The sequence below is a fragment of the Prunus mume genome, linkage group LG2 (genome assembly GCF_029339155.1).
Source record: "Prunus mume cultivar Tortuosa linkage group LG2, ASM2933915v1, whole genome shotgun sequence".
Lineage (NCBI taxonomy): Eukaryota > Viridiplantae > Streptophyta > Magnoliopsida > Rosales > Rosaceae > Prunus > Prunus mume.
Window position 1 is genome coordinate 11,007,158 of NC_142699.1, and position 114,759 is coordinate 11,121,916.

At 37.7% G+C, this 114,759-nt stretch overlaps 21 protein-coding genes and 2 pseudogenes across 27 annotated transcripts; 9 read left to right on the forward strand and 14 right to left on the reverse strand.

Moving 5' to 3' along the window:
• Positions 1 to 8,016: 8,016 nt before the first annotated feature.
• On the forward strand, positions 8,017 to 10,996 carry TIC22-IV (Tic22-like family protein). The gene is made up of 8 exons (XM_008221994.2): positions 8,017 to 8,550; positions 8,797 to 8,856; positions 9,021 to 9,095; positions 9,612 to 9,659; positions 10,001 to 10,060; positions 10,170 to 10,241; positions 10,336 to 10,371; positions 10,471 to 10,996. Exons 1-8 carry the CDS (start codon positions 8,155 to 8,157, stop codon positions 10,561 to 10,563), a joined length of 840 nt encoding a protein of 279 aa, XP_008220216.2. The 5' UTR covers positions 8,017 to 8,154; the 3' UTR covers positions 10,564 to 10,996.
• Positions 10,997 to 12,819: 1,823 nt separating this feature from the next.
• Positions 12,820 to 15,090, forward strand: PGSIP3 (plant glycogenin-like starch initiation protein 3). Its single transcript, XM_008221995.3, is given in 5 exon segments — positions 12,820 to 13,108; positions 13,211 to 13,644; positions 13,646 to 13,857; positions 14,006 to 14,151; positions 14,154 to 15,090. Coding segments are annotated over 5 exon segments (1,791 nt in total). The 5' UTR covers positions 12,820 to 12,907; the 3' UTR covers positions 14,952 to 15,090.
• Positions 15,091 to 17,868: 2,778 nt separating this feature from the next.
• Positions 17,869 to 22,356, forward strand: LOC103320328 (protein WEAK CHLOROPLAST MOVEMENT UNDER BLUE LIGHT 1-like). The gene is made up of 4 exons (XM_008221997.3): positions 17,869 to 18,096; positions 18,229 to 18,286; positions 19,040 to 19,947; positions 20,191 to 22,356. The coding sequence occupies exons 3-4, from the start codon at positions 19,078 to 19,080 to the stop codon at positions 22,039 to 22,041; spliced, it is 2,721 nt and encodes a 906-aa protein (XP_008220219.2). The 5' UTR covers positions 17,869 to 18,096; positions 18,229 to 18,286; positions 19,040 to 19,077; the 3' UTR covers positions 22,042 to 22,356.
• A 2,308-nt stretch (positions 22,357 to 24,664) lies between these two features.
• Positions 24,665 to 26,474, reverse strand: LOC103320329 (protein HEAT INTOLERANT 4 pseudogene; annotated as a pseudogene). Its single transcript, XR_016123913.1, has 2 exons — positions 26,337 to 26,474; positions 24,665 to 25,887 (listed from the first exon to the last, which is right to left on the reverse strand). The product of XR_016123913.1 is annotated as a protein HEAT INTOLERANT 4 pseudogene (transcript).
• Positions 26,475 to 27,212: 738 nt separating this feature from the next.
• Positions 27,213 to 29,090, reverse strand: LHCA5 (photosystem I light harvesting complex protein 5). The gene is made up of 6 exons (XM_008221999.2): positions 28,829 to 29,090; positions 28,584 to 28,716; positions 28,194 to 28,306; positions 27,891 to 27,995; positions 27,652 to 27,740; positions 27,213 to 27,544 (listed from the first exon to the last, which is right to left on the reverse strand). The coding sequence occupies exons 1-6, from the start codon at positions 29,044 to 29,046 to the stop codon at positions 27,402 to 27,404; spliced, it is 801 nt and encodes a 266-aa protein (XP_008220221.2). The 5' UTR covers positions 29,047 to 29,090; the 3' UTR covers positions 27,213 to 27,401.
• Positions 29,091 to 29,407: 317 nt separating this feature from the next.
• Positions 29,408 to 32,586, reverse strand: LOC103320332 (protein CYPRO4). The gene is made up of 2 exons (XM_008222000.3): positions 30,776 to 32,586; positions 29,408 to 29,906 (listed from the first exon to the last, which is right to left on the reverse strand). Exons 1-2 carry the CDS (start codon positions 32,468 to 32,470, stop codon positions 29,610 to 29,612), a joined length of 1,992 nt encoding a protein of 663 aa, XP_008220222.3. The 5' UTR covers positions 32,471 to 32,586; the 3' UTR covers positions 29,408 to 29,609.
• Positions 32,587 to 33,042: 456 nt separating this feature from the next.
• Positions 33,043 to 35,418, reverse strand: LOC107880472 (Tetratricopeptide repeat (TPR)-like superfamily protein). The gene has a single exon (XM_016791998.2). It carries the CDS (start codon positions 35,324 to 35,326, stop codon positions 33,110 to 33,112), a length of 2,217 nt encoding a protein of 738 aa, XP_016647484.2. The 5' UTR covers positions 35,327 to 35,418; the 3' UTR covers positions 33,043 to 33,109.
• A 121-nt stretch (positions 35,419 to 35,539) lies between these two features.
• On the reverse strand, positions 35,540 to 37,604 carry LOC103320333 (alpha-amylase). Its single transcript, XM_016791999.2, has 4 exons — positions 37,415 to 37,604; positions 37,155 to 37,284; positions 36,257 to 37,062; positions 35,540 to 36,071 (listed from the first exon to the last, which is right to left on the reverse strand). The coding sequence occupies exons 1-4, from the start codon at positions 37,550 to 37,552 to the stop codon at positions 35,811 to 35,813; spliced, it is 1,335 nt and encodes a 444-aa protein (XP_016647485.1). The 5' UTR covers positions 37,553 to 37,604; the 3' UTR covers positions 35,540 to 35,810.
• A 947-nt stretch (positions 37,605 to 38,551) lies between these two features.
• Positions 38,552 to 39,329, reverse strand: SCP2 (sterol carrier protein 2). The gene is made up of 3 exons (XM_008222002.3): positions 39,193 to 39,329; positions 39,037 to 39,097; positions 38,552 to 38,962 (listed from the first exon to the last, which is right to left on the reverse strand). The coding sequence occupies exons 1-3, from the start codon at positions 39,319 to 39,321 to the stop codon at positions 38,778 to 38,780; spliced, it is 375 nt and encodes a 124-aa protein (XP_008220224.2). The 5' UTR covers positions 39,322 to 39,329; the 3' UTR covers positions 38,552 to 38,777.
• A 211-nt stretch (positions 39,330 to 39,540) lies between these two features.
• Positions 39,541 to 41,140, forward strand: LOC103320335 (Thioredoxin superfamily protein). Of its 2 annotated transcripts, XM_089045237.1 has the most exons (4): positions 39,541 to 39,903; positions 40,100 to 40,658; positions 40,735 to 40,788; positions 40,869 to 41,140. In XM_089045237.1, the coding sequence occupies exons 2-4, from the start codon at positions 40,233 to 40,235 to the stop codon at positions 40,995 to 40,997; spliced, it is 609 nt and encodes a 202-aa protein (XP_088901363.1). In that variant the 5' UTR covers positions 39,541 to 39,903; positions 40,100 to 40,232; the 3' UTR covers positions 40,998 to 41,140. The 2 variants fall into 2 exon arrangements, with proteins under 2 accessions (XP_088901363.1, XP_016647486.2); XM_016792000.2 differs by lacking the exon at positions 39,541 to 39,903 and having other exon boundaries at positions 40,095 to 40,658.
• Positions 41,141 to 41,625: 485 nt separating this feature from the next.
• LOC103320438 (abscisic acid 8'-hydroxylase CYP707A1-like) lies at positions 41,626 to 45,045 on the reverse strand. The gene is made up of 9 exons (XM_008222121.3): positions 44,738 to 45,045; positions 44,313 to 44,634; positions 43,981 to 44,130; positions 43,654 to 43,902; positions 43,271 to 43,360; positions 43,075 to 43,153; positions 42,516 to 42,622; positions 42,292 to 42,410; positions 41,626 to 42,149 (listed from the first exon to the last, which is right to left on the reverse strand). The coding sequence occupies exons 1-9, from the start codon at positions 44,935 to 44,937 to the stop codon at positions 42,050 to 42,052; spliced, it is 1,416 nt and encodes a 471-aa protein (XP_008220343.1). The 5' UTR covers positions 44,938 to 45,045; the 3' UTR covers positions 41,626 to 42,049.
• An 8,300-nt stretch (positions 45,046 to 53,345) lies between these two features.
• LOC103320336 (Polyketide cyclase / dehydrase and lipid transport protein) lies at positions 53,346 to 55,999 on the reverse strand. The gene is made up of 4 exons (XM_008222005.3): positions 55,392 to 55,999; positions 54,900 to 55,095; positions 54,030 to 54,161; positions 53,346 to 53,846 (listed from the first exon to the last, which is right to left on the reverse strand). Exons 1-4 carry the CDS (start codon positions 55,667 to 55,669, stop codon positions 53,724 to 53,726), a joined length of 729 nt encoding a protein of 242 aa, XP_008220227.1. The 5' UTR covers positions 55,670 to 55,999; the 3' UTR covers positions 53,346 to 53,723.
• Positions 56,000 to 57,434: 1,435 nt separating this feature from the next.
• On the reverse strand, positions 57,435 to 60,380 carry COR27 (cold regulated protein 27). Of its 3 annotated transcripts, none has more exons than XM_008222006.2 (5): positions 60,170 to 60,377; positions 59,351 to 59,554; positions 58,975 to 59,263; positions 58,237 to 58,349; positions 57,435 to 58,134 (listed from the first exon to the last, which is right to left on the reverse strand). In XM_008222006.2, the coding sequence occupies exons 1-5, from the start codon at positions 60,266 to 60,268 to the stop codon at positions 58,102 to 58,104; spliced, it is 738 nt and encodes a 245-aa protein (XP_008220228.1). In that variant the 5' UTR covers positions 60,269 to 60,377; the 3' UTR covers positions 57,435 to 58,101. The 3 variants fall into 3 exon arrangements, with proteins under 3 accessions (XP_008220228.1, XP_088903065.1, XP_008220229.1); XM_089046939.1 differs by having other exon boundaries at positions 57,503 to 58,072; positions 60,170 to 60,380; XM_008222007.3 differs by having other exon boundaries at positions 57,979 to 58,134; positions 58,955 to 59,263; positions 60,170 to 60,379.
• A 1,646-nt stretch (positions 60,381 to 62,026) lies between these two features.
• LOC103320339 (Protein kinase family protein) lies at positions 62,027 to 66,969 on the reverse strand. The gene is made up of 12 exons (XM_008222009.3): positions 66,299 to 66,969; positions 65,649 to 65,823; positions 65,270 to 65,353; positions 64,908 to 65,149; positions 64,374 to 64,605; positions 63,990 to 64,154; positions 63,748 to 63,879; positions 63,323 to 63,436; positions 63,035 to 63,082; positions 62,848 to 62,926; positions 62,564 to 62,620; positions 62,027 to 62,475 (listed from the first exon to the last, which is right to left on the reverse strand). Exons 1-12 carry the CDS (start codon positions 66,487 to 66,489, stop codon positions 62,417 to 62,419), a joined length of 1,578 nt encoding a protein of 525 aa, XP_008220231.2. The 5' UTR covers positions 66,490 to 66,969; the 3' UTR covers positions 62,027 to 62,416.
• Positions 66,970 to 67,753: 784 nt separating this feature from the next.
• Positions 67,754 to 71,190, reverse strand: LOC103320439 (glutamate receptor 2.9-like). Its single transcript, XM_008222122.2, has 5 exons — positions 70,929 to 71,190; positions 69,504 to 70,798; positions 69,128 to 69,431; positions 68,637 to 69,034; positions 67,754 to 68,338 (listed from the first exon to the last, which is right to left on the reverse strand). The coding sequence occupies exons 1-5, from the start codon at positions 71,188 to 71,190 to the stop codon at positions 67,886 to 67,888; spliced, it is 2,712 nt and encodes a 903-aa protein (XP_008220344.2). The 3' UTR covers positions 67,754 to 67,885.
• A 619-nt stretch (positions 71,191 to 71,809) lies between these two features.
• On the reverse strand, positions 71,810 to 74,984 carry LOC103320440 (glutamate receptor 2.7-like). Its single transcript, XM_016791498.2, has 5 exons — positions 74,723 to 74,984; positions 73,348 to 74,621; positions 72,903 to 73,197; positions 72,392 to 72,792; positions 71,810 to 72,302 (listed from the first exon to the last, which is right to left on the reverse strand). The coding sequence occupies exons 1-5, from the start codon at positions 74,982 to 74,984 to the stop codon at positions 71,997 to 71,999; spliced, it is 2,538 nt and encodes an 845-aa protein (XP_016646984.2). The 3' UTR covers positions 71,810 to 71,996.
• Positions 74,985 to 76,318: 1,334 nt separating this feature from the next.
• On the forward strand, positions 76,319 to 78,325 carry LOC103320340 (DCL-like protein). The gene is made up of 2 exons (XM_008222010.3): positions 76,319 to 76,925; positions 77,886 to 78,325. Exons 1-2 carry the CDS (start codon positions 76,458 to 76,460, stop codon positions 78,060 to 78,062), a joined length of 645 nt encoding a protein of 214 aa, XP_008220232.1. The 5' UTR covers positions 76,319 to 76,457; the 3' UTR covers positions 78,063 to 78,325.
• A 3,188-nt stretch (positions 78,326 to 81,513) lies between these two features.
• LOC103320341 (ABSCISIC ACID-INSENSITIVE 5-like protein 5) lies at positions 81,514 to 85,520 on the forward strand. 2 transcript variants are annotated; one of them, XM_008222011.2, is made up of 5 exons: positions 81,514 to 81,577; positions 81,974 to 83,070; positions 84,204 to 84,275; positions 84,379 to 84,408; positions 85,058 to 85,520. In XM_008222011.2, the coding sequence occupies exons 2-5, from the start codon at positions 81,985 to 81,987 to the stop codon at positions 85,127 to 85,129; spliced, it is 1,260 nt and encodes a 419-aa protein (XP_008220233.1). In that variant the 5' UTR covers positions 81,514 to 81,577; positions 81,974 to 81,984; the 3' UTR covers positions 85,130 to 85,520. The 2 variants fall into 2 exon arrangements, 1 of the variants encoding a protein (XP_008220233.1); XR_016123846.1 differs by lacking the exons at positions 84,379 to 84,408; positions 85,058 to 85,520 and adding an exon at positions 83,902 to 84,006.
• On the forward strand, positions 83,496 to 83,588 carry LOC148919611 (U2 spliceosomal RNA; annotated as a pseudogene).
• A 565-nt stretch (positions 85,521 to 86,085) lies between the features above and the next one.
• LOC103320343 (THO complex subunit 5A) lies at positions 86,086 to 90,554 on the reverse strand. Its single transcript, XM_008222013.2, has 7 exons — positions 90,333 to 90,554; positions 89,613 to 90,240; positions 89,078 to 89,415; positions 88,666 to 88,922; positions 87,685 to 88,282; positions 87,471 to 87,602; positions 86,086 to 87,063 (listed from the first exon to the last, which is right to left on the reverse strand). Exons 1-7 carry the CDS (start codon positions 90,552 to 90,554, stop codon positions 86,797 to 86,799), a joined length of 2,442 nt encoding a protein of 813 aa, XP_008220235.1. The 3' UTR covers positions 86,086 to 86,796.
• Positions 90,555 to 90,719: 165 nt separating this feature from the next.
• LOC103320344 (uncharacterized) lies at positions 90,720 to 96,075 on the forward strand. Its single transcript, XM_016792252.2, is given in 13 exon segments — positions 90,720 to 90,860; positions 90,968 to 91,019; positions 91,115 to 91,163; positions 91,259 to 91,344; positions 91,482 to 91,587; positions 91,590 to 92,577; positions 92,686 to 92,877; positions 92,976 to 93,145; positions 93,243 to 93,474; positions 94,321 to 94,456; positions 94,861 to 94,952; positions 95,055 to 95,178; positions 95,659 to 96,075. Coding segments are annotated over 13 exon segments (2,379 nt in total). The 5' UTR covers positions 90,720 to 90,783; the 3' UTR covers positions 95,734 to 96,075.
• Positions 96,076 to 101,596: 5,521 nt separating this feature from the next.
• LOC103320346 (Remorin family protein) lies at positions 101,597 to 104,983 on the forward strand. The gene is made up of 8 exons (XM_089045239.1): positions 101,597 to 101,879; positions 102,005 to 102,143; positions 102,250 to 102,321; positions 102,400 to 103,068; positions 103,328 to 103,704; positions 104,053 to 104,133; positions 104,212 to 104,459; positions 104,726 to 104,983. The coding sequence occupies exons 4-7, from the start codon at positions 102,528 to 102,530 to the stop codon at positions 104,413 to 104,415; spliced, it is 1,203 nt and encodes a 400-aa protein (XP_088901365.1). The 5' UTR covers positions 101,597 to 101,879; positions 102,005 to 102,143; positions 102,250 to 102,321; positions 102,400 to 102,527; the 3' UTR covers positions 104,416 to 104,459; positions 104,726 to 104,983.
• On the reverse strand, positions 104,929 to 109,132 carry LOC103320345 (triacylglycerol lipase OBL1). Of its 2 annotated transcripts, none has more exons than XM_016792338.2 (6): positions 108,992 to 109,132; positions 107,907 to 108,295; positions 107,083 to 107,273; positions 106,892 to 106,925; positions 106,145 to 106,782; positions 104,929 to 105,354 (listed from the first exon to the last, which is right to left on the reverse strand). In XM_016792338.2, exons 2-6 carry the CDS (start codon positions 108,226 to 108,228, stop codon positions 105,067 to 105,069), a joined length of 1,473 nt encoding a protein of 490 aa, XP_016647824.1. In that variant the 5' UTR covers positions 108,229 to 108,295; positions 108,992 to 109,132; the 3' UTR covers positions 104,929 to 105,066. The 2 variants fall into 2 exon arrangements, with proteins under 2 accessions (XP_016647824.1, XP_008220238.1); XM_008222016.3 differs by having other exon boundaries at positions 108,941 to 109,080.
• Between the last annotated feature and the right edge of the window lie 5,627 nt (positions 109,133 to 114,759).

The window sequence follows — 114,759 nt, forward strand, 5'->3', positions numbered from 1 at the left end:
CTCTTATACATACACACATATACACATATATATTATGTTAATTAGTTGACTAAAACCCCTCATGTGCTTCTGAGTTAATCAGAGTTTATAGCCACGTTTTAGGGCATATTTGACAAGGTCGTTGACGTTGAGGATGGACCTGTCTTTGCTGTTGGTATCTGCATGGCATCGTGCTCTCCAAGTTCTGAAAGTGCTGCAACGCGACCCAAGTTTATCGAAGGCTGCCTTGGACTCATCTTTGGTAAGTCTGCCATCTCCATCCTTGTCATAACCTTTGAAGAAAACCAATAATTGCTCCTCAGACCAGAAAATTTGGACCCTGCCCTTCTGCTCTGTGATATTAATACACCCCGGAACAAGGAGATCTCTTACCATATTGATCTTAATTCCAACGCAACGCACTACAAGAAAGAAAGATGTAGCAAGATGCTTGTTTACAAAAGGGGTTAGAGGCTTATTATATACCACTGAAGTATAATTTAAGTAATATTTAATTATGTTATTGAATTAAATAATATTTAATTATTCCCATCCCATGAGAATGATAATATAATAATTTCTATACATGGTTCACTCAATAAATAATCATAATATTTGTAGATGTGTATCATTTAATTTAGGGTTATGCTAGGAAGACAAACTTTAAATACCAACTTGTGTACCATCTCTCTAATAGAGGTAGAGCCCACCAATACAATGGATCTCACACTCTATTAGAGAGATGGTACACAAGTTGGTATCTAAAGTTGATCTCCCTAGCATTTTCCTTTAATTTATTCTCTAAAATAATGTTGGGTGTGTGTACAGAGTAGCATTACTCTTTATAGATTCTTGTTTGACTTGGTCAAATGCGTTGTTTTGAAAGTGCTAATTTACCATAGCCAGTCGTTACATATATGCATGTATGTCTTGGATCGGTGAGAATTAGAATCAAGCAATGTGACCACAGGGGGCCTGAGAAAAAAGATAGGCATCGATCTGATGAATGGGATTCTTTTCTCCGGCCTCTTCTTCTGGTCCTCACCCATAGAATCCACAATTTTATGCCAAAATAGTTTGGTAAAATATAGATATCAAGAATCTTAGAGATACCAAACTTCAGTCCTAACCCGCCACATCGTTACCACTCTATTATAGTAAGCCTTTTGTCAGATGCTGGATATATGGAAAGTTGTCGAGTATATCGGCCGGCTCCCCTACTATACGTACGTTAAAAATAATTTTGATAAATGACTTGAAAACAAAGCTTATTATGAGTCATCTCAGTTTCTATCCATCGTTTCATCTTTTTCTGTTTCTCATATCATGCTTGATATAGAACACATGACCGAGTTGATCAAGGAACAGCTAGACAGGCGTGCACGCCGTCGCGGCAACAATGTCCAATATGTGCAAGTATGGGCTTCGAACTCATAATCAGGCTTATGACCTATCATTTAGAAGATAACGTATGGGCTATTTTATCAAATTCTATCGTTTACTTTGACTTTACAGCGTTTAAAAATTTTAGAATATTTTGGGAAACTTTCATTATTTTCCTTTTTGTTTTCTAATTAGCTTTCCTAGCAAGTCTAGGGTTTCTCATTAGCTTTCCATGCAATTCTAGGGTTTCTCTTGTATAAAGGAATGTGTTGGAGCATCCTAAATTATCTATCTTATTATCAATCAAATACCTTTGAGTTTTACTTTAGGGTTATCGTTCGATCTCTCTATTCCTCTATATCTCGTTGTGCCAATGTTACTCTCCTTTTTACTGTAATTTTTATCAGACAATCTTAATGTGAGATATTTTCACTCTCTTTTGTATATAGCATGTTTTTTTGCCCCTAATTTCACGTGAGCAATTTTTATTTGAGTGGCATGGGACATGGAAAGCATGATTTTTTATACCATGTTAGAATGAACGCACACATCCAACCTAATAATGCTAATTGACAATAAGTGGAGAGATCCTAGTTTTTTAAACTCATTGTGAAAGGCTTTCATCTCCATTGATAGTCATTATAGCAAAGGAATTGCTTCACTCATATATCAATATGGTTTTCTTTTACTTTTATGTTATGGATTTTCATGTCATGATCACTTCAATTAGATAAATATCACATATATATATAACCAGGGTTCTAATACATGTACACTGGCAAATAGGGGCAACACAGGTCACCTCCTTCCTTCGCTACTACACATAATCGTATATATAAAAAGAGCTATATAAGACTAATTAATCTTGTACTTAGCAATCAACAACTTATAGCTTATACCGGCACTCAAAGAGATAGTTGACAAGGTGATCCTCTATAGATATCAACCCGTCCTTGTTGGAATCTGCATGGCGTAGAGCTCTCAAAACTCTTAAGAAGCCACAACGCGACCCAAGTTTATTGAGAGCTGCCTGCAACTCCTGCCTGGAAAGCTTGCCGTCTTCGTCCATGTCAAAACTTTTCAACAAATCCTCTACCTGCTTCCTACTCCATACGACATACGCCTCTTTCACCATCATCTGCGGAGGACGAGAAGCAGGGACGTATCTAACCATGATATAGATAAGAAAGGCTTCGCTTTGCCGCGGGACTTGATTTAGATGGTCAATTATACTTAATGGAGCTCAAAGTTGATTTATATAGGGCTCTCCTCTCTCGCCCTATGTATGCACAACTCGTGGCCCGACCTTGTAAAAATTCTAATTCAAAAATCACAAAATAACATGTGAGAATGTGAATGTAAAAAGTTCCACATTGGAGAGTTAAGAAACCTAGCAAGGGCTTATAAGGAGTTGAGCTACTCTCTCCATTGCCAATTGGTTTTAGGGTGGAACCTCAACTTCCTTTATGGTATCAGAGCGGGTTAGCCCACGTGTAAGCCCAACGGCCACACACACTCCACATCACCCAAAATGTGTTGTCCACGTGTTAGACTTGAAAACTCGCCACACGTGCGGGGCGTGTGAGAATGTGAAGGTAAAAAGTCTCACATTGGAAAGTTGATAAACCTAATAAGGGCTTATAAAGAGTTGAGCTACTCCTCCCATTGCCAATTGGTTTTGGAGTGGAACCTCAACTTCCTTCTACCGAAGTGATTTATTGAAACTTAGAAAGAAAAATTTGTGCACATATGTTGAATTATAATTTATCGATGAGTAAGAAAGAAAGACCTTTTATAAATTACATGTAAGGAGTCTGAATATTTTCCATTATAAATTATGAACAATTGAATCTCGTAGATGAATGAAATGGATGCCCCCAATTATATCAATAAATAATCAAATCCCAAAAATATAGAGGCTTATAAATATCTTAATTTTCTGCGTGCACATGAAGCATGGAACTTTTCAAAGAGAGAGTGTAAAGAGATGCTTCTTGGTCAAGAAGGTTTTTATTTATTTATTACCACAAGTTCCAAAAGTTTGTAACAGTGAAATGCTTCATCTGCCAACTTTTTTATCTGCAGTGATTTGAAGGGAACAATTCAACTTTTGGGTTCGTGAAGCCTCTTTAAAAGGTTCACTCACAATATGCAGATGAAGTGAATTAAGTAAGCTTAGTCTTGTAGGCCTATTTTGAAAAGAAAAAAAATTATAGAATACTATGGTAGCGAGCAAAGTCACGTGATATATCTTGTACATGTATGTTTCTATCTTTAGTAATATGTGGAACTAATAATTGGGATATATGAGAATCAGAATCGAAAGGCTTAAAACAATCTTTCTTAGTAAAAATAAAAAAGAAGAGTGGGGAGAAGCGATGGAACAATTCATGATCGACCTTCTTTAAATAATATAATTAGGATAATGATCGAGCAATTATTGCATAATAAAGATTCCAACCCAAGATATTTTCACGATCATTCATTGGCATGAAAGCTTTTACAACAGTGTATATCTCATGAAAAATCTTGTAGAATAATAGTTTGTAAGGCCCTACGATCTTGGAAGTGCGGAAGGCATAAGGTTGATAAATATGAAGCTGGTTTTATGTTTCTATATCTCCAAATATGCATGGCATTTATATGGAATATTCTGGTCCCTATTATTATCTAACCAAAGTTTTTCCTTCTTTTGATCTTGACAACATTCCAATTTTTCAAACCCCCTGTCCCACCGACTCCATTGGTGATCACCAATTTATATGTGACAAGTTACAGTCATATATTCTGTAAATGAGTATTTTTTTTTTTTAATACAAGCGATAGTCTTTTAATGGATACTGAACTTAACATTCATGATTAATTCAATCATATGGTCTTATTTGTGCAAATTTTCTAAAGAAATGCATTATATATTGTACATGAATACATTTTGGATCTTAATGTATTTGAATACCAACTAAATTCATATTGAAAATAAAATCTTTAGATTTGAAATGCTCAAAACATACAAACAAGAACTAGAGTATGGCACATGTTGTTGTCCTTGTAAGAATAAAGCCAAGTTTGGTTTGGTATTGCCTCAAAAGATCTCACATCGAATCCTCAAAAGATCTCACATCGAATAAAAGTGAAGGATGTATATGTAATATCATATGTACGTATGAGCTTTTGGTTATCCTTGACGTACAAGTTACAAGTTAGTTTGATTTCTTAATTTTATTTTTCCATTGATAATCAAGAATCAAGGTTCAAATGTGGGATTTTTAGTCTATGGATAGGTTAGAAATTAGATGCCAAATGGATAAGAGTTGTGGATGTGAAACCAAAAGTACTCAACTCCCATCACCCAAACAGGTGGTGGGGTGTGGGGGGACCTCAATCATCTTTAATTTATTCAATACAATCTATAAAGTAAGATATATATTGTGACCGAATATTAGATCATGATAAACTACTATAAAAATAAAAAAAATAAAAAAAGTACCATATGAGGAACAAAAGTTCAAATATAAATTTGGAAATAACAATAACTAATCTTTCTAACTGGGCTACTCATGAACTGTATGGATTGATGGTGGAGTGGACCACTAATTACAATTGAAAGTGGAAATTTATTTAGCTCAAGAATTTTTTTATTTTTTATTTTTTTCTGGATTATGCTGGCTAATTGGGTACTGACTTCTGAGTTGAAGATTGGACTTAAGCTGGTATGCAGGGGCGGAGCTAGAATTGTAAAATTGGGGGGGCCGAAGTTAAAAATACAAGTATACAACACACCTAAGTATTCAATAATTACATATTTAGAACTAAATATTTCTAATTGAGTCATGTCTAATTTGTTTTAGAGAAAATTTTAACTTAATTAATAAATTATTTATTACAAATTTTATATATTATATATAATATAATAGAGAAGGGATAAAAATATGGGGGGGCCAGGGCCACTCCAGGTCTAGGAATGGCTCCGCCACTGCTGGTATGGGTTGGAGAATATGCGCCAGTTTCCATAATTATGACATTACCTGTGAACTTGCTCACTAACTGGTTTTTTTTTTTTTTAGTACAATCTAAATTATAGAGAGGGGGGGTTTCTTACACAAACGCACACAACTAAGATGTCATAGGAGTTCGAACCTGAGATCTTTAATCTGTAGATCAATGCCATTTTTCACTATAGTAGAACCAGTTGGCACTCACTATTACTAATAATCAGTTTTAAGTTAGACTTACGTGTCCTAATTTAACGGATTATTAATTTTAACAGTTGAATAAATAAGAACAAAACCATTCTTTACAAATGTATGAGAGTATACACGCCTAATTGCCATATTCAGAGCAAGGGTTTTGAGGAAATGTTATTGGACACCACCAAGGTCTAAAATATCGATGGTATCGGAAATATCGGTAGTCCAAAAACACGAAAATTTCGATGGAAATATCGGGATATTATCGATATCGATAAAAATTGAATAAAAACCACGGAAATTGTGAGAAAACTTGGAAATTTTTATTGAAACTTTAGAGGATGTTTATTCAGTCAATTATCTATTAGTTTATCACCAAAAATTGGAATGAAATGCATTGCATGATGGGTTAACTGATTTAAGTTGATTATATAGCAAGCTAACAAACAATGTGAGTGTAGAAAATATGTAGTAATTAATGAAGAAGATTAAACACACCATAATCATTTATATATTATGATTTACTACAATATTTTACACTTTATATATACATTGCATGGTATGATACATGAGTGACCTAGTACCACACAGAGTTATTATGAGGTTCAAATTTTTCACTATCTTCATCATCTTTATGTGTTGAGTAAGTATATTGTGAAGAGTAGTTATCAAATGATAAACCCCCAGATATTTTTGATATTATACCGATATTATAGCGATATTTTGACAAAATATTGCTAAAGTGTGAGCGAAATTATTGACATCAATATTTTTCGATATTATCGATATTTATACGATATGTGTATAGATACATTCAGAAATATTTGTGACTTAAACGATAATATCCTCGATATTTCGTCGATATTATCGATATTTTATACTATGGACACCACAAATGGTATATATGGTCTTAGTTATTGAAAAATCAGATAAACATCATATAGATCATCACAATATTCATTTATACTGAAATTATTTCAGTACCGTACAATAATTTATCGACAAAAAAGGATACGGTCGCCTCATTCCTTCACTACTCTACTACACAAACCTTTTTTTTTTTTTTCCTAACATGAGTAGAAGAAGTAAACCAAGGCCGGTAGACTGTAGAAAATAATTTAGAGTTCATAGCCACATTCTAAGGCATAGTTGACAAGGGCTTTGAACTCGTGATCATTAGAAATGAGGCCGTCCTGATTGGCATCCGCATAGCTTAAAGCTCTCCAAGCCCTGAAAGTGCTCCAACGCGACCCAAGTTTGTCGAAGGCTGCCTTCAACTCATGCTTGGAAAGCTGCCCGTCCTTGGCAAAACTTTTGAACACTTCCACCACCATCTCCCTGCGCCATGGAACATGAGCCTCCTTAAACATAACCTCTTCCCTAATGGAAACCTGAGGAACCATGCCCCTAATCATAATATATTTACTTGAAATTAATTGTTCTGGACACTAGAAGAAAGGCTTATAGCTTAGCCTTGTTAGCTTAGCCTTGTTGGCTGATTTATATAGGCCTCTCCGTCTGGCCCCCTTGTATGTCCACGTTTGTTATGTTCCACCTTGCATATATTCTACTGCTAAGTACTACACACACTAAAATTTTGTTTCACCATAACATCACTTGTTGAAGAATATAAATTTCACATCGGAAATTTTACAAATAAAATATAATATATAATGAATGGTTCTATTACTAATATCACCGATGCATTTTGTAATAAAAACTCACATTTACTGAGTTTTGTAAGTAGTCAAGTTGGATATAATATTGGTATTGCTAGTAATGGGGGGCGTTGGCTCGTCCCTCTAAAATTTAACATCACTTTATTCAAATGCATTCATAGATAAGTGGAATTACAAATAATTGAACAATTAAATCCCAAAAATCAATAGATAAAGGAATAAATGAATCGAACACAAGATGTCAAATACATGTATAAACACTCTTAATCACTTTAACTACAAAAGCTCTTGTAGATGCTTTCTCAAGAAAGAAATGCTAAATAATGCATGCCTTCCTTTCCTTAGAGATGCTTGTTTGAAAATGGTCAAAAGGATAAGCATATTTATTGCTCCAAATACCAAAAGTTCATAACAGTAAAATGCTTCATCTGCCAATAGTGGCAGTGATTGAAGGGAAGAATTCAACTTTTGGTTTGTGAAGCCTCTTGAAAGGGTTAAAAGGGACATTATTGGTACTATAGTGTAATCAGTATAATTAAGTGCTAATAACATATTATATTTTTTATAATCAGAAATTAATCTTTCTACTTGAATTCCAAAATATACGGAGCCAGAATTGTGGCTGTTGGGCTGCAGAGGTTGGATTAACTAAGCTTCTGAACTGTATGGGTTGATGGTAGATTGGGCCATGGCCCATGGGTTGGAATATTTAGCCCAAGAAAACATTATTTTTCGGATAGGGTTTTTTTTAAAAAAACTACAGACTCGTTTGGCTTGATAGCGGTTCTCACAAGACGCAGCGCAACGCAACCAAGGAAGCCCTCTCCTGAAACCGCTACTTCTATAAACGTGTTTCGTCAAAATCAGCCTTATCAAAACGTCATTTTGCTCTGCTTCTCTCTCACATGGTATACTGAGACAAGACAATGGAGTCCCCAAAGCCCTACGGGCGCTCAAACCCTCTGCTCTCACTGTCCACTTTCATACACCAGAACTGCCTCCAGCTCGGCGCCGAGCTCTCCAGCCGTCTCGAAGACACCAAGCGGTTCGCCGGAACCCTCGCCGGAAACTTGGTGCCCGCGGCGAGCAGGCGTATGCGCTCGGCTCCCGCTGCTCCGCCCTTCGCGTGGCTGTCTCAGAGCAATCACGCCTTGGCCGCGACCATCAGCTCGGACCACGTGGCGAAAAGCCTAGCCGGCACGGCGGTGTATACGGTTAGCAATTCGAACAATGAGTTCGTGCTTATCTCTGATCCCAATGAAGCCAAGTCCATTGGCCTCCTCTGCTTTCGCCACGAAGATGCCGAAGCCTTCCTAGCTCAAGTTAGTTTTTTTCTCTCTTTTTTTCTTCTTTTTTTTCGGAGGGAGAGCTTATTAATGTGGAACAATTAGTTGCTTTTAGAGCTTAATAAGATGGAGCAGTTAGTTGCATTTAGGTTAATTTTAGTGTAATTGAGATGCTTTTTTAGTTTTTCAACCAAAGAAAAAAAAAGTGTTGAGTAAATTGGGACTGTTGAGAAGTTATTGATTCGAAGTATGCTTGTGTTATTTTGTGGTTTGGATTTTCAGGTTCGGTCGAGGAGAGAATTACGAAGTGCGGCTAAGGTTGTCCCGATTACTCTCGACCAGGTGACTTTTCGGAGCTCAGCTGCCTGAAATCTTTGTAGTGGTAGTTCTAAATTGATAATGCTGGTTAATTGCGTACTGAGTTGATATTGGAACTATTATCAGATGGGAACTTAGTTTTCATATTATGAGTTTGCCTGTGAACTTGCTCACTCTTCATCTTGTAGGTATACATGCTGAAGGTTGAAGGAATTGCGTTCCGGTTTTTGCCCGATCCAGTTCAAATAAGGAATGCACTCGAGGTTCGTTTCTCTAATGTATCTACTTCAAGAATGTCCTTGGCTGTGTCTCATGCTAAGCCATGTCAGTGCCCCATCTGTTCACTTAGTATAGCATTTACAATATTTTGGTTGACTGTCTGTTGGCATCTTTTTCATTTTGTATTTGCTTCTTATGTGAAACTATTGACCTTTTTATTTAATTCTTATGGTCTTATCATCCCAAATAGCCGTGTGTGCTATACACTATACAGGAAATCCTTTTGCGTTATAAATAGTATTTAGAAGAAAATTTAGGAATTGATGTCATAGAGGCCTGCATATAAACATTTTTTAGTGTTGATGTTCAAGTGTGTAGTGGTAATGAGGAGCTTTGATAAAATGGATATGTCAGATGCAAGATGTTAAACTGTGTTGTGACAGAAAATCGACTGCTTGTCCTGTAAAAATTGACTGTATCTGCTAAAACAATTCAAACTGGATATTTATTTCCTGACTTAATTATTTCATTTCTGAAACAAGCTATTTTCTGTTTTGTAGCTCAAATCCGCTGACAGGAGTGCTTTTGATGGAGTTCCTGTTTTTCAGGTAGGCTAGTCTAGTCTACTTGTTGATTACAATGGCCTTATTTGATTGCAGGAGTACTTCAAAACATGCAACTATTGGGTAGGATGATCCAGGAAATGAACACCTCCAACTTTGTAACGCATAATATTGATGACTGTAGAACACAAATGAGTAGTGCATTTGCATTGTATGTTGAAAAAATATAAGTTTAATGTGAGTGCCCAGGCATACATTGTTGTCTTCAAATCTAGTGCAATTTTTGGGCATTATTTGGGTGATCCTCATGCAGTAGAATTGATTGTCATGGTGCTTGCTTGTGTGTGAATATGGCAATGCATCTTATGAGTAATTTGTGTTTACAGTCGGACCTCCTGATTATGAAGAAGAAAAACAAGCGTTACTGCCCAATATATTTCACCAAGGTGGGTTTGAATTTCAGGCCTTGAGCTCTTGTTGATGTGTTACTTTGTTAAGTAAATAGCATTTAGGAGATTGATTTAGCCAAAGCTAAATTTTGTTTCCACTATGCAGGAAGATATTGAAAAAGAATTGTCAAAGGTCTCTAGAGCGTCCAGAGGACCAGGGGTTTCTCAACATATTATGGTATTATATAAAATAAAGAAACTTCTTTAGATATTTGATAAGTCTTCTCATTACATTATTGCGTTCTCATCATCTCATTAAAATGTGTCTACAGGTTGGTAGTTTGGAAGATGTTTTGAGAAAAATGGAGGTAAACAGTCTCGTTACGGCAAGAATTACATGTTCTTGCATTCCTACTTTCTAGTATCTTTGCTGATTTATTTATTTATTTATTTTTAATGTGATGCAGTTAAGTGAAAAGAATTCAGGCTGGGAAGATCTGATTTTCATTCCACCTGGAAAAAGCTACTCCCAACACATTCAGGATGTGGTTAAAGCCTGAAGCCTACAAAGTCCATCTTCAACTAACCATACAAGGATTTGACTGGGCAGTGAGCTCAATAGCATGTCTCCAGAGGTTCATAATAAAGCAGGTCAGAGCTAGAGGCTTGTAGTTGGTCAATGATATGCAAAGGGAAGCTGAGGTTGGAAGAGACAATAGAAAAATGGAACAACCTGAATATGTTTCGTTGGAGTTCGGCGAATTGCCAACAGTGGACGGAGGTGGAGGTTGGCGAATTGCCAAACTGTACTTGTACAGCTTTATAAATTTGATATCATTGTTCTCTAGGGAGTGTATTAAAGTTTCTAATTTCATAGAGGTTAGAGTCTTCAACTACTTAAAACATCAAGTTGCTTTTCGACCCCTGTGTAACACCATGTTGAAAGTCTTCAACTAGTTTAGTGTCTGGTAAAACGACGGTGTTTGGGTGCTACTTTAAGGATTGTTGTGGAAATGGGCCCAAACTTGATAACCAAATGTCCAAAAAATTTATCCACGCATGTTTTTGTTTTTGTTTTTTATATTAAGAAGTAATAATGTTAAGCTTGATTGTCCATGAACATGAAGAAAAAAAAAGTTTGCCGCAAAGAAATGTCAACCCCCAACCCCCAACCCCCAAACCAACTTATGCAAAGCTTGCTTAACCTGCTATGGGAAATTAGTTTGCCACAAGGAAATTTCGCTTCCGGTGTAATATTATATGAGAATTTGGTGTTTGGGTTTTGTATGATTCTACGTATTTGGTGATGCGTTGAATTTTTGCTGCTTTAGTCATTTTAGGTACTGGGAAAATGAAGGGTGTGGATATTGGGTGAAGTTTCTAGAGTAGAGGGTTGGGAAGGAAATAAATGTTTAATTTGTCCTTCTGAATACAAGCTCAAAAGGGTAGGAGAGATTTCTTACACACACACACAATTAAGGTGCTATGGAGGTTTGAACATGGGATCACAGGTCTACAAGTTAATGTCATTTTCTATTAGGATAGACTCCGTTTGCATTAATTTGCCATTTTATTAAGATTAAATTGTCTTTAATAAAGTTTTCAAACCATAAATTATGTTTTTTTTTCTTTAACACAAGCGATACTACGTGTACAAATAAATTTTGTTGCAAACCTCTTACGTACCCCCAAAAAAAAAATTAGTACAAGAAATTAAAAGGAGTTAGAAGTATTACATTGATTAAAATTCATAGGCTAACAACACTTGAGGTCCCCCATCATCAGTTGGTCCTAAATCAAGTATGTCAACATTAAATAAAAATGGTGATTGTTTACCACACGACAGATAGATCGTGCAAAACATGTCCTGTAATTATTTTATTAACCGTGATGTTCTGATATGATGATGTCTAACCTAAAACAAGCATAAAATGAATAACAATTATAACGGGGGGGAAAATTATTAGAGAAATGGGAATATTGGTGAGGCCTCACTATTTCGTTAGGGTTAAAAGCGACATTGCATTACATGCAGGAAGATGACCGCCCAACCATTAGTTGTTGGAGTTAGAGGGACGGCTGTCCCTCTTTGAAGATTTCTAGCTTTGGGGTACCTTTATGTTCACTTTAAAGTACCCATGTTACTATTTCTCACCCTGCCTTACTTACTAATATCCCTTTGCTTTTATTTAACGGGAAGACAAGACAAATTTCATAATAAAAATAGATATGATATAAGATAATAAACAGAGTCTCTCCTTAGAGATCTACCGCCTAAGAAGAGACCGTGTTTTTCATTTTCATTTGTTGGGATTTGTTATGCATGCGCTAAAAAATGCTTCTTGACATAATGAACTGATAAACACAATCTCTTCTTAGATATCTGTTATGTTATGTTATCAGAACTTGAACTATCATCGGAAATTCAAACATGTTGATGAAGTTATAAAATGTAAAGATAAGTTGTAAATGGACAAGAGTAGAGAGTGGAGGCAAACTCAGGTAAGGAACTAAAAATAAATAATATAATATATAAAAAAAGAAAGAAATTGTCCACATATATAAAGGACATAATAGTACTACTGTCAGGTGAATAATTACGCGGAAGAAGCAAAGCTTTCTATTCTCCGACCTTTGTTGTTGTCTGCTAGAGGAAGGAAGTCCAAAAGAAGGAAACCGACACTTGGAGCGTATTAAATGGTTTTGCTTTCTTTGAGATTTACTCTAATTTCATTGTCTGAGTTCTCTAACCACTGCAGCTAATTCCTTCACAAACATATTATATATTCTAATCCTCGTGATTAACTTGCGTTAATTAAACCTAATCACAGAGAGCATAGTTAGGTATATATATATATAGGATCCCCTATTGAGGCAACCCACCTGGCCAGATAGCTTTTGAAGATGATTGAAGGACATGTTGGCCTTCAAAAGATTATGAAGGCCACTCCTTCTAAAGCTGCTTTGGTCATCCGAATCAACTTGGTTTTCCTTGCTTTCTTTTTCGTTGTCTATGCTGCCGTTCTTCTCCAGCCGTCTTCCTCCATCTATTATGAGAACGCAGCTTCTCTCATTAGGTGCTCGTTGCGAGAGTGCCATCACAAGGTAAGGTGAGGCGGGCCCTTTCTTAATTTGATCATTAATCATTTTGATAAGTGATTAATTAACTATGTTCCTTAATTGGTTTTCGCTGTTGTGTATGGATAGATGGATAATGGAGTCAAGATCATGAAGCAAGTATTGGAGGAGACCAAAGTCAACATACCGAGGCCTAAGAGAAATATGAGCAAGATAGAGGTACCAAGCTTTTTGAATGGGGTTATGGGGAAGGGGATGATGAAAATTGGTATGGTTAATATGGAAGAAGATGATGTGAGTCAGTGGAATAGGCTAGGGCAGACCATACCCATCCTTTTCGACCGGGTATCGGATTTATTCAAATGGGATGATTTATTTCCCGAGTGGATCGATGAAGAGGAAGAGAGTGATGTCCCAACTTGCCCGGAGATACCAATGCCCGATTTTCGAATCTACGAAAAGATGGACATGGTGGTGGCAAAATTGCCATGCAAGTATCCGGAAGAAGGGTGGAGGAGGGAGGTGTTTAGGCTCCAAGTTCATCTCATAGCGGCAAATCTGGCTGAAGAAAGGAAAGAGGGATTGGAATAGGAAGGCAGCTAAAGTGGTGCTATGGAGCAAGTGTAGACCAATGTTGGAAATATTTGGGTGCAATGACTTGGTGAGACAGGAAGGGAATTGGTGGTTGTTTGAGCCAGATATGGCTAGGTTGCAGCAAAAGATGTCATTGCCTATTGGCTCTTGCAATTTGGCTTTGCCTATATGGGGACAGCAAGGTATGCTCTCTTTCATTAGTCTTTTATGTCTCTGTAAATGTGTTTATTTTTCTCATCAACCTGAACAAATAAGAATTTAGATCATTGAACACAAATAATGTGATAGGAAAAAACTCAGAATTGATGAGGAATGCTTAATTTGTTATAGGAATTGATCAAGTGTATGATCTGACTAAAATCCAAAGCACAACAAACAAACCCAAACGAGAAGCCTACGTCACAGTTCTCCACTCCTCCGCTTCCTACGTTTGCGGCGCCATAACCCTGGCAAGGAGCCTCCTCCAAACCGGAACCCGAAACGCGACCTTATCCTCCTCCTGGACAACTCTATCCCCGCTTCCAAACGCGCCGCTCTCTCCGCCGCCGGGTGGAAGCTCCGGTTCATCCAAAGGATCCGAAACCCGAGAGCCGAAAACGGCACCTACAACGAATACAACTACAGCAAGTTCCGCCTCTGGCAGCTCACCGAATACAACAAAGTCATCTTCATCGACGCCGACATCATCGTCCTCCGCAACCTCGACCTCCTCTTCCACTTCCCCCAAATGTCGGCCACCGGCAACGACGTGTACCTCTTCAACTCCGGCATCATGGTCATCGAGCCCTCCAACTGCACGTTCAAGTTCCTCATGGACCACCGCGAAGACATCGTTTCGTACAACGGCGGCGACCAGGGCTACCTCAACGAGGTCTTTGTGTGGTGGCACCGGCTGCCGCGGCGGGTCAATTTCCTGAAGAATTTCTGGGCGAATACGACAATCGAGGCCAGCGTGAAGAACGAGCTGTTCGGGGCGGACCCACCAAAGCTTTACGCCATACATTACTTGGGGTGGAAGCCGTGGCTCTGTTACAGGGATTATGACTGTAACTGGGACGTGGCGGACCAGCGCGTCTACGCCAGTGACGTTGCGCACGAGCGGTGGTGGAGGGTGCACGACGCCATGGACGGGAGGTTGCAGAGGTTTTGTGGGCTGACCAAGGTGAGAAGGACTTATTTGGACTGGGAACGGAGAAAGGCGAGGAAATTTGGGTTTCCTGATGAGCATTGGAAGATCAATGTCACTGATCCTAGACGGAAGCATTTGGTGGCATAGAAGAATCTGTATTTTTTTTTTCTTGGCCCATATTTTTTTTTTTGTCCTTTTTTTTTTTTTTGGTTTTTGTAGAAATATATGTCATGTATATGCACATTCTCATATGTTTTGAGATAATGTCTTTGTTTTTAACTTGTAACTTATGTGTTAATAATATATGTACACGATCAAAAGAGCGCATATTTATTCATAACACGTAATAATATATGAACACGATAGAAATAGCGCATATTTGTTCATGAAAAAAAAAGCTCATATTTTTCACATAAAATTTGAACGTACTCAGTATCACACTTGAACAAACATGTTGGTTACATTATACTATGGAAGAAAGCTACCAATCATTATGGGTTATTTTGTGCAATTTTTTATCTGAATGTTTTTAAAAAATTGCCGATTGACTTTTGTAACTGTGCTAACGAACTCTGCCGCGAAATTCAATAGTTTGTTAGTTGGCTTGGCCACCAAAAATCATTAAGATTAAGAGGAGCAACTTAAGGGTGTAATGGAAGGCAAGGATCGATGGTGGATTAGGGGGTGATAGGGAAAGGATCGGATGGTGAAAGATTTGGTTGAACAAAACTGTTTAGGTGCACCAACTAAAGTATCATATATGGTATATGTATGCTTAGAAAACACACGTGTAATGTCCGAAGAAGAAAAAAACAAACCAACTAGAAGAGCCAAATTGTGGTTTATTAGTTTAATTAAATAGCATTAAGTGTATAATTAAAATCCATATGAATCTGATATGATCAGCAAAGGAAAAGAATCTTTGGGAGTAGGTAGAAATGTTATTATAATATAGTATACTCCCATTACAAAAATAATGGATAGAATCAGTTGAGCGGCCATCTACTTTTTTTATTCCATTTGGGAAGTTATGGGTTGCTATTACTAAAAGAGTTATTTATACAAACACTTCCTGAGGTTTTTGGTGTTTTTACAAAACGCCATAAGATTTTAAAAATTACCGAATACTCCATGAGATTTCAATTTGTTTTCATAAAATCCATTTTCATTGATTCTACATCCAAAAATTTGATGATTTCATACATAAAAACTTTTGCAAATAACAAAATTAATCTCAACGAATGTATGTGCAATCTAATCTTAAAAGCTAACTTTGTCATTTGAAGAAATTTTGTATATAAAATTATTACTTTTTAGACGAAAAATCAATGAAAAGGAATTTTGTGAAAACAATTTAAGACCTAAAAGGATGTTTGTATAATTTTTAAAACTTGAGGAAATTTTTTGAAAAATACCAAAAATCATAGGAGGTGTTAGTGTAAATCACTCTTACTAAAACCAGCTCAACATAATCATGAAGCATTTTGGGGAAGGAAGAGGAAAGAAATTGGACAAATGAGGATTAAAAATGGTATTATGAATTTAAGTTGGTGTAATGAATGATATTTTGGGTGTGAATAGAGTTACCTTAGCCGGAACTTTTATTGGGCAATTGAATTTACCACACAAGTTGATGGGCTGAAACAATGTAGAAGAAACTCCATGGACAACCACATGCATTTGGGCTACACCTAGAGGAAGAAAACAAAACAAAAAAGAAACTAGTGGTTTGGTTGATTCTCTTTCTTTTTTGTTGGACTTGATTAGGAATGTCATTCCTACCCAACACGACGCCAAACTTGCGAGATTCAAATCCTGGAAGCCGAAGGACTCATTGGTCCCAGTTAATTTGCCCAAACGAAACGAGGGTTTTGGATTTCGGACCGTTGGGCCGCGTCCACATTTACTTTGCATGCTGCACACATGCGATGCAACCGCAACCGCAACCGCCCATTTAACACAACACCTCTAGCCTATTTACCTATTTGCCCATCTTCACGAAACCTTTCTTTTATTTTTCAAAATTATTTCTACTAATACAAAGTTAACACACACACACTCACGCTATTCATCATTCACAGAGAAAGTCGAGAATTTTGACAGAAATTTGATATTTTCTTTATGTAATATAAAGACTATTTATTATCAAAATAAGGAGGTAATATCGACAGTATCTGTAGAATATGAAAATGATACCGACATTCGGGGATTATGCATAATAATTATATTTGAGAAATTTGCTACAATAGTTATGATATTTGAAATTGTTGTCATTGACATTTGTTGAATTATAAAAAGCAATTAAAAATAGATAAAACTACTAGTGTGTCACTATTTGACCTCCAAAAGAAAACGTTGCATGGGCTAAATAGTCATTTTGAAAAAGAGTATCTCCACACTCTACCAGGCAGGTGAAGACATAATCCACGGTAGGCAGGCGGTGTCTTTATTTATTTTTATATCTTATCCTTAAATTGCTGCAAACAGCGCGTGTGTGCGTGCTCCAATCCAAGTCTTCACCCAATGCAATGTAAGGAAATTCAAAATTTTAGATAATATGCAATTTTCTTGCATTGACTTTAATTTTCTTTTGCGTTAATGAAAATCAAAAGGGAATTTCAACCTAATCATATGAATAATTTCTCTAACTAATACATGTCTCTAGTGGCGACCCACAACCATAGACAAAGCAAACACAATGATAAATACTTATTATATATGTATTAAAATCTTTTGATAAGGGTAATATTCTAAGCTATCCTAATATAAATTTATAATAGAAGGAAATCAAACTCGAATGTAAAGGGACGAACACACTATTTTCACTCATTGACTTAACTCACGTACGCTTTTCTCAAAGAAATATTAGAATAAACCTGTCTTAATTTTGTTTTTAGGAAATTAGCTAATAAATTTCAGTAACATAACACTAAAAAAAGAAGTGGTCTCATATATTAATAATTTAATACTATAAATAGTGGAAAATATACCTTTTTATCTTTTTCTTTTTATTTGAGGGGTGGTGAGCTGGATACAAAGGGAAGGGGCTGCTAAGCTGCGCTGAGGTGAGCTGAGCCGAACCATCCAATGAACGTTCAAAGCCTCCCTGGCTTTCCGATTTTGGTCAAAACCCGAAAAAACAAGAAGAATTAATTATGAAGTTCATGGAAACCACAGCCTGAGCTCGCCACGAAAATACAGAAATTAAATTCCCAAAATTAAAAAAAATTAAATTCGAAAAATCTGAGATTGGAAGACAGAGCGTACAGATGGATCTAGTCCGTGTGACGAGGTAGGCTCCACTCATCTCTGCTCTCCCCGCTACTATTTTTCTCTTCACTATTTTTAGCTGCGATTTCTTCGCTGCTTCTACACACAATTTTGCTAATTTTAATCGTTTCTGTATTTTTTTGGCTATTTCCAGCAATCTTTAATATCGTCTCTCCAATCCCACTTTCCTCCCATCGCTCCTGGTCATTCCGGTACGTTCCTCTGCTCCTTCTTTACCTTTTTTGTTCTGAGTTTCTTTATTTTTTCATATATATATTTTTTGTTTTAATTAATTTTTTTTTCTTCAAGCTTGAAGCTTTATTATGTGCAAACAGCTCTGGTTACACTTATCTTTGAATTCTCAGCTGGGTTTTGGATTAGAATTTGAATTTATGTTGAAATAGATGATTTAAGTGAGTATGTGATGTTCTTTGTTGTTATTTCTATATGAAGATTTCAGCTTGCATTTCAATTGTTTATGTTCCTTATATACCTGGCAACTGGTAGAATTTATTTTTTCAAATTTAATTTCTTTCCTAAGAATTCGATAATTGAAAGTCAAAACAACACCAGGAAATTCTGAATAGTAATTTCTTAGCACAAATACGCTATGCGTAGATGTGGCAGATTCAAATTGGTTGGTTCTGGATTGAAATTGTATAAATTATATCAATACTATTTGATTAAATTTGCATCCCTCCTAGTTTCATAGAACATGATATTGACCATTAGAATATTTTACAACAAAAAAAAAGATTGATTATATGTGTGACTGTAATATGTTAAAAGATTGCAATATATTATATATAAGCTCCTTTATGTTAGAGACTATGATTTTCTTAGCTTTTAGGCATTAATGGAACTGAAGATTTCACGATTGATTGATTGATTTTCATATGATTTTTCATCTATTGTTAGTCTCTCTGTTTTGCTGATCCATTTTATTTTATATACTTGGATTGTAGATTCGTACCTGGCAGTCCTTTCCACTTTCTTTCCTGGAATGGAGGTTGTGAAAACTGCGGAAGTAATGGCTTCTCCAGAATCTTCTTCATCCTCCCACCATGATAAACACTCTGGTGGGGATGCTCCTACAAATCCAGTAAAGCATGACAGAGTTGGAAGTGAGAGTCATTTGTCAACGACCGACAACTCTAAATTAGAAACTACACAAAGTTCTTCTGATAGCGCATCTGTGGAACAAAATCAACTAGTTCTGGCAGATAACCCAGCTTCTAGCTCATCAACAATAGCAAATGGTAAATTACCAATTGCAGAACCTGCTTCAAGTGGCTCCTCTCTGGAACAAAATCAACTTCTTCCAACAGATACCCCAGCCTCAACCTCAATGATTACAGTGAATAAAACAGAGAAAGATACTCAGGATACACCGGTGGCAGATTCTGGTCCCAGAAATGTCGGCCATGATTCAAATAGCCCATCTCTAGACCAAAATCATCTTCTTCCACCAGATACTTCATCATCAGCTTCAATAACTACAGTCAATAAAACAGAGACAGATACTCTGGATACTGTGGTGGAAAATTCTGGTCCTAAGGAAGGGAACAATGTTGTGACGTCCACTACGCGTTCTCTGCCCAATATAAAGGTTACCAGAAATACTGTTACAAAATCTGAAGCCAGTTATTCTCCTAAGAGTGCGAAGCTGGCTTATGTGAACAATGTAGTGTCATCACCCAATGTTAAGTTCGCTAGCTTTTCAGCGAGAAAATCAGGAGCCATTGATTCTCCTAAGAGTGCTAAGAGCAGAGGTCTTATTGATACAACTGCTCCTTTTGAATCCGTTAAAGAAGCTGTTTCCAAATTTGGAGGAATTGTTGATTGGAAAGCCCATAGGATCCAAACTGTGGAGGTATGTTTGGTTTGTTTTCATTATACCGTGTTTCCTTTTCTTTTCTTTTCTTGTTTATTACCTTATTTTTGCCATTTCTTGGTGTTAAAAGTGACCCCTGTTTTTTTTTTTGTGTGTGGAGGGAATCCATAATGGAGCTGTGATTTGATGTTCTCCCAAATTCGCTTTTAAATTTCACATTGAAATCAGAAACCTTGCCTTTGTTTTAAAAAATAAACCTTAGTTTCTTCCTTGGCTGTGCAGAGACGCAAGATTGTGGAGCAAGAACTTGAGAAAGCACAGGAGGAGATTCCTGAGTATAGGAAACAATCAGAGGCTGCTGAAAAAGCAAAGGTTCAAGTATTGAAGGAGCTGGACAGCACTAAGAGATTCGTGGAAGAATTGAAGCTCAACCTGGAGAGAGCACAAACAGAAGAACAACAGGCAAAACAAGACTCAGAACTTGCCAAACTAAGGGTGGAAGAGATGGAACAAGGTATTGCTGATGAAGCTAGTGTTGCAGCCAAGGCACAGCTTGAGGTTGCTAAGGCGAGGCATACGGCTGCAGTGACAGAGCTGAAATCTGTTAAAGAGGAGCTGGAAGCACTGCACAAGGAATATGCTTCTTTAGTGACTGAGAAGGACATGGCTATTAAAAAAGCTGAAGAGGCCATTTCTGCATCCAAGGAAGTCGAGAAAACTGTGGAAGAACTGACTATTGAGCTGATTGCCACAAAGGAGTCATTAGAGGCTGCGCATGCTGCCCATTTGGAAGCAGAGGAGCAAAGGATTGGAGCAGTCATGGCCAAGGAACAAGATTCTCTTCACTGGGAGAAGGAGTTGAAGCAGGCAGAAGAGGAGCTTCAGAAAATTAGCCACCAAATTCTGTCAGCTAAGGATCTCAAGTCAAAACTAGACACAGCCTCAGCCTTGCTACTTGATTTAAAATCTGAATTATCTGCATATATGGAATCAAGATTGAAGGTGGAAAGTGATGGAGGACACTTGAAAGATGAGCTACAGGAACCAGGGATGAAAACTCATACTGATATACAAGCAGCAGTTGCTTCTGCAAAGAAGGAGCTTGAGGAAGTGAAGCTCAACATAGAGAAAGCAGTTGCTGAAGTAAATTGCTTGAAGGTGGCTGCCACATCATTAAAATCGGAACTTGAAAGTGAGAAATCAGCTCTTGCCACCATTGGGCAGAGAGAAGGAATGGCATCGGTGGCTGTTGCATCTCTTGAAGCTGACCTGGAGAAGACTAGGTCTGAAATAGCTGTTGTTCAGATGAAGGAGAAAGAAGCCAGAGAGAAGATGGTGGAGCTACCCAAAGAATTACAGCAAGCAGCACAAGAGGCTGACCAGGCAAAGGTACTTGCTGAAACGGCTGTTGAAGAGCTTCGCAAGGCAAGGGAAGAAGCAGAGCAAGCAAAGGCTGGAGCGAGTACTATGGAAAGTAGATTACTTGCAGCACAAAAGGAAATAGAAGCGGCAAGGGCTTCGGAAAAGTTGGCGTTAGCAGCAATTAAAGCTTTGCAAGAGAGTGAACAAGCTAGAAGCAGCAATGATTCACCCATTGGGGTAACGCTTTCTATAGGGGAGTATTATGAGCTCAGCAAACGGGCCCATGAGGCAGAAGAACAGGCAAACACAAGAGTTGCAGCTGCAAATTCCCAAATCGAAGTGGCCAAGGAGTCTGAGCTGAGAAGCTTGGAAAAGTTGGATGAAGTGATTCGGGAAATGGCTGCGAGAAAAGAAGCACTCAAGATCGCAATGGAGAAGGCTGAGAAGGCCAAGGAAGGGAAGTTGGGTGTTGAACAGGAGCTGAGAAGTTGGAGGGCTGACCATGAGCAACAAAGAAAGCTTGGTGAATCTGGCCAGGCAGCAGTAAATCCCACTAAAAGCCCAAGGGCTAGTTTTGAGGAAAGGAAAGAATCAAAGAACTTTGATCGGGCGTCTTCTGCTGTGTCTTCAAGCCCCAAGTATGGACTTGGAAGCCCCATTGAAACTAATGCGCCAGAAGCAAAGCATGGAAAGAAGAAAAAGAAGTCCTTCTTCCCACGGATTTTTATGTTTTTGGCCAGAAGAAAGGCGCATCAAAACAAGTCAACGTAACTCTTCATTTTTTACAGGGTGATTTCTCTTGGGGAGTGACAGTAAATGCCGGATCCGATCTGACATATGTTTACTTGAGTGTACATGTTGATATTGGTAATTATTTATTGTATGATAAAGTTTTGCTCATTGTAAGGGCTGCTGGGTTGGTTTTGGAGCAATAAGGTTATATAGTTGGTGCCTGGTAAATTGAGAGAGAGAATAGGAGGATTCTGTATATTGTGTACGAGGCTTGAAATGTTGAAGTCAGACCTCTTGTAAAACAAGTGATTCGCGTTTGCTGTAATGAAAGAATTTGGGTTTGCGCTTCTTGCATGATTGATGCATAATTGTATACATGACTCACGCACCCTTAAAACATCTATCATCTTCAATGGTAATTCCCTAAGAAATAAACCCTTAAAACTGAAATGGTTCTAAACTCATCAAGGGCTGGTGCCACTAATGCTGAAACTAAAACTGAGTTCTACATTGATGATATATAACACATACATGTACGTATATAACTTGTACTCAGATAGACAAAACCGAATTCAATGGAAGATTTTGCACAGGCACCAAAAGACAAAACAAGAATTTTATATTATGGTTCCTTAAAAATGTAAACAAATTCAGCAGCCAAACAAGGCTTGGGATTCCATATCTTCATTTCTTGAGATCAGCGAACCTCATGAGCACTTCTGTAATATATGTTAATGTATCGAGTCCTGAGAGTTATGGGAGGGGTTTGTGGTGTTTGTATGGGGTAGAAGTTGTAAATCCTCATATCTTCATCTCTTGCTGGCTCATTTTCTTCCATTATTCTTCTCCGGGCTTCGTTTCTCTCTCGATTATGTCTCCTCTTTTCTCTCTTTCTCCCTCACAAACTCCATGGAGACATCCTTTAGATCTTTAGACAATTCCTCATTTTCTATCAGCTTACCGGCCACCTCCTTAACTTTATCAAACCCATAGAGAATCGGCGGATTTGGGTCTTGTGGAAAAAGTGTATCAACCTCAGTGCTCTGCTCCTCCTCATCTTCCACAATCTGCCTCAAATAAGGCAACGAGTGCTGAAATTTCATGACCCGGTCTATCTTCAAGTCTTGGTCACATATTAGATCACAACCGTTGAGTTTATCCCACGGCTGAGATTTGAAATCAGCTCCCGCGTAAAATTAACGCAAGCCCGACAAATCATGGGTATTAATACAAACCTGTATTTATGTTAATATAAGGTTCTTTCTATATTTTTATTTTTATTTTTATAATTGTAATTACATTTCTCAAATTACTTTTCTATCTGGCATATGTTCAATTTATTGTTTCACTTGTTTCTTCTTTTCGTACTTTCTTTATTGAATTAATAAAAGTCATCTTTATTACAAAAATAAAACGTAAGCGACCACGTTTTCTTCTTCCAAAAAAAAGGTAAGTGTCTCTAAGAAAAAAGGTTTTTTTAAAATTTTTTTTTAAAAAAAAAAGGTAAGTGACCATCATGTGGTATAATGATGTTAAATTAATGAGAGTTTCAATTCAAGCTATTGTGCGAGTTTTCTCATTATGAGGCCTTGTGAACTCATTAGGTTGGTGATATTCCCATTTGAGGGAAAAGGAAACAATGCAAGAATCAATCTCATAGTTTTACTGCAACCTTGATATATATAATTTTATTTGAATTTTTTGAGGAATCTCTCAAATAATTTTATTTGAGGGACACCTTTTAATATCTCCTAAGAATTTTTTTTCAATGATCCAAACTATCTTTTTTTAAGTCTACATTCATAGATTATCCTGGCAAAAAATTAGACAAATTAAAAACCATTTCGATATCCAGTTGTGTCCTACAAAAATCAATGAACACGGTGCTTTAAGAAAGTACTAAAATTTCAATAACTCAATTGAGTGGTCAAATGATATCGGATTCAAGTGATTTTTCGTAGAGATGATCTTCAAATGAATATTTACAAGATAGACGATTTTGATTAATGAAATACAATATATGGTGGGCCCTATAAGGGTGTCTCTCAAATAAACTTATTTGAAGAATCTCTCAATCGAAGCTCATTATATATACATACACACACAAACACTGAAATATTAAAATTAATCAGTCAGGAACATGAATATTTTTACACCAAATCACAATTGGACTAGATATTATTTGAAATTTAACACTTCATACTTGGGTGGTTCGATACAAAGAAAGGAGAGGGGAGAAGAATGGGTGAAACACGACATGATATGCAAAATTTGCGAATGTGTTTCGGTTTATATACTTGAGTATGACAAGTTAACGTGTCGAGTTTGAATTGATCATAATCTCAAATGGAACGAAAATGACAGGAACACATCTGTGTCAGGTTTAGTCTTAACTTGATGGGGAAAAGATTCAACAAATCATCAAGTCAATGAATATGGGCTACTACCAATGGGGTGTTAGTTGATGATTTGCTCACACGAGATTTGCAGCAGCAAATTCCCAAATTGAGGAGTCTGAGCTGAAAAGCACGGGCAAGTTGGAAGAACAATTGAATATGGGAAATAGCAAGCACTCAAGATTGCAATGGAGAAGCACCCAAGTGAAGTTGGGTTTTATGTAGTTCTTATTAGCAAAGGAGATCGTAACAATAAGTAGTCCAACTTAAATGAGGAAATAAAACCTTGTGTTCATATAATTTCCGATGAGTACAAATAACAAAAAGATTACAAAAATTTGGACTAATTAGAGAACCTCATGAGCCTAAAGGTTCAATTACTGCAGCAACAGTAGGAGGCACAGGCCAAACAAGGATCTTGGTGAAATCAGAGAACCTCATGAGCCTTGTTGTAGTACCTATTGATATATGAAGCCTTAACAGCTGATATGTCAGGAGTATCCGCTGTTTGCACCGGATAGAACTTATAATACTTCAAATTTTCGAATGCTGCTTTAGCTTCCACACTCATTTTCTCAAAGGCTTGTCTGCGGGCTTCCTTTTTCTCTCGATTCTCTCTCTTTTGCTGGCGTACTTTCTCCTTGACAAACTCCATGAAGGCATCCTTTTGATCAGCCGATAGTTCCTCTTCTTTTATCCGATCATCAGCAAACTCCTCAACTTCATCAAACTGCCAATCAAATACGCAGTAAACCGGTGGATTTGGTTCTGCTGGGAAAAGTATGTCCACCTCAGTGCTCAGCTCAAGCTCCTCTTCCTTGATCGGCATCAAATATGGCAAGCAGTAATCAAATTTCTTTAGACGGTCTATCTTCATGTGCTTCAGAGCAGCCCTTCTCTGAGTGCATCCCAACACAAATATTTGAGGAGATTTTCGCCCATATTCCACAACTTGGCGGTCTCTCTTGTCCAGAGGAATATATGGAACCCAGTCCATCTTCATCTCTTTCATTGGAACTATTTCTTCAGTCTCTCTCTGAACTGACTTGATCCCAATTTTATCAGAAGGTGGGCAAGGAGATACAACAGCCACCACAATAGGTATGTAAACAATTTCCAATTTACCCTTGAAAGGAACTTGTTGGGGCTCTGTACCACCAAAGAGATAGACTTTGTTGTTCCCAATCCCATACAGCTTGCCCCCCTCTTCAAATGCTTGTTCCAGATTTGAGAAATCCCACTTGAACCGGTACACCGCGTCCAATTGATCCCATTCTGTCCCAACAGGAAAAGCAGCCTTCCAGAGATCTTCCAAGTTGCGGGGCTCCTCCAAGTACTCTGGCTCGGATTCAGGGTGGGAGGCCTTGACCCGCTTTGATCGAGTGCTGGCCTTGCTGGGATGTTCTTTGTGGTTGTCTGGCTTGGTCGAGTTTTCCTTGTTGTCTTCTCTCTGGCTGACCTTCCTCTTAGCTCCTTTCCTCATTGTATTCTACAAAGAGACACAGACAAATATAAAAAATCAGAGCTAGGGACCTAGGGTTAGGGGTTCGTAGTCTTGAGATGAGAACACAATCGAATAAATAGACAAACCAAGCTCTTGTACAATTTTGCGAAATAATTTCCAGAACAATATCAGAGCAATCAATGACCTAACTTGAAACTTATATATCGAATATATAATGGAAAGCCAAAATCTGAAAAGGCACCCGAAGAGCAGTTTATCTCAAAATCAAAACATTCATCGCTTTATATACAGAATAAAACCTAATCCAAATACAAAATCATTTAAAGCATCGTTTCCCAATGGAGCTAGGAAATAGAAAACCCTAGAACCCAAAGGAAACACAAATCAAAGACCCTAGAAAACCCTAAAACCCCAAATCAAAACCCAAAACTTCTGCAGAATATTACCATAAGGAACAAAAAAACAATACTAACCTGAGTTCGATTTTTGGATGGGAAACTTCTGCGCAGTCTGGCTTGTCTGAAGATTGAATGTGAAACTCAAATCAATCTTTCTTTCCTTCTTTAAAGACCACAGCTGAGATTTGAATTTTGAACGTCTGGTTATTTGCGTGAAACCGACGCAGGCCAACCGTTAGGTTTTTTCATTTGGCCCGTTGGGCCTAACTTTGGCTTAACCAGACCTAGAGTCAGATATGGGCCTAGCTTTAAGACCCAGAACCTGACACAGCAGCGAAATATATTTGAGCCCAACAGTTCGAGATTCTTTGTTTTTTTTTTTCTAAGAATCTGTTGGAGATTCTTGAGTGTGCCTGTAACATCGACAAATAACCTTCGTTTGGATGAAGAAATTGAAAATTACATAGAATTGTAAACTGACGGAATTTAATTTCCAACATTTCAATTTCTAGCAATTAAAGATTTCAGTGTTTGGATTTATGTACGTCGAATTTTTAAATTGCACTATAGAAATTGTGAAATGACTCATATTTTGGTGGAAATTAAACTCAAGAATTTGATGCCTCAATTTCCATAATTTTTTCCATGCCTAATTTAATAAATTCTGAGCTTAAGCTGCCAAATTTGGGAATTGTCAATTTTTTCTCTTATATTCCCGACTTTTAGCTCAATTCCGCATTATTTTTTTCCCTCCTCCAAACGGTGGTTAGGATTTAGCGTTTAGAATTTACCTATATTATAATATATTTTATTTATTGATATTATTTTCTAAAACATGACCACGTCGTCTATCCTTATTTACACATGTGGATTAGTAATATGTGGCGATATTATGGACGTGCTCAAAATATTTCAGTTGTGCTTCTCTATGTTTAGACATTGTGATCCATGTCCAACATGCACAATCAACACAAGACCAAAGATGATGCTGGTTTTAAAACAATACAATATCATTGGCACAAAAACCAATGTTTAATCTTTCTTCAAAAGTGGAAGGGAAAGCCGAAGGGACTTATAAATGGATGTGCATTTCATTTCATCATATTATATCTGATGCGGAAAACCAACTTGGATTTACATTTAAGAAGCAGAGTTAGCAAGAGTCTGAACAATGGTTCTGTGCCATGGGTTGGATAGGTGCTCCATAAGATTATCAATTGGTCCTACATGAGTAATAGAAGCTTGCACAAAGATGCCAAGCATGGCTACCATTGCAAGGCGCCCTGCAACAAAGAGAATTTAACAACAGTCAAACTGGAAAACAAGAAAACTCATGAAATTGCAGAGATTTATTATTTTATAATAATAAAAACACAGAAACACATTGTACCATTCTTAATCTCTTTAAGCTTCGATTCATGAGCATTCTTGATATCTTTTGCCAGACCAAGAGGATTTAACAAAGGCCCACCAGGATATCTGATAATTTATAAGACACATAAATCCATGTTAACTTTAAATACCTTTTTTCTTTTGGTGGAAGTGGAACCAACATGTTCTTGCTAAGATCATGGATTTACTATCTTAAAACTGAAGATGGTAACTTTGTTCTGAGTCAAATAAGATTACCCAGGTTCTAAACCTTCTAGTGCAGCTTCCAATCCGAAGAAGGAACCGTCTTGGGCTTGAGATCCTGGACTTTTGAAATCCATGTATCTTTTAGTTTCAACAAATCTAAACAGATCAGGAGGAAAACAGAACATAAGTAGAGCTGCATGCATGAAATCACAAGAGAAGATAGAGAACTCTCTTTAATGGTAAAATGTGAATCATTAATTGTTTTCTGCATTATGACTTGCCCTCTTGACTTGATGAAAGAAAAAGTTTCAGTAAATCATCAAGGCAATGGTTAAAACTGGGTAGAGAATTTACCCCATCAAGATTAGTTGGACAAGGAACAGAGTCTCTGTATTGGCAAAGCCAAATTTTACTGCACCTGCTTTGTACCAAACTGGTATACTGAGAAGCCCTGTTACACGCAATAACTGCAGCAAAGTATTAAAATGATCATCAACATTGCAAAAACATGACAAATTGATCTAGAGTTTAGAAAAAAGAGGGTTGTTTTTTCTATTTTATCCACAATGATTGCTATGTTTCAACTCCATATATATATATCCTACACATTGGCCTCAAACTTTTTATCTACAATATGTGGTAGACATTAACGTCAAATAATTGAAATTTATGTGGACGTTTCTATTGATTTCAAAGCCAAAAAGAATGAAGCTATTGAAAGACAAGAGGTTTGAAACTACTGACATCTGTTAGAAGAATTCCTGCAACTCCAAGCATTGCAAAGCGAGCATGAACCAGCTCTGCCTGCACATACCACCTCAAGCTTTCCGGGTCCTCCCCAAGCCCAAGCGGGTCAAACCCAAAATCCCCAGCCAAGCTAATTGAAAAGACGAAATTCCCCTCCAGAGAGAGACAGAGGGTGAAGCTAAACAAGGGGGAAAAAAGCAATAAAAATGAAACCAACATGAACAGCTTCTTGAGGGACTTACCTTCCATCAAGGTAGGGTGGGGGGTCGAGCCCAGGGAGCCATGTAGGGCGCAGCTGGGCATGCGCCACGTGTCGGGCGAAACCTTGAGGTTTTGCTGGTTTGACATGCCAGCAAGTGTTTGCTGCACCAAATGAGTGCTTCAGTACGTTCTTATTAGAAACAAAGGATAAAGAGCATGGCTGCACAAGGAAACCTCTCCCCCCCACTGCAGCTGCCATTTCTCTGCTTCTATCTTTTTATCTCCAGCTACTTTACTGGAACACCAGGTCCACAAATTTTCATGTATATATAACTACGTAAAAATAAAAAATAAAAAGAGGGTCCACACAAACATAACATTTAGCAATTAAGGATTGATTACAAAAACACCCCTGAGAAAGGGAAAATGCTGGGTTCCTGCACCTAGCTATTAGAGGCTGTAGTGTAATGGACTTTAAATTACCAGGGAGGGTTTGAGGCGGATTTGATTTTCACAGTCAATTAGTTTGAGGGGGTTTTGGTTTCTCTATGTATTGAAACAGGGCAAATCATGCTTCATTAAGAATTACATCTAAAGAACATGGAACCACTTGCAAATCGTTAGATCAACAACATATTCCATTAGATACTGAATATCACAAGTCATGATTACACATTGTTCGAAAAGTGAGTACAATTAGACATAATTCATTACAGAAGCATACCTAATCGAAGAACATAAAATACAATTTGGAAGCTCTAAACAAAGTATTTGAAACTTCATCAATGCAGCAAAGAAAGCTGAAAGCAGATGAAGGGTCATTCATGTCTCTGAAAATAATCGCCTACTGGATATGCTGAAGGAGCTAACTTTCATCGGGGTTGCAATCACAAGTGGCGCCTCAGGTGAGTCGGTAACTGCAAATTTGTCATGCATGAAGCGACTGTCAACAATGGAATCATCCTTAAGGACTATCTTGTAGCAATAGCAGCTCTTCAAGCCCTCCTGGTGACGGTAGCACTCATGTGAACCATCCTTCACCTGTTGAAAGTTCCAAATCACACTAAACTTGCCCACAGTTGCAACTAAATGACGCTCCTGCTTCCCATTCTCAGTGACCTAAACAATAATGTTAAACAAGATCATCACCAAACTACAAGAAAAGGCAAGCTGAGTTCACAAAAAGATGTATTGCGCGTATTATTAAATGAAAATACATAAATAAACAGACCTACGCTCAACTTCATTTGGTGAACCCCCACCCACCCACAACTCATTATCTTAATAAAGGAATGACATGTTATGCAAGGACAATGTTCCAATCAACCAAAATCAGTCCTAACATCATCAAAGTACAGAAATCCTTCAAAAAGTCATGCAAGACAACGATCTTGGACACACTTGTTCTCAAATCTTCCAAAAGTCATTAGAAGCAAATAAAATTGGGCATTATTAGAAGTTATATCCATCCCATTACTATGGAAAAGATCCTGATTGAGATTTAGTTAAATCAACAGAAGAGCAATCAGAGTTCTTGATCTACAAACTACTAGGGCAATAAAAGGCAAAAAGGGCCAGAAAAATTAGTTCAAATCCATCAGAGGACTACCTGGAGAAACCTGCTAAGTAAAACCAATCCCAGCCTCCCTCTTAAGTAATTAAACAATAAATCATATACTAAATAAAAAATGATGCCAAGATTCACATCTCAAGCGGACTGTCCACGTACATACTAACTCATGAAAACGAAAGGAAAAAAAACAAGGGAGCAGAATGATCAGTACCAGAGTCAGAATACTTTGGCACCCTAACTCGTAGACCACATGTACTTTCTATTATTGCTATTTGTACCCAGTCCACTAAATCATGCAGATTAAAGTAGATAGATTCAAAAAAATTCAGCACCACCAAGAAAAGAACCAACAAATACATACAAACTCCCACACAAAACATATAGTATTTCTAATAGACTCAAAATGTATACTTACCCACGAAAACTGAGCATTACGAAACTTATTATTAACACCAGCTAAATGTGAATCCACAGCACTCAGCTTTAACAGTCTTGGAGCTGAAATTCTATTTCCCATACGCCCACCAAAACCAGTCTTTGTCCTCCCATCCTTATCAGTAAAGATGGTGCAGATGAGGATCAAATAGGTGTCAGTTGTTCCCAAAATCCACTTCCCATCAAAGGTAACATCCACATGAGTAATAGGCGAGCCAAGGCCTGGAAAAGCTGTTTTCGCCTGCCTCATCGAACTGCTCGAATACAACCGGATCTTTCCATCAAGGGACCCAACAGCAATTGAGCCATCACCAGTGCTAGCAAAGCACTGAAAATTAGTCCCTCTGGAGAACTGATGCCCTTGGTTCCAATTGAGAACAGGGCCACTAGCAGCTGCAAGGTCCTGAACCATCCCTTTCCTATCACGCATATCCCACCGGCAAAGCCTGTTATCATCCAATCCCAAAAATGTTGATCCCGAAGGGTCCAACTGTGCTCCCTTACTGTCATTTGTTATATCCCTCATTGTAACATCAGTCCCATCTTTCCCAAACTTCCACTCTGTAACAACCTTCCCAGTTTCAATATCAAACTGATGGAGACCTGTTGTATGAGGCTTCCCTTCATTCATAGGACTCATAAGGAGCATGTTGGTCTCGGCCTTCATTAGCAGAGCCTTCCTAGGTGTCGACCGTGCCAAACTTGAACCACCTCTATAACCTCCATCATCAAAATTAACATAAACACCTTTCCCCTGAATTCCATGACTAAAATTCTTAACAACCTGAATGCCAGACTCCCCCACCAAGAAACTGTTGTCCAATGCACCCAATGCCAAGCTCTGTATACCACCATTGGAAGCCTCCTCAAACTCCTCTCTCAAGTCTTCATTTGCTCTCAATGGTGTTACGGAGCCTGGGCTCTTCGATAAACTATCCTCTGCATCTTCCCACACCGAATCATCAGCCACTTCCGGCTTTGCCCACCCAATAAAATCTTTCCCATAAACCTTAACCCTGTTCTCATCTGTGGCCTCATACCTATACGTGTTCTCGAACAAACAATCTTTGTATTTTGCAACAAACGCCCTATAGTCCTCATCAGTATAAAACTTCATTGCCCACACACCTCGCGTTGGTGCGCAGGCAATAAAATCAACACGACGTTGATCGCCATTCAACTGCATTTCGTCCGAGACCTTAACTTTAGCCCGAATCTTGTCAGGGTCACCAACACTCAAAATCCACCAGGAATCCCCGCCTTCCTCATCAGATTCGTCTTCTTCCTCACCATCTTCGTCATTATCAATTTCCATTCTAGAGGTCTTTCTAAAAGAGTAAGAGGTGAGCTTTTCGGAGGTTACCCATTTTCCTTTGGCTTGAGGGGTGTCTCCAGCGACAAAATGGTAGAGCTTGACCGGATTTTTGACATTTGGGTTGTACTTGAGCTTCAAAGCCTTGAGCATGGCGTCTACTTCGTCCACCGACGACGGGGTTTTGGGCCCACGCTCCGCCGATCTCCGACGCTTTTCCTCGACACTTTCTTCTACGTCCTCGTAGATCTCTTCCTCTTCACTCTGCTCTTCGTCAGAATCTGAAAGCTGAGGATCTTCGCGGCTGGGAGCCCCACCCATTGTCGTAGCTTTGCCTTTTGTGAAAGGTAAGAACTGGAACATGTATGCAAAGGCGGAAAGTTTTTTGGCGTCCCAACTCTCAACAGTCAACAGAGATGGTATTTTGAGGTTCAAATTTGAAATTTGAAATTTGAAATGGGAGCGCTTTGCAGTTTTTAGGGTTTCTGAAAGTGAAAGGTTTGAAAGGGCGATTGGGCAGAACGGATAATTTCTAAATGGGTCGGATCTTGGTCTATTTGGGCTTTATCCAAATAAAGTTTTTAAAATTAGATTATAAAACCAATTTTTTCATGTCACGCATTCCATTTTTAATCATAAGTAATATGTGCAGAATGCATTTTCAAATAAATTAATGAGAACCGAAGGAAGGTTTAACGACTATTGAACCATCTGTGGTCTAGTTAATGAATTGAAGTCCTCTCGAAGACAATCTATATTGTTATGTCTCCTGAAGGAACATTTTGAATGAAGGTTAAGATGAATCGATATGAAATCTATATTTTCTAAGTCTTATTCAAGAAAAATTATTATGTTATAATTGTAACATAACGTGAGATGTCGATGTAATGTTAATATTCACACAATAAATGTTACTTTTAATGAAGTCCACAATATTTATATCGGAGTAATTTTCATTTTGAAAATATGGAAACGACCGTAATCAGGAGTCAGGACTAGCGATTAATATAGAGAGAGTAGAGGTTGCCAAGCATTTGCATTCAAACTAGACTTGCTCGAGCTTAAGTTTACATTCATGTCTTCCAATAAAGTCATCTCAATAACACTAATTCCTGAACAGCCATCCCCTCCAGTCTCTCTCATCATCTCCCTCACCCTAGCTACTTCATCCCACATTCCTTTAACCGCATAAAGATTTGACATCGACACAAAGAACCCACCATTGTTACTGTCCAAGAAAAACAACTTTTTGGCAACATATTCCCCAAGCTTCACCTCTTGATGGATGCAACACGCACTCAGCAAGGTTGCCCAAACTGCGAAATCGGGCTCCATTTCCATATTTTTGATGAACATTAATGCCTCCTCGAACAAGCCTGCACGACCAAAGAGACCAACCATGCAAGCATAGTGTTGCAAATCTGGCACCACGTTGAACTGTTCCCTCATGATTTGGAAATGTTTTCTTCCCTCCTGAACAAGACCTCCATGAGTACAAGCAGCTAAAACTCCCAAAAAAGTTATTTTATCAGGCTTTATCCCCTGCTTTTGCATTTCTGAGAAGCAAGCAAGAGCTTCATGTTCTAACCCATATAAGCTATAACCCGAGATCATTGAATTCCATGTTGCCAAGCACGGTTCTTTGATGCTCTTAAACACCCTTTCAGCATGCTCTATTCTTCCACACTTGATGTACATGTCTATAAGAGCAGTTCCAACAAAATCTTCCACTTCGAGATTGTTTCTTAGGACATAGTTATGAAGCCTCTCCCCAAATTGCAAGTACCCAAGCTGGCAACAACCAGATAGTAAGCTAGAGATGGTAATGGCATCTGGACTGTGTCCAGACATTTTCATTTGGAAAAAAACCTCTAGGGCATCACTTGGCCTTCCAGCTTGTACACAGCCCGATATCAAAGAATTCCAACTAATCAATGTTTTCCCATGTATCTCAGAAAGTAAAGAGAAAGCAGTTTCTATCTTGTCAAACCTCGAGTACAGGCTTATCAATCCATTTGCAACCAAAGAATCAGCACTCAACCCACTCTTTAGCCCATAAGCATGAAAAGCAAGTCCAAGACCAAAGTCCATGGGATCTTTCATCCCATGGAGGATGCAAACCATAGCAACTGCGTCAAGCTTCATTTCTAACCGCTGCAAGTGAGCAAAACACGACATCACCTGAAACAGGTTACCTTTCTCAGTATAGCTTGACATAAGTGCAGTTAGGGAAACCAAGTTCTTCTGAGGCAAGGACTTGTAAAGAAGTTCGCCGGATTCTGTGTTCCCGCGTGTTGCATATTGGCAAATTAATGAAGTAATAACAGAAGCATCATTGACAAGACCAGTTTTAGTGGCATGACAATGGGTAGACTCTGGATCGGCATTTGCTGACAGAAGGCTTACCATGGTCACCAGATTGGCTGGAACATTTTCCTCTTGCATTCGTTTAAAGGCAAGCATTGCCTCATCAAAGAAGCCATTTTGTCCATAAGCACCAATCATAGTATTCCAAGAAACTACACTCTTCTCAACTATCTCCTCAAACAAGTGCTCTGCCGCCTCCAAATCTGCACATTTAGCATACATTGAGGTAAGAGAATTCTTCACATGAGAATCTGAATCAAGGCCCGCCTTAATTCCAAACCCATGAATAGATTTCCCTTGAGAAACTAACTCTTGCCTACAGCAAGATGGAACCAAACTAACCAAAGTCGTCTGATGAGGAAAAAATCCCTCTTTACACATTTGAACAAAGAGTTTCAACGCTTCAAAATCACACCCATTTCGCGAAAACCCACAAATCAACGCATTCCAAGAGACAACGTCTCTGTCAGGCATATCATCAAACAGCCTATGAGCATTTCTAACACGTCCCAGTTTCATATAGAGATCAAGAAGAGCAGTACTCACATACATGAATCGGTCAACACCCGATTTTAGCAAATGGGTATGAATCTGATTTGCTTCTCTGTTAACATTCACGGAATTTAAAGCTGAGGAGGAGGAGGAGGAGGAGGAAGAAGAAGACGACGAAGTACAGGCTTTCAGGAGCAAAGAGAAAGTGAGGTCATTGGGCTTCACATTGTACTCCAACAACTGGCGAAAGAGAAGCAGTGCTTGCTTTCGATTTCTGCTTTCAATGTAGGAGTTTAACAGAGAGTGCAAACGGGGAAGGCTAGGCTTCGTAGAGAGACCAACAGAAGAGGCCAAGTTCATATTCTGCTGTTTGGCGCCAGACTTTACAGTTAGCGTGCACAGCTTCTTTTATAATTTTGCTTATAAGTTGGTCAACCTTCTTGACTTGTATTCAATCAAAGCCCCAAATAAAAAAAAAAGCACAATTTTATAAAAATAAACACAATTATATGTAACATATTTTTCTGACCACGAATATAAAACTTAGTTATTTTTTGGTAGGATATAAAGAAGTTTTAGATAATTTGATTCTCACTTGAATTCGATAATTCAATTGTAAATCCCTTTAAATTTAGATTGGTTTATTAATACAAATTTGTTTATTTAAGTGGGTTTCTTGCACTCACTATCAAGGTGTCATTATAGTTTAAACTTGAGACCACTGATCTGCAAATCAAACCCCTTTTACAATGGACTAGACCCCGTTAACTGTTTATTTAAGTTACAATATCCTGAATAGGGCTTATTCTAATGCATAAGCGAAACAAGCTTTCTTCTTTCTAGTTCAATTTTTCTCCCAAACAGCGAAGTCTTGTCCACTGGTGGCAACATGGAAGTTTGACTTTGTGGGATCAAGGTCTCCAAGGTCCGATCTTGGCCCTATCTTCATGATAATCTTGTCATCAATGTTGGCCATATATAGATCAGCCTCTGCAGCTAAAATAGTCACACTGCTCCCGGAATTTATTCCATTCCTTGCCCTAATTGCAGTCAAATTGCGTATAGGCTCCTTTGGCCACCCCCAGTCAAAGAAGTGATCATAGAACTGCATCCAAACAAATGGTTTATAAATGAAATATCAACCAGATTCAAGATATACATGCATTTATGAAACCTGTTATCTAAATTCATAATCTGACAACATATATAACCTACGTGTGTTGTTAGACGATCTGACGAGACAACATTTCCCTATTCAGTAAGATGATATGACTGATATGTATTACTTACTATGCTTGGGGTCCCAGGATGGGTGAAAATGTAAGCATATCCAAGCAGGACTTTGTCATCTGGGAAAGGCAAAAGTCCCTGAGACCAAGTGTCATGATTGTCAATAAATGTTACAGCACTTTCTGGTTTGATCCCAATCAACCCTGGTGGTTTTCCATTAGAATCCTTGAGCCTCCATAGCTCACCCTCCACAGCAACATTCAAGATGTACTTGGTTGTCAAATCGAACGCCGTGACAACGCCACCAGCAGCCTCGATCCAATTCACTATTTCATTCCTATGTGCATCTTGGTTCTTGTCAAGTTTGCCATCCTGCCCTTTTGATATGTTCCAACGCCAATACTCAGCAACTGCAAATTCTGGTGAAGTCTTTTCCATGTAGAGCTTGGTGAAGCTGGAGCCATATCCAATCACATAATCCAACCTCCATCCATCAAACCCTATATCAGTTTTCAACCAATTCAACCAATCAGAGAGCTCGGTTTGTAGCCTTGGATTGGTGTGGTCCACATCAGCAGTGTAAGGAAAGTTGTCCCCTGTGTCTGGATTTCCAGTTCCAAAAGGATGGTCATTGTCATCTCTGCAGATCAATGAGGCATTGAAGTCAAGACGTCCGTCTTCCGTTCCACCTTCAAAGATGCTCCATATTCCATTCTCGTCTTGTTTGACAGCTGATCTGTGGTTTAACACAATGTCAGCGATGGCTTTGATTCCCTTCTCATGCATTGTAGCAATCAGGGACTTCAATTCGTCCTTATTTCCATAGCTTGATGCATCGAGATCGTATAGCCTTCCCGGGTCGTATCCTGATCGTATAGTGTCACATTAATTTCGCACAAAAGTTGGAATCTGTGGCATTTTCCGTTAATTAAGTAAATAGATTAGTAGAAGCAAGTACCCTCAGTTGCATTAGAGTGAGAAGGAGGAGGAAGCCAGACATGGGTAATTCCAGAGCTAGCGAGTTCGGGAATGGTGGTCTTGAGGGAATTGTACCATCCTCCTTTTTTACTTGAATCCCAATTGAACCCCTACCATAGTCATATGATATCATCAAGTTCTTGAATCAACACTTAGAACCATGTATAATCATGTACGCATATAAACACGTGGGCATATGAAATATAGGGGAGAGAGAGAGAGAGAGCATGGCTTAATTACCTGAAATAACACAGCTGGAGTTGCAAAGGATGGCAAACGAGAAACGCAGAGGCAAAAGCAGAATGAAAGGAGAAAATTCATATTGCCTTTTGAAGTTGTATGTGCAATGGGATGGGTTGGACGGCATCTTATATTCATATCTGGTTGAGTTGAATTTACCAAATGGCACACAATTTGGATGCTTCATGGTTCTAGAAATGCAACACAGTCTAAAATGACTGGCTGAGATTGAACCACGAGATACCATGGAGGAGATAGCAGAGAAGAGTCAAGGGAGACGAATGCTGATGGACAAGTCCTAGAAAGACGACGGAACAAGATATACACTGAAGCAAAAAATTCAACGCGTCATGCTGTAGGTGTTGGGCAAACAAAGTATACACTCCTCCAAGTGCAATCAGCTTTCTAAATGTTAGGCAAAGTTTATGAAAAGTGACAAGCAACTGAATTGGAGTCAATGCATTTAGGACATCGGACAAGAACTAACCGTCGTCACTCCGCACATTAAGGCTCAGTTTGGGGTTGCGGTGATCTTAAAAGAAGCACTTTCTTTTCAAAATTCTGAATGAAAAGGCGTTTGGTAAATCAAGAAAAAAAACAGTGCATATCTGTTTTCTGGCGTTGAGCCGAGGAGATCTTGAGGTGAGGTGCCGAGGCGGTGGCTGGAGGTTAACGGGACAGAGGGTGAAGGGTTTTTTTTTATATTTTATGATGGGGAAGAAAGGGATAGACTGGAGAGGGGATGATGAAATTCAATGTGCAAAGGCACTACCAGGCATCTCTCGGTCATAATGGGTGCGTGTAGGTACTGCGTGAGGCACATTCATGTCACAGTATAAAAACGCCACGCTTACAGAGTACTTTTAATGGTTGTTTATTCTCACGAGCCTAAACAATGTCAAATCAATTGTCACGTCTGGGAATTTTTACAGTTCTTCTAACTGTACCACACCGAGGCTTCCAACCTAGTATCCAACTCACCAGGATTTCAAATTTATAGTCAAGAATAAATAAATAAATAAAAAGGGTGACTTTTGGCAGCCTAGAAAAATCCCAAGCCATGGCAATAAGCAACGCAAATGACCAATATACAGAGCACAGGAAAATGGATAACATAACAGAAAGATCCTCAGAATCTTTGATTGAAGCTTGTTATTGGCAGCTTATTGCATTAAGTACGAAATGATCATACATATATCAAAAGGGTACAAGCTTTAATTGATTTCTAGTTTCTCTCAACGGAAAGCTAAAATTCCAGTTCAAGTTCCCTAGTATTTCAGAAATTCATTTGAGGCAACCAAAGCAAACAAGTCTACGCCTAAAAATGCAAACTTTATCTCTGGCGGCCTCTGACTCGGAAGCCTCACATCTTGGCAGGCTTGGGGAATATGTCAGGAGTAAATTTCGTGGCTGCACTCAGACTGCCCTTGATCTTCATGGCACCCCTCATGAAAGCAACTTGTGGGTTCATCTTGCCCAGCGCAACCTTCACAAAATCGTCATCCTTGAAGGAAAAAGTTGCATCTGGCTTCCCTCCTTCATATGGCCCTGAAATTCAAGATATATAGTTTCAGTAATTAAGCTCAAGTTAAACCGAGCTAATCAAAATCAGAAACCCTAACCTTTCTTGACCTCCCCCTTTTTGAGATCAACGGTGAAAATCACCTCATCAAACCCAATTTTCTGCGGTTCAATTCAGAAATTGTGAGAAATAAGCAGTGAAATGGAGTTTTAGGCATTTTGGGGAAGGGAAGGGAGGGAAGATTGGTGGGGCCTACCTTGGGGGCGATGTTGATCTGATAGACGAGGCCGATCTTCTTTGTGATTTGTTTGCCGGCATCAGTGGTCAGGTGCTCTTTCATCAGCTCCAGCAAACTCTCCGACTTCAGCTGATCGCTGCTCCCCATAGCTTCTCTCTCTCTCTATCCGATTACCTTGTGCCCTCGCAACTACGTCGTTTTTATCATTCAATTCCAGAGAGATATTAAATAATTTGGTCTGGTTTGTTGGTTTGGTTGGTTTGGTTTGAGAATTTAATTATCATCAGATTCAGATCACGCGCGAACAAACCGGGCCTCACAGTCGCTAGCATGGCATTGGCATTGGCATTGGCAAATTTGGCAGAGATCAGATGACGGACAAGGCACGCATTCCCATAACATTGTTTGTTGTAATTGGTCTTGATGACGTCATAAATTGGATTATATTTCCGCTAGTTGGAAATCGGTCGGGCGTACGAAAATATAATCCTACACGCTCTTTCTGGTTCTGGGTAGAGTTTGGATTCACTCTCAGCCCATGAAAATTACGAAGGAGCCCATTAAGCCCATGTAAGATACGAAAACGCCCATACTGGGCTTCAGGGCCATGATTGAAAGCCCAAAACATGAGCTGATATGGTTAATGATGTCGTGTCTTCTTCTCATTCGTAGCATAATTCGGAATTCAGATATGGCAATTGGAGCCTCACTTCTCATCAACTGCCAGAGGCAAGCCTCTCAACTCAACTCATTCATCTCTTTGATTTCAGTTTATATGCAATTTTTTTTTCAATTCAAGATTGCAGAACCATATCCTTGAGATAGATCAGAATTTTGGAGCTATTTGTTTCATGGTTTTTTTTTTTCCATTCTTTTTTCTCTTTTCATATCAGTTTTCCACCATTTCTGTATGTAAATGTCACAGGTTGAATGTAATTTTCTGAAGAAAAGGCCCTGATGTTTTCACACTCAACCAGTGGAAGACAATAGAAATTTAAGAATGTACTGAAGATCAATAGCTCATCCTGCAAATTAGATTAAGCTTGTGTTTCGTTCCGATGCAAAGTCATACTATTCTATATGGCAAGGCCAGAGCATCATTCAATTTTGAAACAAAACTATACACAAAACTTGGTTCAACGAGTCCCTCTGAATTTCCCACCTCAATTCCTGGGATAACACATGTTAGATCATGTCTTATTAGGGCCAAAATTCCACGTTGCCACGCATTCGAAAGAAGCGTAAACCAAGCAGAAATGACTGATGAAGATGATGATCTGTGTCCAGTTGAATGCGTTAGAGAATTTAAGACTGACGAGGAATTGTTCAGAATTCTCGAAACGGCCAAAAAAACCGGTTCTTTAGTCGTTGTAGATTTTTATCGCACATCATGTGGAAGCTGCAAGTACATAGAGCAGGGGTTTTCAAAGTTGTGCAAGGGAGCTGGCAATGGAGAAACCGGAGTGATCTTCTTAAAGCATAATGTGAGTATTGTGCTCTGAGTTTTTCATTTACCAACTCAAGACATAATCCTAAAAGCCCTACTACTATTTGTTGCAGGTAATTGATGAGTACGATGAACAATCCGAGGTTGCAGAGCGACTTAGAATTAAGGTAACTTTCTTTGATCAACTCTACAAGGTTGTCTTTGTGTGCCATTTCTAAATTGATTAGGATGGGATGAAATTATGCAGACGGTGCCCCTCTTCCATTTTTACAAAGATGGGATTCTCTTGGAGGCGTTCCCAACCAGAGACAAAGAGAGGATTAATGCAGCCATTAGTAAATACACATCGCCGGCATCTGAAGAAGATGATGCTTGAGCTACATTAGTTATAGCAATCCAGTCCCTCAACATATATATAGGTTATAAGATAAGTGCTATGGACTAATGTGTGGATTGTAATATGTTGGATGAGATTTCATTACTTTATCTAATATATAGCGTATATAAATGATGTCAAAATCTTATTGGCGGCAAGTGTGAGGGAACGCTAGACGTTTGGTAATTTCTCCTCGGACCGAAATAAAAGATCCCATGAAAGCTTGAGACAAGTTGTGTATTTCCCTTACGGCAAAAAGATTTGGGAAGAAGTTATTAATAATAGATTACCGAGAGAGAGGTGACGTAGGGATCGTACCATTCAAAACTTTTTTTATACTTTTCTCGGAGGTTCGGAGAAAGCTACAATCAATAGGATTCTCCTAATCTTTCCTTTCCGAAAGGAAAAATGTGAATTTTATTTTTATTTTTATTTTTTTTTGGCATAGATTTTTGTCATTGTAATATGTATGGTGATAAATAATGTAAACATATTGGATTTTAATAACATTCATATTAGTTTTTCATTTGAATTTTCAATTGGTCACTAATCTAAAAACTTTGGTGGTATTTAAAGTAAAGAGAATGTTAAGTTTCGTATTTAAGATCAAAGTTCCCAAGAAATACGATACTATAAAATTATAGTGTTATTATATAAAGAAGTAATGTATAGTAACATGTGTGAGCAGAGCAGCCATAGACCAGAACACATAACAGCAGTCATAAGAAAGAACAAGAACAGAGGCGGGGCTTATTTAAGCCCATGCCTTGGCACCGGACAAAATAACGAAACTTAAAAAGGCTCTAATCCAGTCCTCCATAGTCTGGTTCTTAAATAGAATCGTGTTTGATACAACCGGGACTGGCCCAAATTAGTCCTATCCTGGAATGCTTGCAAATCCGGTGTAACAAACGCAACCATAGAGTACATTTGTTGAATGACAAAAATTAATAACAGTATTAGAGTGAGGAAAACCAAAAGAAAAAAAGTGCCTTAGCCCAAAACATAGAATATGAGAAAAAGTTAATTTTGGGGAGAGTATGACAGCTCAGCTAGCAGGTAGATTTTTTCCAAAATTTGGCTGGGAGTCCATGGATAGGCACTGGGAATGGGCTATATTGAATCTCATTTTGGGATCCTACTACTTCCCATCTGCCAAAAAAAAAAAAAAAGGAGTGTTTAGTGTCGTATCAACTTATTAACTGATAAAAAACAAGTGGTTAGCGTCTTATCAACTTATTAACCGATTAGGAGGGTACTGAAAGTCTGAATTGAACATGAATTTCTATTATACCTGAACTTGGTAACCAAATGGTGCATCATAATCAGCAATTCTAGCTTGGCAAGCTCATTTCCTGGACAGGCATGCACTCCACTGCCAAATGGCATAAATGTATTCGGCTTTGGTGCAACCTGGGGAATATAACTCGAAAATAAATTTTGATATAATTTCAATTAAAAGGTGTAGAATGAGAGGGAGAATATAATGGAAATAGAAACAGTAGTCACCGTCCATACATCCAATCTAGAAGGATCGAATTTGTGAGGGTCGGCAAAAAAATCAGGATTGTGATGAATGTTCCTGAACAAAGGCATCACCTTCCAACCTTTTGGAATCAAGTACCCTGTCACACATTCCAAAAGTCAATCATTTACCAACAATACATACACATCATTTTCTAGCTGGACAAATTTATTCACATATGCTTACTTGAAACTAGGGTTTGTGGTGATCATTAGTATTGGGGTTGTCATTAATCAAGATAACCTTAGTTTCATAAAGCTAGATAGATAATCTTGTTATTTAGCTAGATAGTATTATGTTTGCATTAGTCAGTGTGACCACTTTTTTTGAGGTCAATAACATTTCACTGTCTTCTATTTGTTTTATTGAGACATGTTTCTTTAGATATAGAAGCGTTTACACTTAAATGAGCAATGGTAACCTATGATTACATCGTAGTGACACGAAGTCTATTGTATATATGTGTCACTCATAAAGTAGGGAAAACGATGATCGCATGATATATTGTGTGGAAATTTTTTAATAAAAAATATTATGTAGTCCTATAATTACCTTTATATTCCACATCAACCACTGCCTCTCTAAAGGCAAAAGATATAATGCTCGCCATTCTCAAACTCTCCAACACAACCTGAGAAAGAAGATACGCAATTCCCTATAGTTAGCAACAAAGTTATTACTCTATCATTCCATGAATTGCTGGCAAAATATACATTGTCCCGTGAGACAGTGCATGTATATTCCATACCTTGGAACTTATTGGCATGTTTCTAGTCTGTGCCCAGCTCAATGGTTGGTTGCCTTCTTCATTTGATTCACGAATTGCATTATGTTCGGCCTGCAAATTAGGCAAGTTCATAATTAATATACATGTTGCAATTTATTTTCAAAGATAAAGACAAGATATGAAGTGAAAGTGAGTTGTTCTAGAGCTAAGAGTAAATCATGATGGTATGGCTATAGCTGTATATAACTTGTCATATACATATATATATATATATAGGATTTTCACTTTGTCCAAACGTGTGCTTGTTGATTCCTGACCATTAGTGGAGCGTGGTCCTACTACATTTATTAATGGTGATGAATCATTCATGCGTAAGTGACTGATTTTAGCATTGTAATATATACCTTTACCGCCTCTAGAAGTTTGGGCTCATCGTGGAGGTACTTGAGAATCCATGTCATAACGCTAGCTGTGGTGTCTTGAGCAGCAAAAAGCACGCCCAAAATGTTGTCTGCAATTTGGTCATCAGTTAAGACTTCACCTTTTTTATCTTTAGAGTTTAACAAGCAACCCAATAGATCTTTTTCAAGTAGCCTCTTCTCCTTCCTCTCACTGATAATGTCGCCAAGAATCTCTCTTAGCCTCTTCCTTGCCTATTATATGAACAATTAATTAGTGTATCAAACACATTAAATAATAAAATATTTATAATAAAAACAAAAAATCCCTACCAATAAAGCCTTTTTGTATGATGTTCCCGGAATGTTTGTGGGAAAGGAATTGTAGCCTTTGTCCACGATGGTGTAGTTGTTGCTGAGTTCTTGTTTGTAATGTGCCTCCAAATGGCCAAAAGTTGCAAGTATGCCCACTTGGAAAGAATACTAGAATCACTCAAGAAATATAAAATAAGTCGGTCAACATAAAAAGCATAGGCAAAGATAAGAAACTTTATCATACAAATAAATAAAGAAATATGAACAAAACTTTTTAGATACCTAAGCTTTATGAATTGATGATCCAAATATAATTTTGTGTTTGCATTAATAATAAGGAATAAGCTCACCTTCTTCATTTCATGGAAGGTGTTGATGACTTGGCCAGCGCCCCAGGAGTCTGAGCCAGACACAGCTATGGCCTCAATATGAGGCACCAAATTTCGGATAATGTCAAGGGAGAGAGATCCTTGGACTAATTTCCTCAGCCTAATATGGTAGTCTCCTTGGTGAAAAAACAGTGCTGAAGGACCAATCAAAAGTTCTTTGCTTTTGGGGTATGTGGGTTTGAACAAGTGAGCCTCAGTCACCAATACAAACTTGGCGGCCTCGGGGCTTGCCAGCATGACACATGGACACCCGAGGATATGCGTCTTGAAAATTTCCCCGTACCTGAGAGTAAATAAAATAAAAACGTTCAAGGTTCGATTCCTTTCAATGTAATCATAAAAATAAAAATAAAAACATATGAACATGAGAGAAAGCGAGACCTAACCTTTTTTGTTTGGTCGAAAAGAAAGTGTTTGGGTCCTGAGAATAGAGCTGAAGAGTTTCTCCCACATAAGGCCAACCCAATGACCCTGGAGGGAGCTTAGCCCTTTTCTGGGGCTCCTCTCTCTTGTCCCTTTTCATGAAAATTAAAAATGAGAGAAGGGTTAGGAGGAAGATGAAAACGTATGTGAAAATTGCATCCATCTCTCTCTCTCTCTCTCTCTCTCTCTCTCTCTAGTGAGAATGTTAAATGGTCAGTGGCTTTTTGTAGTAAAACCAGAGAGGACTTGTATGCTTTGCTAATTTTGAGCCACTGGGGGGAGAGGGGGAAAGAGGCACTTATATAAGCAGCATTGGAGAGAGAGGAGACAGACACACACGACAAAATTAAGGACAAGTGTCAATTAGAGATTTGGTGTGCCAGTTGCATGGGGTAACAAAGTACATAAATCTTTAACAACAGTAACACGACATTCACTCTTTCCACACATAATGTGTTTTTTTTTTCACCTTACATGGTTTGTTTTTCTGTTCAAACCATTTTTTTTACCTTTCTCGATTAATTTTCTCCCACCATACATATCTATCTACTTTGATTTCTTGGATATGCTCAAGCAAATTAACGAACTTGAAAGGAATATCATATGAAAAACAAAATAGCCAAAAAGGAAAAGAAGGACACAAAGATAGAACAACCCAAGTTACTCCAAACTTGAATGTATTGGATCTCATTCTAACTCGACAATGAATCTGATAGTAAACTCAATTGAATACAACACATATGGCATTGTCCAAAACATTTATAAAATTGAGGAAAAATAATAATACAAACTAAATATATTTTTATTTAGTTTATACAAACGATATTCTAATTTAATCTAATCTAAACTACTGGGAGATGCAATGCACAATGGAAACACATATGCTATACTCAATTTGACTAAGTCCATATCTGCAAACTAAAGACTATTTAGATAAAGGGGTTTTAAGAGAATAGCTTTACATTTTAACCATACATTCAATAGAAAAACTTAACAATAGTAAATACAATGAATTTGAAATAACCATATAGATTCATAGTAAATAATTCAATGTAGTACTATGAATCTGAACAAAACTTCTTCTTTTTGTCAATGTGAACTAAACTATTCTAAAATTTCTCCTAAACTAGGTTCAATGAATCATCAAGATCCTTGTATTTCTTCCTTTTATTTCCCACAAAAATACAAATTTTGATTCCTAAAATTACGAACTTGGTAAAGATACTTGACTAAAGAATAAATTTACCATAAACATAGAAAACGAGTGGCATGCCTTACTTGGCCTTATTAATTAAAGCTATCTTGATATTACTAGAAATGGAGGCAAATCAAAATTGAAGACAAAACTAAGTTTACTGTAATTATAAAGCTATTTAAAGTTGACCCTCTTTGATAGAATTTCTAGCTCCGCTACTGTCACTTGTATAGTAGTTTGGAGTATTTACTCCCTCAAGCAAGGTCTTGGGTTCAAGTCCTAGTATCCGTGTAGTGTGTGTAAGTTTAGTATACTATTGCTCCTCTTAATATGAAAGGTCCAAAAAAAAAACAGTGCCTTGGCTGCATTACTTGATTTATTAATCACAAAAGACAGAGAGAGTGGTCACATTAATTACAATTAAGAGAGTTTTATTTTTTATTTTTAAATACAAACAATAGTTTAAATTACTCTAAATTAATTTAATTTACAAAAAAATGAATTCGAAATTGAGTGTAAAAAATTGGACTCATTACCCTGTTGAACAGGTTTATAACTAACATATGCTTTTCTCAAGAGATTTACAAAGACATATGAAAACCAAAAGAGAGTAAACCAATATTAGTTTGGATAAAATGTTTTGTCCATTTAAAATTGGGCAATGATTTTCCCACTCCTATTTTATTCACTTACACTCCTTTTTTAGTTATAAAAAAGGAATGTAAGTGGATAAAATAGAGAAAAAGGAATAGGAAAATCACCACTCTTAAAATTAATGAATGTTTTCTGGTGACCGTCGAAGTATGAATAGAAAGTAGTGAGAGAGGGGGAGAGGGAATAATCAATAATCTTTGGTGGGGACAGAAGAGATGAATAGCCGTAGTGGCATCCAGCTCATCTTTTTTTCTAAAATTCTAATCATCTATAACCTTCCAGATCAGACCAGTCTCGTGGTCCTCCTGGATTCTCCTGGGGCTCACATCTTGCGTGAGATTTTTTAAGGCACCTTTCTTTCTATGTTAAAGATAAATAAAAAAACTGAAAGATAGACGGTGGAAAAATGAGGTAGGATTATAATTAGTTGGATGCAAGAAAACAATATTTTGTTTGAAGAAACTCTAGTAAGTACACTTGTTAATGAAATTTTGGATTTACACATTTTGTGAGCTTTTGAATTCAAGAGTGTAGAATAATACCAACGGTTTAGTCTAATTAAAAAGGATATTAATTTATAAAACAGTGATATTATGTTCAAATTCTCATGATATTTTCGTAGTGTGCATGCGTGAGATATTCTCTCCCTTTTATAGTTTAGACAATTTGTTTTCTTCAACAGCAAAGAAAGGTGAGTTCGATCGGCAAAGAAAAAATAATAAGAAATTAAAAGAATAAATTTTATTTGAGGTGCGCATGTGGAAGTCTGAATGGATTAAGGTGGTTTTTACAGCGTGAATCTCATTGACATAATAATTAAGCTGCAATGTACGATTAGCAAGTACCAGCCAAAATGAGGCTATGGACCTATAAAAACTTGGCACGATAAAGAAGAGGACATGGGTAGGCCATATGTGAGTACATAATTTCAATCATTTCGAAGGGACACACGAAAGATTCGCTCTCTCCAAAATAGCATACGACCTTCATTTCCTTTCAGTAGTATATATGACTAGTGTCAAACTTTGTTCATACAATGGGCGCAGTATTCTCACCTTATTTCTTTTAGTATGAATTGTATTTCAAGTTTTATAAAAACATAAAATTAGATTGTCATTCTTAAATAAAATGCCTCTTTTTAATGTTAAAATCATATTTTAATTTTGGTCTTTTTTGTTGTTGTTAAATTTCTGAGAGACGGGTCATTGGTCCAATACTAGCAACACCGATATTGTTTTTAACTTAACCACCTATAAAGCCTAGATGTGTGGGATTTTATCATAAAAGAACTCGGTGATATTAGTAGGGCACCATTCATTATATATTTTATTTTATTTAGTCAAGTTTAGATGTGAGACTTATATTATTCAACATGCCCCTTCATGTGGGCCACACGTGGAGCCAAGTCCACATCGAGTCAAGCATTTAAGTCCAACACGTGAACACCAAGTATTGGGTAAGGGGTATGAGTAAACATTCAAGCCTAACATGTGAACACCACACATTAGGTAAAGGTAAAGGCCCAATTCAAGGCCAATCAATCAATCCACTCTAATATCATGTTAAATTTCAAAGAGACGGGCCATTGACCAACTACTAAAAAACCGATATTATCCCCAATTTAACTATCTATAAAGCCCAATAGGTGTGAGGTTTTATCACAAAAGGTATCGGTGATATTAGTAGTGGAAACCATTCATTATTTCCAATGTGAGACTTATATTCTTCAACACTTTTGTTAATTATTAGTACATAATATATTCAAGAATTAATGTATATTTGTTCAGGTTCATTGTATGCACCTATGTCTATAATATAGATCTAAATCTAAATCTAATTTGACACTTCATCAGTTTAGTAAAGGAAGAGCATGTTATTGAGGGATCAAAATTCAAATGTTCCTTCGGAAAATGAATAAGATGACTTATTTATTAACGTTATTTGCACTCTAAAATAAGTTTATCAATACACTTCTTTAAGCAAGCACACGTGACGAGTGCATTAGGCTTTGTTGAAAAGTGCTAAATCCAATTGTTAGCAACCAATATCAACCTTATAATAGATTACAATACCAATTATGTAAACAAAAGAAGAACTCTCACATAAAGAATTAGGGGTAGGCATCAATTCGTCGATCTGAATCGTAATTAGTCAATTTGATTTAGTTTTGATGAAGAAAAAATCAAATGGTTTCAAAATCAAACTGAACCGTAAATAGTTTGGTTTGGTTTAGTTTTGAACTTTTGTAATCAACTTAAACCGAATTAGACCATCTATATATATATATATATATATTATTTTAAACGTGTAATCCTCCCATTGGATCAAAACTAGATATGGAAGTTGAATTCGTAGTTTTATGTTATATTGAATTTAGGATGGTTTGATACGGTAGAAAATAATAAAAATATGTAGTAAGTTATGATTTTTATTTTTATTTTGTAATTGGCCTAATAATGTTTAAAAATTGCAAAAGAAAAAAGGAATTGGGCTTAAGTCCCAACCGTCTTAAATTAGTTTAGTTTGGTTTCCTCCGTGGACTTTGTCAAAACTGAACCAAATCAAACGTGTTATTGTAAGTAGGATGTGGATAATGACATAACATTAACTAATGGGCTCATTTGGGAGTGATTCTGGATTGATCAAAGAATCACCTCTCCATATAATCATTTAAGTAGTTTTAAGTAATTTTATGGAGAATCATATGAAAGACGTTTCTCCTCCAAAATCGCTTAAAATCACTTCAAGTGATTATGTGCTTCTCCCCATAAGTAATTTTGATAGAATGAACCAGCCATAAATAACTAGAAAAACTTGTATGAAATGGGGAATCATAGTCTGCCATGTAGAAAAATTATTATACGTGGTATACAGTAATTGGACAGAAGATAACAAAATAGTATTATTCTTATTTCGTGTAAGTGTTTTTCCTAAATAACCCATGATGAGTATCTTAATCCAGAATGTGTTTCCCACGTTTTTGGGTTCAAACCCTGACCACGTGCACGTGTAAGTAGGGCTGCTGTAGCTTGATTATGTATTTATCTGAACACAAGTTCGATCGTACGTACTGTCGCCTTCTCCGACAGGACTCGAATATATGCACCTCAATGCACGGAAACATTATGTCCAAATCAAAACGACGTCGACTGAGAGTTGGTCTCTGTCACTTTCAAGTCTTCACATGCTCAACAATTGATTTTGAAATACCAGCCAGCCAGCAACCTTGGCTTGCTCCAAAGTCTTTTGCCTGGTCTTTTTAGGGAAATGTTTGGCAAAAACCTTCAACGTGGCTATAATGCATGGGAGGATGTATACTGATGGTAAAACATGTACACGTGTCAGCTCCTCCATAACCCTGCCTTTTTCAGAGGTTGGTAGGTGTTTGATGCTGATTGGTAGTTCGTGGGAGAAGATCTTGGTGGAGATACTAGTAGGGTTCTCAAAATAATATGGGGCAGGTGTCTGCTTCTTCTGGCATGAACAAAATCCAACATGCAATATTGCAGCAAAATCTTCAAAGGCATTGCTTAGAGGCACGATGAATGCGAACCACCCACCTAGCATTGCATTTTAGGCAGTGGGAAGCAATGCTACTTATGTGATGCGTTGAAGAAATAGGAAAGAAAACAAGTTTTAAGCATTAATTAGAAACTAAATTAAGCTGTTTCTACTTTTCCTTTTGTGGTCTACTTCTCATGCCACTTATTGCATATATTCTAAGCACAAGTTTGGTGATGAAAATAGTGGTGCCAATATAATCAAAACTTGATTTGTATGGGTGCTTTAATCAGGTAATATTGAACACTGTAGCTAGAGAGTACACCTTACTTGGCCTTAACTTGAAAGGGTATAATGCGTTTTCGATTTCATGTAGTGCATTAGATATGGCTGAGATTTCAAAAAATCCAAAATGTTATATCGTACTTATAGCTATCTTTTGGATAAGATTATCTTGCCAGACATATATCATGTTATCAAATCATGAATGTGAATTGTATAAATAAACACTTTCTAACAAGAATCAAGATATATATAAGACTCAAATCCGACAACAACAATCTCACAAGATAATATTAGTTGATGAAAAAGGTGAATGTGTGGAGGACGTGCTAGGTTGATGGATTAGCTACCACACTCATTACCATGCACATGTGTGGCTAGGAAATGACTTTTTGAAGAGTTATCCTCATGGCTCCTAAGACTGACTTCTGTGTGGGGAACAAAGATTGTGTTTTTAACAATCACCCACTACCCTAGCTAGCTTATTCACCATGTACTAGATGGTGGCGCTAGAAGGATGTTCATGCACACACACACTATATATGAGTATGCTTTTTCGTCCACAAAAAAAAAAAGCTTGAGTATGCTTTTTATTCAAATTACTCAGCCGTAAAAAGGACTTTCAATTTTCCTGCATAAATAATATCGAGCGTGATCTGAGAGCAGCATAATTACGACATTGTTATCTATTGTAGGAGATCTAGTCGAATCCAGGTAAGGCTGAAGAAAGATATACTCAGACAGAAATTCATAGGAGGCATTATGGTGTGTGCCTTGAGCAAAAGTTGGGGCCATAGATATCAGATAAGGACTATAGATTTGCTCTATGCATTGCATGCAAAACGATGAAGATTTTGAGATCTTCTTCATCCAACATCATCATAAATATATTTTCCCTGTCACTCGGTCGCTTCTTGGGTTGCATTGCATCTATTTATGTATCTGCATCCATGCATACCTGCAGCAGACACAGAGAGAGAGAGAGAGAGAGAGATAGCCGCCCCAAAAATTCACACCTCTAGCTAGCTAGCCTATGTAGGCATGCATGCACTCTATTGTATATATGAATATTACACCATGTACCTGAACTGTGGGTGATTATTATTTAATTGAACTCGAATATAATAATGTTGCAGCCCACAAGGAACATCCAGACTTTTTCTTGACCTTTTTTTGAAAAGAATCATGGAATGCGTGGACTATACTATACAATGGAATTATGTCGTATTTTCATGAACGAAATTCAGTTGCAAACCACTTGTACAAGAAGAAAAGTATTTTGTTTACCTGAAATAAAAAAAGAAAGAAAGAAAGAAATATATATATATATATATTGTGGTAACGACTAACTAAATCTGCAGCTTTTGCATCTTTTTTGGTTTGACCTTTAGCTCTATATGTTATATACGTACGTATCTTTCCCATTATGCTTATCTACATCATCTTCTATCCAACACAAGTCGGCAACCCTATCTTCTTCAATCTCTTCGAAAATCATAATGCAACAAACAGATTAATAGCAACAAATAAAGTTTCTGATTCTTCGTACCATCTGCAGCAACTTATGTGTATATATGCGTGTACGTGTTTGTTATGTTTATACGTTACAAAATGACTGATGAATGATGGTTTAAATTAATAAAATAAATAAAGTTATGATTGATTACCCACAGATAAATCTTCTCCATTTGTGAAACACCTTTTTGGCAAGAATTGAAAACTGCATCATTGTACAATTATTGATAATGAAGAAAAAGATAGAAATAAAAAAAAAGATAGAAAAGAAAGTAGGATCATTGGATGCTTTAATTTTGCTAACACACGGGAGATGCTATCTGTTGAGCAACCATCAATCAATCGGCGGTCGAGTAGATAAAAGATATTCTATGTAGCCAGCTGTGTTCATGTTTCCAGGTAGTCCAATTCTTTTTTTTCTTTTCTTTTTTTCTTTTTGGCCATGTAAATGAATTTGTGGTACAGAGCACAAATTCATAGCTCCTCAACCAATTATAAGACGATCCCAGTGGGACCCAAATCAAAGTCTCAACATGCCACGTCACAATTCCAGCTGGCGAATCTCCAGAAGTGCTTGAATTATTGGTTAATTTTTGAGGTATTTAGGAATCTACAGTCTCTATGGGGCTTTGGTTGGACTGTGACAACTCTTTACTCCCTCCACTATTATTCTTGTTCTTGGTAAAATTGATGGATCAAATCAAATACTTGAATTTTGCACAGTCAAAGTGGGCTCAACAACATCACCAAATTTCTTCCATGATCTTTTCGATCTCTGTGGGTCATCACAATATCAAAGTGTGCTACAACCAGACAGGCCAATGTCGGTTCAAATATCCAGATTTCTCAGACCCCAAGTGCCTCATAATTCCTAATCATTAGGTTCATGTGGTTTTCCTTCAAATTAATTTTCAAGCATATTCTTGAAAGTTTTGCTAACAATAATTCACCATAGAAAAGAACCCCTTCTTAACCTTTCATTTTCTCCTTTGCGGCCATTCTCTACTTTTGGTTGTTATCTCAATTTCGTCTTCACTGTGTTTGGTCTGTCATGCCCGTTTTATTGCCCCCTCTCTCTCTCTCTCTCTCTCTCTCTCTCTTCTCATGTCACCTATTAGAAGAGGAGATAGATAAAGAGAGGGGCGGCAGTGAAACAGGGCACGGTAAGTATTTCTCGTCATCCATGAGATCACCACCATTGTCTGCTTCATTGGATTCTTTTTTTTGGATCCGTGTTGGTTTTTTCACCACACAACGAGTTCCATGCACATTTCTGTGATATTGCTAAGCAAGCATGAACTAAAATGAAGAAAGTTTCTGTCGACTTTACAGACCCATTACAAAAATACACCAATGCCTGGCAAGAATCACAGGTATGTAATGTAATAGCTGCTGATCCATACATGGGTCGTGGCAAACAAAAATGGACAAAAGACAATAGCTTTTTCCAATCTTATAGAACAAATGCATAAATGGTTAGATCATTGTTCACACAAGAAAAGCTAGCTTATAAGATAGTTTTACCACTGCAACATAATTTTACTATTTCGAGATGCTGCTAAAATGTTAAACTTCATCCCATTGAGTACAGCGTATGGAAATTTGGGATATAAGAGAAGAAATCCTCTGCGCCATGTGGCTTCAGCAGTGAGACATGATCAATGAGACTCTGGGCAGCGTATGGAACAAAAACTACCCAGGGGGGAATGGGGAACCGTTAATCTGAATTCGGTTGTATTGCGGACTGCACTCCACAGAAGCTCATTCAACACCTTGTTTTAATGAGTAAAAATGATCAACTATCATGCCCTTTGTCCATATGTATGTTCATGAATTGGAACTCCTGGTCCGTATATCAAACGGCATCGCTCATTAAATGAACCAACAAGCTTAGAGACCACCTCCTTAAAGAACACAGATGCCACCTGAGACAAAAATCATTGCAACATCAAAATGCTCGATCAGCAGTTCATCATGATTTTAAATTCCAATCCCCAAATTTCAGACCATGCAGGCTTCAGATAATTAATATGTGGTCCATCTTATGGCTGAGAAGTGATTGAATAATTGCCACAGAACACAGTTAAAGATTGAAAAAAGGATCTCACCTGTCGGTAAATTGGCGATTGGAACTTGAAATCCACCAAGAAATAAAGGTTGCAAGATCCAGGAACAGGTCCCGGATTGAATTCCCAGATGTTTATCAGATGATCGAAAAGGGAACTATTTGACACAGTGGTCTAGAATAAAACAAGAAAAAAAGATTGTCATAAATAGGAATCAGAAAACAAAACCAAAAACAATAATAACAATGTAAAGAAACAAATTCATGGTAATAAATCAGTAAGAACCATTTTCAAAAAAATGTATAGTTAGAAAAATAACATCAATAAATGATACAAGATACTAGTGAAAATCAAAATTAGGCCACCCAATGACTCACAAAAGAGACAGTACCGAAGTTTTTCTTTAACACCACCACCACCAGCAACCTATTATTGTTCATATTTATCAAGGTTTAACCGAAAGTAAAAAGTAACTTTTAGGAAGCACAATATCCATTTACATGCCACGTTAGTGCTCAACTTAAAAACTTCAAGTGTGCACCTTCAGTAGGTACATGGTCTTCATTCTCTAAAACCCAACACTGCCAAATGCACAATGTCTCCAAGCCTCTAAGTGTTTTAGCAATATAAAACCCAACCCAAACTCCTTAAACTAATCCAAAGAAAATCCTCACACTCCCCATTAAAACCTAATGTCTACCACGCATGGGCGACGCCAAACACTTGGTGTCACATACGGTCACACTTGTAAGACTCGGGTATTTTAATTTCAAAGTTATACAGATCAGAAAAGATCACTTGTGAGCCATTGCAATACAATAGATTATCTGTCAGCAAGTAGAAAAGTGAGCAAACCAATGCTGAAGAAAACTTATAGAAAGAATCATATGAAACTTGAAGGAAAATGATTGCCTTTATACGCTTTGCTCTCTCTAATTCGACATGGGAAACGTAACTTTCGACCAGAAATTTAAAACCAATCTCCAGCTCAGCATCAAATGATCCATCCGGAAAGGTTTTGATTATGTCGGACCGCTCACACCAGGGGACAAAACCATGATACAAGTCTACAGCAGCAACCACATCGAACAATTGCTCTGGAGAATACCTAGAATCCGATGGTGCATCAGGCCATGCCTCTCCCATATAGTAATCAAAACGGGAAAAAGAGCAAAATAATGCAAAAATGAAACAGGGCATTCAAGACCCAATTTTTCTTTCCTGGTGAGCAATTAGCTTATGAAGTAAGCCAATGTAAAAAATTGTAATATTCCAAAGCATATCAGGAACTCCATTGCCATTGGATTGCAACAACGAATTCTAAATACAAGAAAAAGCATATGAAGTAGCTGAAATTGGGAATGATCAGAACGCAAGAAAAGAGTGAAGTTGAATCTAAATTACCCCAAGACGCGCTTCTCCTCATAAACTCTGGATAAAACACCGCCTTCTTCGCCGTCGCCGCAGCCGAGAAATTGCCTCCGTGACCTATAATTATAATCCAGTCGGGAATCTCCAGTCCACTTGTGGATCGACGATGGGGTTTCTATGCCCGCAATGCTACTAAAGCATCGAACCGGGTCGTATTTCCGGCCGGACCGGATCAGATGCCTCGGGCCGATTCTACGGGACAGTAAGGACCCCACCGCCTTCGAGGTCGTGCTGGACCAGAATGGCGGCATTGTGACTTTTAACGATTGGGAAACCCTAATTGAAAGCCCCAAACTTTTGGAAAGCTTGAGACGAAGGAAGCTGAGGAATTTTTTGAAAATCGAAATCCAAGGGGCTAGGGATTTACGTGAGAAAAGGAAGGCGGCGAATTGACTTACCGCGAAAGTCTCAGACGGCAAGGGATTAGACTCGGGAACTGGAACAAAATCGAATGATACGCATGCGTTTTCGGCTTTTCGTCAGGGTTCGTTTTTTATTTTTGGGTTAATTGATCTTGTGAATTTATTTTATGTTTCATAGAGCATCTCCTAAGAAATATGCAAATGAAATCTAGGTGGTATATTTACCTTCTGAAAAAGGTTGATTACTTCAAGCAACTAGCCAATGCAATTATAAAAATTATTATTATAATATTTATTATTCTATTTTATAGAAAATAGGTGAAAGAGTGGAGATAATATTTTATCATAAAAAATAAGTGGGGTTCAATATACCTCTTTATTTTGAAGTAGGCAACATTGCTTTATTGGGGAGACGGGGTATATTTTGCATACCTATTTACTGTCAAATTCAGAGAGACGGTACTAACAACACCGATCTTGTTAACTTAACCACCTACAAAGCCTAGTAGGTGTAGGGTTTTATCACAAAAAGCCTCGGTATTATAAATAGTAGAACCATTCATTATATTTTGTATTTTATTTAGTCAAGTTTAGATGTGGGACTCATATTCTTCAACACGCCATCACAAGTGGAGCCAAGTCACATCGAAGTCAATCATTCAAGCCCAACACGTGAGCACCACGTATTGAGTAGAGGCTCAATTCAGGTCAATCAACCCACTCGATACCATGTCAAATTCGAGAGACGGCCAGTGACCCACTACTAACAATACCGATATTGTCCCCAACTTAACCACCTACAAAGCCCAATAAATGTGGGGTTTTATCACAAAAGGTTTCGGTATTATTAGTAGTAGAACCATTCATTATATTTTTTATTTTTTTTAGTCAAGTTTCCGATGTGGGACTCATATTCTTCAACATTTACCAATTTCTTTGAAACATGAAAATGCATATGTGGCAAGGCAGATATGGTTTGCCTACTCTTTTTGCCTCATTCTTTGGAAATCAAAAAAACTTTTTGTAACATAAATACAGTGTTTTGCTATTCCTAATAATGCAATGATATGTGAAAAAGTTATTCCACATGTCGTTGTATTACTTGGAAAATAGCAAAAAGTGATATACCAATTGCATGAAAGTCTCTCTCTCTTGAAAATGCTCGACATCAAAATATTGAAATATCCATCCATGACCTTGGTCCCAAAAAAGAAAAATTACGTGACCCTAGATATCAAAGAAGTTGCCGTGATCAATTGGGAGGGTTTTGGTCGAGTGTTTGACTGGAGGAAAACGTGCATGTATTGGTGGTGTATACACTCTTCTTTCTCCAAATATTAGCACACATGATTAGGCGATAATGTTAACCACATGTCACACGTAAGTTTTGCACCTAATGAAAATAACTTACTTATCATGAAAGAGATTGTTATTGTTGATACATTTTTATTATTTTAGGTTTATTCATACTATTGCTGCTTCTGATGCATTATCGAAACTCTTTTTCACATTCGACATCTCACATACCTCGTGATTCAAAATTTTTCTCGTCCTTAATTTGTAATCTTTTGTCACTCTAGAATTACACAAACCATCATTCATATTCCATTCTCCATACACGTTCTTACCACATTTGTCCACTTCCCACATGTTGTCCGTCACAATTGCATCAGTTAAACTGTTAAAACCTCATATCAATCTTGGATGTCACCCCAACATCAATTACATGAACAATAATTTCTTGAACAGATGAATTCTGTTATCCCCCACACAATGTACATGTGTTTGTGACCCATTTGCAAAATCAATACAACTGTACACATTCATCATGGCTTAGTACAAAATTCATTGCAGTGCAGAAAGTCCCGATCTGCAGTAGAATCAGCATGTCTAAACTGTGGGTTTCTGCCTCGCCAAAGAAAAGAAAAAAATGAGACACTACATTCCACCAGTACAGCAGTGCTAGAGCTTAGCAATGGTACTAACAATAATGACTAAAATGGGAGAACAAAATCTGTACAGGCATAATAACAGCACGTTCTGCCGCCCAGTTCCTACTCTTGTCGCACTGATGCCACTCGTACTAATGTTCAAAACATATGAATAAATGCCTTGATTAATCTTTCTCTATCTCTATCCCTCTCTGACATACATGTGCAGGTATGCCTCTACACAACAACACTTTAAAACTTGGTCCCTAGTGTCAATATGCAGTCTCCATCCATTATTCATAGGTTAGAACGTAATCATACAATGCATCCATTGTCTCTTACAGGGTCTCCTTTCATCTAGCTCTAGAAATATTATTCTTAGTTACATCTTCAGGTATCAGCAGGCTTGCGCAGTGGAACAACCTAAAAGTGCAGATAAGAGAGAACAAAATTAAGACTCCAGTGCCACATGATGGAGAACAACCTAAACTTGGTCTTAGGCACGCATAATGCATTGTACATTACCTGATCGTTATTTGCAACATCGAGTATAAGAGCTTTCATCCTCTTAGCATCACATGAAACAAGAGTTTTTTCTTCTTTGATATCTTCATCAACAAAGTTCTGGTCTGACACTTCTGCAAGCATAAAAGTAGGATTTATGAATTTTTGGCAGCTAGAAGATATATTTAGAAGTCTTATTTCAGACAATTTTAGAGTGCAAGTACAAATTATGATCTATTTAGCCTCAACAGAATAGAATATATTCTTGTTTTGCAACACTGAGAATAAATCTCACGTACAAAAATGCATAAAAGAAATCCAACCACATAACAGGCTTCCATATTCTCAACCATTGATTGACATAACAGTAAAAACTATGTCTGTGCCATCCACATCCAACATCTTCATCTGTCATTTTGTTTATAAGGTTACATCTTATCCTTTCAAATTCCAAATTTCCATAAATTACTCTAGATGACAGAATGGAGTTGAAGGGTAGGATAAAAGAAACAATACTGGATGAATGAGGCAGGATATTTCACTAATCAATTTAAGCATTTGAAACTCCATTCAATCAAAATCCATGTCAGGTGAAAGTATTTGTTTCTTCTGTGTAGTAAAGATTGTGTCAACAGAGAGCATATAACGCAAGACAAGCACGCTAAAACACATAATCAATAGCGGGAGAGGAAAAAATCATTGCGAGACACAGTTAGGCAAAATCTTTCAGCAAACACACCAAAATATAGCTGAGAGCACCTGTGTTGCCTCCAACCATATCCTGATGGCACAACTGAGAGTGAGATGCACGAAAATGCTTTGAACAAGTAGCTGGTGCACAGGGCATTTCCTTCTTCCCAATTGAATCAACTTCCTCACTTACAGATGCAACTGCTTCTTGGACAATGGGAGATTCAACTCCTTTGGTCTTGCAAGAAGATCTGAAGTGCAGCACCCACGGATTTGCCAGAAGATCACCACAAGATCCATCTGCTTCAGCTCTTACAAAATTGATTTTCTGCCAGCAGCCACCTCGAAGTACCTTAAACTGCAACAAACAATTAAGTTCCAATTAATTCACAGATTTATATAATACAATCGAATAGCCATGACGAGAAATAGATCAGACTCAAACCTGGCCAGAAGGGGCACGAGAATTGAACTGGGGTTGCCTTGATGATTTGGGATGCAATAAACTCCCCTTTTGTGAGTGCCAACCACGCGAATCCATGGAACTATACAACTGGTTAACAAATGATGCTTCCATAGATTTAAGGTACATACTGTGTTTCTCATCCGTCCATTCTGTAGACATAGTTTCTGTTGCGGCCGGAGTACCCTGATAGAGTTATGTACTATGATCAGAAATCTTTAAATCAGACTACACACAAATACACACATACACACATACACATACATGTACATATGCATGTCTTTGCAGAAAACATCTCCCCTTCCTTTGTTGCCAGTAAAAAAGAGGTTAAAAGTTGTCACTAGAGAAAAAAAATAATAATTTAGACAACACCATCCTCTCAGATTTTGAAACACAAACCATTTCATACACACAATATTACTTCCATAATAGTGCAAAGGGAAGCATTGTCATTCCTATATTTCAATTATTCCTTACCAAATGAGCAACGGTATAACAAATATCAGACATTATTTTCATGAAAAGAAAGAAGATAAAAACCCATAATTTCAAATTAATAAAAGACGACTTTTCCATTTTGATCGTTACAAAAAAGCTTGTCAATAAGCCAACCCCATCCCTTCCAATTTCCATTAGATCCCAACCCAAATATGAAAATAAATCACACAAAGTAAGCGTCAATTGGGTTTTTTTGGGAAGGGACAAGGAGAAACCATGTTCCAATTTTCAAAAGAAAGAAAAGAGAAACGAACCAAAAGATCAAAGTACGGATTTTTCTGCAAATATAGAGCAGAAAAGTACCAGGTCTGATGGAGGGTCCTCGTCCGGCGCAGCAAACTGGCTTGGCCTCTCAAGGGTTAACTGAGAAATCTGCAACTCTCTCGCCCTGAAATTATCCATAAATTACAACGAAAACCCAGCTCTCGAAACTCTATGGTTTTTCAAAGGTCTAGAATTCAGGTGATCTAAGAAGAAGAAGATGGTTGGAATTGAAACGAAAGGGAATGAAGGCTTTGGAAGCGGTGATGGGAACAAAAGAACGGTACAGTTGTCACGCCTTTTACACGTGTCATGGGGCCATGGCGCTGCCACGTCACTCCCAGGTTTGATGGGCGCTGTGGCGATGCCAAGATATTTATTGGAGCCTCCAAAATATCTCCTGCCTTTTGCCTTCGGCTTTGGGTTACGTGGCACCGCCCTTTAACTGTCACCTGCGTCGCCTCTTTTCGCGCTCTTTTCACTTTCGGGTCGGGTTGTTGGCCCGACCCCTTTCGTGCCGTTTTCGTCTTTGATATTTCTTTTCTTCCTTGTAATTTCAGTTTAGAGGTACAAGATATTAGTTAATAAAAACAATTTTTTAAATATTCAAGTATCTGAATTTGGTGAGGTCCAATGAAATCACTGTGATTTATTAAAGATTTCGAAATATAGAAGAAAAGGACCTGTCGAGATAAAGAGATGTTGTCACTTTATTGATAGTTCTACCTCACCGAATAATCAATTCCTTTTTCTTTTTTTGTTCGTTTAAGGAAAAGGAAAGAAAAACTTTTTTTTGTTTAGGGTGGTTTACGGAAATATTTAATACAAATTTATAAATAAACTCAATCCTAGACATGTATTTATAAAAAAATTCAAGCACTATTTAAACATATAATCACACTCAAAATCAACCACAAAGTTAACTTTTTGGGTGTGTTTATAAATAAGTTTTGAGTGTGTGTGAATGATGAATTTTGGGTGTGTTTATATGTTTAAATAGTGCTTGGGTTTTTTTATAATTTCAACTCCCATTTTGGGTGTTTTAGTGAAACTCCTAATATTTAATGGATATTTGGGATTTTAAACATGGTTAGAGGTGGAAGCGCTTAACCAACTAAATTATATATCTTATTGGCAAAAGAAAAACATTTTAAAATTGATTCTTTGTGTTGAGTAATTATAGTGTAGTACAGTAGTAGTACGACCACATGTTATAATATAAGTGGATATTTATTGATATTATTTTTTAAAATAAGAAAATATCCATTATGTTGTCACCCATATTATAACACATGTACAAACTACCACATGACCGTACTACAATACCATTCTATAATTTATCATAAGTGTTCTTTAGGTGTAGAATATTGAAGATAATATCATAAAACAAATTATAGACGAAATATAAAGAAAGAACAATAGGAATTTAAAAAATGTGAAAGATGTAGATCGGCTAAGAAAATATCTTTGAGTGGGTCCACATAATTGAGCTGCTATCTTGATCAAACAAAATAATTTGGGAGATAATCGGGCTAGTCAGAGTCAGATCACTGTATGTAATGAATATCTATCCTAATTCTGCATTCTAGTATATTTATTGGATGAGAACTTCTGCTTTACATCATTACAATTAAAAGCATACTTGGTTTCGTCACCACTTTTGATAACATTGGAGGAGGGGAAATGGAACACGAAAACTCGAGTAGAAGTAAATTCGGAGATGCATGCATGTATCAAAGTTTGTTGGTGCCACGTGTAGTATAACAATTGGTGAACAAGTAGATAAAGTGATGGCTTTTTTGGCTAGAACAAGTGGATATAAGTACATTCGTTTTTTCTTCTCAGCCACTTTGTAAATTCAAATTCAAATTCAGGACAAAAGAAAGAAAAACAAAATTCAAATCCATAGCATCCATAATGTAATAGATATTTCGATGATGTATCCACTCTGATAGACAAAACTGAATAAGATGTTGGTATAATTAATGTACAAATTTTCCTTGTACTAAAAATAAGGGAATACATATGTTATAACAAAAAACTCAGGAAACATAGGAGGGAGGGTAAGGTTGAATTTAAGAATGATGGTTTTTACAGCAGCAGTAATACATCAAGGCGTATTTTGGGTGGAGTGATAAAGAATACCACCCAAGATCATATCAACTTTGTGCTGACCTCTTTATTCATGTCTTCATGTTTACAACAAATCTTGCATAGCTTTAGCATCAACAGCTTCTGTTGCAGATTACGCGCCAGAGGAAAATAATAATTCTCGGTCCCTGACAATACTTAAATTTCCTGCTTCTGATCTCCCTCTGGTATCGCAGTATCTTGCAAGTCAATTCTACCTGCATTAGCAGGAAGCAGAAAAGGTAAGGGAAAAGGAAGCCAGCTGCTGGTTGCCAGCTTGTGCTTGTAAAAAATTAATAAACGTACCTAATAAGGAAATCAGAGAAGGGGCCTTTGCCGAACCATTTGATCTCATGTCTGTACCTACAATGCATGCCCAAATTTTAAGTCTAGGAACAATATTTGCAAGAGGCGTGAAGAATAATGTGACATCTTCATAAGATATGATCCATGCTCTAGTCCGAATTCTTTCTTGTATAGAGCTCTCTTCATTTGTAATTTCAGATCATATGCCAATATGGTCAGACGTGAAATGAGAATTAGCATCAAAATTGATAAAGGAAAGCTATCTAACTGTAGAAGCAGCAGACCTGAACTTTCAAGTGATCTGAGGACATCTGATTTCTTAAAAGTGTATCCAATGAAATTGGTATCTTTCGACGTTAACATCTGCAATACCAAACAAGCAAAATATATCACATTAGATCTAATATTAGAACAATTGCACAAGCTTCACACATAAACATAAATAAATAGGAGAGAACATGAAGTCATTACCTTCCGCCAAGGTCCCACTGTTGGCATTGTAGATGGTGGGCCCTCTACCTATAATAGGGAAAAAAGGGGTAAAAAAATTAAAAATAAGATGGCAACTACTATCAATATGATTTGGCTTTGATTTAGCGAAAAATATGCTTAAAGATAGAAGTGCAGACCCAAAAAGATAGTACCAAGGCCTATTAAAAAAATACAATTTGCGAGAATATCAGCCTTTTTCATTCGAATAAATCATGTCCCACTAAAAAAGATAGCAGATTCCAACTCATTGATTTTCAATGAACTCACTTCAGGAAACTTTTCAAAATTCTGCGTGTCCAAGTCTCCAATTACTGTAGGTTTATATGCAGCTTCGATTTCATACAGCCTGTCCCACTGAACACATCTGAACCATGGATGGGCCTGAGAAAACATTAGCTTTTAAGTGAACAAACATCAAACAAGGATATATTACAACATTGTGCTAACTGCTAACATGTATGAGTTAAATTTTTTTTAAGAAGAAGCATATGGTTATCTGGAACTTTAATAGTAGAAGAACCAGATGGTTATCTGGAACTTTACTAATGCATAGTACCATAACTATTTCAACACACCCACCAAGTCATTACTTTAATTTCTTATGTACAGTCACTACTATCACAAAAACAGTAGTTTTCTGAAGTTTTAACATACTTGTAAAGAACATCATTAATTCTTTGAAACCTGGATACCTTAATTTCTTCTGCTCCATGTGTCCCAAGCCTTGATTCAACGTCACATAACAAGTGACGGATCAGATCCTTTGCCTCATCCGAAATTTTTGGTTCGTCAGGAAATTTCAGGCATGTTCTCCAATTGATTATCTACAAAAAAAAAAAAGAAAAAAAAAGAAAAAAAAAGGGTAATGTTATCTACTCTGCAATTATAAAGGATTGCGTCAAACATCTACGAGAGACAACCATGATGATATTACCTTGCGGCATGTGATCCTTGGGTCATCAGAGCAGAAGGGAGGATAGCCTACAAGCATCTCATACATGATTGCCCCTAGGGACCACCAATCGCACTCTATTCCATATCCTTTCTTGAGCAACACCTCAGGTGCCATATAGTCAAGAGTTCCAACGGTTGAATAAGCCTGAACAAAATGGATGGTCTTTGTAACTCACAACATGTACAAATTAATCACTCAACAACTACAAAATTAAGAAGTTCGAAATTTCAAATTTCCAATAATCTAGGTAAAAAAGGACATCACTGCTTGATATGCATGGATTCTAAATCTAATATTTTGGATGAGGATTTGAAGATTTGAAGATTTGAGGAAGAGTTGATAAGAAAATGGGATAAAAATTACCAGGGCACGACGATTACGTTTCCATTGTTGTAATTGTTCTTTTGGCATCAACCAAGGAACCTTATCACAGCCAGATTGCCCTTCAGTTTCAGATATGGATTCCTGGGAGGTTAAATCATCATTTTCCAGTAACAGTGTAGAATACTTGTCATCCAGAGGTTTACACAAGCCAAAATCTGAAAGCTTCAAATGGCCATTTTTATCCAGTATCAGGTTATCTGGTTTTATGTCCCTGTAAGAAGAACCCAGTCACAGCACATATAAGTTTACATCCTTTTACTTCGAAACAAATACATTTTCAAAATTACACATGTTTTCGTGTGTGTGGGTGTGCGTACGCGCCTTTTGTGTCTATGAATATGTTTTTCGAGAAGAACCAGCAAGGAAACTCAAATGTGTACAACATCCAAATCATCTTTATATTGAAGTAAAAGATACTATTCATTTATAAAATAAAATAAAAAGGAAAGAAAATAAAATTTGTTGCTATTCATAAAAAAATAAAAAAACTGAATTGGTGCACAATTGCCATACCTATGAATGTAGTTGTGTTGATGGATTGAGTGAATAGCCAGAATACTCTCTGCTATGTAAAAACGTGCAACATCTTCGGAAAGAGTATCTTCTCTCATCAATAATGTCATAATATCACCACCAGGTAAGTACTCCATGATTAGGTATAAGAAATCAGAATCTTGAAATGAATAATGAAGTTTTACAATGCACCGGCTATCAACCTCCGCAAGCAAGTTTCTCTCAGAACGCACATGCTCAACCTAAAAGGTGGAAATAAAATGTATTAGAATTATTAACAATATATCATGATGCACAATGATATGGTACATGGTGCAGTATCAGGACATAACCTAAAGTTCTTTAAATTAGAATATTGTCACCTGTCCTCGGCTAAGCATCTCAGATTTCTTCAATTTCTTCATGGCATAAATCTCTCCTGTACCTTTAGCACGACATAACCTTACCTGCGTTTGTTAAACACTTAAGAGATGAGTGTGATATTTTATATGTAACAACGTACATCCCATTTCTATATCTATATGATCAACAGAACTAAAACCATAATTCTATAATATACATAATACTATCAAAGCTACGTCAAGGGGCTTCACATGGTCCATAAAGCTAATACAAGAGGCATCTGAACTGAATATAAAACCTTTTGTAATGAAAACTGGACAGAAAAATACCATGTACGTGTGTTTATAAGGGAAAACCAAAAAGCTCTGTGAAGAAAAGTAACTCGATGTTTTTACGTACCTCACCAAATGCCCCTTTACCAATGACAGTTAATTGCTCAAAATCATCAATTCCGATTTTACGTCTTTGCAGCCTCATGTATTCTGTTTCTCTGCGTTCCAACATCCTCATCATCTCTTCTTGCTCCTCAGTTGGTATCTGATCTTCTTGTGCTTTCCTTTGAAGTGCTCGGCGTCTAAAACAGAGAAATATGTAATTGAGTTGAGTTACAAAATTATTCTTGTTGTCCAAATTACAAGAAAGGTCTGCCCAAGCTAAATAGTCTTTCTCACAGCACTCACAGCAACATTGCTCAATATATTATTGCACTTAGCTATTTACTGGAACCGAACCATAAATGAGAACAATGAAAATTAAAGTTCACAGCTGAAGTTTCCTAATTACCAAACAGAAACCGTAAATAGCAAAGAAAAAAGGAAGCTGTGATTAAAAGGAAAAATGGAAGGAATTTAAAATTGAGCATGGACACAAATGCAGCACATATAACACAACACAATGCGTATAAAGTAGCAGAACTCTATGTACCAACCTTCAAATGGACACAAATGATAAACGCACAAAGTTAAAGTGCTAAACAAGCTGTCACTTCAAAATTCGATCACAATTTGACCCAAACTAAATCGAAAACTTGGAAACGAATCAGAAACTACCTTTCTTTGCGATCCTGTAGTCCTTGTAGATAGTTCTTGTAGTGATTCTCAATGAACTGCTTCGCCGCCGCCGCCTTCTGCCTCGTCACCGGCGACGAAACCGACACGTCGGGACCCGAATCGATGCCGCCGACCCGATCCGGCTTCAAGTTGAGAGCGCCGAGCCTCATCGTCCCATCGCCGCCGTCCATTTCTCCAACAACAAACCCGATCAAATCAACCCCGAGGAGCCACAAAGCCAGATCAAAACCTCAATCCGTGAAGCATTTCAGCGACGAAATGAAGAAGCTTCGGCTGCAAGAATTCGAGGAGAGATCTGGCGAGCCAAGTGTTTGCGAAAATGACAGAGTAAGAGTGCAAGCAAAAGGATACTCGGAAGTATGCACTGGCATATGCGTAGTACATGTAAATAAAATCTCTATTTATATGCTTGGCTGGATAATATAAAATGGAAAATTAAAAATGTTAATCTGTTTTGCTTTTGTTTTTGTTTTTGGCTTTCTAGGGAATGGAGTGCAATCGACGCCATCGTTTTCCTCGCATGAACTGGAATCTCGGAGGCAATTTTTTTATTTAATTATTTTTCATTTCTGACTTTTTAGAGAGAGAAAGAAAGAGGAGAGAGAGATGGAGAGACAAAAAAGGACACTGTATTGGTGGATGGCTGTGTCGGCGGAGATCTATACATTGCAAATTTAACAAGCAAAGAGGGTTGTGAATCTAAATTGGCTGTACTGTACGGGTTTCGATCCGGTGCGTGAGACTTACGTTTCAAGCCTGGACTTGCTGGGACCGTGTCGTGTTAGTTTGTGCCGGTCTGCGTTTTGGGATTTGGATTTAGGTGACCCGTGGTTTTGATCAACTTTTCGTGGTCCCGGGGTCAAGGCGCTGAAACGTGTGCGTCACGAGGGGATCGTGTGGGGGAGTCTGATTGGTTTGATCATGACCGTAGGATTATGATTGGACTGTTTAGGAATTAAAAAAATCATTACCATTTTGTGCATTTAATCATGATTCTAATTGTTAGAGCCAGCCACTCAATTCTTTTTTGTTTTTTTTTTTCCTTCCTCCTCAAAGTGCAAAGAATTCTCACCCTGTATGCCCATTGGGTAATTATAAAAGAGAAAAGTTCCTTGAAAGGTAGTCTATAGTTTATCACTCATAAAAAATAGTGCATGCACCAACTTTGCCATTTTTAGCCATTACATTGCCCTTTGATCACTTAGAAAATTCTTTTATTATTGTTGCAAAAAGGCCCAACAGCCCTAAGGAAACCTTAGAAAATCCATATGATTTTCTTTGCAATTTTCTCATCTTAATATTGCAAGAGGTTCTAAGTTGGAATCCTATTCTTAAAAAAAATTGCAAGATTTCATCGTTACACAATTAAACGTAAACTCCAAAAGTGTGGTCAATTATTAGGACTTGAATAATAATAATAATTGCTGAGAAAAATTGAATTGCATCAGAAAGGTTAAAACTATACACAACCTTCATTGAATCTTCTAGTATACAAGTTAAGTTTTTGTATTTACAATTCTTCATGGAAGAATTTGATTTTGCAACATACAAATTGTTAAACTAATTTCAGTGTTGAGTAATAATTACCATTCCGGTACTCATTGAATTGTGTTCTAGCTCATCAAGCTTTTCTCCTTGGCTGTTTGGCTTCACCATCGAGCTTCTTGTGGAACACTGGCTTTTAGATTTTCTGCAGCTCATGGCTGAGGATATCGAAGCCCATCTCCAAATTCTTGTGTTGATCAACATTGATCGTATGCAGCTCAAGTTCTGCATATGCCTACCCGCTATACGCACAACTGTGACGAAAAATGCAGATGCACAAATGAAACCCGAAATTAAGAAGAGGCCAGAGAAAGGCCCAGGACCTATGGAATCTTCGTTCTCCAACTTGATTGAAGAGGAGCAGTTATAAGAGGAGAGCATTTGTTTTTCTAGTTGTTCCACTTGTCCTCTCTCATTGGTCTCTAGGATTGCCTCTGACATGTCAAAAGCCAAAGGAGAACCCTTCGGAAAAACCTGAAACATTTAAGGAAAAATGCAGGAATTAGATAAGTTTAGAGGTGATTGAAAATGAGTAATGTTTTGTAAACAAATATGACATCTTGACATAAATGATTCTCAGTCTACGCGTGTATCGTATTTATTGATCGTATTATGGATTGCATATCTCACGTAGATGGAATTCATGTGCAAGTACATTTTGCGTGTGGAGAGGTTATCAAAAGAGGAGTCAACAATGTATATCAACCTTACAATAGTTTTATGTATTAAAGATTGGTTAACAAATTAAACATAAGGAAGGAGCGATACTCACAAATGCAAAGCCGCTAGGCTTGTAAACTGGTCCTGAATTGATATATCCCTTGCAGTACTTTGCAAGGAAGACTTTAGCATGGGGGGCAACAAAGAAAGCTGCGGCAATATCTTTCCTCTCAAAGGCATTTGGGTAGTCACTTATTGAGGCAATGCTTTTGATATTTTCTGGTTTGAATTCTAAAACATTAATCAAGTATCTAACAATAAAAGAATTACCATTACACCCAACAGTTGCATTTGTTCTCTTAAGTGTTTCAACATCAAGAGCAGACGGCTGAACTCGAGAGACGGTCATCATGGAGGTGAGGCTTGCAGTGAAAGTAGCTGTCACAACTAGAATCACCACTAACCATGGAGCCAGCACCAACCGAGCCCAATTGCTCTGAACTCGTTCTCCTGCATATTTTAGATCGACATCTAGGATTTTAGCTTGATATACATTGTCCGTCCATTTTCAAACAGCGTAAGCTTTTGGGATTCAGTACTTACTCTGTGCAAAGAACAGGACAGTGACAGAGAACCAAAGGATGGCCCCAATGCCCTTTAGTTCAAGGTTGTCTCCATGTTCATTTTCAATTAACCAGACGACAAAGCATACAGAAAGGTGTGCCACAATCATGAGGAACCACATGCTTTTGGTGAAGGTCTTCATGAACATCCATTTTTCCTTCAGCTTATCTGGCTTAACAGTGACTACCATCACAAGTCCAGAGCTCACATATGGCTGTGAGAATTCAACAAAACGATACCGATCCGCTACGACTTCTATATCACCAACAGCTGCATCCAAGCCCTATTGTACAAAGAATCAAATTGTCATGCTATAATAAGGTCAAATACAGTTCAAAAGAAGAAGAATTTCTACCTTGTAGTAGACCTGTTGCACCAATTCATCATATGAGCCATTGAAGGGAACAAACACATAAGGCAATTGATAAGGGAGATGTTTGACTGCTGCTTCAAAAACATCAATTGAAAATCCAGATATTTGTGTCTCATTCCTCTCCTGATCGTAGCTTACTTTCACAAATTGATTGAACGCACCCCTTGCAGGGATCCCAATCTTTAAGGGTCTTTCCCCTTCAACTGGTATCCACCCCTTGGGGGTTGCTAGCAAGCCACCAGGCCAATAGATTGGACCCAAAACTTGAATAGAACCATTCTCAATCCTCTCTTTCATGTCACTGTGCTTGATCAAGTTCTCTGAGAAACCAAATCTTGGTGACCAGAATGCTATCTCTCTGTAGCTTTTGCCAACAACATTAATGATTTGAAAGGTTGGTGGTTGTGATAGCATGCCATTTTTGAATTCTATCTTGCCACTTAGACCTTGGAAAGAAGTGGACTCAATTTTTTGAGACAATTCTTTTGTAGTAACATTTTTCATGGCTCCAGCAATCGCCCAAATTGTGTCATAAGCTCGAAGAGCAAAGATACTAGGACTAGAATTTTCTTCTTCTTCAAGGTATTGTAGTCCGTATATTCTGCGAAATCTGGTTTTGAACCGTCTGAAAGTCCTTGTAGTTTCTATGAAGTTGGTTTTAATACCAACAACACCCTGCATGTTGTATTTGATAGAAGAATCAACAGAATCAAGAAGGCTTGCAGTCTCATCTGTTACAATCCATACATGGCCTTTGTCCATCATGCCCAATTGCTTTGCCTTTTCAAAGAGAAGGACAGCTGACTGTAAAGAAAACTGCATGACTATAAAAACCCGGTTGCTCTTGCTTCTCAACTTCTTAAGTTCCTTGTCAATGAAGCCATCCGGGTCAGGGAGAGAAGAAAGGGATGGGAAAGCTCTGTAGTGCTCAATCTCTGAGTTGACTAATCTAAGTGAATCAGAGAGGATACTAATCATGATTGCAGAAGCGGAGGAAAGTTCATTTTTGTGCTCGTAAATTACAGTCACCTTTCGCCATTGGAAATGACCAACTAAGGCTGCAACGCATTGCTTATGGAAGAGGATATCGTTAGCTAATTGGAAGAAATTTGGCCATTGACGAGACTCAGTTGGTGGGCTTATGGTAGTGGAAGGAAGTGATATGATGGGAAACATTTTGGTGGTATTATGATCAATCTCAGAAACTAGAGCTGCTTCCTGCATGGTCAGTGTTCCAATTATGGCCACAACTTGTTTGCTATTGAGCAGATTGATTGCTGCAAAACAAACATACATGTCCATATTTAGACCCAACTAACCAAATTTTGATGATATTGGCATGCAAATTCAAGAGCATTAAACGACTAACGTTTATATCAGTTTGTGACATTAAGTATATAACTTTACCACCAGCTATTGCTCCAGCTGAATTGCCTTGTGAATCTTTGAGGTGCAAATCCAATCTAGCACAGGTTGAGTGGAAAAGGTCTTGGATAGCCATTTTCATGGCTATTTTCTGTTCCTTGCCCACACGAGAGCTGTAATCAACAACAACACCTATTCCTGCAATTGTCTGTTGAGTTATTTGACATTTATTCCCTTTTCCACTAGCCTTGGCTGAACCCACCAACAACAGCAAAACCAAGTAGAAAGAGAGACTGCTAGACATTTTGCTTAGGTTGGCAGTAGAAAGAGAGACTGCTAGACATTTATTCACTAATTAAAGAATGCTTCTCTGTTTTTGGACTTTGTAGGTTGGCCAGTCTCTCTGAAATTTAACACATTATATATTTAATTTAAGTCAGCACCAAACATATCTTTGTTTTTCTCGAAGCTAGCTGAGTTGAAAAATTGGCCCGGTGCGGACTTTGTAGGTTGGCCCGTCGAAAAAGCCTCCCCCAAATGTAAATAGCTCCAGACTTTTTTGAGGTCTTCAGTTCAGGTCAGAACCAAGAATTCAACGCAAATTGTGGCCTCTGTCTCTGTATCAGACAACTTCCTGCATACTTCTGAAAATATATATGTAGATGAGTAGATGTTTACTATTCGTGATAGAGACATGTCATACGACCAGTTAGGAAGCTTGGCTTGAATTTGGATTTGAATGAAGAAAAAAAATAATTCAATTCCTTGGATTTGTTTAGTTGTTCCTCACCAAAGCAATTTGTTTAGCCTGTTTTTATGTTTTAGAAAAATAAAATAAGGGTTGTATAATTTGTTTTCTTTACGGATGCAAGATTTTTTTCAAGTATAATGTTCATTTTAGCCTTCATACACTGCCACAACCCTTTGGAAATTGAAATTATCCAATGCTCAACTTCTCATATACTTATGGCACATTTAAATACAATTTTTCAAATACTTTAACTGCTTTTCTTCACAGAGCTACTAGGAGTGACAATTCTCACGACAATACTAAAAGTGATTATTCTCACAGCACACAGCTATGTAAAATTCCATCTCCAAACCCTTGTGTTAGTTAACAGGGTTGGGTTGCAGCTCAACTTCCTCAAGCACGTTTCCAGGAAGAAAATTCCTCCAATGCTCGCGCACTAAACGCACAATTGTTACCAAAAATGCCAATGCACAAGCCAAACCTGCTATTAGAAATAGGCCAGAGAAAGGTCCAGGACCTATTGAACCGTTGTTTGAGTTGATTGGAGAGGAGCAATTATAAGAGGAGAGCATTTGTTTTTCTAACTTTTCCACTTGTCCACTCTCAGTTGCCTCTAACATTGCCTCTGAGATGTCAATAGCCAGAGGCGAACCCTTTTGAAAAACCTGCAGCAGAGATGAGAAATGCAACATTATCTTGTAAACAAAATAAACAAAGTAAACAAAAGAAATGCAGAGGAAGGGGTGAAACTTACAAATCCAAAACCGCTAGGCTTGTACACTGATCCTGTTTTGGTAAAGCCAGCGTTGCAGTATTTTGCAAGGAAGACTTTAGCATGGGGAGAAACAAAGAAAGCTGCTGTAATATCCTTCCTCTCAAAGGCCTCTGGGTAGTCACTTATGGAGGCAATACTCTTGATATTTTCTGGTCTAAACTCTAAGACATTAATCAAGTACCTCACAATAAAAGAGTTTCCATTGCAACCAACAGTTGCATTTGTCATCTTTAGTGTTTCAATATCAAGCACAGATGGTTGGACCCGAGAGATGGTCATCATGGAGGAGAGGCTTGCAGTGAAAGTAGCTGTTACAACTACAATCGCCAATAGCCATGGAGCCATTAGCAACCGAGCCCAAGGGTTCTTAAATTGTTCTCCTGCATATTGTACAAATGTAGGAGATCATATGAGGCTGTATGTTATAGAGGGTGCCAGTAAGGTGACAAGTAATATAAGTATGATTTCTTTAGTTTTTATGAGTACTTACTTGGCGCAAATAACAGGACATCAACGCAGAACCAAAAGGCTCCAATGTCCTCTAAGCTACGTCCATGTACAATTTCCATTAAGCAGGCGACCAAGCATACAGAAAGGTGTGTAACAAACAGGAGGAACCACATTTCTCTGGTGAAAGGCCACACCAACATCTCTGTTTCCTTCAGCTCCTCTGGCTTCACAGTGACTACCATCTCCAGCCCAGAGCTTATGTATGGCTGTGTGAATTCAACATAACGGTACCGATCTGCTATGACTTCTATATCACCAACAGCTGCATCCAAGCTCTATTTTTTACATAGAGTAAAATGGTCATCAGTATATATAGAATTGAGCGCTGCATAAACAGCATTAGTACACAAAGCCAAGACACTTCAATGTTGCAAATGGTGGTCATCTTAGGAGTGGAATTAGTGCAGAAGAAAAAGAATCTCTACCTTATTGGAGACCAGTTCCACCATCTTATCATATGAGCCATTGAAGGGCACAAACTCGTAAGGCAATTGATAAGGGAGATGTTTGACAGCTGCTTCAAACACATCAATTGAAAATCCTGAGATGTCTGTCTCATTCGTGTCCGGGTCATATCTTACTTTCACAAACTGCGTGAATGCACCCATCGCAGGAACCCCTATCTTTAAGGGTCTATCCACATCAACAGGTGTCCATCCCTTTGGGGTTATCTGTAATCTACCAGGCCAATAGATTGGACCCAAAACTTCAGCAAAAGCATTCATATCAGTATGTTTCATCAAGTTCTCTGAGAAACCGTATCTTGGTGACCAGAATGCCACCTCTCTGTAGCTTCTGCCAATCACATTAATGATTTGAAAGGTTGGTGGTTGTGATAGCATTCCATTTTTGAATTCTATCATGCCACTTAGACCTTGGAAAGCAGTCGACAGGATTTTTTGAGACAGTTCTTTTGAGGTAACATTCCCCTGTTGCAATATTTTAATGGCTCGACCAGTGGCCCAAATTGAATCATAAGCTCGGAGAGCGAAGATACTAGGACTAGAATATTCTTCTTCTTCAGGGTACCGTAATCCATACATCCTGCGAAATCTGGTTTTGAACTGCTTGAATGAGGTTTCTGCAAAGTGAATTTTAATACCAATGACACCTTGCATGTTATACTTGACAGAAGTGTCAACAGAATCAAGAAGGTTTGCAATCTCATCTGTGACAATCCACACATAGCCTTTGTCCATCATGCCCAGCTGCTTTGCCTTTTCAAAGAAAATGACAGCTGACTGCAAAGAGAACTGCATCACTATGAAGACCCTATTGCTCTTGCTTCTCAACTTCTTAAGCTCTTCTTCAACAATGGCCTCCGGGTGTGAGACAGAAGGCAAGAATGGGAAAGCTTGGTAGTGTTCAATATCTGAGTTGACTAATCTAAGTGAATCAGAGAGGAGAGTTATGATCCCTAAATGAGAGGAAAATTCATTATTGTGCTCGTAAACTGCAGTCACCTTTCGCCATTGGAAATGACCAACTAAGGCCGCAACGCATTGCATATGGAAGGCAATGTTGTTAGCTATTTGGATGGAAATTGGCCATTGAAGTGACTCTGATGGTGGGCTCGTGGCGGTGGAAGTAAGGGATATGATGGGAAAACTATTTTCGATCTCAGAGAGTAGAGCTGCTTCTTGCATAGTCAGTGTTCCGATGATGGCTACAACTTGTTTGCTACTGAGGAGACTGATTGCTGCAAAACAAAAATACTTTTTCATTTCAGAGAGAAGTAACCAAAGTTTGCTGAAATTGGCGTGCAAATATAACAGTTTAGAAGTGTAGATACAACTTTACCTGCAGCTGTTGCTCGAGCTGAGTTCCCTTGTGAATCTTTCAGGTGTAAATCCACTCTAGCGCAGATTGACTTAGAAAGATCTTGGATAGCCATTTCCATGGCTACTTTCTGTTCTTTTCCCACTCGAGAGCTGTGATCAATGACACAACCAACTCTTGCAGTTATCTGTTGGGTTATTTGACATTTGTCCTGACTGCCATCAGGTTTGACTGAACTCACCAACGATAGCAATACCAAGAAGAAAGAAAGACCACCAGACATATTGCTTTTTAATGCTATTCCTTTGGAGAATAATGGAAATATATAGTATCATGTATCTTATTGAGAGCTTGAATGAGTTGACTTTTGGTAGCGGGCAATCAAGAAAGATTCAAAGCTGAAATTTTTTATTGTCATTGTTTCCATGACACTTCAAAATGATTGTACTGGGTTCTGCATTCCCCTGGCTGTTAGCGTGCTGTAGCTAATTCTTTCTAGTTGAAATTTGGGTTCCCTGATTTATTATTGGGTGCAATATTTTATGAAAGTCAACATATCATTGTTTTTCTGGTAGCTTGGTTTTGCTTGTTTATTAAGACAACTTCCTGCATTACCTCTGAGAAGAATATAGGTAGATTCTCAGAAATAGATTTGTAGATGAATATGTGATAGAGACATGATAATTGTTAAATAGGAAAGAAAATTTCAATTCTCAGGTAACAAGCTGTACAGCATGAGGGCAAGAAATAGAGGAATGAGAAATGAGCTCCCAACTGGTTTGAGGTCTTGAATTGAAGTCAACCAACCAAGCTTGGTCTTGCTTCTTTATTAAGTACTGCCCTATATGCATATCAAAGTCAAACAAAATGCATCTCAGAATGGTCATGCAAAAAAGCTATGCATACAAACAAGTGAGGGCCTTGTTTATATCTGACAACTTTCTGCATTGCCTCTCAGAACTATATTTGCAGTCTTGCAGATTCTCAGAAATTGGTATATAGATGAGTATATATATATATATATATATATATGTGTGTGTGTGACAGATAGTCTAATCTATGAAGACCCTGTTGCTCTTGCTCCTCAACTTCTTAATCTCTTCTTCGACAAAGACATTTTGAGTCGGGAGGAGAAGGAAGAGATGGGAAAGCTTGGTGGTGCTCAATTTCTGAGTTGAATAGTGAATCAGAGGGACTGTTGGGTTGTTAAATTCATGTTCATGTTGCATTAGGGTCAACACAAACACGACACGATTATTAATATTACATATGTGATACAAAATAACACACACAATCCGTTTACAAATCATTTTCTCTAAAACTAATCTTCAAGGATCATATATACTATGAAGTTTTAAGTAATGTTTAAGTAATTTATACCTATATTATCATGTTATAGGTATTATACTCGATTATTTCTTGTTTTTTTAAAGTCGTCTCCGAAATTGTAATCCCTAGGCACTGATGGAGGGTCAAACAATTGACCGTTGACCCAAGCCAAAATTCAGAATTGGGTTTTGGGCTTTGGGCTTCTGGTAGCAAACCCAGGCTGGCCCAAAGGATTGGAGGTAGAGGTGGAGAGTGGAGAACCGAGCGGGCGTTTTGCTTCTTTATCTGCTAAAGCATCTACAGGCGCTGGCTGTGACTGATAATGGATCTTCAAGGCTTCAACGTTCGAAGAAGTATGAGAATTGATAACTAAAAGAGCAGAGTTACTTACAGCAGAGCTTAAGCTAGTAGAAGCTAGGGCACAGCCATGGCATCTCTCTCTAGATCACCGCCACTAGTCCACCACCAGATAAACTCCCTCACTCTCAACCCGTGCCCCGTAACTCTATCCTTCCCTTTCCTCAAAACGACGGCGCTCCAGGCCCGTCTCTGTGCCCTGAAGACCGGAGCGGACGGGGGCAGCAGAACCGGGAGGCCAGGAACGCAGGGACCCGACCCGGGATTGCTTCGGAAGCCGGTGGTGTCGTCCGGGAAGGACATGGATGGAATTTCTGATGAAGATGAAGGAGAAGACGGGAAATGGGTCGATTGGGAAGATAAGATTTTGGAAGACACGGTTCCTCTGGTTGGGTTCGTGAGGATGATACTTCATTCTGGGAAATACGAGAGCGGAGATAGATTGAGCCCTGAGCATGAGAAGACTGTTCTTGAGAGGTTGCTTCCATTTCACCCTGAAGCTCAGAAGAAGATCGGTTCTGGGATTGATTATATCACAGTAAAGTCTCTTCCTTTATTCAATTCTCTCTAATTTAGCTTCTTTTACTCTTCTGGGTATGAATTTTTTTGTGCTAAATTTAATAATTGGATATTTCCATATAGGTCTCAGTTTGGATTGCCTGATTGCCCATTTTTTATTTGTTAAATATAAATGTAGTTTTCCATAGAAGAGGGTATGAGTAAGAAAATTTGGGCAACTGAGAATTTTGAAAAACATGAGTTATTATCTATTTGGATATGCCTGTTACTTTTGTAATTAAACTGTGTATATCAATCATTTCTGTTTTGCCATTGATCAGACTGCATTGCTTTTGAATTTCTACAACTCTTATCTTGTATGAATCATTCAACTCTGGCTCATCCTCCATCTTTTTCTTTTTTCCTTCTAACAACTGGTCTATAGGAACTTGGGGCTTATGTTAGCTTATGCATGTAATGTTTGTCCTCCATCATCAGATATGCATTTTACTAATGCTTCCCCATTGAACTCTGGCACTCTGGCACTCTGGTGTGGGAGTGTTTACGCTCCATCACTCCAGTGCGGAATGGGGTTGGGCTCATTCACTCTACTTCCCTTTAGATATATAGTTACCTGTATTGTTTCTGGTATGAGCTTCACCAGTGAATGATAAGTAAGAATTGTTACTTGTTACTTTCTGGTGTTCAGAACACATATAATGAACAGTTAGTTGACCGAAGACATTTTAATCCACTGCTAGAATCCTGAAATGTTGAAAAGTAGGTTCTGTGATCTCAACAACATGCTTCCAAAATGGTGGCACTTGACATCGGGCGGTCATGTTTGAATTCTAAAACCAAATATGGAAATCTTCTTCTGCATTTGATACCTTGTCAAACATGAGCAAGTTTTAGTTTTCTTAAATATCTGATATTAGTGTTTTACAAGTGAATTGGATTTCCTAAAATGATGCAAATTTCTCTTTTTGGGTGTTGACAGGTTGGTTATCATCCTGATTTTGAAAGTTCAAGATGTTTGTTCATTGTTCAAAAGGATGGAACATTGGTCGACTTTTCATACTGGAAGTGCATAAAGGGGCTGATAAGGAAGAACTATCCTCTATACGCAGACAGCTTCATCCTCAGACATTTCCGAAAGCGCAGACGTGGTTTATGAAGCCAGATAATCAAACCATCTGACTTTGTATAACCTGTATGTTAAAAGAAAATTTTTGTTGCCTCCATATTGCTTGTTATATGCCAGTTTTAATTGTCAGATTAAAGGTCAAGAAAGTAGCAGTAGTAGATATTGAAAATTCTTTCAAGGTAGAGATGCACCTGTTACAATGAAACTACGGTAACAAATGCTGTGGCACAAAAACTGTATTTGGCCTTTGATATATTCTCTTAAATGAAATGGAGTGGGTGGTATTCTCTCTCTCTCTCTCTCTCTCTCTCTCTCTCTCTCTCTCTCTAAATGATCATTTGGCGACAAGGGGATCAAGCATGCAATTAGAGGGAGAAACAATTTCATGCAACAGGGATACACTTTTTGATTCATTTGCCAATAACGCAATGATACGCGGAATAATTTTTTCACATGTTATTAATCAAGAATAGCAATTCCCGTTGCAAGTAAGTTTTTCTGAATTAGAGGACCCAGAAGGCATTCAATCTCCTAGATTTTCAGTCTCTTGTGACTTCATCACTGCCAAGTGCCAAGCAAACAAAGCTCGTTGAAAATCCGCTTCCTGCACTTATAAACACGGACCCCTTTGTAATGGCACATCAATCGACTTAATGCGAGGCTTTTTTCTCGGATGGGATGAGGCTTCATAGACACCCATTTGTGTTGAAGCGTCTGATATGAAACACGTATTCATTATGCAAGTATGCACTCACATCACACCTAAAAAAAAGAGAGCACTAGCACCAGAGAAATGAGAATGTTTATATTTTTCCTTTCAAAATTGTGGGTTCATTTAGAAGAACGTTGGCACCATGTCACGAACAAAATACTACAAAACATAATTGCTATAAAAACCCCAACTTTTTCCCCAACCACGCCTGAAAAGCTTCCCAAATTACAACTGCTACCAGTAATTTGAAGGTTGCTAATTAAAATAAACAGGACCTAGAGGGTTCTTTTGAATGCGATAGGGAGATACATGACGGATGAGTGACGACAACAAGTCCAAGTTTGCAAGTTGTTTTGACATTTGTAAGAGAGATGTTATTTGCATTTTAAAAGGACGGAAAACTCGCTCTTTATTGCTCGAAGAACCCTTTTATTCTTTCACCAAGACTTTGAGTAAATATCTGAATTCAATGTACGAGTGAGTGAATAACAAGGAATAGAATAGTACATGACGAATTTGTCGGGTTGTGTTCCTTTACTTGCACATTATCTTGGCATTCGCTTTCACAAGGATAAAATTCCAATCCAAAAGAGGAAAATTTACGTAAGCAGGCACTATAGCAAAGGGTTCACTTAAGGCAATATTTTAGCACAAGGAAAGGCGCATGCTTGACAGCCTTTTCCATTTTCTTCGCTTCCAATCTCAGATTGCCAGCAGCAACTATGCCATTATGGAATAAATTTCAATTCTCCATTTTCTAAACCCGTCATGTGCCTTCTCTTAATATTGTCAATTCTAATGGATGAGTGTTGTGTTAGTTGGATTGACCTGATCTTTTCAAATGGTCTGGAATTCAAGCTCTCATAGTACTCGTGTGTGTTAGTTTCCCCCCTCTCCTTTCTTAACTTTGACATAATATCGTCACTTCATATCCAAAACAATCATAATGCATGTGGCTTTGAATGCGAAGATGGCTATATACTGATTGTCCTTTGCAAAAATGGCCTAAATTAGTCCACAAGCAAAACCCTGCATCCTCATCCACATCTTCCCTTGAAAACTCCACCTTATAAGACAAAATAATTTGCAAATTTTTTCTTCTCACTTTTCCTGGCCTTTTTGACCTTAAGTTGAAAATAACTAAGATCGTATATGTCAATGGATTGAAAATTGAATAACGTTTCTCACTAAAATAATAATAATAATAATTCCTTTTTTTAAATTAAAAAAATGAGGTTGTGTGTGATCAGACGGGCAATCAAGTCTAAGCATTCACACCGTCCATGGATAAATTATAGGTTTGTGTGAGCAGATAATGAGACTAGATTGTCAATATCAACAGCTTCTATTGGCTTCTTACTTTCTTCTTTTGCTCAAATATAATAACATGAGAGGGCCTCCATCAACCAATTATAGCCATACAACTTTTCATAATTGCGTGTGCTACAGTGTTCCGATCAAATTATTTTATCTCAATTAGTGTTTCATAACATCAATTACTTAGCTGACTTTCAATATTAATCTTGTTCAGTCTTTGGATCACACTGACTTTTCAACCCTACCCTCACATGTCCGTACTAAACAAGTTCTATTTCAACATTTGTTTTTTTTTTAATTTTTTAATAAAAATAAAAATATACTTTAATCTAATTTAAACTATAAGAAAGAAGATTTGAACTTAAGTGTAGAACGGGGAAGCACATCAGCTATAACCAACTTAGTTAAACCCATATATACTTTTTTTAAAGAATTCATGATATTCGAACCCGGTTTTTTAACAAAATAAACACTTAAATGTGGCTGAAAGTAAATAAATATTGCCATTTGAAACCTCAACTTAATTAGTGATGTAAATTTCTTTTTATTGGTGTGTCGACAGGCCATTCGGCCTATTTTTGGTAGATCAACGGCCGGCTCTTGTACTCGGTCCAAAACTTTTAAAAAGATCCCTACCTAACTTTTTATTTTATTATTATTATTTTTAAAGGAAAACTTTAATTCGATTATTTATTTTGTAAAAGCTTTATGGACTGACGGTCTTGCCCTTGCCCCATCATAGTCCACGGCCCACTGCGCTGGGAGCTATTGTTGCATCTCGCTCCTCCATTTATCTCTACCTAAAATCCACGGTTTACTAATTCTTAGGCGTTCAATAAAATTACATATAATAATAATTAGTGAGTTGATTAAGAACAATGAGAAGGGCATTATTGTCCAACCGGACAAGTTTAGAATATACTTGTGCTGGTGTGAAAATATCTGAACGTTTTGCGCTGAGCCTGACTTTTGTCGACTCATAGCTTTCTTTCACGTGCACCAGACAAGAAAATAACTTTTTAGACCCAAAAAAAGAAAAATAAATCTTAAATAAATAAATAAATATTTTTATGGACGATATTACCCCGGACTTGCTCCGATCCAATCGCACCTAACGCGAGTGGGACCATGCCCTTTTTGTGTGAGCGTACTACAATCGCTAGTTCTTATCCCCATCCCCACCACTATAATTCAAACGACCCCATCCAACCCTTCATTGCGAGCGACGTGGACGGCCAGGATTCTCCCACATCGCCTAACATGATTGGTCAAATGTCACATCAAATCCTCTCTACCCCATCCTGATTGGTCCACGCCGCCCATTATTATACTAATTTCTGTATTAAACAATGATAAGCCCCGACCTTCCCCACTCCTCGTTGTCTTAAAAGGCAAAGGAGGGCAAAGGGACAACAGACACTTGGCGCATCCACCAGAGCCCTAAGAAGCAGGAGGAACCGCAGCCACCAGACCACCACCAACATTTTTTTTCAAAATTGCTCGATATAGAAAGAAGGTAAAAACACACAGCATCTTCAAGTAGAATTTTTTGCGTTTTTTGCATTTTGGGTTGATATCATTCTTCAAGTTTCTGTCTTTGCTTCTTGTTCATCTGCTTCTTGATCTGTTGATCTGTTGTTTTGTTTTGACAAGTTTCAGTCTTTTTGAGTGGTTTTTTTGTTTTGCCTGAAAATTTTGAGCTCTGGTTGCTCAACGAAAACACTGTGACCTGGAAATTGATTAGGGGTTAGCTGAAATTGAGTCTTTGTTTGGCTGAAAGTTGACAATGTTAAGTTCCGTGAACTCGAAGGAAGCTCTTTTAGTAAACAGTCGTAGGAAAAACAAATTTGACGAAATCTGAAGTTCTCAACTTTTTTTTTTCTTTTTTTTTTTTTTGGTCTGTTTCACTCAGATTTTACAAAAATGGGTACCAACATGAACTTCAAGGGATTTGGGAACGAGCCACCAGGAATCAACCCATTAGCGAGGCAGTCTTCGATCTATTCGCTGACGTTTGAGGAGTTGCAGAACACCATTGGAGGCTCAGGCAAGGACTTTGGGTCCATGAACATGGACGAGCTCTTGAAGAGCATATGGACGGCTGAAGAGACTCAGATTATGGCTCCATCTGGTGGTGGAGCTGGTGGTCAGAATGGGCTTGGCCTCGGTGGCGGGTCACTGCAGAGACAGGGCTCGCTGACCCTGCCCAGAACGCTGAGCCAGAAAACTGTTGATGAGGTCTGGAAGAACATCTCAAAAGAAGGGACTGGTGCTGGTGGGTCTAATATGCCTCAGAGGCAACAGACCTTGGGAGAGATGACTTTGGAGGAGTTTCTGGTCAAAGCTGGGGTTGTTAGAGAAGAGGCTCAATTAGCTCCAAAGCCAGCTAATAATGGTGCTGGTTTTTTTGGTGACTTATCTCGTTTTGGTAATACTGGCGGTAATTTGGACTTTGAGTTTCAGCAAACGAATCGTGGTGTCGGGGTTATGGGGAATAGAGTTTCTGAGACCAATAGTCAAGTTCCTAATCAGGCCTCCAATTTGCCATTGAATGCTAATGGGGTTAGATCAAATCAGCAACAACAACAGTTACCACAGCAGCAGCAAATATTTCCCAAGCAGCAACCTGTCACTTACAACACTTCTCCATTGCCTATGGGACCAAATGCTCAACTGGGTAGTCCTGGAATGAGGGGTGGGATTATGGGAATTGGTGATCAGGGTCTGAATGGTACTCTGGTTCAGAGTTCAGGGATGGGAATGGTTGGGTTAGGAGCTGCAGGGGCTGTTCGAGTGGCCACGGGGTCGCCTGCGAACCAGTTGTCATCTGATGGAATTGGGAAGAGTAATGGTACTGATACGTCGTCTGTGTCACCGGTGCCTTATGTGTTTAATGGTGGCTTTAGGGGGAGGAAAGGTGGTGGCCCCGTGGAGAAGGTTGTGGAGAGAAGACAGAGGAGAATGATTAAAAACAGAGAATCAGCTGCCAGGTCCCGAGCTCGCAAGCAGGTGAATATGTCTTTGATTATTTACTGCTTTGATAGGCATATGGTTTCAGCTTATAGTAAATTAAAGCTATTGCTTTTTAGAAAACAGAGTTACCAGAATTGTGAAATGTAATAAATAAAAAGATAAATTTTTAAATGGAAGTGTGAAATGTTATCAATTTACTCATCATGCTTGAATGAAGGGCTATGTTTGTATGAGTTGGCCTCTAGACACAAAACAATCGTAGCTGCCATCTTGACTGTTTAAGATTTGTGGACTCTGTGTTAAGCCAACATATGTGATTGGATTCAAATCAATATAATTACCACCTCCCAGTAGAAGACTATAAGTTGATTCCAACATGCTGCCAGGTCCTTTAGTCGTGGGCAAAGACCCTTATGTATGCAGCGTTTAGAATCGAAAAGTATTGCTGACTCTTAACAGTTATACATTTCTCGGCCTTTGGCTAAGATCAGGTGTAGCATCTGTTATAATCAGTTTAATAACTTGACAGTTTTGAGTTATAGAGGAAAACTTATGGTGGATGAAAATTGAGTGACTGAAGTTCCAAGAATGTCGAGAATCGTGTGAAATACACTTTCACCACATGAGGGGGAACCCAGTGCTTAATATATTAGTCTCTTGTTATAAGAGAAATTATGTACCGTTCTCTTTTCCTGTGTTTAGTATTTTCTAGAAATAATTATTCTGGAGAAGGTTAAAGAGGAACTAATATATAATGACATCAAGATTAAACAAGTTCATCTTGTTGTCGCATTATCAATTTTGCTAGACATTGACCTTCTGCATTTCTCATCTAATGACTTTTTCTATCCCAAAACTTCATGAAAGATTCATGCGGGAGAATGGTAATGTGATAGCGATTCGACATGACAAGAGATGAAAGTTTGAGAAGTTACAGTCATGAGAAGTTTTAAGGATCCGGTTTATTGCAAGGTAATGGAACACTTGTTTAAGGAGCATGACATAAAGTCGGGTGTATGATGTCAAAATCATTAAAAAGTTGAATAAGTTCCATACCTTTTGATCTTAGTTCTGCTTTGAAGGATGCTACACCTACTTTGAAAAATTGAGATATACCATCTCACAATTTCTTAATGTTTCTTATATATTCTTTCTTGTGCTTCTGTCAGGCTTACACAATGGAGTTGGAAGCCGAAGTTGCAAAACTAAAGGAGGAGAACCAAGAGTTGCAGAAGAAACAGGTTTGTTTTGTTGTTGTGTCACATAGTTGTTGGAAACACGAATTAACGGATGTGATAAACTTACAGTGTTTGACCCTTATTTACTGTTCATTGGTTGATGCAGGCTGAAATGATGGAAATGCAGAAGAATCAGGTACTTTGATCTTTCTCTTAAATAAAAAATTGAAATGAATTCAGGAATGATGGTTGCATTGTTGCTTCGCCCAAAAAGCATACCTAGTAGTTGGGTTAAGTATGTTTAGTCGAAACCTGTAGAGAAAATTTTCAAATCTTAACTTGGGAATGGTATTCGCCTACTAGCAGTCTAGCATGGAATCTGCCAATCCTTTCCTCTGGAATTGGGTTTCATATGTACATGAACCATTCATGAGCAAGTGTGAAAGAATAAGTCCCAGCTTTTATTTCCATGTTTCCATGCATTAAAACTAGCTGGAGCATCAGCAATCTGCCAAAAGTACAATCTAAAATATTTTCTATCTCTGTTGCAGTATTTCTACTATCAGAACAACATTTATAGACTTTTCTGCAATCTGATGTAACCAGTTGCCATAGTCGTATTTCTCAAACATGCAGTTGTGGGGTATTGAAGAATTTTTAATTGCATGGTAGCATGTTGCTTATAGGAAGGCTATGAGATAACAATGAGTTACACCAACACATGCGCACACACACACACACACAAATGAGGTCCTCAGATTAACTATTTATTTAAAGAAGATCATGAATGAGGCTACATTGATACTTTATAATTGGTCAATTTTTGGAACTTGGTCACTTCACAGGATATGGAGATTATAAATCTTCAACGAGGTAAGAAGCGATGCTTGAGAAGAACGCAGACCGGTCCATGGTAAAGTGCAGAGGGAAGAGGATTCTGATTAGATGGGCTGTACATATTTCAGGAGCATGTCTCTGCTGTAGATTTGAGAGGTTTAGTGTGCTGTAGGATGAACTTACATCTATATTTTTCTTCATATGCTTTCTCCTTTGAATATTATGAGTAGAGTAGGTAGGGAGGGGAAGCAAAATATGGTCAGTTAGGAGATATCCTTTGGTCCATATTTCAGAGCATGTTTAGTTTCCTACATTAGTCAAACAAATATTTTAACAGCATATCTTGTGTGGTACCTCAAACCATTTGTGGTATTTTTGGTTTGTTATCTCTTTTTTTATATATTAAATGTTATTGTTTTAATTTTTGGACAATAAAGTTGTGAAATAATCAAGATTCAAAGATGTTCTCAATACTGTTGCTCCATAAGCTCGAGTTCACTGGGACAAACTATTTTCTTATGAGGTCTTCACTTCCTGGGGCATGGTTTGAGTTAAACAAACTTGTTAAAGGCATACAAAACTGTAGTCTGTGCATCCAGAAAACAGTTCTGTGAAGTGATGCCGTAAAAGATACTAGAACTCATGTCACTGATCTCCGTTTGGAAGGATGCTATCCAGTGAATATTCAAGAGAAGTATGCACAATAATCAAAATAACATAAACAATCAATCCTCAATCTTCAATCTCTTTGTTACAGTCATGAGTGTTTTACAAGTTTAAAGATGACAAGGCAAATATGATTTTAGCTTTGAGATCACCAAGACAGCTTAATTTTCACGCTGCAAATTGAACAGAAGATCTCTCTTCAAACAAGAAATAGTTACCCGTTGAGCACGGTTGATGTAGTATATTGGTGTGTTGAGTATTTAGTAATTTAGCAGGAAGCGAAAACAATGAAAAAACAGAAAATAGGTGGTAAAAGATGCCTTGGCTTCACACCAAAAGAGTTTGGCTTCACACCAAGGAGTCTCCAATCTCTGGAAAGTAAACTTTTCTTAATATCTCAAATCTCCATTTTAAGAACTACATAGGGAGTATTTATAGCAAACTAAACCTAGAGACAATAGGATAAAAATCCCTTACTAAAAAGGAATCCTAATCCACAAAGGAACCAATCCAAACAAACTAGGAAACTTAAATCAAATCCTACTAAAAACTGGAAACTAAAACTTGGTAAAATCTGGAAAATCTATAAATCCTAGTGAAATCTGGAATCTGGAAAAAAATAGTTTTCCTATTGAAATCTAGAAACTAAGATTTCACCCCAACCATAATGATAATGTTGGATTGGCTGATCGTTTCTTCCTTCTTTGGTAAACCTTAAAAGGTTTGTCACAGATGTCCGCATCAACGGTGCCACCCAAATGTTGCTCAATCTATTTCCGAAAAGATGCTGTGCCAGTGGACCCAAAGGTCACTGATGCTCTCTTCATAAACTCCACACTCATCAGTTATAGGAGATACATTTTGATGATCCCAGAAAATTATGGTCGTGTCAGCCTTGCATGATTAGTTGTGAAATAATACTGAACAGGTGAATAACATTTTGAATGAGCAAGAAAAGTTCTTTGCCATTGAATTGATCAAATAAATATCCTCCGATAGTTTCTTCGAGCACCTGGCTGATAGGCTGCTCCAGAGGTCCAGCAGCAACAGGTTTTTTCATATTCAGATACCGAGACTCAGTCTAGTAAGGATAGCCAGGAGTGCATTCCATGTCCTTCCAGGATATCATCTTCCTGCGATCCCTTCCTCTAAAAGATCTGGCAACAAGCTGACCAATAACAGGCTTACACAAACCAACATCAACCACAGAAGTGCTCAGTCTCTTTTCAGAAGACGGGGATGCCTCATCCATGTAATAGTCGAACAACATTGCCAGACAACAAACCTGATGAGCTAAGATATTATTTTCTTCACTTTGAGGTAACATCTTCACTATGTGCAGATTGACCTGCAAGACGCAAAAGGAAATTGCCAATTTACAGTGCTCATTCAGGAGAGAAGCAAAATATGTAGTCCTAAGCAATACACCACAAACAAGGAAAAGGTCATCATACTGCTGCGATGCAGATAAAATAAATACAGCCTAGATGGTTAACTAGTGAAAGTGCAGGAATTGAACTACAGATTGAGACAATAGGAACAATAATTCATAAACTAGATGTTAATATGCTTTCACCGAAAGCAACTCAGCAGAAAATGCTTAATCTTGATTTGCGTTTAAAAATTTTTAAGTGGGAGCAAATAGAGTACAGAAAACTACTACGCCCATTTCTCTTATGTTCTGAAGAACCCAGAGCCCAGAACAAAATGCCACCCCCTACTGATTTACAAATGATAGCTACGTCAACTGCTTACCTCTGCTTCCATTGCACGGAGTTCATTATAGCACTCAGAGTCATTGCTCTCTTTGTGGTTGTCTCCAGATATACTGCAAAGACTCAATGCAAAAAAAGGAGGCCTCAAAGGATACTCCATGCTGATCTTAATCTGCCATAACAGAAATGATAAGAAATAACGGAAAATTTGGCGCAAAGTATGACAAAATATGATTGGATGAATTATAAGCTACCTTGGCTTCTAACTTTGCTTTCCTCTTATCCGTGTCTATACTCCTGGTTAAAACAAGACAAAATTCTCTGACCCCAAAATCCATCCATGAGTTTCCAGCAACCTCAAAGCATTCAATAGGCACTCCATTTTCTTCCTCTGGCACAACATGTGCTGGTTCGTCAAGATCACTCTCAATATCCAGCAAAAGATCTGAAGCTTCATCATGTTTCTTATAACTTAGCGATTTTGCCTTGCTGATAGGAGGACTTTTTGAAAGTAAAGCCAGCCGCCTGGAGCGGTCAAGATTAGCTCCTTTTTGGTGAGCAAGTTTATTATCACTGGAAACTGATGCAACTGGAACCAAAGACGGAAGTTCCCCATCTTCCCTCATACTCTCCAGCTCTTCCTTTGAAGAACCAGAATGTCCAACCAAATCAACATCCATAGGTTCCTGACCCTGCTCCTTATCTATGACAGACAAAGATGATGCCGGATTAGGTGGAGGTCCTAGAGGTGAAAAACCATGCAATTTGCACAAAGGGGTATGCAAAACCCATGGAACACTTTCACAAGACAAAGCAGGCCATTTAAGCTTCATAAGTGATTCAATCTGTTCCCTGTAAGCCAATCAAAGAATGCCAACTTCTCAACATAGGGCATACCTTACCACACTCACAAATAAGACACTAAGAGACTTCCAATAGAAAGAAAAACCGTCAAATACGCATAAAAGTTATAGACAGATAGGGCAGATTTAAGTTCCAAAGAAACGGGCAAGGAATTAAAAATATAAATAAAATAAAACACACACACACACACACACAACACAAAAACTAGCTACTTTATACCAAAAGAAGTGCCAATAGCAGTCACAACCAAGTAGAACAAAACCACTAGAGCTAACACTCTGATTTGATCACATTGTATTATCCTTATCCTACAGATTTTCTAGAATGTTCTTGATGATACAAGATGCTAAATATACTGAGCAGTGACTCACACAAGAGCCATCTGAGCTTTTTTCCTGGAGCGAATTCTTCGTACAACTGTCTGTATTCGATTCTGCTGGCGATAAAGTGACAGACCAGATATAACATCATGTTTAGCTGTATCACCACTTGGAGTTTCAGGGGCAGCAAGCAAAGGTGACACCTCAGGCAAGAAATCAATTCCGGCCAAATGTTGAGCCCACTTATATGGACGGGAAGTTCTCCTTTCATCAAAGGCAGGAGCATCACCAACAATGAGCTTGGCTGACTGCATCAATAAGTACAAAATAAATATGAGCACTATATGAACTGTTAATAGAATAGGCAGAATGAGAGACAAAGAGGATGGAGAGGGATAAGACTTAAACCGACACATAGATAACCAAATACCACCAAGAAAACAAAAGAAGAAAACATTACTACCTGATGGGGAAGCTCAAGGCCAGTGTCGTCTGGGAATAGGTTGCATAAGATGTTATTCTCCGCTGCCTCATGGGATCCATCAATTCCAACACATACAACATTTAACTTCAACAGATACTCAAACTTGAGGGTCATAAGTTTTGAAGACTTTGGATCAGAAGCCTCATCATCATGAATATGAAGAATGATTTTCAGCGGATGAACTTGATATACCCCTGATTGCTCAAGGTTCTGCTTGACTGGAACCCTCTTCGGCCGCTTTCTCCTTCTCTGCCCATCATCTTCCTCATCTGGTGCATCATCCTCCAGCCTACTAGCCTCTGCATTGGTTGAAACGCCTGTTCCATTACATAACATTAGTATTTAACTATTTTTTTCTTCTTTTATTTTTAGACTGAGCAGACTGAAAACCAGATCCAAAAACAAAAACCACAGCACTCATAAATTGATTAATTTCATCTGGGCAAGTTTATGCCCATTGAAAGCATCCAAATTTATGTTCATAACTACATATTAAGAGTCGAGCATTAGTTACCAGTATCCTTATTTGCTTGCTGGTGAGCAAAAGCTTGAGCATCCTTCACACTTCCCACTATCTCCAACTCAATTTGCTCATCAAACGCTTCTTTCTGCGCCATGAACTGAGAGTAAACTACATATAAAGGCGGCGGAAGCAACTCGGCCGAGTGGTGCTGCTTGAGCTTCTTGGTATGCTGAAGCCCTAACTGATTCTGCACCGGCAACGACGCCTTCTTCAGCGACTTCAGATGCGAAGGAAGACTCGACAGGAACTTCTTCCGATTCGCAATCGTCTCCAACAGACCCTTCTTATGTATCTCCAGCTTCTGATGAAGCTTGCAGAGCTCTTTCCGCTGAAACAGCTCAAAATTGAGCCTCTTCATCATAAGGTCGTGCGCGACGTCGTTTGACAATGTCGGCGCTTTGATATGGCCAGGGGCGTCGCGAAAGAACTCTTCTTCAGGCACGAGCTCGATGTCTGGGTACTTGGACTTGAAGTCTTTGCAAGCTTTAATGGCTTTAACGTAGTGACTCTTCTCGTACATCAGATTATGGAGCTGCAGCGTCGTCAAGTCCACCGGTGCCTTCGCGCTTTCCGTCTCGGCTTTCACTCGGTCTTCATCGAGCAAGATCGAACGATTCGCCTGCAAATTCAATCAAACAAAACGCAAAATTCAACAAAAACCCTAAAACCCTAAAATTTGAATAATGGGAAACCCTAAGACAGTTTCAGAACCTGGCGGAGGGTGACGAAATTGAGGAACATTTGAGTGACGAGCTCGCGGAGCTCCGATTTAGGTTTGTTTTCTTGTTTAATGGCGAGCATCTTCGTCACTATCTCCTCAACTGAGGACTTGCTCTCTTGAAGCATTTCGTACGGCGACTTCTCTGGTTTCTTCTGCGTCTGAACAGCTTCTTCCTCCACCAGCATCCCCTCCTCTATCTCATCGTCTTCCATGTTTCTCCTCAATTGCTTTCGCTGTGTGTCTGTTTCTTCGCTTTGTCTTTTGCCTTTAAAAAAAATAATAATAATAATACAAATGAAGAAAGAAAGAAAGAAATTGCTTTATAAATATTTTTCTTTTTTTATTTCCCTCCCACGAGAAATGGCGTCGTTTAATATTGCGGCGGTGCTATAGAAGGCAGGACGCCGAGTAATTTGAAGCTGTTCTGCGGCTACAGTGACTATGGTAGAACTTGAAGAGCAAGGTCCTGCCATGACAGCTCTCGGCTCTCTCTTGAAGCTCACCGAAGTCTTTCTCTGGTTCGTCTCTTTGCCTCTGTTTCTCTCTGACCAAATATTAGGGCTTTGCCTTTACTCCCTGTGTACTGTGATTACTCGGTTTTCTAAGTCCGCGTATGCTTTGGCAGGGACGATGGTTTGAAGGAGACGAAAGACGGGTCCTTTTCCATGGGACAAACTGTAAGTCTTTGGTTTTTTTTAGCTCAATTGCAGTTTTCTTTTTGAAAGCTTGAGACTTTCTGTTGAATGCTTTGAATCTCGCCCTGTAATTTCAGAAACCAGCTCGTGATTGTAGTGGTGAAGGCTCAAACCTTCTGGATTCAGGCTAGTTATTCACTTTCATTTAACGCTATAATTAAGTTATTCGTCTCAACTCTCAATTGGTTTTATACGTTTTAGTGGGAATTTCTGGGTTTCAGAGTGTGGAACTTTGCCAGAGGATATAGAGCTTACTAAACAGATGAATGCATTGGGGCTTCCAGTCTCATTCCTCACAAATAAGGAAGTAAGTTAACATTTCTATGTAGAACTATGTCATTTCAATTGAAGATAAAATACTGCTTAAACCGCATTCACATCTACTACCAGAAGGACAAGTGATAATTTTTGGTCTGTTGATTTGATAACGGTACCCATTTGCAGAAGAGGAACAGAAAGGCGGAAGGCAAAAGAAAGGGTATGCGCTTGAAGCATCCAGTCACTTCTCAAGGCTATGTGGTGGAAGCACTGGAGTCCTCCAAAGTGAGTGTGGGGAGATTGTATCTCCCGTTAATTTTGATGGTAACACAGGCAGTTCTTTGTGTTGTATGTCAATGATGGGTCAAAGTGAATCATCTTCCTCTGATGTTGCAGCGGATGCCATTAAATTTCAGTGCCTCTCTGTTGAAGGAGATAATCCAACAAGTTCAACTGAGATTACTAGCCATGCATCCAAGGAAAATGATCGTGATGGAATATTGGGTGTTGTTTGTAATGATGGCCAGGATTGTGATTCTTTACACAGCAGTGCTGTGGTCAATGACACAATGAAAATTTCAGCGAGCACTACTGATTTAAATGATGGAATTTTCTCAGGAAGCTGCTCAACAGATGCTGCTATTAGCCAGGAACCAGGTGAAAGATTAATGGAGCATGATCACTTAGAGTGTTCATTGATGACTTTGCATGAAGCAGAAGGTGCCAAGATTTGCGAGGATTATGTCCCCGAGAAACCATGTGTTTCTGAATCAGTTTCATATTCCACATGTTCAGAAGTGCTTGACCATGATGGAACTGACAGCCAGGACAACGGTGATGTTGGAGACTGGATGGTCTATTGGGATTCTTACTACATGAGAAATTACTTCTATAATATCAGAACACGTACTTCGACATGGCACCCACCCCAAGGCATGGAACATTTAGCAACTGTTGACACTACATATAAGTCAAATGAAATGACTGCTCAAGTAATTGATATGAATGTTACAACTGATTTAGAGACAACAGATTTATGTGGTTTGAGTAAAACTGAATCATTTGAAGAAGTAATCAGTGATGATGTTTCACAGGGACAGCCATATTGTGAGCTCTCGGGGGGCCTTGAACTCACTGTTGACAATTCTATGTCCGATACAACTTTGCCAACTGTCAGTCTAAGCAGATGTCTGGAACATTCAGTTGAACTTAATGAAAGCAATAACACCGGTAATGATGGAAACGCATCATACTTGTCATCAAATTTCCAGGACCTTGCTAGGTATATTATCTTCTTATATCTGCTTCTTCTCCCATTGAAATTCATTTTTCTGATTGATAATGTTACTAAATGTCGACCCTGAGACTTTTCATTGGATGGTGCTCACAGTTTCAGAAACAAAACCAAGCAGTTGGTTGCCAATGAGGTCTACAAAAATGATTTGGAACCAATTCTTGCAGAAAAAACTGATGAACCAAATACTATTGATCTCTATAATGAACCTAGTAAAATTAACTCTTGTGAGGAAACTCTTGAAGATTTTGAAGGTGATGACGCCTTTCAAATATTAGATATGAGCAGGTAGAATTCAAAATAACGGCTTTGATTGGCGCTGTTTCAGCTTGTTTTGTTTTCCTGAAACCTGTATGAAGTTTTGTCTACTACTTTTTTGTTTGCAGCTTGTCCAATACATACACTGAAGAAGTTTCTGAAGATTTTAATATGCATTCAGGAACTGGAGTTCCTGCAATAAATGAGATGGAAATGCATCATGACCTTTCTGTAGTAAAACGGAAAAAGAAAGTGAGAAGAATGAAAATTCAGAGGAAATTATCTAATGAGAATGAAGGTTAGTGAATTAACTTTTTTGCTACTATTAGTGCATTTATTTATTATTTTTTTCTCTGCATTTGCATCCTTTCTGATGAACCATTCTCGTATTGCAGAACTTCTATTTCAAGGGTTATTCAAAGAGTTTTCTGCTGATATTGGCAAATATTGGTGTCAGAGATACCTATTATTCTCCAGATACGATGATGGTATAAAAATGGACGAGGAAGGATGGTTCTCTGTTACTCCAGAGCCTCTAGCTAGGCATCATGCAGAACGTTGTGGAAGTGGCATCATCATTGACTGTTTTACTGGAGTTGGTGGGAATTCCATCCAATTTGCACATATGTGAGTAATACAGTGAATGTCTTACAATTTTCTGTTGTTATTCCAAAGTTCCTCCTGGTAAACCTGATGAATCTTATGGTAAGGAAAAAACTTGTTGGAAAGTGTTATCTTGTACAGTGGGTCTGATCTTGGGATCCTAAGACTAGAAACTACTAATTCCAAAAATATATTTTGAATGATAACTTTTTAAGTACAGTTCAGTTATCAAAGAAGACCAGGTAGATAATACAGGCACACAAGCAAATTTATGTGCCTGCATGCATTTTAGTGTGTCTATGCATGTACTGATGTATATTTGGTAGTAAAAACTTCTGGCCTAATCAAGCATTCAAGTAAGCGTCTGATTCTGACGTTGCAGTTAGGGGAGGCACCATCAAAACAGATGATTAATAGTTGATGATGTTCTTTCATCCCTTGAAAGGTTTAGGTCTAGCTGACATTATCACTGACTTTCATCCCTTGACTGATGTTCTTTCATCTCACTGACATTATCATTTCAAAATTCCCAGTAGGTTACTTTCTCCGTTCATACTGTTGACATTAAACAGATTGAGACATGTTATGATGCATAATAGTGGTTCATGTTGATGAAGAACATATGTTTTTAATGGATATATTGCATAACGCTAATTGTATGCTAGTTTGACCACCTGTTTTACAATATAATATTTTCAGTTCAATTGGCAAATCCAGTACTCTTTCGTTATTTATTTTATTAATTAGTTGACTGATAAAGAATAATTTGAGTACCTTTAAAATTGATGAACCGATGTCTAAGATTTTAGGCAGGACCCAGGCTGCTGCTTTTTTATTTATTTAGTTTTTCATATACATGTGATACTGCAGAAGCAAACATGTGATAGCAATTGATATTGATCCAAAGAAGATTGATTATGCGCACCATAATGCTGCCATCTATGGGGTTGATGACAGGATAGATTTCATAAAGGGGGACTTTTTCGAATTGGCACCAAAGCTGAAGGTACTAAAACAATTTTCAATGTTGTCTTGTGTATATTTCGGATTGCAAAATGCTTTCTGTTATGCTTTACTAGACCTTGTGTTTTGGTAGATTTCCTCGATTGTATTTGTAGAGGAGTACCTTTGACAATATTTTGTTCAGCAGGTTTTTGGCATTTCTGTTGTTTTGCTATGGATTACCCAATGCTAGGTGGTGGCAATTCTGAATTGCTGTAGTTTTTGACACTATCATAGTTTTGTTGAATAATTTTTAGTCTTATCTCTGCTGGTTTATGTAATAGGTGCCTAATATGCCCCATAATTATACTTGAAGTCATTAGATTTTTAGTAAACAAATTATATACTTGACTTTTTATTTTTAGCTTTTTTGAATTTCTTCAGTTATCAATATTCCTTTTACTGCAGGCAGACACAGTCTTTTTGTCACCTCCGTGGGGAGGACCTGATTATGCAAAAGTAAAGACATATGACCTTAGGATGCTTAAGCCACATGATGGGTGCGTTTTCCTCCCCCTTTTTTCCTTTTTTGTTGTTATTCTTTTAAATTCCTGAGTTGAAATCATATTAATTTTTCTCATCCTTTATTACTCATTGTGCAGATATTTTCTCTTTAACACTGCAAAAGAAGTTGCTTCTAGGATTGTCATGTTTCTTCCGAGAAATGTTGATCTCAACCAATTAGCAGAGTTGGCTTTATCAGGGAGTCGACCATGGTCATTAGAGGTACTTTCTTTTCTTTTTCTTTTTCAAATTCAAAGTGCCTTCAAGTTTATTGGCCCCTACCACCCCTCTTATCACATGGCTGAATAGTAGTTGTGTTAATAAAAAGATTGTGGAGCCATTTTCAAACTAAAGACAATGAAATCCTTCAGAGATCTGAAAGAGATCATAACTAAAAGGACAAAAGGAAAATCACTGCATACCAAGAAAGAAAAGAGGTAGATCATTGGGTACATGTTTATTAGTTGGCAAAGCAACATGGCATTGAGGCTTGAACTTGGGGATGAGCTCTTGACATTAGGTAGTCCCCACTCTCCACCACTGGATAGTGGTGCCTGGAGAGACCCATCGATCTAGAATAACAATTTCATGTTTTCATTTGCTGTAATTGTTAGGCCACGAATATTGTTAATTTCTTTTCTGTAATCTATGACCAAATAGAGTATGGCATTCTAATCTGAGTGTCGGGGTATTTGGTTTCAGGTCGAGAAAAATTTTTTAACTGGCAAGTTGAAGGGAATAACTGCTTACTTCAGTGACATGACTGGGAGACAATGATAGTTTTAGCTTTATTCATAAGAGATGAATATTGAGCAGCTTTCAAGGGTGCACGTTAATGCAACGTTGTTACTCACCATAAGTGGTTTGGTAGTTGCAGTTTTGATTTTGAATCGCAGAAACCATTTGCCTTGTGTTGGCCGGAGCCTCATGCAATTGAACTTTTTTCACTCTACAACTATAATTGGTGAGATGAAAAGTTTCAGCTCTGTATTATTGTACAGTCATCTAAGCTAGTGTGATGCAATTCTAGTCATGTTGTAAAAGCAACAGTCATGTATCAATGAGCTGTGTTCTGATTGAAATATGTACATAACTTTTACTGCAAGAAAACTTTTTTTTACCCTCGGACTTGATTATAGACATAGTTCAGATTTACTTGTTCTTGAGGTTTGTTGTTGATAAACCTTTTTCAGTCAGATTTAGAAACTTCCCATTAAAAACAGTGGAGGAGCATATGCGGATTTTGTAACATGTTGTGACGCTGCATGAATCCGGTTTGAGCGGCACGAATTCAGGTTTGTGTAGCTGCCATGGCCCATGGGCGTGGGTTTGGACATAATAATGGCTCGACTTCTTTCTCGAGAGTCAAAATATTCCCCCCTTTTATGGCTCAATTTTCTCATAAACATTGAATTACCCACCCCCGCAAACCATCCTAGCAAATTATATATAAACCAACCAAATTATATCCATTTGTCTTGTCCTAATTGTGATTGTGTGATGAAAAATAGCAACTCCTATATTCTTGTCAATGACAGTATGACATGTATGTAGAAGTTTTTTTGATAAAGTATTTTTACACATGTGTTAAATCGTGATTTACAAGAATTCTAGAGAAAGAAGCAAAGCAATTCCCAAAAAAAAAAAATTAAAAAATTGAAAAGGTTTGAGCATCTCCAAGGGGAGAGGCAAAATAGTAGGCAAACCTCATTTGTCTTGCCGCATTAGCATTTTCATGCTCCAAGGGAATAGCCAAATGGATAGGCAAAATATATCTATTCTTCCCAACAAAACAATATTGTCTACTTCAAAGTGAAGAGGTATACTGGGCCTCACTTACTTTTTATAATAAAATATCTTCTATATTCTCTCACCTTACTTTCTATAAAATATAATAGTAAATATAAAATATAAAAATAAATAATATAATAATGATTTGTAAACTTGCATTGCCTAGTTCTTTGGAGTGAGTGACCAACTTTTTTCATAAGGCAAATGGGTAGGCAAGATGCTTACCTAGGTTGTTATAGTATAATTTTGCCTACTTCATTTACATATTCCCTTGGAGATGACAAAGACAAATTCTGGCATATAAAATAGGCTTATTTACTATAGTGTCCCCCAAAAATTCAGTCAAATTTCACTTTACTCCTCAAGCTAAAGTGACCCACTTAATCCCCTTGACCATGATTTTGTGTTCCACTTGACCCCCACCATTATCTCTATTAATAACTATAAGTTTTGATGATGTGACATGACTATTTTAATCTTTTTACCACAAGTGATGATGTGTCATGTGAAGGGCCCACTTTTTTTTTCTTCAAATTGAATTAAATATAAAATAAAATAATGTAATTAATTCTTTAATATATATATATATATATGAAAAAATAAATTTATTCTCTATGCTTTAAAAATAAAAATAAATAAATAAATCCTACCCAGATCCAACTCTACCTTGCAACACCTGCCTAAGCAGCTTCCCCAACCCCTCTCCACTCCTTTAATGGCGGAGGCGCATGGGGACTAGTGCAGTCGCTGGCCCCCACTGAAATTTTAAAAAATAATAATAATAAAGTACTAGTATGCAGCCCAATTTGCTCTAAGATAAAAGTCATTTACCATATGGGCCATATTCAACCAAAACTACATTACCATGTGGGCCCTACTAACCAGCCAAATTTCCTACAACTATACGCTCCCTATTCCTAAAAGGATTAGAATTATTATTATAATATATGTTGCCTTTTTATATAAATCAATAAACCTAAGCCTTTTTTTCTTTTCTTGGGTCATAAACACAATCAGACCAACCAATTACTTGTGAGTTTTTTTTTTTCTTCTCAAAATCTAATTATATTATCAAGTTTTTTATTTCTATTGATTTCAATGGGTCTTTCAATTTATGTGTAGATTACCAAAGGGAAAAGGCTTTGGAGATATTTGATGCTATGAATATTGTGAAGAATCGGTTACTGATCTTTGCGCAAAAGATAGTTGAGACAAAAGAAGATCATATTTACCCTTTAGTGTACTTGCTTATGACACTAGCACTAATCATACTTGTTGCGACTGCAAATGTAGCGAGTATTTTCTGCTATGAATACTGTGAAGAATTGGTTACGCAATCGAATGGGGAATTTGTGGATGAATGATTGCTTGGTTGCATATATTGAGAAAGACATTTTTAATAGTATAGATTACGATGTTGTTGTGCAACGATTTCGAAATATGAAAACTCATCGAGGATAATTATAATTGTAATGAATAGACAATATAAACAATATGATTTTTGATGTTTTGATGTTTTGATGTTTTGATGTCTTGTAAGTTTGAAGTTTTTATTATTTATATTTTGTGAAAGGCCCCTAGACACATGAAATCCTGGGTTCGCTACTGCACTCCTCCATGCTTCTTCCTTCCAATTTCCAAAACATAAAAAAGAAAATAAAAGATCAATCTTTATCCCCAAAGAACGGCCTAATCTTTCCTCTTTCCTCATTTCTCCTTTCTCTGCAACCAACCACTACACCATCATCTATAACCATCCAAACCCACCACTAGCCATACTGTTAGAGGACACACAATACACGATTGAGCCTAAGACTTTGTGGTGAGTCTGTCACCGCGTCCTCTTTCTTCAGCAATGTCTGCTCTCTCTTCCACACTTTGTGTAACATCTCACATCGACCAACGGAGATGGGGTGATGTGCCTTATATGTACATGTTCACCTTCATCTAGCACAAGGTCTTTTAGGAGTTCACTGGCTTCGGAGTCATGAGAATTTGAAGTTAAACAAGTTTGGGCTAGAGTAATCTCAAGATGGATGACCCACTGGGAAGTTGCTCGTGAGTTCCCAGAAATAAAACTGTGAGGACAAAGGGGGCCAAATCGGATAATATCGTGCTACGGCGGAAACAATCCAGGGTGTGATAGAATGGTATTAAAGCCACTCTACCATGTGGTCTGATTGTGCCGACGAGGACGTCAGGCCCATAAGGGGGGTAGATTGTAACATCCCATGTCGACCAATAGAGAGGGGATGATGTTTCTTATATATACATGCCCACCTTCATCTAACATTAGACCTTTTGGGAGCTCACTAGCTTTGGAGTCATTGGAACTTCGAAGTTAAGCGAGTTTAGGTTAGAGCAATCATAGGATGGGTGACCCACTGGGAAGTTGCTCGTGAGTTCTTAGAAACAAAACCGTGAAGGCAGGAGGGGCCCAAAGCGACAATATCGTGCTACGGGAGAGCCTATCGGGGTGTGACAGTTTGACTACCTCATCCACCGACCCAATGTATACTAACCCCTTAACGCTGGCGACGACGGAGTTGTCATCGTGGGCTGGATTGACAAAATGACATCGGAGTACTTGGTCCACAGGGTTTTTGTCTTTTGTTTTGAATTATTGTTTGAAAAGCTAGTGATTTAGGGTCCGTCCATTTGATTTTGAGTAAAAATGTTTCAATTTAGGTCTAGAACGAGGGAATTTTGGGTTTGACTATAAAGATTAAAGGTTGGGGTTTTGAGATGATTTGATTGGAGAGAATTGTTGGAAAGCCTGGGTTAGTTTTGAGGGGAGAGAGAGAGAGAGAGAGTGAGGCATAAAGAAGAAAGATTTTTATTTGTTAATTTTTCTATTATATATATATAATTAAACAAGTAATTATATTTTTATTTAATTTAATTTAAACCAAAAAAAAAAAAGTGGGCCCTTCACGTGACACATCATTACTTGTGGTAAAAAAAAACTAGAATAGCTATAACACATCATTAAAACTGACATAATTATTAATGGAGATAAAGGTGGGAGTAAAGTGGAACACGAAATCACAGGAAATAGGGTTAAGTGAGCCATTTTAACTTTGAGAGTCAAAGTGAGATTTGACCGAAGTTTCAAGGGTCATTATAGTAAATAAACCTATAAAATATGGGTCACCTTGGATGGTGATGCGGACATACAGATATTGGATATAGTTGCCAAGTGCCAACCCGTGGCTGCCTTTTGTTGTGACAAATAATAAACAAGAAGCAAACAGTTTCCTACTTCTTCTTCCTGTGAATCTCTGATATTGGATTGTCTGTATTATTGTATTGCTTGGTTTACATAAACTTTCCTATAATTTCAACGATAATGACCTCCACTGACCTTGGATTTGTAACCAAATGAGGAGAAATCAAATCATTTTCATTAGGGACGGAATCAGGATTTCAAAATGGGGTGGGCTACATTTACTTTACATACAAATATACTCAGTAGATAGAAAACTCAACAGTGCCATATAATTTCATTGATAACCAAAAAAAAAAAAAAAACCTATTTAATAAGCAAAAACAATAAAATCAATTACAAATCCTATTTGATAATTCATAAATTGAAACTAAAGGTACTAAGTAGATAGAAAACTCAATAGTACCATATAATTTCATTGATAACAAAAAAAAAACCTATTTAATAAGCAAGAACAATAAAATCAATTACAAATCCTATTTGATAATTCATAATTCATAAACTGAAACTGATAACCCCCAATTGCGAATCCCTAATTTATAATTCATAAGTTTCAATTGCAAATCCTAATTGATACTTCATAAACTTCAAAAAAATTCCTCAAATTAAAACATCAACAAATTGAGAGAAACTTACCTGACGAATATATGAACTTGGTTCACTTGAATTGAGTCTTGAAGGTGAGTGCAGCAGCAACAAGAACGTTCTTTTTTATTTCTCTACGTGCAAGTGTAGGGTGCTTCTTCTTTTCTTTTCTTTTCTTTTTTCTACGTGTTGTATGTGAGTTCTTTTTTCTTTCTCCCTCTTTTTTTTTCTCTACATGTTGTGTTGTGTGTGAGTTTTTTTTTCTTCTTATATTTTTATTGATTACGTGCTGTTTAATGAGGAGAATTAAATGAGGCTAGGTTATTTAAATTGGATGAGCTAGGTTTTTTTGTTTTGTTTTGGGCAGTAAAAAAATAAGCCTCTTGAATTGAGTCTCTATTTTTATTGGTATGTCTCTTTATGTGTAGATGAGCATGCACGTAAAGAAGGGTGTAAGCAATATACATTGTTGGCTCATTCTCTGACAGCTTAAATTTTTTAGACTAATAATTATCACACATATCGTCCAATCTAAAATCAAATAACAATTACATAAAAAATCACAACACATAAATTACTATTATGCAATATAACGCAAGCCTTAAACATTCTCTGAATGTGGAATTTACTCACATCAGACAACATTATCAAGGGCGGGAAAATTAAAATCAATTGTGAAATTCATTCACCGAAAAGAACATCATTGATTTGTCAATTGTATCATTACAATTCAAAATCCATGTCACTCAAAAGTTACACACCGGAAGTCCATGTTACCCCACACCCGGCTCCAAACCTTGACCCAGTTCCTGACATATGACACGTGGGCCCACTCTCATTTTCATGTAGTCAAACGTACTGAGGACGACGACCCAAGCATTAAAAGGCGCAAAGCAAACCCAGTGAGCCGACACTTGGATAAGCTTATATCTATTTGGATGAAATGAATGATGAACAAAAACAAAGTCGCATAATTAATCAAAATCCAACCTTAATTAATTAATCTTTGTGTTTTAGATTCGTTAAACAAAATCTCTTAAACGTGATTTGCCTTGATTAATCCCATAAATAAACAACTCTCCCTTCCCTTACTTCTAATACCCGCCATTTCACACTCTCAGATTCTCTCTGTTTCTTCTTCTCTGCGATATGTAAGTGAAAATGCCGGAGCAGAGATCGGGTCGGAGTCCGAGACGCGAGCCCCGACTCGGTCATCTTCACCCTCGAGTCAAACTTCAGTCTCTTCTCTTCAGCCTCCGCTAGCGTTGACCGCTGCTCTTTCGCCTCCGACGCCCTTGACCACGACTCCGAGATCTCTCCGGTACCGGCCGAATCGGCCTTTCAAGTTTCCGATTTGCATGCTTAATTGCTTTCTTCTGTAAAAATTGATGTTGATGATGATGATGAATGCACATGGATTGATGATGTATGATTTGACTGATGTAGAACTCGGCTGCACATGAGCACCACGTTGAAGAAAGCTCGAGCGGTACAGATCGCGATCCAGATCCGAGCAGACGCCTAACTTTCCACACCAGCAGCATCAAGCACTCTCGTCTCTCCACAAAAGCAGAAAAGGCCAAAGGTACAGCTCAGAAACCATACGACGTCGCTTTCCTCTCCGCTTTTGCTCAGTTTTTCAATTTTCAAACTCTCACTTGCTCACTGTTTTTGACTTCGAGCTTATGCAGTTCAAAAGGAAGACACTGACTCGGATTTAGTTCTCGATTCGGCTAGGAGCTCTTTCTCTCTGGCCATCAAAGGTAAAAACCCATTTTAGTCCAATCTAACCAGATTGAGCTCTCAGCTTCACCCTTTTGGGTTTTTTCGTCTTTCTATAGAATGCCAGGACCGGCGCTCCAGATCTGAAGCTTTCTCGAAGAAGCTAGACAGGCCGAGACCCGCTTCTTTGGATTTGAACAATGCCTCTGTCTCCTCGCCGAGACTGGGCAACATAAAGAAGAGTTCCATGGCGTCTCGGAAATCGGGGAATTTCCCGAGTCCCGGTACACCGAGTTACCGGAACACGAGTCTCGGAGTTCAGAAGGGTTGGAGCTCCGAGCGAGTTCCGGCGCCTACCAACGTGGGTCGGAAGAATACGACGGCTTCAATGTTGCCGTTTAATAACGGGAGGACATTGCCGTCGAAATGGGAAGATGCCGAGAGGTGGATTTTCAGTCCGGTTCAGGGTGATGGTGTGGTGAGGCCGTCGTGTCAGCAGACCCAGAGGAGGCCAAAATCGAAGAGTGGTCCACTTGGGCCTCCTGGGGTTGCGTATTACTCATTGTACTCGCCAGCAATGCCCATGTTTGATGGGACCAATGTGAGCAATTTCATGGCTGCATCTCCGTTTTCAGCTGGTGTTATATCAGCTGATGGATTGGCATTCCACTCCGGTGCCCAAAATGGAGCCTTTACAACCCGGGCTGAACCTTGCATTGCCCGTTCGGTTAGTGTGCATGGTTGCTCTGAGGTGCTGGACCAGCAGTCTTCACTGCCTGGCTCTCAAGGTTAGTGTTATATTTGTTTCCACTAGACATTACTTTCTTAATTGAGCCAAGTAAATCACCAATGGATTCTCGTAGTCATAGTAACTGGATTCGTTACATGAATGTATAATTAGCATAGCTGATTTAATTACCGTGTTAGAAATATGTTAAGCATGTGTATATACTTCCTGAACAATGAACTCATGTCTTTGGTGTAACAGTTGCTAGAACTATTGTACTCATTTCTGGATGGTCTTTGGTCTGTTTACATGTACACCAGATGAAAAGTTTGATGGACCTGATGGGGTCAAGGATGCGGCTACCAATGTATCTCGTGCAGTTTCAAGAAGGGACATGGCAACGCAGATGAGCCCAGATGATAGCACTCACTCATCTCCCACAGGAGGGCCTTCTTACTCTGCCTCCAGTTCCTCGGGCCTGCCTATTGTGGAAGTGCAGAGTGCCCCTTCTTTGAAGTTGGAAGTCAGGGATGTGCAGGTAGATGACCGTGTCACTGTGACAAGGTGGTCCAAGAAACATAAAGCCCGAGTACCTGGGAAGGGCTCTGATATTATTGATAATTGGAAAAAGAAAGATGCAGACTCTCGGTCTGCTGCTTGGGATCTTTCTGACTCATCGAAGAACATTTCAAAGTATGTTTGCCACACAATTTTACCATTGTGCATTGTTTATTTCTGAGAAGATGAAAGAAAAATACATTGAGAGTTCAAAAACTTTGTATGGAAAATTGATTCATTTGAACTCTGAAGAAAATGCCATAACCATAGAGTAAATTCCTATCTTTTCCATACACTAAAAGTACATTGTGATCTCAATAAATATTGATTGGTTGGCCTTTTGTTTGGTCAAATTTCCTGCCTAATTGTCACTAGTCCAAAATATAGAGATTTATGATCAATATCATTAAATGATGTGATATTTTAAAATGTGGACTGATACATATCTATACTAATATCGAAATGTCAACCTGTTGTCTTTCTTCAGAGTAAAAGAGAGGAAGCCAAAATCACTGCTTGGGAGAACCTGCAGAAGGCGAAAGCTGAGGCAGCAATACGGAAACTAGAGGTTTCTGTCTCTCTCTCTAGACTTCCATTCTTGTATATATGTTCTGCAAATATTGACCCTTACTTTAATCTGTTTCAGATGAAGCTGGAAAAGAAGAGATCATCATCCATGGATAAAATCATGAACAAGTTGAGATCGGCTCAGAAGAAGGCTCAAGACATGAGAAGCTCCGTGTTAACCGACCAAGCACGAGTTGCAGGGACCTCACATAGAACTGTATCAATTCGTAGAACTCGTCAGATGGGTTCTTTGAGTGGTTGTTTTACATGCCATACTTTCTGACTCCTCAGCCAGCCACCTGTTGCTCCACTTGGCTATACAACAAGGTAATTTGTCTGTACCATAGAAGTAAGAAAGTTTTCGAAAATTGTGGAACTTCTCATCTGTACCACGTATAATATAACTGTTGGGATCAATGAAACTAGCTGCTGATGCAGTTTAACTGGAAATGACAGCCTCTGATATAATTTACAAGCACGTCCTTGGGTGGGAAGGCATCTGCCTAATGAACTATATATATGAAACCTTTTGTGATTCTGATTCTTATGCTGTGTTCTGATGCTCACGAACAGCCATTTGCATATCTTTCCAGGTTAAGTAAATGAACAACGGAGGATCCAGAACATAAATGAATGGTGTATAGCAGTTAGCAGCTACTATTTCCACGCTAAATCAGTGTCAACGTAGCTTTCCAGTGGCATGAAGCACCAAAACCTCAGGTTCAGTCTTTTAGATAACTAGGACCCTAGTAAGCAATTGTTGCGGATTCAGCGATTAATAATGCTTGTGTGTGTATGTAAATCAAAGACTTCAGATTATATACTACGTTAAATTTTTTTCTTGTTTTTCACACACCATGAAAGCTTGTGCACAAATGGAACTACAATCATCTACTTGAGCATCACGTACAATTCTATTATAAATCTTTGCATATCAATCGACCTTAGAATTTTCTTGAGGAATAATATTATTAGGGTTTGCGAGTGATGGAAGGGATCCCAATCGTGTAAGATTGACATAATCTTGAGGAGCATGAGCTACCAATCCCGGAAGTATTAGACCAACAACCCTAAGGGCTCTCATAAACCATGCTTCATTGTACTCCGAGCCTCTTCGCAAAGGAAGTATGAAACTCCTAATCAGCTCCCACACTGCATTTAGGCTCTTTGGTATGACCCACAACGGATTAAAGTAGTTCTTGTTGGGTTCCTCCTCCAAAACCTAGCTCGAACCAAAATGTTTAATTAGCATTGTTAGTCATATAAGTAGTGTAAAGATGTATATAATGTTTTGGCTCAATATCACAAAACGTCTTTAAAGTTTACGAAACTATTATATTGCATAATTGCATTCTTAATGTTTTTTTATGTAATTTAAAAGTCATAGAATTTAAAAATGAAAAACCCATTTATTGAAGGATTTTAACCTTGAGGGCCATTTATGAACCCTAAACCCTTGGTTTTTTCATTTTTAAGTTTTATGAATTTGAAATTATTTTTTAAAAACTCCATTAATTTGTTGATGTGGCATATATGTGGAGTCCACATATCTCCAATAATATAGTGTCACGTGTATTTAAAATACAATATATATATTTAAATAATTTAAATTTTAAAAAAGAAAACAGAAATTTTATGAATTTTAAATTAAAAAATTTCACATGGACCATTTGTGATAGGTGCGTAAACTTTAGGGATATCTATATATTTATATATGTCACGTCAACAAACTAACGGAGTTTTTGACCAAACTTAATGACAATGACCATTTGTGATCACACATACTAACCTTGAGGACCACGAATGACCAAAAAAAAAAAAAAACATTAAAGATGCAATCTGGTTTAGTAAACCCGATGATGTTTTGTGATATTAAGCCTAATGTTTTTCTCACAAACTTCTTGCATACAACATATATATACATCATTTACCTCACAATAACTCGTACAGATCACGTTATTGTGTGTGTGTGTGAGAGAGAGAGAGAGAGAGAGAGAGAGAGAGAGAGTAACCTTTCCTTGATAGCAGCTGTTGAAATAGAGGCTGGGTCCAAAGTGCTTAAAGAAGAGAGTTTTATCATCATAAGGTATCCTAGGCACCAAGTCATTGGAGTAAACATACCTCATATACCTCACACCATACTTTTGTAGCTTCTCCTTCATATACCCCCCAAATTTCGCATCCCCCACCCTAGGCTGTCCAAAAGTGTACACCCCCTCCAACCTCTCCATCAACAACTCATATTCTCTCTCATAGCCATGCATTGCCAGGACAGCAACAAACATCACAGCCAATGCCCCGCCCAAGCTGTGGCCTGTCAATATAAACTTGGCACTCTTGTTCTCCTGCAACAAATCTATCAGCTTTTTCCTGATTGTGTAGTAAGCAAACCGATGAGGTTGGTCAACGTTGACTTGCTCTGTTTTGAGCTCAAGGGGCCAGGTGTAGTTTGGTTGCATGCCGAGAGCTTTCATGAAGCCGCTGTGTGCCTTGCCGACTTCAGAGAACTCGCACCATGAGATGTCGACATCTGTGCTCCATTCATCGGCATCGAATGGTTCGGTGCCTCTAAATGCCACCACGATCAAGTTGGGGTCAGATGTTGTGTCTTGGAACAGGAAAGCTTGTGTTGAATGTCGTCCCAGGTAATCTGCATAACATTTTGAAAGCCTATATTGTCTTGCTCAGGAAAAAATAAAATAAAACAACCATATAAATTGTGTAAAGAAAATGCAAGGGTTTGCTGCTTCCTTACTTACCATTCCAACAGTTGTAAAACCGCAAGAATTTCATCTGCGCACTCCAAAGAATTAATTAATCTTTTAAAAAACAATTTCATCGTCATCAAAAGGAACGAAGAACAATTTTTGTCAATCCTTTTAAGAATAGAGAGAGCACTGAATTAATTCGGTGAATTGAGCATTATTGTGGAATGCCAGTGAAGACATACCTTCCAGTGATCGTTGACAACTGTTTTAATGAGGTCTTCATTCTCGTACGACCATTTAGCAGCCATCATGGACAGTGCCCCTTTGTATCTTGCATCCTCAGGTTTGATGTTGACGTCCAATTCAATTCGCCAATCGACATTTCCCACCACCGATAATTCGGATGTTAATGAATCTGGCTTCACCACCTTTCCTGCACTCCCGCCCGTTTTACTCATTTAATTATAAATTAAACAGCAGAATTAGCAACATAATCACATAATTAATTCCCTCTATCTGGTCTGGTTGTCATAATTAAATTAATGTTTTGTTGTGTGTTTTAATTCTTGAGCTATATGGTCATTCACCATTTTGGCTGTATTACTGACCAGTAAAAATCTCTCAATGGTCTTTTTTTTTTTTTTTGTGTGTGGTCATATGATACTGAAAGAGGGAGATTCAAACATATGACTTAAGAATAACTACTCTTAACCATTTTAATCATCCTTTGATACTGAAGGAGGGAGATTCGAACACATGACCTAAGAATAACTACTCTTAACCATTTTAATCATCCTTTGAATCAACTGAGGGAAGTTTAGTCCACAATGAAGCTCCCATCAAGTCAAGTAAAAACCCTTGTAGCTAAAAACGGAAAGGTTTTAATGATGTCCGTTTTTCTTTTTTCAGAAAAACAATTACAAACCTCCCGCATGCATGCACAAACTGTCATTAAGCATCATAAACATATTCTATCCATGATCCACCCATATAGATAGCTGGTGACTGATACAAAGAATTAAGGATATTAATATTATTATAAGAAAATTAATTAGAGCTTAATTACCTTTTAGCCGGTTTATGAAGAACATGAGCAATCCACCGTTGGCTGATATAACATTTAGCCACTTGTCGAACACGTCCCCAATCCGAGCCAAGGGGTCTCTGAAGAAAAGCAAGCTCCATTGCAGCACAACAGAGATGAAGATTACCCACCTGCGCCTAACCTCTGTGACCTTGTGCACGTCCTCTTCCGAGCACTCGATCTCGATGAATCTTCTTTTTCCTACATCAGATGAACATAGGAGGTAAAGGAGCTCAAGGAAACTTGCTTCTTCAGGCTTCAGAAAAAAGTAGCTTTGACAGACAGTTTCCTTGGGATCCTCCATGTAGTAATATGGCTTGGAAGCAAAGGAGAAATGATGAGCTGCTCGCTGCGTTATGTCGATGTCTCAACTACAAACAATACAAATGTAGGAAATTATATATATGCTTGTCCAATGATGCATATATCATATAACAATCTGCCAACCATTGGAACAAATAAAAATAAAAATTATGTAGGTGAGAGGATGGTAAGTTGCTTTAATGGGTGGCATATTGGAAATTTGGAGTAATTAACAAGCTTTTTATATATATTAAAAAAAAACTAATAGTTATTGTCGTTGCGGTTTCATGGTATAAAGCTTAGCTGGGCTGATTTGGAACTGGTAGACCTAGATTAATTGATGACTTAGAAATTACATTTATATCTTACCGTAATATGGCTGATAAAAAAAGATTTCTTATCTTTATCATTCTGCATGGATCACTTTTTATGGCCTGATTATAGTTAAGTATCAAACGTTTGCAAGGTGCAAGGTTTGTCCAGGTCATCAGATTGTAGTTAAGTACCAGATTCAAATTAAAAACACCTTAATTTTTTACATAATTAATTAGGAGAATAGCAGACAATGGTTAGACCTAGAAATTTTGTCAGGGGTAGGCTAATATTTTTCTTGGCTTTGGGACTCCAAGTAAAAAAATAATAATAATAACATAACATCTTTTAAAATATTTAAAAACTAAAAATCATCATATTTTTTTATAAATAATACAAACCCTTTCTCCTTTTCTCTCCCCTTTCTGACCTTGAGAAGTAGAGAACCTCACCCTGATGTTTTGAGTGGAACCTCAAGCGGAGAAGCAACTTTTCTTTCAAATAGCATAAGAAAAAATTCCAAAAATTTAACAACCAAACCCTAAATAACCCTAACAATTAAAATTTAACAACCAGAACTTAAATGTTAAAACACATGGAGAGAGAGAGAGAGAGAGAGAGTGGCCGTGAGAGTTGAGAGAGAGGGAGGGTCAGGAAAGGTAAAGTTGAGAGAGTTAGTGAGAGAAGGAGCGGTAAGAGTAAGAGAGATAGAGGGGGACAAACAATGATTCACACAAAGAAAAGAAGAGAACGAAGCAAAAGAGAAAATAAGCCAAATACAAAGAACAAGAAAAAAATAGAGAAATAAAGCAGAGAGAAACAAAAAAAATGAAGAGAAATGCAGCACAAGAGAAAATAAGTAGAAGAGAAAAGGTCGAAAAAGAGAAAAAGAGAAGGCAAAAGACGTAGAAGTAGCAAAATTTGATTGGTTTATTAGATTAAAAGACAAAAAGCAACCCAACAGACAACATGTGCTAAAACATTTGTGGGAGTAGGGACAACTTTGTAAAATTTGCACCAAAGTCTAGTCACTTTAAATCTTGAAATGGGCTGGAGTGAGCGCACTGCAGCCTGTACGTGGACCCTTGATAGCAGACCAAATGACTATGAAATATTACGCGATTTAAAGAATTCGTTGACGGATAATTAAATGATAGGGTGCTTGTTTTATAATTTCATCCACCTATTCTATTTTTCCATCCACTTTATTTTCAAAATTTTAAAAATAAATTTTTCCCTTTACAAAATGACTTTTAAGGACAAATTTAAAACTCTCTATTTATTAATATAAGCTTGACACATCATTAAAATTCAATCTAAGGGTTAGAAAAGAAGGACACCTGTCCACTTTTACTTGAGGAAAATAAAACAAAGGGAACCTAATGTCCCGCTTCTTTCTTCAGAAAAGATGAAAAGAACCCGCCCAAACTCTGAAACTCAAATATCCATTTTTATTGTCTAGTTTCATGCCATATTGAAATCTAATCCCTTTTCTTTTTCCTTCCGAACTAGAATTCAGAATCTTTAGTTTTTTCTACTTGGCTAATTTGTTTTCAAATCAGACCTAATATACTTCATTCTTCCAAAAACAATAGAACCTTCAACCATGTCTATAGGTGTCAGAACTCAAAAGATAAAAAGGAATTCCTGATTGAGAGAAATAATTGGAAATGAGATAAAATTAACAGTTTATTTTGAATATCAGAGAGAGAAGCAAAGGAACCATTCATGATCATGGGAATCAAAATACAATGGGTTCTATTTGGGTTTTGAGGGTTTATATTTTTTAAGGAAGAGAGGTTTGGGTCGCGGGGGGAGGTTGAGACTTAAGTGGGGATGGGCAAATTGAAGAATTTTTTAATTGTAATGGAAAATATGAAAATACAATTACTGTTTTTTTTATATAAATAAAATTACTAATGATTAGCAAAGAGAATTTACTAAAATTAATAATTAAAGGGTATTTTAGGAATAATGGTGGGTGGAAAGATAAGTTTGTGTTCTTTCAAATTTACATGGTGGGTGAGAAGATAAGGTGGGTGAGAAAATATGGACAGGAGGTGGAAATAGCATTATTCTTAAAATAAGGACATTGCTTCCCTATTTCCCTAAAATGAGGCATTCCTATTTCTTGCACATCACACATACAAAAATAATTTATCAAAAAATAAAAAAAATTCTACATATATATCAAACTATAATTGGCAAGAAAGTCGGAGTTCCTACTTCCCGAAGACAAGCATTTTCCTTAAAATAAAATAAATGATATGGATAGAAGATGCCACTAAGCCATGTATGCATTTGGGTTTTTTTTTTTTTTGGATAAATTTTGAAATTGCATTCATAATTCAGCCAAAAAAATTTACTAGTCATAATAGGCCATTACAATAACAGAATGATCTAGCATCAAGAATTGAAATTATTAATTAAATGATGATACTATGGTAAATTCACATTTTTTTATATTAAAAAAATTTAAAATTAAAAGAAAAATTAGATAATGGATCTTATTTTTATGGAACACAACTACCAATTATCTTTTTTAATTTTAAAATAATAGGCCATTACAAAATAGTAGTATATGTATATATAAAGCAAAATGCAGAGAATGATAAAACATTCAAAATACCAGAAAATGTCATTGGTTAATGCAAACATTAAGAATTGAAATTATTAATTAAATGAGGATACTATGGTAAATTCACACTTTTTTATATATTAAATTTAAAAGAAAAAAACATATAATGAATCATATTTTTATGGAACACAACTACCCATAATCTTTTTTAATTCTAAAATAATTTTTTTTTTAAACCTCTAGCAGAGATGCTAGTATAAAATAAAAGGTCAAACCAAATCATTGATCATTGCATGCGTACGCTTGATCTTGACCCTAATTAATTAAATTTAGAAATCAAAGAATTATATTTATAGTAATGACATGTGGCCCTTCTAAGGCCACCTCCAACCCAAATGAGGCTAAATCTAAATTTTTCTCCTTCAAAATACAAATATTCATATATTATTCGGACTCAAACAATTTTTTTCTCCAATCAGTCAAACTCAAAATTTGAGTATGCAACTTTGTTAAATGGTTTAAGAATGATTAACCCTTAATTAATTATTATTATTGTCATTAATTTTCCTAATGTGAATTTTGTTTATAACATCATGATTTATTTTTCTGAACATTCTAATCTAAAAAAATTCAAGTTTCGAAAACAAAATTTAAATTCATAAATATAAACAAATAAGTGGATATATGATATTTGGGTTAGATTAATTAATATTTTGACCGTTGAATTTTGTTTTAAAGTAAGATTTAGTCAGAAAACAAAAAACAAAAAACCATGGCTGCTTGATGAGAGGTGGCGGCAAAGTATAGATTATAAAAAAATTGAACGCAAACAAATTCTTGCCATTGGATTTCAAACGCCAGAACATCACCTCTGTCAAAAACAAAACATGTGGCTTGGAATTACACAAGTGGCGGGTCCAACATTATCTCTCCTCACGTGGGCTGCTTTTTCCTCTTTCCGTGGGCTCCACTCGTTTCAGTGGAGGCAAAACAACAGACGGAATATATCCCGACTTATTGCCTGGATTGGTATTTAGACCCTGCAATACATGAGTTGGAGATGAGAATTATTAGACCTTAATTCATGTCTAAGTTTAGAAAATATTAAGCAAACCCAACTTAGCTTAGCTGGTCAATTGGATTAGTCCACGGCTAAACGTGCGTCTTTTGTAGGCGTATTCTATTTTAGATTCAGAGAAAATTATATTATCAGAACTCTTTCAATTACCATTAAATGTCTATTTTCTGAAGGATTGTTTGTCACAAAATAAAATACTACTCTTATAAGATTTTCCAACCTATTAAAATTGACAACGTTCCGAATTTAGGGAATCTTGACTTTGAACTAGAGTCTTCTAGAGAGAGATATTTTTCATTTTTAAATTATGGATTTTTCTATGAATTTTGTTTTTGAAGACTGACAAGAAGAAGCCCATAAAATCAAAATAGAAGGCTGTGGTCTTTCATTTCCCTAAAAAACACATTGGGCCTTTATTGGGTCAGCCCAATCCAAAAGTATATTCTAAATGCAACTAATAACACGATACTATACAAGAATTCTATCATGACGGCCTTATATATAGTCTTTAGATGAAGTACTATATATTAACTGTTGAATCAAATTGGTTAGCTTAATCTGACAATTAAGAGATAAAATCTCACTTAAGAGTCATATATTATAGTATGACTCATTGCTAAATCATTCTGATTTGAAATTGCGCCCACAAACATTTACATGTGAAGCTCTTTTGACCCTTCTTTGACCTTGCAATTGATGTCGGTCTAGCAAATGCCAATAATAAATGAAGGGGTGGAGTGAGGTGGGGGGACTATCCATGCTTCTAGAAGCAGAACTGGGACAAAATTTGATAGGAAAGTTGCTAAAATTCGATGTGGTGTTTTGTGTTGGAAAATACATCCCACCCATAAAAAAGGACAGACGGTAGAATATTGGGCCAAGGGATTTGTGTGTGACCCTCCGTCACTGTCCTAGACGGCCTCCTACAAAATCTAATCCGACCAACCAACATGTCTTAATCCCATTTCTTGTCGTCTAGCCATTAGCCTTTACTCATTTGGTTGGCCTTACCCTATCTTATTATTCTACACTCTTCACTCCATTAATTTATCTAAGCTCACCCCCAACGTTAACACGACTTAATAATAACAATTAACAACCCAATCCACCCCTTCACATCACATCAAAGATCAAACCCAAAAACAAGCAATCAATCTTGAGCCGGAAACTTTTCAGTGAGATGTGTTGTTTAAATAAATTGATCATCAGCGAAGGATCACAATCCGACTATAAATGAAATTGAAACGAGATTCACGTTTTTGCTTGTAAGGGGTTATAAATAGAACCAAGAGTCGTCATTGTTGTCTGGTTGTGTGAAGTAAGCGTGAAGAGATGCAAAGAACTTGTGCGTTTGGAACGGTATGTGCTCTGGATTCAGAGGACAAGGGGACACACCTCTTAACCCATTGAAGAAGACCTTGATGATGAGGATATGTTGGGACCTTGGCCATATGTCTCACATGGGTCTTCTGATGATTGTTTGTTTGACCATTCTTATTTATTATATTGGTTACCATGTCTATCTTATATCTAGCTTCTTTCTCTCGTTGTTGTTTTGTATTTCTCTTAGATATTTTGCATTAGATTTGGTTTGGGGATGTAAGGAATAAATGGGTTTTGATCCTTGAGACATTAGCACTTCTCTCATTAGATCCTCATTTGGGAAGCAAACCTACCCCTTCAAATATGCAACAATAAACAAAGCGATCGACATTCGATGCCTCTGGTTTTTTCCACCACCTCTCAAATCTCAACTTTGCTGTCATCGCCATCTTTAACCATTGAATATATTTTTGTTTTGTTTATATTTTGGGTTGAATTCTTTCAAGAAATTAAGAGACAAACCTTGAGGTTGATCCTTACGGCACGTCTCATACCAAAAAAACAGAAAGATAACAACTCTATAATTAGAACGGTGTAGAAGTTCCCAGAATACAGTTCATAGCCCTAGGAGGCCTCCAGTCCAGGTGTCGTGTATGTATGTCCAAATGCAAGCAGCAAAACAATAGAGTTTTGAATTGATCATCATTATGATGATACACGACAAGGAGAAGGGAAAAAAAATGTAAAAAAGTAAAGAAAAGAATGCACTGTTGGCAGTAAGATCCACGGTGTAGTGCCAGGTGGGATAGGGTTCACGTGTTAGCCAGGAGAGAGAAGGGTTGGGAGGTGGTGAGGTGGCGGTAGCGAAAACAACAACATTATCACTTTGCCTAATCGTAAAAGCTATACCTATACCCACCACCGTTATGTCAGAGACCTTCACGTGGACTTCTCATGCAATCTCTATCATCACGACTCGGAGATAATTTTTTCACAAAAATTCCAAGATTAGGTAATTTTTTCACAAAAATTCCAAGATTAGGATTTAGGAGTTTTTTAATTTTTTTAAAGTACGAGTAATAGTCTAAATTACAGGGAAAGTGAGGTTTCAAACACATTACCATAGTGTTATGAGGATTCGAACTTAAGACTATTAATCTATATAATTTGTTTAAGATATGATTAAAATGACATTCATATCACATAGATCTTGAAAATAGTGGAATTATGAGGGATGAGTA

Coding starts and splice junctions, on each gene's coding strand:
- LOC103320340 (XM_008222010.3), top strand. CDS start 76,458: ATGGCATCTCTCTCTAGATCACCGCCACTAGTCCACCACCAGATAAAC. Junction 76,926..77,885: donor CTGGGATTGATTATATCACA/GTAAAGTCTCTT, acceptor GGGTGTTGACAG/GTTGGTTATCATCCTGATTT.
- LOC103320339 (XM_008222009.3), bottom strand. CDS start 66,489: ATGGACGGCGGCGATGGGACGATGAGGCTCGGCGCTCTCAACTTGAAG. Junction 65,824..66,298: donor CTACAGGATCGCAAAGAAAG/GTAGTTTCTGAT, acceptor TCTCTGTTTTAG/ACGCCGAGCACTTCAAAGGA. Junction 62,476..62,563: donor TTCTCTGATTTCCTTATTAG/GTACGTTTATTA, acceptor CTGCTAATGCAG/GTAGAATTGACTTGCAAGAT.
- SCP2 (XM_008222002.3), bottom strand. CDS start 39,321: ATGGGGAGCAGCGATCAGCTGAAGTCGGAGAGTTTGCTGGAGCTGATG. Junction 39,098..39,192: donor AGATCAACATCGCCCCCAAG/GTAGGCCCCACC, acceptor ATTGAACCGCAG/AAAATTGGGTTTGATGAGGT. Junction 38,963..39,036: donor AAAGGGGGAGGTCAAGAAAG/GTTAGGGTTTCT, acceptor CTTGAATTTCAG/GGCCATATGAAGGAGGGAAG.
- LOC103320341 (XM_008222011.2), top strand. CDS start 81,985: ATGGGTACCAACATGAACTTCAAGGGATTTGGGAACGAGCCACCAGGA. Junction 83,071..84,203: donor GGTCCCGAGCTCGCAAGCAG/GTGAATATGTCT, acceptor TGCTTCTGTCAG/GCTTACACAATGGAGTTGGA. Junction 84,276..84,378: donor AAGAGTTGCAGAAGAAACAG/GTTTGTTTTGTT, acceptor TGGTTGATGCAG/GCTGAAATGATGGAAATGCA.
- LOC103320439 (XM_008222122.2), bottom strand. CDS start 71,190: ATGTCTAGCAGTCTCTCTTTCTACTTGGTTTTGCTGTTGTTGGTGGGT. Junction 70,799..70,928: donor AGCTGGAGCAATAGCTGGTG/GTAAAGTTATAT, acceptor TTTGTTTTGCAG/CAATCAATCTGCTCAATAGC. Junction 69,035..69,127: donor TGTCCTGTTCTTTGCACAGA/GTAAGTACTGAA, acceptor TAAAATATGCAG/GAGAACGAGTTCAGAGCAAT.
- LHCA5 (XM_008221999.2), bottom strand. CDS start 29,046: ATGGCAGCTGCAGTGGGGGGGAGAGGTTTCCTTGTGCAGCCATGCTCT. Junction 28,717..28,828: donor CCACCCTACCTTGATGGAAG/GTAAGTCCCTCA, acceptor CTTTTCAATTAG/CTTGGCTGGGGATTTTGGGT. Junction 28,307..28,583: donor CAGGAATTCTTCTAACAGAT/GTCAGTAGTTTC, acceptor ACTTTGCTGCAG/TTATTGCGTGTAACAGGGCT.
- LOC103320343 (XM_008222013.2), bottom strand. CDS start 90,554: ATGGAAGACGATGAGATAGAGGAGGGGATGCTGGTGGAGGAAGAAGCT. Junction 90,241..90,332: donor ATTTCGTCACCCTCCGCCAG/GTTCTGAAACTG, acceptor TTGAATTTGCAG/GCGAATCGTTCGATCTTGCT. Junction 87,064..87,470: donor TCCGTGCAATGGAAGCAGAG/GTAAGCAGTTGA, acceptor TGCGTCTTGCAG/GTCAATCTGCACATAGTGAA.
- LOC103320336 (XM_008222005.3), bottom strand. CDS start 55,669: ATGCCGCCATTCTGGTCCAGCACGACCTCGAAGGCGGTGGGGTCCTTA. Junction 54,162..54,899: donor AGAGAGCAAAGCGTATAAAG/GCAATCATTTTC, acceptor GTTTTATTCTAG/ACCACTGTGTCAAATAGTTC. Junction 53,847..54,029: donor AATCGCCAATTTACCGACAG/GTGAGATCCTTT, acceptor TTTTTGTCTCAG/GTGGCATCTGTGTTCTTTAA.
- TIC22-IV (XM_008221994.2), top strand. CDS start 8,155: ATGGAGTCCCCAAAGCCCTACGGGCGCTCAAACCCTCTGCTCTCACTG. Junction 8,857..9,020: donor TCCCGATTACTCTCGACCAG/GTGACTTTTCGG, acceptor TTCATCTTGTAG/GTATACATGCTGAAGGTTGA. Junction 9,096..9,611: donor AAATAAGGAATGCACTCGAG/GTTCGTTTCTCT, acceptor TCTGTTTTGTAG/CTCAAATCCGCTGACAGGAG.
- LOC103320332 (XM_008222000.3), bottom strand. CDS start 32,470: ATGTTCCAGTTCTTACCTTTCACAAAAGGCAAAGCTACGACAATGGGT. Junction 29,907..30,775: donor GTAATGCTCAGTTTTCGTGG/GTAAGTATACAT, acceptor ATTATTGTTTAG/GTCACTGAGAATGGGAAGCA.
- LOC107880472 (XM_016791998.2), bottom strand. CDS start 35,326: ATGAACTTGGCCTCTTCTGTTGGTCTCTCTACGAAGCCTAGCCTTCCC.
- LOC103320345 (XM_016792338.2), bottom strand. CDS start 108,228: ATGGAGGATCCCAAGGAAACTGTCTGTCAAAGCTACTTTTTTCTGAAG. Junction 106,926..107,082: donor TTGTCAACGATCACTGGAAG/GTATGTCTTCAC, acceptor TGGAGTGCGCAG/ATGAAATTCTTGCGGTTTTA. Junction 106,783..106,891: donor GTTTTACAACTGTTGGAATG/GTAAGTAAGGAA, acceptor AATGTTATGCAG/ATTACCTGGGACGACATTCA.
- LOC103320440 (XM_016791498.2), bottom strand. CDS start 74,984: ATGTCTGGTGGTCTTTCTTTCTTCTTGGTATTGCTATCGTTGGTGAGT. Junction 72,793..72,902: donor TGTCCTGTTATTTGCGCCAA/GTAAGTACTCAT, acceptor TACAATATGCAG/GAGAACAATTTAAGAACCCT. Junction 72,303..72,391: donor AGCCTAGCGGTTTTGGATTT/GTAAGTTTCACC, acceptor TCTCTGCTGCAG/GTTTTTCAAAAGGGTTCGCC.
- LOC103320328 (XM_008221997.3), top strand. CDS start 19,078: ATGGAGGTTGTGAAAACTGCGGAAGTAATGGCTTCTCCAGAATCTTCT. Junction 19,948..20,190: donor ATAGGATCCAAACTGTGGAG/GTATGTTTGGTT, acceptor TTGGCTGTGCAG/AGACGCAAGATTGTGGAGCA.
- LOC103320346 (XM_089045239.1), top strand. CDS start 102,528: ATGGCGTCTCGGAAATCGGGGAATTTCCCGAGTCCCGGTACACCGAGT. Junction 103,705..104,052: donor CGAAGAACATTTCAAAGTAT/GTTTGCCACACA, acceptor GTCTTTCTTCAG/AGTAAAAGAGAGGAAGCCAA. Junction 104,134..104,211: donor CAGCAATACGGAAACTAGAG/GTTTCTGTCTCT, acceptor AATCTGTTTCAG/ATGAAGCTGGAAAAGAAGAG.
- LOC103320335 (XM_089045237.1), top strand. CDS start 40,233: ATGCAAAGTCATACTATTCTATATGGCAAGGCCAGAGCATCATTCAAT. Junction 40,659..40,734: donor TGATCTTCTTAAAGCATAAT/GTGAGTATTGTG, acceptor TATTTGTTGCAG/GTAATTGATGAGTACGATGA. Junction 40,789..40,868: donor CAGAGCGACTTAGAATTAAG/GTAACTTTCTTT, acceptor GAAATTATGCAG/ACGGTGCCCCTCTTCCATTT.
- LOC103320333 (XM_016791999.2), bottom strand. CDS start 37,552: ATGAATATAAGATGCCGTCCAACCCATCCCATTGCACATACAACTTCA. Junction 37,285..37,414: donor CTCCAGCTGTGTTATTTCAG/GTAATTAAGCCA, acceptor TGACTATGGTAG/GGGTTCAATTGGGATTCAAG. Junction 37,063..37,154: donor TCACTCTAATGCAACTGAGG/GTACTTGCTTCT, acceptor CTATACGATCAG/GATACGACCCGGGAAGGCTA.
- COR27 (XM_089046939.1), bottom strand. CDS start 60,268: ATGGATAATTTCAGGGCGAGAGAGTTGCAGATTTCTCAGTTAACCCTT. Junction 59,555..60,169: donor AGGACCCTCCATCAGACCTG/GTACTTTTCTGC, acceptor TAACTCTATCAG/GGTACTCCGGCCGCAACAGA. Junction 58,350..58,974: donor TATGGTTGGAGGCAACACAG/GTGCTCTCAGCT, acceptor TTATGCTTGCAG/AAGTGTCAGACCAGAACTTT.
- LOC103320438 (XM_008222121.3), bottom strand. CDS start 44,937: ATGGATGCAATTTTCACATACGTTTTCATCTTCCTCCTAACCCTTCTC. Junction 43,154..43,270: donor ACATGCCAATAAGTTCCAAG/GTATGGAATATA, acceptor CTTCTTTCTCAG/GTTGTGTTGGAGAGTTTGAG. Junction 42,150..42,291: donor CATTTGGTTACCAAGTTCAG/GTATAATAGAAA, acceptor TTTTTTTGGCAG/ATGGGAAGTAGTAGGATCCC.